The sequence below is a fragment of the Onychomys torridus genome, chromosome 7, assembly GCF_903995425.1.
Source record: "Onychomys torridus chromosome 7, mOncTor1.1, whole genome shotgun sequence".
NCBI lineage: Eukaryota > Metazoa > Chordata > Mammalia > Rodentia > Cricetidae > Onychomys > Onychomys torridus.
The window spans coordinates 34,946,339-35,086,484 of NC_050449.1; the positions used below are offsets into that span (position 1 = coordinate 34,946,339).

General features: G+C 41.1%; 1 pseudogene; it reads left to right on the forward strand.

The window, feature by feature from the left end:
- Positions 1-30,667: 30,667 nt before the first annotated feature.
- LOC118586770 lies at positions 30,668-100,557 on the forward strand (annotated as a pseudogene).
- The last annotated feature ends 39,589 nt before the right edge of the window (positions 100,558-140,146 follow it).

Consider the following 140,146-nt stretch of genomic DNA (forward strand, 5'->3'; position numbering starts at 1 on the left):
ATCAGCATGACTTCACATGGCATTGACCAACTAGACAGGATTCTTACATACCACTGGGAAAGAGAGATCAGTAGAAGACCAGGGCCAAGAGTAGACTGGAGTATTAGATTTTCTATATCATAAGTTGAAAACAAATATATGTAAGAGAAACAGAGAGTGTGATGTGTGGTAATTAAGGAGTTTCCTGTCACTGAGGGAGTTGATGTTGTGGCCATGTTCACTGGGATTGAAATGAGAAACAGATAGATAGCATTAAAGTTGATGAAACAAGAGAACCTCCAATGTCCTTGGTATAGCCAGTCTGAGAACTAGAATAGGAGTTACAATTTTTATTCTTTAATGGTAAAAATGATTGACCCTACAGCCTCATGCATGCTTGGGCAGATGTTTTACACTAAGCTGTGCCTCCAGCCCTAAGCTGCAAAATCAAAATGCTCCCAAACTGCAAGACCTGCAATTTTTCTTGATATGCCTTGATCTCAGTGACTAACCCCCACTCTCTACCATGTTATGATAGCTGAAGAATTCTTGGCTCTGAACTAAATTTTCAAGAATTTAGTTTATCATTTCAAGTGAAATATTATTATTATTTCCTTTTTCATTAAGGGCAAAGGCCTATAAATTACAATCACTAAATGTATTTAAAAAACAATTCGTTCTTTCCCATAGATTCCACATTGGTCAATGTGCTCACTTGTTAAAATTTATTTGTAATCGACAAATTACAAAAACTTTGTGGACATTTCATGAAGAACAGGAAAAGAAAAAACAATGTGTCACCTGATGTTGCATTTCTTGTCTGATTTTGCATTGTATGTAAGCTTTTTATGGGTGGTGTTGCTACTTAATGTGGCTTCCAAGTGCCATACTAAAATGCCCTCTGGTGTGTCTATACTCAGGAGGGCTGTGATGTGTCTAGTGGGAATAAAATATGAATGTTAGATAAACTGTCTTCAAGAATGAGTTATGGAACTATTGACTGTTGAGTTGCATGCTAATGAATAAAATAGCATGTCTTCAAAAGAAACCTTTGTAAAACAGATGTGTGTTGGTTCGTTGAAAACTATTTGATTGGAGGCTTTAAGAAAATTAAGGCTCTGTGTCCTTGAAGAGCAATTCTCCAGTCTCTGCAGCCAGCATGCAGAATATAACCACTAGAGATCATAAGAATTGAGCTCATGGGGTTGGGGATTTAGCTCAGTGGTAGAGCGCTTGCCTAGTAAGAGCAAGGCCCTGGGTTCAATCCTCAGCTCAAATAAATAAATAAATAAATAAATAAATAAATAAATAAATAAAAATAATAATTGAGCTCACTTGTTTGTGTTAGTGAAAGATAACTATCATGATTACCTAGTACAATTGAAAAACAAAATGGTACTTTTCCAACTGTTATCTTCATGTCATTTTAGAATTCCAGACAAGGTGCAAAAATACTATACTATTCCTTGTGATGTTTACTTAGCTTTCTTTAACTTTGACATTGTCATAACCTCAATACAGTACCAAAGAAAAAACCCTCAATGTTGTTATAATAATGCCACTAACTAATCCATATTTGTTGTTAGAATTTCTTACCATTTTTAACTCAAGATTCCATTTATCACATGTAGAGACATGTTTCCTCAGTTTGAGAAGGTTTCTAATTCTTTCTTTGTCCTATTGCAAGTCATTGTAGAAATTCTCTCAATTTGGGTTTGTGTGATGATTCCTCACATTTAAGTGAAGGTTATTAATTTGCATCCAGAATATCATGGAAACGAAGCTGGACTCTTTATAGAGTATTGCTCCAGAATCAGCCAATCAACATATTTTCAAACACATGGTATGTATTTCTCTCTCTTGGTTAAGTTGACATGTTTTTTCACTAAAAGGTTACTGGTGTTCTCTCTCTCTTTGTGTGTGTGTGTGTGTGTGTGTGTGTGTGTGTGTGTGTGTGTGTGCATTCTGAGTCATACATACATGTGTACATATGTATGGAGACAAGAGGTTAATGTCATGTGTCTTCCTCAAGTGCCCTTCATCTTATCTTGAGATAAGATCTCTCACTTAATCCAGGACTGACTGACTAGACTGGCTGGTCAGTGAACTTTGTAGATCTACCCATTGTCCCCTGATTCCTTTGCTAGGGTTACAAACACACACATGTAGTCATGCCACATTTTTACATGGGTGCTAGGAATCTTCAATCATGTCCTCACACTTATACAGTAGGCACTTTACAGACTGAGCTCCCCAGCCCAAAGGTTATTTTTTTATGTTAAAATGTATTTCTTTTTCCAACCAGCAAACACATGAACATTTTCCTATTCTCTGCTGAATTTGATGATGCCATTGACATAATTTTTCAAAGGCAATCTATTCTTTTGTTTATTCAGAACTTACAGGGACACATATTAAGCATCATTGTACAAGAGAATAATCATGCCATGTCAAATCATGTGGCGCAGAACACAAGCTATTCAAAAGTCAAGGAAGGGTTTGAGAAACTTGTTCTGGACTTTCAAGAACAGATAGCATCTTTCTAGATAAAACCTCATAACTTTCTTAGTGCTCTGAAATATATTTTGTACCTCAATTCCTAAAGGAAGTGTGCTAGAAGCCTGTATATATAAATACAGCACCAAGTCTCTCTCCTCTTAGAGAATGTACAGTCTAAAAAGACACTTGCCAATGGAGCAAACATGACCAGCATCTACAGGGATAGTGGTGGCACAGGGTTACAAGGGCTGGGAAGCAATGCTCCAGGGGAAGCGAGAGGAAGGTAACTTCATGTTATCTACTCTAAGAATGGCACTGACATAAAAATCTCCCGTGATAATGTCACTCAATTTATACTGTGACATCTCTAGTCACAGGAAGTTCATTTCTCTAGTCACAATTCCATTTTTTTCATCTTGTATCAAAACTGAGTAATTGTTTTTTACTGATTTACCTCTCCCATAAACTTTTATCAATAGGTTTTGTTCTCCTTCTCAGTACAGAGAATAAATCTACTCCTTCTCCATGGTTGTCCTTAAGATATATACTGCATCCAGACATGGTAATGCATATCCATAATCCCAGCACTCAGGAGGCTGAGGTGGGAAGATATTGAGTTCACTGTCAACTTGGGCTATATAGCAAGGTCCAGGCCAGCCTGTGCTAAATACTGAGAGCTTACAAAAATCAAACAAACAGTGAATTCAAACCAGACACTGTGTTTTCTTAATGTCTACCTTTTCAAGTTCAACATAAGTAAGCCTATGAACTGCATGTAATTTTTAGACCCATCATAGTTCTTCATGGTTGGTTTTTCACTTGATATGAAAACAAGAACTGAAAGTATCCTTGGGCTCTCAGACCAGTGAGCACCATGTAACCAGCTCATCATTTGTTCTAGACAGTCTGAGTACATTAATATAATTTAAATATGCTTTTGATGGTTTGGAAGAAAACTTCTGGCAGTTAGTATTTTCCTTATAAATAATTTATGACCTCCCCCCTCATCCTGACATCCTACCCTGAAATGTGTTTAGTTATAATAATTATGTGGGGTCTCCCTCATCCTATTCCCTTAGAATTTGGAACCTCACATTCAAAACTTAATTTCTGTCACATTGTATGCTCTTTATTTTGACCTCTTTTGGTGTTCTTCATGAACTTTAATCTTGTCACTTGTATTTCCCCCTTACTTTTAATGTCTGCAGACAAGAATGTGATTTATTTTCGCTCTATATTCTAATAAAATGAAGACGACAAGGGGTCAAGAACAGAGCTCTTGGGCAAGCCATGTAGGTCTACTCATTTCATAGTATGAAAAGCACTTGCTTGCTTTTCAGGGAGTCTTGATGCCTTTTTCTGGAGAGAACAAGGAGCAGGAAGAACATGGCACACTCATGAGCAATGACGAACTTGACCTCCTTACTGAGGCATGTTAGTTGGGAGCTTCAGATCAGATTAGACTTCAGGGAAGGTAGTTCACGTTGTGTCGTATTCAGAGTCATTGGTGTGAATGACAGGTCTACAGTGTTTGACAGCTGATGGGGATTCCTCAAACACATGGTCTCATAGATACAAAATAGTACCAGATAAATTGTCAAGAAACATTTGGGACTTGGGCACAACAAAACAAAAGCAGAATTTAAAGATGACTGTGTTGTTGAAATTCTCAGTAAATGAAGTGACTATGGAGATGGTAGTAGCCTTCTGGAGTTAGTCCCAAAAAGAAGCCAAAGAGCTTGAGGGGAGATGACAGAAGACGAGAGGAAGGGGTGGATAAAAGATGAAATCTGAGCCCGGCAGTGGCGGTGCACGCCTTTAATCCCAGCACTGGGCAGGCAGAGGCAGGCATATCTTTGTGAGTTCAAGGCCAGCCTGGTCTACAGAGCTAGCTCCAGGAAAGGTGCAAAGCTACATAGAGAAACCCGGTCTCAAAAAACCAAAAAAGAAAGAAAGAAGGAAAGAAAGAAAGAAAGAAAGAAAGAAAGGAAGGAAGGAAGGAAGGAAGGAAGGAAGAAATAAAGGAAGGAAGGGAGAGAGAGAGAGAGAGAGAGAGAAAGAAAGAAAGAAAGAAAGAAAGAAAGAAAGAAAGAAAGAAAGAAAGAAAGAAAAAAGATGAAATTTGCAGAGAAGCAATGAAAGGGACTTTGTAACACAAAGTGGATTTGGGAGGGAGGGAAAGGGAAACTGATCCCCCACTTTTCCTTTTCTCTTTTTTTTTTAAATTTATTTTTATTTTATGTACATTGGTGTTTGCCTGCATGTATGTCTGTGTGAGGGTGTCAGGTAACTAGGAACTGGAGTTATAGACAGTTGTGATCTGCCACGTGGGTGCTGGGAATTGAACTCAGTTCCTCTAAAAGAGCCGTCAGTGCTCTTAGCCACTGAGCTGTCTGTCCAGTCCAACCCCACCCCACCCCCACCTTTTCAATATGGAAGTCTGGAGGTACAGTGAGTGGAAATAAGACTGGTTTTGCTGTTTTCCTTCTTGCTTGATGGCAATGAGAGATGAGAGAAGGGGGAAGATGTGAGCCTGAGATTGAGGAGTCTCCACTCTGCATGCACAGAAAGATTTTTTTTTGTGGAGTAAAAGTCAAGTAGAAACTTCAGTACCCTCCAGTTTGGCATGGCAGAGTTGTAGGGTCCTGGCAGCTGCCAGCACCCCTGGATTTTCCAGTACAAAGGTGGGTGATTGCAAGAGTGCATTTTTCCTGGTGAACCAGGGACCGTTTCTTTGCAAATCCATTTCAGATGTTGCAAACAGTAAATGTGGTTAGGAAAATCTTGGAAAGGGAGATTGGCTAAGAGAAAATATGTCCAAATCACAGGATGAGTCATTGGAGTAAAATTTTGGATATCCCATCAGCAATTTTCCTGCCAAAGCTTCCTACTGCTGAGTAGAATGGTGTTGCTATGTTTTCTTTCAATGGATACTCAATTTGTAGACCTTCCACTCCTCATAGACACAAATGAGTACAACAAGGAGGGAATATAAGGATACCAACTTAAAGCCTCATTGATCAGCCTGTGGAGACAATCATTGCTAAGGGCTTGGCCAATCCTCCTCTTATCAATACATTAAACCTTTGCTTGTGCTCATGCAAGTTATATGCACTCACGAGGCAAATGTCACATGCAGTGCCATCTTTGGGCATACAAACCCTACCTGAAAGACAAAAGCACAAGGATAGTGGTTAAATAAATGCTTAAATGATGCTTCTTCAGTTCTGTAAGCAAAGCATCGGCTATTATACCGAGGTACACAATTACCCTTCGTGTGTGAGCAAACTTCTTGTTTGATAAGAACAAAAGCCTGAATGTCCAGGCATCACACCAGCCTCTATTCTTTCACTCTGTTTTTTTTTTAAATAACAACATTTTTATTTGTTTCGTGTGTAGGTATGAGTGCAGCACATGCATGGAAATCATAGGACAGATTTTCAGGAGTCAGTTCTTGCCTTATACGTTATTGAGATAGTCTCTTGTTTCAGCTGCTGCATACTCCAGGCTAGCTGGCTTGCAAGTTTCCAGGAAAGTTTCCTGTATGTGCCTCCTATCAAGCCATGGGAATGCTGTGTTTACAGATGTGTGCCACCTCGTCCTGCTTTTTAATGTGTCCTAATGATCAAAGTTAAATTGTTAGGCTTATAGGGCTAGCACTTTAACCCATGGGACTATTTCTCTGCCCCCTTCCCCTCTCTCCTTAAACTCTTTGTTTTTGAGACAGGGTCTCACTATGTAGCCCTGTCTAGCATGGAACTTACTATGTAGACCAGGCTGGTCTTGAACTCACAGAAATTCACCTGTCTCTGCTTCTCCGGTGCTGAGATTAAAGGTATATGCCACAGGGCCAAGATTCTACCTCTTTAAATAATTTCCAGTATCTCATCTCCTTGATGACTATGGAACAACCTTGTGAACAGTGCTGCAGGCCACCTTTCTGAACTGAGACAAGGGTCATCCTTATGAATGGTGTTAAGGGTTATCCTTGTGAATGATACTACAGGTTACCCTTGTGAATGGTGCTGCAGTCATTCTTATGAATGGAGATAGGGTCATCCTTGTGAATGGTGTTAAGGGTCACCTTTGTGAAATGGTGCTACAAGTTACCCCTGGATTATTCTTGTGAATGTTGCTGATGAATCTTGGGCTCAGGATGTCTTTCTCTGCTCTTTGCTGTTTGGTCACTCCAGTCTTTAGCAACAATGGTTGCCCTTTTGAGTCTTTTTATGCACACACTTCATCTGACTCCCTTGTAATTGATTGTTCCAAGACATAATCAGACACAAGGAAAAGTAACCAGAATTGTGATAAATGATGAGATGGGGTCAGTGGACAGTTCTGAGTGACCTATGAAGAGAAAGCATCATTACGTTGTCTGGATACCAAGCTCTACTTGGTTCAAGAGTGTTTAATTTGCTTGTTTCTACATTCCAGGCTGGGCTTCGGGAAGTTGAGGCTGATCAAATATTGACTTCTGGCTATGAAAAGGTTTTTTTTTTTTTATTTACTTATTCTTACTACAGATTATTAGGTTCTTCTATACTAGTCCCTAGTTTAGGGATAGAAAGCAAAGTTTAATGTCTGTTACAGAGAGAAATGATATACATTTGCTTAATCAGCCTGAATTTTTTTTTAATAGAACACCAATTATTTATTCCCTTGAATGTTTATCAGGTACTGCCATTGGCTGGGAATTGCTTACAGTGAATGTAAGATGAAGTCCCCAGTGTTCAGTGTAATACAACATACCCCTCCCCACAGAGAGAGCTCATCTGCTCTTGAAGTTACATGCATTTGATCATCCTGAATTTTTAACGTAACATATAAAGAGACCCACTGTCATTTTGAATGCTGTTATGGTTTGGATAGGAAATATCTACCACAAGACTCGTGAAGTAGGCAACTGGGAGGACACATTTGAAGCATGTATCTGGTCCCTGGGTCTTTTTCACTGACTCTCTCTGCTTCCTTGCTCCATGAGGTGAACTACTTTGTTCTGCCATGGTGTGCTGCCTCAGAAGAGTTTCCACGGACTGTGGACTGAAACTCCTGAAGCCACGATCCAATTAAGTCCTTCCTCTCTTTTAAATTGGTTTTCTTGGTTATTTTTGTCGTTGTGATTCAGGAACTGACCCTCACAAACACCTTCTCTGAAATGCATGCGTGTACAGGCAGTGTTCACGTGACTGAAAGCCATTTTCTTATAATATAGCAAATCAGTGTTCATTCCACGGAACCGGCAACTCTCACTTTCAAGGCTTTAGAAAATATTTGCTCCCAGGGAATTAAAGAAAAGGGCTCAAGAAAGCTGAGCACTGAATGGGAGCTACACAGGCATGTGCGGGAGGCACAGAAAAGGGGCTTGCCATGATTGGCTCTGAGCTTCAGTCCTTTTGTCAAGCCTGATGGATACCTGTGAGTCCCTATCAGTATGCTGGTGGGCTATATCACGTGTTTGGTGACGTATAGCTTTCTGTTCTGCATTTGCTATTACTAGCTTCTTCTAGGTGTGCTCATATGGCAATATTTTGCTTCTGCAAGGCATGCCCTATTTTACAGGAAATGCATTTCTGGATTTTAAATCTATAATAACCTCTATATTGACAGTTTAAAATGATATAGAACTTATTCTCTTAAAATTGTCATTTAGGCTAAGATCAAGCCAGTATCTATTTTATTGTTTTTCATAGCTGGTATGTCCTCTGTCTGAGGATGATATATTGAGTAGAATTTTTAAGCCAGTAGATGAAATAAGAACTTGTTCCATCCACTCCACACATGAGCTGGAATTACATTACCTAACAAACCACTTAGGCTTCCTATATTAATAACAGCAATGAGACCATGTTCTGCTTAAACACTTGAGTAATGTCTGTATTCCCTCTTAATTGTCTTTAGTGTGTCTGTACAGAGTCCCAGAGAGCCCAGCATTCCCATTTCAAATGTGGTTAAACTAGAACCTGGACAGAACCATGGGCTCAGTGCCAGCTTGGGATATAGATAGCAACAGGCTGGAGGGGTCTGGATGGAATGAGAGCAGAAGTTCAATTAAGGAGCGGTTTTGTGGCAGCAGTCTAAGACCGAAGTGCAGAGCATCCACTTTTAAGAGAAGAATGAGCCCATACAAGTAGATAAAGTCCTGGGTCTACAGGCAGGTGAGGATGGGCGTCCTGGGCCAGGCAGCAAAGGATAACAGTGATAGAACTTTCCTCTGCTCAGCTTCCTGCTGTTTGCGGGCACAAATGGCTGTGGGCCTTGGGATTGTCCAAATGCACAGAAATCTAAAGATAGGTCACAGCACTCAATGAGGCAAGAACAGAGATATGAGAATGATTTCATCACTGTGCCTATTGAAATGGCGTGTAGAAAATGAAGTAATATTTCTAAATGCATTGCACAATTTTTCCCATAAGGTTATGAAATGAGTTGCAGAATTTGAGGGGCCCTTTCCTATGTACTGAAAAAAAGGTTTCAAGAAAGATGGGAGAATTCAGGTCTCTCTCTACCAGAATTCTGAAAACATCATGGGAAGTGAACACTTGCATGAAAACTTTTCCTCAGGGCAAATGGTTTCTATGTTAACTTTGGAAAGAGTTGTATAAGAAATGTAGAGCTTTTAGAGAAATGCTGTAGGCATTTGATAGTATGGAGATGCACCATGCACTTTGCTTGGAAAAGAGAGGTTCTAACTATCAAAGAAATTAAAGCCAAAACTAGAAATCAATTATTTTCTTCCTCCAAATAAACAACTCAAAATATGTATTAGAGAGCAGTGGCCATCAACACCCCCTGGTGATGCTGAAATGAAATCCATCTCAACTAATATCACTACCACAGTGATGGTGGGGAAAGGAAATTGTGTTTGTTGAGTCCTTACTCTGTGTTTGTGTGCATTTCATGTTTAGCTCCTCCAACCACTACAGAATTGAAAAAAAAAAGTGTTATCTGTGTTCACTTAACAGATGAGGAAGCCATGGATTTGAGAGGTTAAGCATCTTCACATCACATGACATCTCACTCCTATGGTTACAGTACCCTGTCCTCTTCCTCTCCTCCTAAAGCCAGAGGACCACGTCTTTTCTAGAAAGGACCTTGTTACAATTAAGAAAGACCTGGAACTGAGCATACTTTAATAATTAAGAATTTATTCCATTGAAATAGGTATTCTTTCCTTGTAAATAAAGGAGAGTTGATTCTATTTATGTTATGCCCAGGAATGGAATTTGGAAAGACATTCTTAACTTAGATCATGAAGTATTTTTTTGCTCTCTCTCTCTCTTTTTAAATTTGTGTATGTATGATTTGCCTGTGTGAATGTTACATGCAAATGCAGGAGCCCATGAAGGCCAGAAGAGGGCACTGGATCCCTTGGAACTGGAGTAATAGATGTTTGTGAGCCACCTGATGCCGGTGCTAGCATCTGAATTCAGGTCCTCTGGACAGAACAGAAAGTGCTCTTAGCTAATGAGCCATCGTTCCAGCCCCTCTTCCTGCTTCTTTATTGTCTAAAATCCTTTGATTTGAGAATGCCACTCATTACTTGACTGTTTGCTAGAAATCATCAGCAACACTTTATAGAAAGTTGTAAATTTTCCCAATGAGGAGGATTATATAATTTTCCCAATGTGAAGCTGTAGATAACCCATTGCTCTTATAAACATGGACTTGCTTATATTTTCTCTTGCAGTTGTGTCATATTTAGTCAATTAAATTTTTCAGGAAATTTGTTCATTTTCTCTGTCATTGATCTATTACCTTTTTTATACCTAGCCAAGGTAGCTTCTCTTCTATATAACCTTCCCCAACACTTCCAACAGAAGTGATTTCCTAATCTTTGTGTTTCTCCTTTGTCAGTGTTACTCATATCTCTCTCTTGTGATGAAGTTCACCCATGGATCTTCCTCTGAAAACTAAAGTTCAATTGATTACACCCTATACATTTTTAAATACCTACTAGCTCGTTTGTGCCTGACTTGGAATGGATAATACTCTCTTCAAATGTTTAAATAACTAAATCATTCCACTTACTATTGTGTGGTTTATTATAATATCAAGAATTTTTCTAACTTCTGCAGTAGATTTAAAGCATATTCACAACAAAAAATGACTGGAATAATTCAAGGTTCATATTCCAGTTATTACGTTTCCATTAGAATAACTTTTAGACCAATGTATTTAATAGATCTGCCAAACAGTACAAAAAATGTGTATCTTATTAACTCATGGAAAAGAGGTAAAATGGAAATCAAGACAGCATGCACTATGATTATTTACATTCCTATCTTACTTAATAAAGCCCAAAATAATAAGCATAGAAGGGCCAGCAAGATGGCTCAGTGGATAAGGGTGCTTACCACCAAGCCTGATGACTTGAATGTGATCCCCAAGGTCCACATAGTAGAATGAGAGAATCAGCTCCCATATGTTATCCTCACAGCCACACTTGCATACAACATAAATAAACATGAGACAGTAATTAGCATAAATGATATTATATCTGTTTCACAGATCAAAGATCAGAGATTCATTCAGTCATGGTGAGTAGTTTACCCAGGTTTACAGAGTTATTAAGTGTGGCAGACTCAGATGACGAACCCATGCCCACGTGTTTTCATCATCTACTTCCATTTTTACAAGTCTCCACATTCATTTTTGTGTTTGTGTATATGTCTGTGTGTGTGCGGGCACTCAACATGACACATCACATGTGCTGTGGTCAGAGGATGACTTGTGGGATTCGTTTCTCTCCATGAGGCTCTTGGGGATTGAACTCAGATTGCCAGGCTTGGCAGCAAGTTCTTTTCCCAGCTGAGCCATCTCTTCAGCCCAATCATCACCCACTTCTGTTTTCCAATTCTACTTTGTCCATTTAGTTTTCTAGAACCCACTTAGTGGCGTTTTCCAAGTTATCTCGAAACTTGCTAGACTGAAACCTTCTGGCTTCCCTCTAATTGAGTCTTGGAATTTCTGTGGGTTCAGGAATGTTCCAATGCATTCCCTGGGCAGTTCTGCCCTGAGCATAAAAGTAGCATAGAAACAGATGCTGGCTTCCAGTTACACTGTATGACTCTATTCCACATTTCACATCAGCCTTGTGTCTACAATCCTAGGGGTCTTCTTTGGTTGTCAGCTGCTACCATCATAGTCATGGGCAGTTTGAGACATCACTGAGATCCTACTGAAATGACAAAGGAGAAACTCCAGGACATGGCTCTACTGACTCAAGCATCTCCATACCTTGGTGTGAAAGGAGACATTTTAACATTGTATATGTTACATATCAGTCCTGTTTGGAAGAACGGGTGTGTGGGCTGATTTATATGAGATATATTCCTTCTTTTTCTGGCTTGACATGTGCCCTGTGAGATGCTAGAGTCTATCATAGCCTCTGTGGCTGCTAAGAAACCTCTACCCTTGGTCTCTTTTCTCTATTGGCACTACAGTATTTTACATCCAGGTGTCTGCTGCTTATGCTTCGTGGGATTTTCCCAATTGGCAATGTAACTGATGCACCCTCTTCCCAATGCATTGTAGACCAAGCACCAGGAAGGAAATGCCAGGCTAGAGTCTTTCAGTGAAGCCAGACTCAGTGAAACAACATGTTCCTGAAGTCTTCCTAACATGAAGGAAAAGTCATCGTATTTTGTTTATTTATTTGCTTATAATGTGTCTGGGAACCTGGTGCTTCTCCTGGGCATTGTTTACCACACACCATTGAAAGGAGGGCTTAGAATTCACAGTGGTCATTCTCTTGACCTGTGGCAGGGAGGGTGATACTTAATAGTCTGGACATAACAAGCAAGAGAGGGCTGGATCAAGACTTTAGTCTTTCCTTGGATAGCGTGTTTTCTTAGGATCCAAAGCTCTAGGTTCTTTCTAAGAAACAAAGCAAGTACTCTTATGATCATCCACATTAGAGGCAAAAGAAAAATCTAAAAACCATCCTTGTTTTTTCAGCTTTGGGAGTTAACACTGGAATCTTTTCCTAGTATATATGGTAGATTTAACTTCATTAGGTGTCTACATCAGTCTTGTAAGGGAAAAACATTGTTGAGACTTACTGCTAGTTAATAATGTTGATTAGGCAAGCTTAAATTGGATGATATAGAGATGTCAGAGGATAGAATGGAGTAAATATATAATCCCCGGGGAGCTGTATTGTTGAAGATTACTGAGTAGTTATTTTATTTTGTAATTTTTAATTTTTAAAAATACTAATTTTTACTGTTAATTTAAGCATGTGTGTCTCTGTGGTGCTATTTGCATGTGAATGTAGTTATACTCAGAGGCCAGAAAAGGGTGTCAGATCCCCTGGATCTGGAGTTATAAGCAGCTGTGAATCACTAGGGACAAAACTCAGGTCCTCTGTAAGCACAAGTATGTGCTTGTAACCACTGAGCTCTCTCTCCAGACCCATGAGTAGTCACTTGGAGATCAAAGGCTGGCTGGAGCAGCTCATTGTGTGATGGTAGGTAGGTCTTCCCAGGGTGACAAATCAGAAAGCAGAGAGAGGGAGGGAAGGAGGGAGGGAGGGAGGGAAGGAGAGAGAGAGAGAGAGAGAGAGAGAGAGAGAGAGAGAGAGAGAGAGAGAGAGAGAGCAGAACCAAGGGAGGGAGAACAGAACCTTCAGAGTCCTGCCTCTTGGACCCACTTTTGCCAGCCACGTCATACCTCCTATAGGCTCCATAGCTTTCAAAATAATACCTCAAACTGTGAACTAAGCATTCCCAACATTAGCATGTGGGGAGACATTTCAAATTCAAACCATAACACCACCTAGCAGCGAGCCTCGGCTTCCACAGTGAGTGTGAGAGTTACCTTACAAAAATGGTGCGTTCATGGGATGAATGTTACCGTTAATGTTAAATTCTGGACTTTTTTACACAGCAGCTTGAAAGGATGGTGGATTTGTTGTGTTCTTTCCCTGTGCCGTAGACGTCCCAGAAAGACCTTTCTTAGAAAGCTGAGCAAGTGCTATTGTCTTCCTGGGAAGATGAATGCCTGGCAGTTCCATGACCCCAACGGCAAATGGATGTTACCACTAGAATACACCTGGGGGGTCTAATCAAAGACTTCTGTTGCCCAGAAAAATGGCAGTCTTGACTCCTCTTGAAAATGTGCTCCAGAGCCCCTACAGTTCAATCATGATACAAAGAGGGCCGAAGCAGATGCAGCAGGATGTTAGAACAGATCCCCCACGTTCTGCCTGCCGCACATCACCACAACTTGACTTTCACAAGATGGCTTTACTCTTAGCATGTTTTCCCACCCATTTTTGCCCATAGGACTTCTAAATGGCTGTCTTTCCATTCAAATTGTGCAAAGGAAAAAAAAAAGATATATCAGGTAGCTAAAATTCATATGGCATTTAATTCAAACTAAGCTTATAAATCCAGGAAGAAAGGAAGCCTCTACCTCAGGCAGGAGGGGAGCTGCTGTCCTTGCTCTGAGTGTGTCTACTTGCATATTAAAAGAGGTAGGTGTCATATTGTTAGTACTAAACTGTGCATCCAACATTGGGCGATATAATAATCTTGCTTAGTTGCAAGGTCTGTATTTCCTTGCTGTGACTGTCTTAAGCTTGTTTCTGAGTAGTGAGTGGTTCATGTAAGCTCTTGCTTTGATTTGCTTTGCTTCGGTTTTTGCAGCACTGAGGCTCAAACCCAGGGTCTTGCACGTGCTAGGCAAGTGTACTACCACTCTGAAGCCCATTCTTCTGCGTTTACTTTTGAGACAGTGCCTCACTAAGGTGATGAGGCCGATCTTGAACTTGTCATCCTCCTGCTTCAGCCTCTCAAGCTCAGCTTTCAATTTTAAATGACAGAATCTGTTTGACTTGGCATCTTTATTTGCACATTGTGACTTATTGTAAATAATGGAAACAGAAAACCTAAAACAAACAAACAAAAACTGTGGCTGCTAAAAGCGTTGGGCTTGGTAGATACAGAAACTCCACTGTCACTAGAGCGGGTGGAAGTAAAGGAACAGGCAGGAAGGGTGCTTTAGAGATTTTGCTTTGCCCTCTCCAGTGTCCCTCTTCCTCTGCCTCTCTCCATTTTCTTGACCCTTCCCCTGCCCGCTCTCAGAACAGATCCCACAGGATTGCTCAGAAGCTGGAAGGAGAGGAAGAGTGAGGTGCAGGGCCATTCTTTCCCTGTTTCCTAATGAACTGGAGCCAGAAGGATACTACTGGCAACCTCCTTTTTGTATTTCTAAAATTGAATCAGAGAGCTGGGTGGTAGGTGGTGAGTGGTGGATGGTGGGTGGTAGTGTGTTTGTCTAGGCCTGGAGTTTGATCCCCAGGGCTGAAAAAAATGGCAATACAAATCAGAAACCTGAATAAAATTGTATCAGAGAAACTCCTAAACTGCACCAGGGATCCTGGAGCCTTTGTACTTAAAGAAATTTTCTGTGTTTGAAGACGATAAAATCCAATATTTAAAAATTAAAAAAGGAGTTCTTAATCTCCCCCAAGGACAGTAAAAAGAAAAACTTGACCAGTGGAAACACATTCTGGTTCCCCATATTCTGGTGTGCCGGGTGTGTGCCTTAAAGTGTGGGAGAAAATGGTCTTTGCAAAAGTCATGGTGTTTTTCAAAGATGGCGGTGCAGTCACAGAGGATGAGGCGTGGAACTTTGTTAAGCAGTGGGAGCAAAGCACAGGATTTTGTGTTAAGGAAATCAGGAAATTCAGCACTGTCTCCTTTTTACACAGATATCCCACAGGGATGCCTGTTTTGTTTTGTTTTGTTTTTCCTCATTTTCGTGTTCTTTCTTTCAAAGAGCATATAAAAAAATCAACCTCACCCCAGAGAGCCAAAGGTTTTCATTTTTCTCTTGTTTCCTTGTGGTCTAGTGTTTAAAGAGTGAAGGTAACATTTCAGCGGAGAAATGCAGAGAAGTGGAAGGAGAAATCAATAAAGTTATTCTGTGGCTTTTCCCGGGAGAGAGCCGTGTTAATCGAGGATGGCTTGCTAGGCTGTATATCAAGTCCAAGGAGAGTGTGGTGGCTGATCTCCAAACAGATTTCCTAGGTGGACGGGAAGAGGGGGAGGGGGAGACAAGCATCTCTGGCATATGCATAAATAATGATGTAGTCCCATACATAGATACATACAAACATGGTCATAAATACATATGCACATTGTTATATAGTATATACAGTGTGTATCTATCTATATCTATATCAATATGCACATAGTTAGATAATTTCACAATGATAGTGGACTCCTTAGCATGCACTTTAAAATTTCAATGGAGGTGATGTCGTGGGCAAGGGAGATGAGTAAGAACAAAGTATAATGCCATATCTATGAAAACACTGTAACAAAACCTATCACTTCATACACTTACTTTAAAAATGAATTAAGAAGCAAAGTATCAATACATTTTAAGTATATAAGCACATATGTGCACACTTAAAAATTAGATTAAGAGCAAGCAATTTTCTTAGGTGATTAGGAATGTTAGATTAAAAACTCCTGTGATAAAATTTCATACAGTGACCGGGGATTATTTTGCATTTCTGAGTTTTATAAAACTTTTAGCTCCTAAAGAAGGAAATTGAAGCCGGGCGGTGGTGGCACACGCCTGTAATTCCAGCACTCGGGAGGCAGTGGCAGGTGGATCTCTGTGAGTTCGAAGCCAGCCTGGTCTACCAAGCGAGAGCCAGGAAAGGTACAATGCTACAAAGAAACCCTGTCTCGAAAAACCAAGGGAAAAAATAAAAGACAGACAGAACAGGGTAGAAAAGCTGGAATGAAGGGCAAGGTCCCTGATCCATGGCCACTAACAGTGTCTGGCCACTGGGAATTTTCTAGGAAGGTTGTGTGAGTCACAGCTGTGGTTGCTTTCTATTGAAGTTGACATAAGCAACATTGTTAGTAGGTGTGATTTCAGCTGAGATCATGATGATGAACATGGGTCAGGACTGCCCATTCACAGTGGGCAGTGGTGGTGGACTGCTCTTTCCTTCATTGATAAATGCAGACAGTGTACTTAGATGGGAGTCAGGCTGACAACATGAGGCCAGACTTCACTCTCACAGCACATTTTTGATTAGTCAGCTGTTCTTTCTAGACTTCAACTTTGTAAATGACAAATAATGCTTGTACTTTCTTAGCAAGCTATTTTTTTTTGTACTGCCTATGAATCTTGTCAAGATGGGTTTTTTGGGTTCCACTCAATTATCAGGAGATTTTATAGACAGCCAAGCTGTGGTCCCTTCTCACCACCCCATCTGCTATGATGAATCCCACCATACTGAGAATCTGAACATCTTTCTCCTCTTGGTTAGTATATTAAAACCCTAAATTGTTTTTAATATCAGATAATATGCTTTATTTATTTATTCATTCATTCATTCATTCATTTAGTGTGTGTTGAGTGTGTACACATGTGTGTTCAGGTGCATGTGCGCCTCTGTGCACACATGGAACTAGGTGAAGGACATTGAGTGTGTTCCTCTGTTCTCTGCATTATTCCCTTGAGATGGGGTCTCTCACTGAACTTAAGCCCACCATTTCGGGTAGGTTGGGAAGCCACAATGCTCCTGAGATCCACCTGTCTCCATCTCCAACACCTTCCCGCCCCATCTCTGGTGTTAAAAGCACACAGGCAGCCATGTCCAGCATTTCCAGAGGTGCTGGGGATCCAAACTTAGGTCCCCATGCCTGTGCAGCAGACACTCTTACCCACTGAGACATCTCCCTGTTCCTCTGGTTTTAAAATACAAATCCCATCTGCGTCATAGCTGTTCAGAAAATGTCCTTGTAAGAAGAGAACACAGACAGAGGAATAATGCAATCCTGAAGTTGTCCTGGAGGATGGAGTTTGTCCAGTTCAGTTCTCTCATTTGACTGTTGAGGGTTGCCCATGATCTTAGAGGTCTGATGTCTTCTCCAAGGTCACATGACACACTAAGCAGAAAACTCACATCTCTTAAATTTCAGTTCTTTATTTCTTCTACTGGGTTTTGTGCCCTGGGACTACTAGGGACCAAAATAGAACCAGAAGTTGAAGCAAGCAGATCAGACAAGGATATGTTAGCCTTCAGTTTTCCCCAGGGCCAGACTCCAAGTGCACAAAGCTCAGCAGACCATATTTTGGCATCTTCATAGAAGAATTCCGGAAGATTCATGCTTGCTGAAGCTCTTTGCCCTTTTGGAGACCGAGCCCCCATCTAGATCTACCTGAACCCCCACTGTTCCTCATTTGTCTGGGAAAGGGTCCCACTTCGTTTTGCAGCTGACTGTATCTGTAAATTCACTTACTTGTAACACTCCCTGAGAATTGACTGTGATATGTCCTGGTGTCACATACCTGCTTAAGATGGACTTAGAGTGTGGAGAACACTTGGAGGAAGGAGAGACTGAGGTCACAGAGGAGCAGAGGAAAGACTCTGAAGCTCTCATCATAATTCTCTGGTTCTCTCTCTGCCCCGTTCTAAGCAGGAGAGGGAAGCTTATATTATAGGTGAGTCTCTTCCAGGTAATCTCTACCTGTTTCCAAAAGAAGAGACATCCTAGGTAGGATTATGGCAGCTCTCCTTGAGGAGCCCCTTCCCACACTTGGATGTGTCTTACTTCCGACGAATCAGTGAGCCCCACACCCATGTTTTCAGGTGTCTCCTTACTTTCTTCAGAGGACCTCTCTTTCTCTTAACCTTGGTGCTTAATCCCATGTCAAATATGTTCTTTAGTGGGGAGGATCTCGGAGGAGATGGCAGTGGGGAGAATGTGATAAAACTATATGGTATGAAGAATTATTTTAAAAAATGAATAAATAAATTTAAAAGTTCATAAGAACTCAACTCTGTTTCATGAAAACAATCTGCAGGATTCTTCTCCTACCTCCAGACCCTCTACCCAGTCTGTATGTACCACAGCAGTTCTTCATGAGTCTGTTGAACAAAATGGACTTTACTGGCATTTTTATGAGTTCTTACCACACAGTGGAAAGCAAGTCATCTGAGCACAGACATATATGTGCACATAAATGGGGTCAGGGAGCAGATTATCAGTCACTGATTATCCTTTTTTCTTGTTTATCTTTCCAAGTCCAATTTTCCATTCCTTTTCTTCTCTTTGTTTTCATTCTCAAGTCTTAAAAGACTGGCTGTGGTAGTGTGATTACCTACCCCAAGTCTGGACAGCTTAGTTAGGTCAGCTTTACTTTGTCTTTAAAGCTATTGGAGAGCAGAACTCTGGAAGCATCCAACCTACTGCCAACGTTCTAAAGAGAATCTAAGCACTGGCAGACCTACCTATTTTGTGTTCAAAGTACTTGAATCCTTCATTACCGTCCCCCTACCCTCTCTTTTTTTTCATAAATTTTGAGATATAAATTTGACATAATTGAGATCGTGACTGAAAAGGAACATGATCAATTATAGACTACTTGTCTGGGTGGGAAATAGTGGCACGTGCCTCTAATCCCAGCCCTCGGGAGGCTTAGGCGGGAGGAGAGCAAGTCCAATGCTAACTTGCTTGCCTGAGCTGTACATCAAATTCTGGCTAGCTTGGGCTGCATTGAAAGATCTGATCTTTCTAACAAACATACAAACAACCAAAAAACAAACAAACAACCACCCCCAGAAAATTAAAATCAAAATAACAATTTAAGAGAGCTAATCTGTATTTAATCAACTGACTGGTCAGTATTCATTCCAAACTTTATAACTCTGGATTTTGCCAACATCCCAGAAGAGTGCAGAATCTAAAAAAAAAAAAAAAAAAATCACCTATAAAATGCTTATTGGAAGGCCAGCACAGTGCTATACCTCAGTAGGACCAAAAACTACTGTATCATATCCTTATTCCATACACATAAAAATCCTCTGGGTGCCAGGGAGCTGTCTCAGTTGCTGTAGTGCTTGTTGCACACGCAGGAAGACCTAAGTTCAGACCCCAGAACTCACATTAAAATGCTGGGTATGGCTGTGAACAGCTGTGGTCCCAGCATCCTGGGAGTCGGAGGAGGGATATGATGGAGATGAAACAATTGTTCAGGATTCCCTGTCGAGGAAGCTTAGCTGAAAGCCGCTGAGCTTCCAGCTCAGTAAGGGACCCTGTCTCAAGGGAATGAGTGTAAAAGTGATAGAGCAGGACACTGATGCTCTTCTCTAGCCTACACACACACACACACACACACACACACACACACACACACATACACACACATACATACATACATACACACACACATACATACACACACATACACACACATACATACACACATACATACATACATACACACACACATACATACACACACACACACACACACACACACACACACACACACACACCAGCTAAGCTTATAGACTCACAGCCCTAACTAAGCTGCCCAGACTTGGGGTAGGTAATCACACTATCACAGCCAGTCTTTTAAGACTTGAGAATGAAAACAAAGAGAAGAAAAGGAATGAATTCACCTTTCACAGATTTGGGAGGATGTGGCGTCACAGGCTACAGCTAGTTTACCATGTACTGGAGTGGAGTCCAACCTCCAAGGAGGTCAAAGCATTGAACCCCAGAAAGCAACCCTGGCTCCTGTGACGCAGTTCTCTTTGGTATTCATGTCCTTGCTATGTGAAGCAGAGAGAGACTCCTTGAGAAGTGTCGAATGTGCCAAATTTAAAATCTCCGAGGTAGCACTTTCTGCCTTTAAAATATTCCTCAGCTTCTCCCCCGAGTGCTTCCTATTCATCTCTTGCCATTTGAATCTCGGTAGGAATTCTGAGTCTGCCACAGCACCTTGGAACCAAGAATGTATCTCAAATTATGCTTCTGTATTCTTTTAATTTTTTAAAAATTCTACATGCTCAGCACTTTGGAGACTCATCTATTTTACAAATGCTTGAGTAAACTTAATTGTGTCTTGTTGAAAGCTCTTCCTCACCACACCATCATTCATTAATAACGGGGGGGGGGGGAACGAAGATGCTTGTGTGTGATTATTATTAAAGACACCTTGGATTCATGCAAACCCACTCTTTGAATAAATTTGGGGCAACTTGTACATACCAGCTCACAAGAGCTGGGGTGAGACCTGGATTTGACAGTCAGTGTTCTTACAACCCTATTGAGAAAAGCACTTAGTCATTAATTGTCTTGGTTCCTGCCAGTGAGACAGGAGTGACATGGAGATATTCACTTCCACCCCTGCCTATCCTACACTGTTAGAATGTAAATGGCTGAATAGGAAGAACAGGACACCTGCAAAGGCTGGGCAATATGAAAAGTATGTACATGAGAAAATTAGCATGTATGTTGGGTGTATGTATGGGGGAAATGCATTTGCTCCTGCATGCATGTGTGGAGACCAGAGGTAAGCCCCAGGTATTGTCCTCTGTCAGTCTGCAACTTATTTTTTTGAGGAAAGATCTCTTACTAACCCTGAACTCTTCTGCTGCACTATCTGGAAAGCCAGTGACTCAGATCCACCTGTTTCCTCCCCTACTCTGCAGTTATACAGTCACACATCACAAAGCCTGGGTTTTATGCAAATGCTGGATCCAAACTCAGGTCCTCATTCTCCCCTCCCCACCCCAATCCATCTCCTCGGCCCCTACCTTGACTCTTTGGAATATGAATGACTGCTGTGAAAAACTATGTTGAGAATTTGACTGGAAACTGTGAAGAACAGTCGTAGTCCAACCTCTCCCTCTTGATGGGTCATAGACCTTCCTCTTTCCCTGACTCTGTTGAAAAGTGCTTAGAAAGCCAAGGATGATGGCTACCATAAAGGGGCCAGTTTTCTAAGGACCATTAATTTAGTCAGTCAGAGTCCCACTAGGAACCACATCCACCCTAGCCTTCCACTTTCTCTTATCTTTTTTTTCTCCCGACCCCCAGACTGTGTGTGGCAATTTCAAAAGTATAAGAATGACTCCAGACCAAATCTTTGGCCTGTGTCTTTATTTGGTTATCCTCTCTGGGATCTTGGCCCAGCAATCTCTACCTTCCAAAGCCTCGGGGATGGATCTCTTGGCTTGGCAGCTTGAACCTAATGACTGAATGAATGGCTGAGAACCTAGGCAGAAATAGAACTTGGCTCCCACACCCTTTGGCCAAGGATAGTGGGTTTTATATCACACATCATCCTCTTGGTGTACAGGTAATAGGCATCCAACTTTGGGAGGACACTCTCTTTTCTCTCCTCATTATCCTGGAGATGGCGACCTTTCCCTCTCACCTTCCTTGTTTAAGTGGGTCTCACTGGAGCCCATGCAATCCATGAACCCGTTGTACATTATTTCCCAGAAGCTGCAGGCTCCATGTGGTGCCATCCCAGAAGCAGCAGGCCTTCTGTGGGTTAGCAAGAGTCTTCCAACAACCCCAACCACTGAAGTGGAAGGGGGCGGGGCAACAGAATCATTTTCTAAATACATAGCAACAAATACTAAGACATATATATATATGAGGATTATTGATTTTTCCCAATACTCAGTGTGTTGTTTTTTCAGTCTTTGTGCCAAAATACCAGAGGGCGGGGGAAAGCATTTTAAAGGAGGAAATATCAGCTTAAGAGTTCAGAGGTTTTGGTTTCTGGCCCTTTTGTGCTGAGGTAGAACAAAGAAAATGTGTCAGAGCAAAGCTGCTCAGCTCCCAAATTGGGACAGATAGGAAGGGACAAGGGACATGGTCTATTCTTCAAATACCTCCCCCACACACATACATGCATACACACACACCATGACTTTCTTCCTCTATCCAGCCCCACCTCCTAATAAGCCATTTGGTCTATGGATTTCTCGATAAGTTAATCCCTTGATGTGGGAAGCATGACCAATCATCATTCGGCAGCACCATTGGCTGGGGAGCACGTCTTCAATAAACACACCTTTTAGGAGGACACCTTTTATTAAACCATAACATACCCTCCAAACAAAAGAAATTCAAATTTTCCTTATGAAGAAAAATATCCAATTTTTTATCCTTGACACACCTAACCTGACATTGATGTACAGTTTTGAGTATAAAATGACAGGCGTTAAGTATGCTTGAGCCACATGCAACCTGTGCAACATGTGCCACGTGCTGCTCCCTCTTGGCTCAGTCTCATTGCTTAAGGAAAGGGGCTCTGCTGACCATGCAGTATGTAAATGCACTCCCTTTCTTCGTCTTTCTGTGAAGAGCAGTCGGTTCCTGGGGAACTCCTGCTGGAAGAATTTGCGCAGTCTATAGCATGAGCGCATTTGGGATAGAATGACTATGGCATCCCCCTCAGCTCTCACTGGAGGAAGCTCACCAACAGCCTGAAGGATACAACTTTACCAACTGTGCTGTGGATTGATAGCAGGAAAATTTTCCCAGTCAGTTGAAGATAGCAGCGTGCTTGTAACCAAATTCAATGGCGTCAGAATGCTCAGTATGATAGAGAAGGACAGATGAGCACCACCCTTGTCACACACACACACCCACACACCTCTGTTCAGAGGCAGACAATGTGGGATGACAAATAGACCAGATCCACCCCACTGCTCAGCAACACCTGTTGACTATGTTTTCCGGTCCATTTTCACCTCTTCTCTTGCCTGCCGTGGGGGTCTGTGCACTTGACTCCAGACCTCATCATGTCTTTTCAGATGACTGTCAGAGACAAGATATTCCTTTCCAAGAAACAAAAATCAAAGAGCCCCCTGGATTCAGAGGGAAAGTGGTAATAGAGGGAGATAGAACTCCAAGAGGAGACATTGGCAAAGAACCAAGAAGGGGTTGTGAGGCTGTATCCAAGGGACCTCAAACATATATTCTCTATCAAGGTCTGAGTTAGCAAGCCATACTAGCCTGATAATGTCTCCACTGCCTGGGTTTGTTTTTTTCTGGGAATTTTCTCTATCACTGTGCTCTGTACTAGTAGACGAGTTCAAATGAAAAAATACGTGAAAGCCTTTGTTTTGTTTTGTTTTAAGACCAGAATAGAATTTACCCTGCAAAGATAGTAATTATAGTACTTAAAATATTCTTTCCTTAGGCAAAATAAGGAATTGTCTAATCTCTCCTCAGAGTACACATTATGAAACCCTGGAGACGTTCAGGCCAGATGGCCATGAAACACTTGGAGTGTCTACTGTAGACCTGGACTCCTGCATACACTCTTGTAGAAGCCCTTTGCCTCCTCACGTGCATCCCAGAATATTCCTTCACTGCCACATCACCCTGCACAATTTGTCACTTGAAAACACCTCCTAAGTCACAGTGCAATGGCTTCACACAAGAAGCCACCTGGCCTGAGGACTTGTAGAAGGAATTATGAATGTGACTCCACATGGGGCATCAGCCAGAGTATAGTCTTTAAAAATTCAGGCTGAGACTCACCATTTCTTACATGATAGTTTTGAAGGTAGCTTGCTAAGTTTTTTTTTCCTAAAGGTTATTTTAAACAATAATCCCATTCTTTAAAAAAACAAAACATGATATGGGCTGACAAGGTAGCTCATTGGTTAGAGGTGTTTACTGGCAAGCCTGATGAGCTTCATTCAATTCCTAGAACCTACAGGTTAGAAGGATGCAGTTGACCCTCTGACATCAACTTAGGTGCTCTGGAATATGCCCCACTCCACAGTAAATAATAAATGTTAAAAAAAAGTGAAGCTTCAACACAAGCTATACTAACACAAAAGTATATTCAAAACCTTTTGGTGCACTCCTGTTACAGCTAGGTGTTATGCCCTTCCCTGGGGGCACATCAGGAACTTGTCACAGCCTTTTTCTTCATGGCCCTAGAGTTCGAATGTGGATACAGCAGGGTGGAGAGGTCATTGTCTGTCTCCCAGCTCCAAGGATGGCACTGCCCAGCACGATGCCTGGCACATTCTTAAGTACAAGACAAGAATGAATTGGATAAAATCATCAAAAATAGAAACACTGCTAGAATGGAGTAAAGTGGAAATACACAGGAGAAACCAAGGGAGTCTGAAGAGATCAATCAGGAAGATTGATTACACCAACACAGGACAAAAGGCTGTAACAATTGCAAAGGCAACATTGTACTTAAGCAAATGTACATGGTTCAAATCCTAGCACTGGCCCCCACTATCTGGGCAGAGCTGCCTATTCTGAACCCCGTTCTCTACATCTAGAAGCCATTCATGATGTCTTTAAAGGCAAGGACCGAGATATAAGCTTTATGCATCTGGAATGTAGAAGACCCTCAGTGATCGCTATTAGAGCAAACACAAAAAGAAGATTACAATAGAGAAGTGTAAGTACATAAGTAGTAAGAATAGGCAGGGACCCCACAATTGCTAGGCTCATAACATCTTGGAGATACATAGGGGTGCCATTTGAGTCTTAGCCCCCAAGCCCGGACAGAAGTAGAGAGAGGTGGTGAATTAAAGAGGTTTGCCTTCCTTTTCTATTCCATCCCATCCCAGAGGCTGCTGTGGCTCACTGTTTGCCCTCCCTACCTGTCCACAGAAAGGCAAATTCTTGATCAGAGTCATCTGATGGAAGGGGACTGTGATAAAACTGTTGTTCACTGTAGGTGTTTGATTCTCTCTCTTTCTCTCTCCTTCCCCCGCACCCCTCTGTGATCTCTATGCTCTTATCACAGTTAACTCTCTCCATTCATTTGCCTGTGGGACTTTCCTAATACATTCTTATAGTTAAGCCACTTTTCTCTAATTGTATCTCTGTCTGTATCTCTGTATGTGTCCCCACCCCTCCCCCAACACACACACACACACACACACACACACACACACACACACACACCTGTTCTCTGCTAGCTCCAGCATTTTTTAGGTAAGCTTTTAGGAAATTCCCTGGGTTGCTTTGGGTTGTCTGAGATGCTTTAGTACAAGGAGGAGCAAAGGGGAAATACTAGCTCTGGCTTCAGGCTCCTCCCTTATGTGAGGCAGGAAAAAAAAAGAAAGTTAAACAAGAGTGAGAGAGGCCAAAGAAAGGAGGTAGTGGTGCTCAGACATGCAGGAAGCTGCAGAAGAGATCACATTTTTGTGTTTGAAAGGATCACATTTGGGGGAAGTAGGAACAGGAGGCCTTGAAGATTAAGATTATGGGAGACAAAACAATTGATTGGGTCTTTGAAATCTTGCCAAGAACCAAGAACCAGGACTAGTGACAGAGGGACTAGCCAGGTAGGACAATTAAAATGGAAATCTGGCTCCCTGCAGCATAGAGTGGAGCAGGGCTACAGAATCTGTTGCAGGGGGGAGGTGGGGCCAAGTCTGGCACAGTCTGTGGGTTTGAAAGGAGCTGGGCGGGTTGGAGAATGCCAGTTAGCCTTTGTAGTCCTGAGCTCAGAGAGGGAGTGACAAGTACTGGGCTTCAGGTCACAAGACTGGCTTGGATGGCTTTTGGAGAAATTTCCTCTCAGCTCTTCAAATGTATTTATCCCAAAGTTAGCCTCCAGTCAGAGCCTCAACATGTTTTGGAACATTGATCAGCAAAGATTTCGGTAGTGGTACCTGTTGGCTGGAGGATGAAGTCGACTCTCTTCCCAGTTCCCTAGACGCATCCACTGCGTAGAATACAACATCTTTGCGTATTTTTCACCCTTCCCACATAATTGCATCTCCCAGATGTCTAGGGTTAATCCCCAGGTTGATCTTTTTGAAAGAGAAAGTGTGGGGATCCTACTTGAAGATGTGGACTCCAGAGATCTCTGTCTGCCCTGCCCCTGCCAGACCCAGACAACAGACTCAATGTGATGGCCATTCACAGAGAAAGTAGTAAGTTTTTGGTTTTGCTATTCTTGTTTATTATTTTCAAGGCTTAGTTGATCTCCAGGATCAGGGTTCCCAAAGCATGCTTGCACTCTCTGTCTCTGTCTGTCTGTCTCTGTCTCTCTGTCTTTTTGTCTCTCTCTCCTCCTGTCCCCTCCCCCCTCCTTTTTTCTTCTCAGGAAAAATAAATAATACCCTTCTCATCCTAGGAATGACATATATAAGCAATAAACTGCTTCCTCACTGTTCTTATTCTGGGTTAAAGATATCTGAGGTTGGTCCATATGTGCCTATCCTCAAGACAGTAATATTTTAAAATGCATTTGCATCAGCTTATGTGATGCATACAGAAGTTCTTCTCCACAATAAACACTATATAACCAATGTCATTATGCTAACCTTATCCCAGAACTCGCACAGATGTCATCTTTGAGGGATTTCTGGATGTATTTGTGCTCCCTCAAAGGAGGGTGATAGGAAGACTTTAGAAGGAGGGTGTGGTCCAGCTGATTCAGCTCCCTTTGGGCTTGTTGCTCCTCCCTCTCCCCAGCTCCTCAGCCCAGCTCCTCAGACCTAACCAGAGTCAGCCATCGATGCAATACTATCTACCTCCCGTCCAGCTGGGTTAGACTGTCAGGCAGTCAACCACTTCTCATGATCACAATCATTATCTTTGTGATCCCTGTGTTACCGTCAGACCAAGGCATAGGCTGGACAACAGCATCTACTCCCCCAGCTTCTCTCAGCCTAAGATAACATAGCCAAAGCCCCAATAACAGTATTAATATTGTATTTAGAAGCTCTCTGGTTCATCTCACCTTCTGAGAGTTGCACAGACGTTCACTAATTAATCATCACTACACTCTGTACATTAGAGGTAAATATTCTGAACCATGATGGAAGACATGTATGTATATGCTGAGGACAGTAAAACAGTTACTTATTTATCATGGTTCACTTGATAGAGTAACTGGTATTTTTAAAACACCCATCATAGATACAATAATTAGAGATATGCTTTTGTTAACAAAGTCACTACCCACTTCTAGCGTACCCTTGGGTACTAAATAATTACCCACTTTGTGTGGTTATCTAGCTCACTAATTACCCACAGAAATTGGGGTCAGGTGTTAACTGCTTCAAATAAGTATCCTCCAAAGACCTCACTGAGTTGTATGGAGAAAATGATGTGTTCCTTAGCCTAACTTTCATAAGTCACATATTTGTGTATCTTTGTAAGCAGAGTGGGCACAGACAAGGACAGATTAGCTTAGTGTGTGGAAGTCACACTAAACTGTTATTGCAGATCAGAGGGGTTAGGAGAATTCCACTCTCCACCTGTCTCTCCTTTTGGATTGGCTATAGTGGCCTGTTCTCGGGCCTTCATATATACAAGTACTCTGAGACCATCAAGGACTCTCCTTAGGAATGACTCATCTTGGCGTTGCAGGGAGGCACCCAATGAGTCAAAGTTTTTTTTTGACAGCTCCACCCTTTTTGATTATTTTAGCATGTCTCTCTCTCTCTCTCTCTCTCTCTCTCTCTCTCTCTCTCTCTCTCTCTCTCTGTTCTTCATCAGTCTAGTGCAAACACTCTATTAGCCAAATCTGAAAAAAGATTCTGACCCAGTCACCAACTCCTGGCACATGTCTTCCTCCTTCCCAGTTATGACAATAAGAAAAAAAATGTATTAAAGATACTCCAACATTCTGTTACTTCTTCTCTTTTGCCTGTGTGTCCTCCTCCTCTTCCTTTTCCTTCTCTCCTTCCTCTCTTCCCTTTTCTCTTTCCCTACCTCTGCTTCTTCATCTCATATGCTTCTCCCCTCTTCCTTCTCCTTCCTTTGGCATCCAGTGTGCTTCTGAAGTCTCACCGTCAGAGACAAAGCACAATGACTGTCTGTGAGGAGCACAAAGAAACTACCTTTTAAAGCACCCACTCGCAGGGAACCTGCATCCTTGGCTCTCTTCCCCTCCTTTCTTGCTATTTGCAGAACTCTGTATTCTATTTTAACACAGGGCTGTCTGTTGTCTTCAGGATTCTAGCCTCATTGGGAAAATTGGGTTAAGACAGCAATATAGAAAGGTAGAGACCCTAATTTGGGGGTTGGACCTTCTTTGAGAGGAAACTGTGTGGAAGGCAAGCATTTAAAATGGGCGACAACAGAAGTGCTGCATGCTGCTCCCTTCATCTTTTAGGGATGACTTTCTTTTTTCTTGTGTTTCTCTCTCTCTCCTTTCTCTTGCCATCTGAAGTATTGCTTATCATTATCGAGGGACATTAGGCTGATCAATAAAGTATGCATGTGTCTTATGGACATGGGAGGCTACAAAGGTTTCAGGAATCAGCAAAATGCCTGCAGTGGAAGCCAAGGGTTAGGCTGAGCTGAGGAGACTGATCGAATGGCTTTCCAAATCTCAGGAATGGAACGTAAGTGGCAAATTAGTGCACGTTGCAACTGGAGGCAACCAGCAAAACCCAGCCATTGAAAGGCATGATGTTTAGCATTGTGATCATTACGCGCCTGAAGAGTGTCTATGTATCTTAAATATAAACTTGAGTTGTTGCTCTTTTATGCTTTCACATAACAATTTCAAAGAATTGTTTGGGTGTTGTTGACTATCTGTCCATTTAAGAAAAAAAAAAGAAAATAGAAAAAAGAAAGAAGGAAAATTTCACAAGAAGCCTCACCTGCGCTCATTCACGAATGTGTGTGGATGCCAGACAATTGGCCAAAGAACCACACTGCACCCGAGATCTTACTTCTTCACAGTGCCCACCTTGATCTGCCCTCTCTGCTACCCAACACTTTAGAAAATGAGCTACCTGAACTGTAGGTCTCGCAAAAGAACACACACACACACACACACACACACACACACACACACACACACACGTTTGAATCTGTAGAGAACAATGTCTAGTTTCCCCTGACCTGATGGTGTATTTTTGATCTCATTAGTAGTCAGGGAGATGTCTCTGTGCATCCGGTGTTGCTAGTCCGGGAGGAGACATGCTACACAACACAGAGAGAGCAAGCGCGAGAATATTAGAAGAGGCTTGTCTTCAAGATATGGAAGGAAGTGAGAGATGACATTGCTTCAAGCTTTGTATGCGAGAGCCTGGCGGGCGGGGGGAGAGGCAAGGGAAGCCAAGCGGATTCTCAGAAAAGGGGGGACGCCATTAAAGAGCTAAAGGTGATTAGAGGGGGATATCGATTCCTTTCTCTGCCAGAGGTTTAAGCAGGCATGTGAGGAATCTGCACCACGGCTGGCAGAAAGAGACCCATTGCCTCCTGTAACCAGACACTGGGGCTTTCCAGGAGCCCAGGGAGAGAGCCGAGAAGAAAGGGGGCAGTGTGGTCTAGGAAAATTCAAGTTGTCGCTGATTTGTGCCTGATGCTTGCTGTCCGTCAGCAGCCTCCCTTACATGCTTTTTTCCCTCTCTCTCCTTTTTTCTCCCTTGCCTTCTTCTTCAGCGAAGCCTAGGGGAGCCAGTAAAGATTAAATGTGCTTTCTCAAAGGCAGCCACTTCATGCTGCTATGTCGAAAGGGCTATTATTATTAATAATATGAGAGAGGGGAGAGAGAGAGAGAGAGAGAGAGAGAGAGAGAGAGAGAGAGAGAGAGAGAGGAGACTAGGTATGATGATGACGGACTGGCTCTTTGGAGAGGAAAAGGGTAAGGAGACGGCGAGCTGAATGGAGAACTGTACATGAGCAGGACCTACAGAGGTGAGAAAAAAAGTTGTGTGTGTGGGTGTTCTAAACAGACCCTGTATAGAGGGAAAGAGACTGTTTAGAAGGCTGGCTGGCATGATTTTAGTTCTTCTGGTGGGGAGGAGGCGAGCCTGGAGCTCTTCGCTATTCCTAGTTGTTTTTTTTTTTCTTTTTCCTTTTTCTTTTTTCTTTCTTTCTTTCTTTTTTTTTCCTCTGAGTAGAAGGGCCCCCTCCAGTGTCTTCCTTAGGCCGGTGCTTTGTTATTCTGTGTGCCCAGCCAGCCATCTACTTTGCTCAGGCCTGGGATAAAAGAAAGAAAGGAGGGGTGAGGGGAAAGAAAATTTTTTTTTAAAGAAGCATCTTCCAGTCGGTGCCCTCCCTTTCGGTTCTTTTTTGGAGTCTGCACAGGAAAGCTCCGCTTCCAGGCAGAGGAGGTTGGGGAGAGCAACTCTGTCAGGTACAGCACTAGTGGCTGTCTGTGAAGATGGAGGGGGATTATGCTTCGGATTCCTCTGAAATATTGGCCAAAGGCTTCAAAGGATCCGCAGCGGGAGGCGAGGGTGGGGGAGCATCTCCCCAGCTCGCACCCACCCCTTCCCACTTTGCGTCTACCAAATGACAGGCTGGTGCTCGCTCTGGGTGATTTTGGCCTTGGCCTCAGCCAAGCAGCTGATGCAGAGGAGGGCCCGGTTTACAAGACTGACAGAACTCTGCATGCTAGAGAAAGAAGAAGGAAAAGAAAAAAAAAATATTTTTTTCCAAGCTGTCCTTGGGAAAATTTTCTTGTTCTCTCTCGATTTATTTATTTTTAATTTTTTTAACCGACTGTTTTCCAAATTTGATCAGCCCCAGCCCCTCCCAACACTCCCACCCTACTGCCTCTCCCCCCCCCCCCCACGCCCGGCCAAAGCATAAACCACAGAGTTACGGTCTTCTCTCGATTTTGGAGTATCGCTTCCTGCCCCCGCCTTCCCTCCCCGCCCCATTCTCTGTGCTATTGAACACCTCGCCTAGCCTAGCGCACTGCGAGCTCACATTCTCCCCCCGGCTCTGGATGGCGCTCCTGGAAGCTCTGTAGCCGGGCTCCACTTCAAATGGGTGAGTTCAAAAACCTTTCTAACCTCCGAATCCTGCTTCTCCCAAACCCCATCTCTTAGGATTGTTGCATGTGGCACGCTTGCCCTGGGGGGAAGGCAGAGGGTTATTTTCTTCTCCTTAGTCTATTCGTGCTAGTTACAAATGAAAGCTTTGAAGAGCTATTTAATCCTGATTGCAGATCACTTTTTTTTGTTTGTTTGTTTTTTGTTTTTTGTTTTTTAATTAACCAAATAGAAATGGTCATTTCTGAGTCTATTCCTATTTTCCCATTTGGTAAATTATTTTGCCCAAAGCTTAAAAGTTTTCTTTGAGATAGCTGCCATTTGCATGTTCAGGCATATATATATATATATTGCGTATGCAGGGTTGTACAGAGTCAGCAATGGATCTAAATTTTGTGAAGGGAAGAGGCTTAGAAAGCCAGGATGTCGCCACACTGGACCACCTGTTTGCTGCATTTTAGTCCCGAGTCTGCAACTGAAATTGCCTGTCATTCTCGTTTTGCTTTGTTTTGTCTCAAGAAAGAAAAAAAAAATACTGGGTTGCGCTCCCCTCAGTCCCTGAGACCCTAACTTGTGATGTTTACCGTTTAAATCCACGGGTTAGGCTCTTGGGAGCTGCGAGTCGTGCCTTTGCGTCGCTGAAGGAACTTTGTGTCTTTTAAGAAAAAGAAAAAAGAAAAGAAAAGAAAGTTTGTCAGAAGTGATGAGAGTATACCTCTGAGGCTTCCATTGTTAGATGGGATCAGGTGACCAGAGTGTGGCAGCTCCTGGCTTCTGTTGAAGTAGACTGTTAGCATCCTGTGTTGGCTGTTATGGACGCCTGTGTATATGGCTGACACCGAGGCTAGTGGAAACTCATCGGCGGGGTCTATTCCTTGAGAGCAACACGCAGTACTACCAGAGCGTAACACCAACAGCTCAGTACCTGGTGGTTGACCTCAGAACATCTCAGCTGAAGTCCCAGCATGCCCCATGCCTCCAACTTGTAAACTCAACAGTTAATCTGAAAATTGTGCTCAATTAAAATGGGCATGAGAATATATTATATCTTCATTGTCCACACATGTGTTGTATATGGCTAGACAGTGGTTTCACTGACATAGGTATTCTGGAACCACTGGTTTGGAATAAATGAATAGGTTAAATATTCAACTCTTGTATTCAATACAAAGGAAAAGAAATGAAGAGACTGGGAAAGATTAAAATATGTGTTACTTTGCAAGATTTCTTAAAAACAAAATGGAAGGAAGAATACTTCCTCCTTGCTTTGGTACCTCTTTAAAAATGTTATGCTTGGTGAATTTAAAGGTGATACGAATAGATTTTCTAAATATCACGGGATGAAAGAAATAATTGGGTGCATTTGATACTGTGTTCTTTGGGGGAAATCAATGCCTATGACTCTTCTTTAGAAGCTGGGAAGATTTTTTTTATCAGGATTTTAATTCAATTCAATAAAGCTATTGGTAGTACCAAACCACATTTAAAAAGGATCATCTCTTGAGGTAATTGTTAGCATTTTCTGGTTTGTAGTTTTCTGGGATTATAACTTTTCGTGGCAGGGTAATTTCAGTGATTGAGGTCTGCCTCACAGTAGGGAAGAAGGATGCAGCTCACCTTCCCTTTGTTGCAGAAAATTCAGGCGCACAGTTTCCTTTAAATAGTTTTACTCTTCTCAGCCCAACCTTTCTCTCCATTTTTGGAAAATGTGTAAATCAACCCAGACTCCAAATGCTTTCATCTTTGAAAGATTTTGTAATGGTTGTAACCTCAATGTACACAGAGAGAGGAAGGTGAAGGAAGTAGCTCTTGTCCCATTTTTAAATGCTTACCTCAATTTTACTCATTCACCCCAAATTACAGTCAAGAAAGCATTTTGCATCAGAATGCTGAATTGAGAAGTGTGCAACAATTGTGCTACGTCTTTTGTTGAAGCCTCTTGTACGGCTGTAATTTAACTATTACTTGGCAGCCTTTGGTAGAATGTGCTTCAAAGCTTACAGTTATTTAAGAGATTTTTCCATTAGTTTATATAAAATGATTAATGATTCCCCATCCCGTTTCAACTAATGTGCATGCATAGCTATGTGGAAATTATGGTGGTGTATCAGTTTACCTTATGGGTAATATATTATCACATTATACATTTGAAAGATTGGCAAACATTTGGTGCTTTTTGAAGGCAAAATATGTATGCAGCTGACGTGACAGAAATGTGTGCATGGATCAATAAAGATATGATAGATGTGATTTCTCTGTGATATCAAGTGATAGAGAGACATAATTCAATACAAACGTTTCAGTTTGTACTAGCAGGCACTCCTGCTTTTCCCATGTTTTCAAGTGGATTGCTCCTGTTCTCAGGCTGCTACTGTAATTCTGGTTGCTCAGGCATTCAGCAGTGCGTGCGACACAGAGATTTTTATATTTCAGCAGGCAACTGCTGCAGTGCAAAGGCAGGTTTCTCAACACCCCCTCTTCCTCATGGAGCCCATCAGTGAAGTTCAGCGAAATGAATAACATAATTGGTGGTTGGTTCAATCACTACCAGTCTAGACTAGCCCAGACGCATCAATTAGAGGGGACTGTCTTTTACAGGGAGAGTGTAGCCGAAACAAGCAGACTATTATTGATACTGATCTTTAAAAGCGCAAATCCAGCCTGGCAGATAAAAAAATAAAATAAAAAAATAAAAAGGTGGTGAGCTGCAGTGGGGGTGCACTGGGGGAAGGAAAGAGACCTAGGGAACTGGAGCTGGGGTGCAGAAGGACAGGAAGCTGAAGAGAAAGGGGGGATAATGAGTGGAATGCAGTCCTGTACCTCCTTGGAGCACAGTTACAATTCAGTTCAATGCAGTGGCTCACCGTATTTTTAACTAGCACACACACACACACACACACACACACACACACACACACCTTCACTAACATGACCACCTCCTTAAAAAAAAAAAAAGTCGTCTTTTTTGCCAGTTTCAAACCAACGCAGTTGAAATCTAATAGCTTTAAGAAGCTGCACTGATAACAAGAAGAACCAGCTGAAACCCCTTTTGCAATATTTACCCAAAAGAAAAATATGTTGAATGCTTAATTTTCAAATCTCTATTCTTTTTGTTTTGTTTTGTTTTAAGGAAGCAAACTAGAGAAGAGTACTCATTTTTAAAATCTGGTACTGGAACCAATTTTATGGGCAAAACACCTTTATACAAAAAAGTTTACAGTTTTCCATTGAATACAGTAAAGTAAAAAGAATGTAACAAAAGGCTTTGGTGATTTGGCAGTGTTTTCTTTTCTTTTTTCCCTTCTCTTCTCTTCTTTTCTGAGGGAGAAAAACAGATGATTTAGAAAGTGTTAGGAACATATCAAGCCCCAGGGAAAGAAAACGTTTGATTGGTATTAATTAAAACACTGCTAATATATTCTAATAAAATCAGATTTAACATTCTAAACTAATCCGCCTAGCATGTCAAAGGCAAAGAAAAGTATTATCTTTCTTATTTGCATCTAGACAACTCGAATGCATTTGCTCATTCGGCAGAATTAATTTCTTCCACCAGTCTATTAAATCTCCTTACAGATTTGGTCAAACTTATTCTTTCAGACTAGAAGGGAGTCGGGTTGGGAAACCATGGAAGGTATTTGGGAGACCAGTGACTGTATTTAGGGCCGGGTTTCTGGCTGCCTGTAGTCTTTTCTCTTCATTCGCTGTAATGGGGTGTGGAGAACAGCAGCGATTGCACAGAGATAAATGGCTCAGGGTTTTTTTGTTTTTGTTTTTGTTTTTGTTTTTTCCCTTTCTTGCCTTCTACCTGCTGACTATTGAAAAATTTCAGTTGCCAAATTATACTAATGGCATTTATTCTGTGCGGTCAGCCTGCTCATCAGCATCTAATTTTTGTTTTCTAATTTCAGAATCCGTGTTATCGCAGATTCCTAATGGAAAATAAATAAATAAATAAATAAATAAATAAATAAATACATAAATAAATATCCTTATAACCAGAAACCCATCATCTTTTCTCAGCTTTTTTTTTTTTTTTAAACTTCAATCCTAAGGGCAAGTGAAAGGAATGTAAAATTTTATTCACCAAGAGCTGAGTTCTTTGTTCTATTTTTAAGTCAAATATTTCTCTGGAAGAATTCCATATTTTTCTGGAGCATGGCGTTTTATCTCTTTATTGCTAAGCTCACCCAACTGATAATATTGTCCTCAGCTGGTATTATAGCCCAAATGTTTCGCCTGTCACCAGTCTCCCGAAACTATGATAGCCCATGCAAATATGAGGCTAACACAAAAAGATGAATGGGCCGGAAATGCTGAAGACCATATGGGTGTGTTTCCACAAGGAGGGAGTCCGCAGGCTGTGGAGAGGTGGAGTGACTACAGTCTGCACCAGGGAGGTGGCTGCAGACTTCTTCCTCCATTGCCTTTTCAAGTCTCCAAGGTAAAAGAGCAATCGCAGTTTGGTTTCACTTGTATTGTTCTATAATCCAGGCAATAAATGCTAATTAGTAATGCTCAAGGATCCGACCATTCAGAGTAATTATCATAATTTACTTCTTCCTCGTTAAAGACATTCCTTGCTGATTTAAAAAAAAAAAAAAAAGTCATCCCTTCCCCTTGGCATTGCAGTGAGGATTCACTAGAGAGATGTTCAAGGTACACTCAGAGCCTCGAGGCTGCATTTGAAGTCACCGGCATGTGCTGTGCCTTATTCAGAATGGAACTGCAGCTTGATTTCTACGATGAAATTCATATAAATGCATCAGATTCTACACATGCACAGGAATGTATGATTTTATTTTACAAACCCCAAGGCTCCTCCTTCAGGTTCCACCCCTTTTTCTAAAACCACTTATGAGCTGAACAAAGGAAAGTACTAACTATAGAGGCATCATTAAATGTGAACAGTCACTGCACTGTAAAGTGTGTGCTATGACAACATATTTCACTGCACAAAAGTGCAGATAATTAAATAATTCAACAGCAACCCCGACTAATTAGCAGAAAGATCTTTAAAGAGGAATAAAAAAAATGGATCCAATCACCTTGAAGAATATGCTTCATTCTCCCAGAGATCTCAAATATATTTTAGTTCTTTGGAGATTGATTCATGTAGGGCATGAGGACAAAGCCAGTTGTTCAAAGCAGAGCTTGGATCTTCTTTAGACACACAAACTGGCTGTCTGTCTTCGATGAGCTTAATTTAGTGTAAGACTTCCCATTTGCAGTCAAAGGTATACATGCCACTCAGACACACAGGTCTCTTTTATCTATAGATCTATGACAGCCAACCCTTAGCTTTTCAGTTGGCTTCCTCAATGTGTGTAGGTAGCCTCTCCCACATTTTCTAATGATGCATGTTGAAGTTCCTTATTGTTTGAAGAAAGTATCATGTTCACAGTACAGATAGAATAAGTAACTATATTCAGTGTTGTCCAGGGTTATACCCTTCCCCATTTCCTTTGTCAAGGTGTTATTCTTAGTGTTCATTGTTCATTGGTCCTTTAAGCAGGAGCTCCAGATTTAACTTGAGGACTATAAGCACATTAGAAGAATAATTCCCCTTGGATACTGTACAGAAGGAGCCACCTGCAAAATGTTGATGCTGTTATTGAAGTCTCAAGTGGAATCAGCTTTCAAAAAATTAGATATTAGATACATCCGATATAATTTGCAATCTGTAATTATACTAATGTGCATGGAGCTGCACGTTGCTTTACATGTAGCCTACTTGAGGTTGTCGCCCACCCCCACCCTTGGGCATGTCTCATCACTTGCAATTGCTCCTGAGTAGAATGCTTTTAAGCCAGCTTATTTTTTTTAATTCCTTGTTAATTAATATAAGAATAAAAGGACTTTGCAGCCAGTGTGCTTGTGTGAGAATGAAATCGAAAAACCTAAATGTTGAAAGCTAATGATCCCTCGAAGGGTTGTCACTGAAGACACTTGCATTCTTTGCAAAGCATTTGCAATTCTTTGTGGGTTTGTTCTTTATTCTGACTTCGGATGACTGGGAACCATGGAGGACACCAGGGTAGTAAATATTACTCATAAGGAATACATTTCATTGTTGGAATTAGAGAAACGACATTAGGCAGAGATAATAGTTTTTAACTTAATCAAAATAATCAAACCATTAACAGTAATAAACAATTCCTTTTCTGTTTTCCCCCTCCATTTTGCATGTCACGTGATGAGTAACTGGAACGCTTGTGTACTAACTTCAGTTCCCTTTTGGGGCCTCAACGTGATTCCTGAGATCTACTGATGGCTCCCCTGGGGAGCCTTCTCCAGCAAGCTGCCCCGTGAAGATCTACCTACTAAGGAAAAAACAAACAAACAAACAAACAAACAAACAAAAAATACAGTTAGAAGCACAGTGAGTTGGCTGGTCAGTCTGGCACTTGGCTGTATGCAGTAGGTGATGAGATTGTCAAGACAAACTTGGAGAATTATTACTGAGCAAGGCAATGTAAGGGTCTCACTTTTTTTTCTTCTGCATTCTAATTACAAAAAGGATCCCAAGGGACTCTTATGTTGACTAGAAGACCCCACTCCACTACTCGATGCAATTTGGTAGGTATAGAACCAAAAAAACAAAGCTGATCTGCAAAATCTTTAACTCATGACAAACATGTGAAATCTTTCCATTCTCCTACTGTCTGCTGTATATTCATTCCTCAATTTTTTAAAATAGTATTTATAGTATATAAAAGCCATTTTTGCATGGGTTGGGTCTGTGTAACTCCAAAGCAATGTGTAGCTTGTTTTTTATCTTCTCACATATTCTTGGACTTTCCATTATTCACTATCTATATGAATCATAAAAGTACTATGTACAGTGTCCTTTTGTAATACAATATCATGCTAATTTATTCACAAATAAATATTGCATGTCTGCCAAAAGCTTAGCACCCCATCTTCAATATCATTGTTTATAAAATACATTGCCCATTCACAATATTTAAAAGTAAGTCATTCTACCAGTTAGATCTCGCCTCTGGAGAACCAGCATCCTCAGTGTACTCTTATTTAGTGCAGTAATGTTTCCTGGTACATTCCATTCAGTGTGCCTAGCTCATTGATGCAATTTCATTGTGTGAGTATAATGGAGAAGCTGATGTCAAAGGTTTTAGTTAAATTAAAACCACCTGCAAAGTATATCTCATTCACAACAGCTCCTGCAGAGTTAGAGAGTAACATTAATACCTCTCTTCTCAAATATCCTTATCTGTGAAGTGAGTGGGTCAGACCAGGAAGGTTCTCACTTTTTACAGCTCTCAGAATTGTTGAAGCTATTTTACAATGTGGGGCCAATAGGAACAAGGCCAGAACCCATGAACCTAGAGTCTGTTGGTATCAGTTGACCTTCAATGTTACATCTGATTCCACCTCCTGGGTTTAGTATTTACTAATCTGTTTTACCCTGTTGAGAAAGCACAAAAGATTGGAGTTCATTTTCAGGAAGGGATGGTGACTGAAAAAGCACCAGCCTAGGGGCAAAAATCAAAGAAAAAGGAAATCAAAATAAGGTTATCTAGTGGGAGAAGTGAATTCTTCATCCCAGTTGTAAACCCACATTCCTCGACATTGACTTGGAAGATTCCCAGACATACACCTGCCTTCCTGTTTTAGGCCACACCCTGTCCCCCAGCCCTCTGCTTGCCTGTCATCCCTTGGAGTGTAGTTCATTTTCTCCATTGGATCAATGCCTTTCAGTTTTGTGTTTCTTGTTCCTCTTGGTTCATTGGGATTGTGGTAATGCTCCTTTCAGGAGCCTACAATAGTTGCTCGACCACAACACACTTCCTAAATGAAACACTGACATGTTCAAAGCCACCTGGAAAGGGCCCCACCTCATTTTTCTCAAACCATCCAGCTTGTAGAAGCCCTTCTTGAAGCAGACTTGACTCCCCAGTCTTGACACCTTTGCATCTGACTAATTTCCTTCCTGTGTGCCCCAGTGTTCCGGTAACCCTCACCTTCCTTTATTACTTTCCCCTTCCTTTCCTTTCTCCCATTTTCTCTCCTCTTCCCCCACTTCCCCTCCCTCCTTCCGTCCATGCACTGCTCTTTCTTCTTTCTTTCTCTTTCCTTTTCTTTCCCTTTCTCTTCCTTACTACTCCTGCTCTCTCTCCTTCCCTTTCTCCGTCTCTTCTTCTTCAAGTACCATGTACCACGTTCTATGTGAGGTACTAGAAAGACCAAAATAATTTCAAGGGGTAAGCAATTAGCACCCAGTAATCCCAGTGCTTTCCTCCCGCATGCTGAGCAGTTAGGCACTGACAACCGCCTTAGTTCATCTTCTTGCCCAGGACTTATTTGAATGTGCCCTGGACCCTGCAGTCTTTTGATCTCTGCCTGTATGTCCTGTTTCAGTGAGGGTAGACCTGAAGCACTCCTTTCAGTAGGGCCTCTTGCCCACACTGGGACAAGAGCACTGCTTGACTGATCCTTGAGCAAGGGGAACAATGAAAGAAAGCCACTTTTTGTTGTCCAAGTGATGTAGCATTTCTGCTGTAGTTAGAAATAGCATTGTCTCTAAGGTGTCACAAATTCATTTCCTTTAAACAGTCAATGTGATAACTGTCTTTGACGTGTTCTATTATCTTTTAGTTGTGACGATGTTGCTTTCAGCTGGTCCTATAGCCCCCTTTCTCAGGAATGTCTCCCCAGGGAAAGGACAAAGACGGCAGAGACTGCTAGACTGCTGGACGCTCATGCCAACTGTGAAGTTGAAACAAAGCAACTGACCACCTGAAGAGACCCCTCCTGCACAGCAGCCACCCACATGGTGCAGTTGCAGCCAATAGTAATCTTTGCAAGAAACAGAAAAACCCAGACCATTTACGAGTCCAAAGCTTTCCCTTCCTTGTGTGTATTCGTCTGTCGGTGTTCAGATTCACATGCCATGTGTTTTTGATCCTAGTATAGACATGTTTGTTAGTGCAATCGTGTAAAGGCAACTTTTCCCAAGTGTGTTAATGTATGAAAAGACTGAATTTTCTGGGGAGACAGATTTTTATCAACATACGGTATTTGTTCCTGAGAGAGATCTAGAAAATGAAAAACAATGTCATCACAGGTGACCCACAGAGACCTCATGCCATCACGCAGAAACACCACATCATGCCCCCAGACTCTGAGTGGCAAGCTTGGCTCCAAGGGTGGAAATCAGACCAGACAAGGGTACATAAGCTACCACAAATGTAGTGATAAACTGAGCCAATAGACAAGAACAGAAACAAAACCAGACAATGTGCTAAGAAGAGGCCAAATTCATTTGCCTAAGAGAGAATGTTGCCCTAAAGAGAAAATAGGAAATGAACCTTAAAAGACGTTAAGTACATAAATGGGAAGGGAGGAGAAAATAGAGTCCTGCAGGTGGACATAATAGTATGTAAGGGCATGGCAGAGGAAATCCATGTGGCCAGTTCTGGAGACTGCAAATCCTTCTGTCAACTTGACTCCACTCAAAACTCAGCATCCCTCTCTGTGTGTCTTGTAAAGATGGTGCACACATGTATTTTCCCTCTCCCACCCCAGAAGTCACCTAAACCAAACAAGAACTAAAGAGCCAGTTCCCTGACACTAGAAGGGTGAAGGCGATCGGTGGCACCTGTATAGAACTCAGGAGTCTTCTGTTTGTAATTGCTAGTTACCAAGTTTATTCCATATAGGAAATGCTTTGCATAATGAATCTCATGAGAGCTCTGAAAATTAAACATTGTTCCCACTTCCCAAGTGATGATACTGATTTTGATGAGCTTAAGTGACTGGCCCAGGTGCTTTGTGTGGCTCTGAACATTCAAGGTTGTGGTCACAAAGCTCAAGGGCTGGAGCCTGAAGTCAGACTTTGTGATCAATACCCACACTGATGTCACTTTCCCCAAAGCCCTTACTGACTGTCTATGGAAACAAATAGCCCTTCTGCTTACTTATGGCCTCAATGCTCTTTTGTATATGAATTACACCAGAATGATAAAATGTATTTTCACGACAGAAAATTGAGAATTTAGTGGAGGAGAGCCTGTCAGCAGTTTAGACATTTCCTTTTGATTTTGGTCAGACATTGTGAAACTTTTGACTTAGTTCTGAAAAAAAAAAAAAAAAAAAAACCTAGAAGTTTTAAGAGCAGTGGCCTTAAGTTCCCTGTCGCAATATCTTTTTGACAGAAAACATAGATCCACAGTCTGTAAGCAGAGTAACTTAGAAAAGTAAAAACCAACCAACCCAAACAAACAAATAAAACAAAACAAACCACATATTTGGAAGTGTCCCAGCAAGGAACAGATACAAGGCCCTCAGTTATGTTTTCATTGGCTTTTGAACTACTCCCTCCTGCCCTAAAGAAACATGAACTTCTATTTGATTAAAGAAGGTATTCTGTCTATATGATCAAGGAATCCTCATAGACTGGATCTAGTAGATCTCTCCAGTTCCTTCCCTCTTTAGCACCTCCTGTCATTGTGAAATACAGCTATGAACTAGTGTATTTGGGTCAAGAAGTTGTTAATGATCTGTCCCCAAAGAATACAGAATAGCGACAGTTGTGTGTATACTATACCTTTAATAACATTCCCAATCATGAAGTCACTGTTCAACTGTACAGATCCAATCTCCCATTGTACATCTTCTCAACCCACTTGACCAATGGTCAACTTTTGCAAATGTTGTGAATGCTTATCCATGATTATTTCAGTAACACTGCAATATTAACAATGACCACTAAGTCCTTTTGTGTTGTAATCCTCGTTTATGCATGTAACTAATTCAAGAATCCTTTGGCCATAAAAAGCTAGAACTAAAAATCCCATTCTTGCTTCCAGCCACTCAGCATTTGATTGACATTTATCAGTGATTAATACAGTGGACATCTAGATACCAGAGATGTTCAAATTGTGTTTTTTTTTTTTTTGTTTTTTTGTTTTTTTTTTGTCTGAAAGGAGATGGTTAAGCTGGCTCTGCTAAGGGACAGATGTCTTACTTTTTGAGATACTTGGCTATTTGACTGATGTGACTTTGTACTTAGCTGTTTGACATTGTCATAAGCAGCTCCCGTCGTGGCTCTGGCTGTCTTGTTTTTTCACAGTACTTGTTGCCTCTGTCTTACACTGTTCTCACTGACTTCATAAGTAAACAGATTCGTTGTTGCTGAGTAGCCCAAGCACAAAGTGTGACTTTGTTGACATTCTATGAGTCCTTGACTCCCAATAAAAGAAATGTTGCATTAACTTGGACTTGTGTTGGTTTATTGGAAAAGACAGCTCTCATAGCTTGCTTTCACTTGTGTAGGTATAAATTGAAACTTGTTTGTGATCCATAAGGACCAAATATCTAATGGGATAAAAAAAATTGTTAAGTTAGAGACACTTTCTAATGATCCCATATCACCTTTAAATGCTGTGGTCATCTACCCAAGTCAGAAATCTGGGTTCAGTCTCTCCTCTCCACAGGCCATGGGTGGGAGTTCAGTGTCCCCTTTGGCCTTCCCCCTTTTCTTCTATTCAGATAAGTGTGCTTCTTCCCATTTCCTGTGCTAATGGAGTAAGAAAATGTTATCTTTTCCTATCTGGAGTACTGCCTCCTCCTACCAGGATTTCCCTACAGAATGTCAAGTGGAATCCAGAGAATTCTCTAAATCATGAACATGATTCTCCAGGAATTAAAACTCTTTATCATTACCATTGCCCTTGAGATATCATGGCACCAAGTGAACTTGATGTTCTAGCTTCTTCCTCCAGCCGAACTCTCAGGAATCATCAAGTCCTCATCTACCTTTCCTCTCATGCCATCATCTCTGTCTTCTCTCACTCCCTCATCTCCTCACTTTTTCCACACCTGTAGCCTTTTGTCTATATCTCTCCACCATCCCTTCCACGTTCTATCATCTGTCCTTCTTATCCCAGTAGCCATCTCCTCTCAGAAGTCAGCATCCCAATGATATGCTGGCTTCCCCACCAAGGTGCTGTACTCTGAATTATCCCATGATTTAAAAAATAACAAATACAGGACTATATGACTATATACAAAGGACATTAACTCATTATATGTAAAGATACCCAGGGCACTAGCATGAAAGTATGGTTGAGAAAGTCTGCAACAGCCATGCACAATGTAATGTTAGTCCTCCCAGAATATCTGCTGAATGAACGGCTCATCTGGATCCTTAGCAAAAGGTAATCTGACTTCTTTTTACCTGAGCTGTGGTGCTATGTAGGAGATATGTCTTTGGCTTTGTAAGGACTCCTTGTCTTGGGGGTATACAGTCATAGCTGGATTCCCTTTCATTCATTCATCCCAAGGATAGCTGAATGGCATTACCCAATAGGATGACCAATGGCTTTTTTTTTTTTTAATGTATCCACAAGCAAACAAAAGAAGGAAATTGAGCTCTTTCTTAGTGAGGTCAAAATGAGAATGTCTCAAGTAGACAATAGATTTGATCAGTCCTATTTTAGTGAAGGGCTAGCTAGAGTTTATTACAATAGTAATTATTTATTGGGAACATGCTTATTGTATGTATGGCACATACTGGCCAGGCACTTATTGGATCTTAGGGATGCAGCAGGAAATAGGACAAATGCGGCCCTTACATCTATAGTGAATAATATGAATGTAATTATTTTAGTTATTTAGCAGCAGCCAATATATTAGTTCTCATACTTAGCTGCCCTTGGTAACTGCTTAGGGTGTTTAAATACTGATACCCAGGTCTCTTCTAAAAATATTCTGAGAACTGAGATTCTTATTCCTCGGAGCCCTTATAGAGCTTTGACTAGGCGAATAAAGCTGAAAAGTTTTGACCTATGGGAATATCGTATTAAAATGAGCTCTGACATCAGGCCTGGGGTGCTGATGTGGGAGAACTGCAAGGGCAAGCACTACCTGGAGTACAGTGACTTCAGGCTCAACTTAGAAAACAGGATGAGACCTTCTTCTCTGAAGAAAACCATGGAAGCTTAGGGATGAGGGAAGCCCAGGGGTAAAGCACTTGCCTGGTAGGTGCTAGGACCTAGCTTCAATCTTCTAGACAATGAGTAAAGAAAAAAATCATATTAAGAAAACTGGGAATTTGGTATTGGCAGTTGACATCAGGTTAGAGCCAAAAGGAGAAAAATTAAAATCATCTGCTTAACATATCTTCATTTCATTTTTTTTCATTCGTCGAATTTCCTCAGAAGACAAATCAGTACTTCGTCATTGAAATGCCAAGATCAGCAAGATAATGACTCAGATATGAGCCAAACTTAGTTTCTAATTTTATCAAATACTCTTTTTGCTATAGTAAACTTTCCCAGGAAATAAAATCATCTTCAAACCATGAAAGAACCAGTATCCACTGTGATCATAATTTTAAAAAGCCAATCATCAAGTATGATCACTGTAAATTCTCTTTGTTAAAACAAAACCCACACATGTACACATGCATAAAACACACACACAGACACACACACACACACACAGACACACACACACACACACACACACACACAAGAGGAAGAGGGGGATCGGGTTCCCAGGGGTTCTAAGGACATTCTTACAAAGATCAACGTGCCTATGTCTAACTCCGCTCTTAACTAGGAAGGACATGTGCTTGGAATAGCAGAAATGACAATGGGAAGAGAGAATTGAAAGAGTGTGATTTGCTATTGCAGATTTGGTTCCCAGCTACCTCATTTCATGATATTCCATTCAATTTAACATTTCACAGAACAGGTGAAGTCTGTCGGTCTGTCCCCAAGAGAGAAGTTGGCATTAAACAAATAACTATTTTACAAATAGCTTCTGTGACCTGCCTACCATGCCCAACTTTCAGATTCTTCTTCTTCTTCTTCTTCTTTTTTTTTTTTTTTGGTTTTTAGTTTTACGAGACAAGGTTTCCCTGTGTAGCTTTGCACCTTTCCTGGAACTCACTTGGTAGACCAGGCTGGCCTCCAACTCACAGAGATCCACCTGCCTCTGCCTCCCGAGTGCTGGGATTAAAGGCGTGCGCCACCACCGCCCGGCAAGATTCTTCTTATAGATGAAGAAAATCTTGGAGACCTGTCCTCTAGTCTCCATTTTCACAGCATGTAAGACCACAAAGGGAAAAATGTGCCTTTCCATTGGTTAACCCATTGGTTCTCAACCTTCCTAATGCTCCAACCCTCTAATACAGTTCCTCATGTTGTGGTGACCCCAACTATAACATTATTTTCATTTCTATTTCATAACTGTAATTTTGTTACTGTTATGAATCATAATGTAAATATCTATATTTTCCGATGGTCTCAGGCAACTCTAATTAAAGAGGTTCCTATGGCCCCTAAGGGGTTGTGACCCACATGTTGAGAACCACTGTTCTAAAGCCGTCAAAAATCCACATCGGCGTCCACACACTTCCTTCTTCGATGCACATTTTGGTGATTGAACATTTACAGAGTTGGGAAACTCGCATTTCTGTTCCAAATCCCTCACGCTGTTGTCTAATCCCATTTTCTCTTGTTCCCCATAGAGAGAAAGAACAGCTGGCTCCCATTCTTTCTAAATTCAATCTCTTCATAAAGACACCTACCTCTCTGCCCTCTCTTTCCTGGAATGAATAATAATTTCCCATTAGGAAATCATCTCTTGGATTGTGTATGCTCACCACCATGTCTCGTATATGCATGCTCATGGCATAATGCTCTTATTTCTAACAAGCCAAGGCCCAGCACAAAAACAAGTACATGAATCATTATTTTCATGAATGAAGTTACAGGTCCAATAATAGACACTGAATAAATAGTTGAGAACAATTGTCTTCTAATAGTCACAGGCCAAAATTTGCCATATTTTCTTGTACAAAGTATTGACAAGCTGCTGCTTTGGGAGAGGCAAATTAAAAATTAAATGATTTGGTTTCAATTTCCTTAAAGAGAGTCCCCCACCCCCACCCCATGCCCTACAGTGGAATATCCCATTTGGCATTCCATAGCAGGAGCCACCATTGCTTGGACAAAAATAGATACAGTATAGAGAATTCAGTCAATGGAGTAATCCAATTGTCTGAACATTCTTCTCTGCTTTGTCATTTACATTTAAATAAATCCCAGAATACATCTAGCTACCCTGAGTTGCACAGGTGGTGGCTAACCACGTGTAGTTTACCATATGCAGCTAGGGAATCCAAACATGCAACTCCTATAAAACATCAACATTGGCTTTGCATTTATACTTCCAGGTCCTTCCATGTTACAGAGAAGCACTCCCAAATTAAAAATTAATATTTTTCAATATATTTTCTGTCATCCACAAGCATCTCATTAGAATATTCAGATTTTTGTAAGTAAAGGGGAGATGGTGGGTGTGCCATTACGCGATCTTAGAATCCCAGCGCTTATGAACTCAAAGGACGATTCAACAGATGCAAGAAAGAAAGAAAAGAAAGAAGAAAGCAAGAAAGGAGGAAAGAAAAGAAGAAAGAGAGAAAGGAAAAAAACACACATACTTATTTTTCTGCCAGTTTCCTTTCTGTTCACCAAGGAAGCTCATATAACCACATTTTAAAGCCATCTTATCTTCCACACTGCCAAAATGCCAGGCATCTCAGCCTTAACAGATGTGTATATGTGTGTGCATGTGTTTGCATGTGTGTGTGTAATTATTTTTATTAATCTATATGCATAACTTAGTTCATGCATATATTGGCCACCAGCTGCTTCAATGCTTTGAGACATTTGTTTTCCTGGTTTAACAGAGCCCGGTGAATTTTTACGATGCAGCAGAGCTAGTCATGGGGTGAGCCTCAGCATGTTGAAGATTTTCAAGTGGCATATCTGTACTTAAAGAGGAGGGGTATCTAAAGAAAGAACTCTAGAATAATCTCTAATATATATACTAGTAATATATAATATATACAATATAATATACTAATAATATATTATCATATGTTAATCACACATATTATGCATATTATATATTTATATATTATATAATATATTGTATAACATATTATCATATATTATATATAACTATATATTACTATCTATTAGAGTTACACATATATAATATATGATATACTGGTAATATATATATATATATATATATATATATATATATACTAGCAATATACATTATATATGATGGTTATATATGTTATATGCATACTAGTATATATATATATATATATCACATCTCGGGCATGAGATTTAAGCCCAATTTTGAGTATATGCTTTGCCCTTAATCAGCTATGTTGTTTAATCTTGCCCACCAGAGAACTCTCACTATAGGCTTTTCCTCTCAACTTTCTGATTATTGGTTGGAGTAATAATTGCCAGAAGACCAGTGTTATTTCCAACATCAGTGAATCTGCTCAGTTTTGAACTTGAAATAAATTCAAGCATTAAAAGGACCCTTGAAAGAGTCCATTTTCTTACTGGTGCTTGGATTGGTTAAAATGCTTCCCATGGGGATTGTGAACAGTTCACTACTGCTACATGAACTCAGACACTGTGTTGGGGGGGGGGGGGATGGATACCATAGTGTACGAGCACCATAAAGAAGAAAACAAAAGGCCAGTGACACTATGATACATAGACAAGCTCATGAGTATTGCTTGGATCCTGCAGATGCTCTTCCTCTTACCAGAGTGTGGTTAACTATTGGGAAAGAAAGCATGGCCTAGCCAACAACAGGATAACCACAGAATCATGTAGACTTTGAGAGCAGGATCCTCTTTGGCTTCTTGAAGGGTCATCAGTACATGAACTCAAAAAACAAAAAAACAAAACAAAACAAAAAAACCTACCTGTGTTTATGGGACAGTGGCTTATAAGTGTAGATGATACTTAACAAACTTGAATAAATGGACTATCTTACCCCTCACTGAGGAGAATTTTGAGTCATATGCTAGACCATGAAGGTGAAAAGATATGTGTTGAAAACGTCGTCTTTCTTCATCAGTGAAAGGCCCAGGTTCCAGATCCAATTCTATTACTGTGGTTTGAGTACAGCTTGTTTGCCCCAGGGCGCATATGTTCTCAAAGGTGACGTGGTGGGAGGTGGTTTGGAACTTTTAAGATTTGTGGGCCTATTTGAATATCCTTAAGCTATTTGGGGGCGTGCCCTTAGAAGCAAGAAGGTATTTCTTGTGGAAGCCCAATTAGTTCTCAAAAGATTCTAACAAAAGCCCAAGCCTGAGCCTGCCTAATCTATCCCATTCCAGGTATTCACCTCTTCCTGCTGCGCATACTTCTGCCAGAAAATGATGTAGCCAAGAGAAGGTCCCCTTAAGAGCCTACAGTGTGCAGTTGGAAGAAACCTTTAGCCTCCAAAGCTGTGAGGCAAATAAACCACTTTTCTTCCTAAAGTTAACATACCTGAAATGTTGTGCTGTTATAATTTCTGAAAACAGACCAACCCATCTATCTGTAACTAATCTTTTTTTCAAAGCATTCTGGACTTGACTTTTGCATACAATGAGAAGCACAGTAGTTGATGTATTTATTTTGCAAAGGTTTTAGAAGTAAGTAGAGCTGCATTTTTTAGAAGACCCTTAGAATACACACAGCCCTGGCTTTTAGATACCCAGTTAATAGCTGCAGGCCCTACAGAAGGGGACATAATGTGCAGAACGGACTGCAGATGTTTTGGTCAAGTTTTCTTTTTAATTCCAGGTTCACAGACATTCAGGGGTGAGGACACTACCTACACTCACTTTCCTGATCAGAAAGTCCAGCTCAGATTACTTAAATACATGTTCTCTGGATTAAACTACAGAGGCCTCCTCCATATACCATCAGGACACACAGTTTCTCATCTCTCTGTTCATCAATCCTTCAGACAGCTAAAGGGAAAAAGGATGTCTCTGGCAATGTCTTCCCTTCATCAGGCTACTGAGTACTAAAGCAAACTCCTTCATCATCCCTGAGGGCTTCACACCTGTGTGTCTACCTGCCCCTGAAATGTGCTTCTCTGAATTGAAGGTAGTTTTGTAGAGATGTGTTCACAAATAGAGAGAGGGAGAATAATGGCAGCAGAGTCTTATGTTTCTATGAACAAAGTTTAACATTCATCTTCCTAGAAAGCACTTAGCACCATCAACCCGTTTAGCCTTACTACATAAGTCTGTTTTGTATTTTACATATGGCCCTGACAAATATCCATTTCTTCATCCTTAGATTCAGGCCAGTCTTTTTAAAAAATAATTTCTTTTACTTTATTGTGTGTATGCAATGTGTTTGGATGTGTGAGGGTACCTGTGCACAGTCTGTGTGGGAATCTTGGGTATCATTTCTCACAGATCATCATCTTTTCTTCTTTCTTAGATATGGTCTCTCACTGGTCTGGAGCTTGCCAACTAGGCTAGACTGGCTGACCAGAAAGCTCTGGGGATTCACCTTCCTCCACCTCCCCACAGCTGGTATTGGAAACATTCATCACCATGCCTGACTTTTAAGCTGTATGCTATGCAGAATAAACTTGTGTCTTCTTTTTTCCCAAAAAATTATTATATTTAGATATGTTAAATATTTCTCTAAGTTTTCTAATTTACCACATTCACTCAAATCTACCCCCAAAGAAGCAAAAATATTAAGTGACTGGTGGAAGTTAAATTTTCAGATATTACTCTGCCACAAAACTGTATCAGAATAGCTCATGTCAGTATTGTGTGTGTGTGTGTGTGTGTGTGTGTGTGTGTGTGTGTGTGTGTACACGTGCACGCGGACATGTGCAATTACATATGCATCCTTCAAATAGTTAAAGGAAAAAATGATGTTCCTTGCACTGTGTTCCCTTTGGCAGGCTAGGAATCAGACATCTAGATTACTGACAGTGACGAGGGGAAGTTGGTTAGATCAGCACTTTGCTTCAGAACCAAAAATTCCATCTTTGAGGAATGGTGATGGACACTACATGAGCTGATGTTTTTAGTAACTGTGCCTGCCTCTTTCTTCTTCTCTTTCAGGTTGATAAATAGCCCTTTTGTGAAAGAAGAGTTTTAGGGCAGCTGGCACTGGGATTCTTGTGCTCTCAAAAGTAAATATGACTTTGGAGCACATCTTTCTGGCTTCTCTTTGAGTAATGATTCTCCATGTAGGAAGAGGGACCATTGGAAGGTGACTGTGTCCTGGTACTGCCCCAAGTTCTTTAGTTACAAAGTGCCTAAAGGAACTCACCAGAAGGCATTGCAACTCACTTCAGATTCTCTACATAATTTGAACCCCATGAAAAAGCTGTTACAGTCTGGGCCCAAAGTTTTTGCAAGGCTCCGGGGGGGTCTGTCTATGTCATCAGGTGGCAGTGGTGTCTAGAAGCCCATTTCTATGTGTTCTCTTGATCTCCCTGGCTTGAGATTTGGCAACTTTCTTCTCCTATTCCATTCGCTAGTGATCTTTCTCTTTTTCTCCCTCCTTCCCTCTCTCCTCCCTCCCTCCTTCCCTCCATTCTTCCCTCTGTCCCTCACTCTCCCTTTTCTCCTTCCCTCTCCCATTTCCCTTGTTTCCTGTCTTTCTCCCTTCCTTATTTTCTCTTTCTTTAAAAAAGATTTATTTATTTATTATATGTATATGTGAATGCCTGCATATATGTGTGCACCGCGTGCATGTCTGGTGCCCACAGAAGCCGGAAGAAGGCATTGGGTCCCCTGGAGCTGTAGTTACTGATGAGATCTCAAGAACTGCACATCAGTACACAGAAAGGCTACAACTGTTTGAGTGTGGTGTCTGTGTGGCTTCTTTCTCACTCTACCACTGCTCCCTTGAGTGGTTCACCTTCGCACCGTGCATACATGTCATATCAAGGTACAAGCATGTAAGAAGTATCATCTGACTGACTCTATCTGTACTTTATTTGAGAGGAAAACAAGAAAAGAGAGAAAAGGAGGGGAGGGAAAGGAGGGAGGGAGAAAAGAGAAGGAAAAGGGAGGCTTCCTGGGATGAACCCTAAGCTGTCTTTTCGTCTGAATCTCTTTTGCTCCTGGTACCTAAGAGCCGGAAGTGCAAGCACTGTCAGACCTAGGGGGTCGTCTTTTCCCTTCCAAAGGTCAGTACGCTCGTTCACTGTCTCACTACCACTGCTTTCCTCACAACTGCCCCTGGGATCAGGAAGTGAACCTGAAGGGCAGCTAGACACTGACTGCCTGGCCCCACCTGGACCTTTTCACTCAGTACACGTGGGAGCGAGACCAGGGCTGGCATCTCACAGGTTGCCAAGCGGCGGCTGCAGATCCTGGCAGGACATGCTGGGAACTGCTGCTCCAGTTCAAAGCCATCAATTCATCCTCTCTGGACTTCTCTTCAGTAGGATACAGGCTAAAGGCTGTTTCTCTAATCTTCTTCAATGACACAGATTTCGAGGACACTTTCGTTTGTTTGTTTCTGGGGTTTTGAGAGAGGTTGGATTCAACTCACTGCAATTCTCAATCCTGCCTCAACCTCTCCCACACTGGGGTCACACCTATATGTATCTGGATTCCTAGAGCCAAATCTGTGGCTAATTCTAAGACACACACACATACACACACACACACACACACACACACACACACACGTATTCTCTATGATTGCCTCCTAAAGGTCAGGGTGACCTATTGCCTTGTGTGCATAACACCTGTGAGACACTATCTCATCCTGGTAAAGGGGTGCTTGAGAAGGAACAGGCGACATGAAGATGTGTGAGACTACGTTAGGATTCTGCTGTTTGGACTCCTGGCTCAAGACTCAAGCTGAGATCTCAGAGAATTTGTTTTTAATTCTTTTTGGAATACTAAGTCAAGTGCAGGTCACAGAACTAAGATGAAGTTTCTTGATCTTTTAACACAGCCCCCTCCCTGCAAAAGGAAGGAAGGAAGGAAGGAAGGAAAGGAGGAAGGAAGGAAGGAAGGAAAGAAGGAAGGAAGGAAGGAAGGAAGGAAGGAAGGAAGAGAAAAACAAATCTGAGAGCTAGCTAGGGAGATATCTCAGTGAATAAAATCCTTGCTGAGCAGGCCAAGCCTGAGGGCTAGCATTCAGATTACCAGTGCAGCATATAAGCTGGGCAGCCCACCTGAACTCCACCACTTTTTACAGGCAGAGACTGGGGCTCCATAGGGCAGGGAGTTCAGCATGATGAGCAGAAACAGCTAGATCTGGGTTCAGGGAGAGAACCTGCCTCATGAAATAAAGTGAAGAGTGATCAAAGAAGACATCCAATGTCAACTTCTAGCCTCACATAGAGGAGCATAGACAGGCATGTGCACCTGTATACAGGTGTGCCGGGTCACATACAGATGCAAGTGCTCACTAAACACATGCCCACCATGTGCACACACACACACAACTGGTTTTCGTTTTTGTTTTTGTTTTTATTTTTATTTTGTTCTTGGAGACAGGGTTTCTCCATGTAGATTTGGTGCCTGTCCTGGATCTTGCTCTGTAGACCAGGCTGGCCTTGAACTCACAGAGATCCATAAGGCTCTGCCTCCCAAGTGCTGGGATTAAAAGTGAGTGCCACCACTGCCTGGCCACAAAACAGTTTTAAAGTCATAGAGTTGCTTAATTTTTAATTCAGCTTGCTATTGGTTGTGTGCATAAAACTAAGACGAATTTAGAATTCTGCTGAAACAAGACTAAAGCTGTAAAAGCTTTCCTTTGGTTTCTACCATATATTTGCAAAGAATTATTTTAATTAGGGCCCTGCCATTAGATTTTAGTTTACTAAACGTAAAAATCAGGGTACAATTTGTCCTCAGATTTTACCTTCTTTAGTAAAACAATTCCTACTTTATCTACAGTTGATAATGATTTTTTACAAAGTTACTATGCATAATGATGATTTGGAATTGGTGGAGCAGGAATTGAGATTTTAATGCACATTTCCAAAAACGAAAACCAGAATTCAAGGGAAAGAAATTTCTCATCATACAAATTTTACTATTTATATACTCTCAATGTGTTGTACCCTTTTGTCCCCACAGTCCTCTCCTTGCTTTGTCACATCCCATCTTGTCATGCCATCATGACAAAGCAAAGCAATAGTCTAACAGCTAATGAAATTGCAAAGCTGAATTGGATAACTTTTTTATGAGTCCTATTGTTTGGCCCCTAACTACTGCTGTAAAAGTCAAGGGTCTAAGTATTTGACTAACACACAAAGTATTTGAAGGAGTATCATTAACAATATAAATAGCAAAAGCTGGGCAGTGGTGGCACATGCCTTTAATCCCAGCACTCGGGAGGCAGAGCCAGGTGGATCTCTGTGAGTTCGAGGCCAGCATGGTCTTCAGAGTGAGATCCAGGACAGGCTCCAAAACTACACAGAGAAAACCTGTCTAGAAGGCTCCCCCCTGTCCCCCCCAAATAGCACCAATGATCTGAATGTTTTTCATCCAAATTAGTCTAACCTAATCAATTCACACCATTGTAATACAACGCACAGAATTATATATGTCTGCTTTGTAAATAGTTATTTACCTGCTTGCCCAAAGCAATAGAACAGTTTATGCTAAACTAACAGTTTAAAAAAAATTATAGAGCTAACTGGCACTATAATATTTCAATCGTTTGTTATGTACTTTGTATTTAACTCATTCAAAAAACATTGAGGACTTACTATATTCTGTAATTATGAATAATACATAACCTAGCTCCCAAAGTGCTCACCCAGTGAGGGGAGGCAGGCATGTAAAGTCATGCAGGTCCCAAGGAACATTCAGTGCCAGGACAATTAGTAGTATAGGTTTCCGATTGAGGGAAAAGAGAAGTGATACCTAGAGAATGGTATAAGAAGGATTTGAGAGAGTGTACTGAAGGATGGCTGCCCAGTGCTTTCTCCAGTAAGTGAACATAATGAAGGTGGTGAGCCAACATAGATGGTGAATTTTGTATTGCAAAGTCAAATGGCTCTGGGATGCTCTACGAGACTGAGTTACCTTTGACTCCATTCCATCTGTTCTTGTACATAATTATGTCAAGTGCATTAAAACACATTTGCAAAAGAGTCACTGGGTGGAGAAAACATGCACAGTCTTTGAGCTGTCTTCCTATTCCCAGTAAAATGTATTCACTTCAGTAGAATGTTCATTTCTTGATATAGCAGGATGCTTTGCTGTTAAATCCTCTCACTGAAGAGAAATGCAATGGGAGCCTATGCATGGGACCCCCATTTCTTTTAAACAATGGCATTTCTCAGAAGCTCCTGGTTAGTATCACATTATATAATAAGGACAGACAAGTGTCTGTGCAGTAGAAATGAATTGACTTATAAAGGGATCCAACTTGACCTCAGGAATACCAAGGTCATATCAGTCAATTGTAAAGTCCTATAATGACAGTAAAAGGTGAAGATTTTCTGTCTTTCAAAAAAGACACACACTTTCATGCTAGTTGTGTGATTCATACCTGTAATCTTAGCTTTTGTGAGGTTGAGGAAGGAGGAATGCTATGAATTTAAGGCCAGCTTAAGCAACATAGAGAAATCTGGTCTCAAGAAAACAAAACAAAACAAACTCACCCAATTATAAATGAAGAAAAGGTATACCACCAACCCAACATATTGAGTTAATTTTGAGATACCTCTCCCAAGGTGGATCACAGAAGCCTTCTGCAGGCCTTTGGGGAAGAGAGCCTGTTTTCATTAACTTCTCTTTTGCTGTGATAAAACACAGTGACCAAGAACATTCAGAGAAGAGTTTATTTAGGCATATGGTTCCAGAGGAATGAGAGTCCATCCCAGGAATGGAGAATCCTGACAGCAGGAGCTAAAAGGTCATTTTACCATAAACAAGAAGCAGAAAGCAATCTGGAAGTGGAGCAAGGCCTTAAACCCTCATGCCCACCCCTAATGATGGACCTCCTTCAGCAAAGCCTAATGTACGTAAACTGAAAAAAAAACTCTGGGTTTGGTGCCCCGGGTTTTGGCACCAAATGTAAGTAAACAAATTGCTTTCCAAGCAATGCCACCAATTGGAGGCCAAATGTTCAAGTGCCTGAGCCTGTTGGAAACATTCCCCATTTAAAACACCACAGAGTATGTAGCTCACAATTTGTTAAGTGTGTCCCCTGAACTCCAGAGGTCAGAGGATAGTCCCCATTGATCCAATGCCATGCAACATTTAAAAGTAGATTTTGAAAGTGTAAAAGTCATATGAAAGCAAGTCATTGTAGTTGGTCACCTGTATTTTTTGTATAAGAGCTGGTCTCCATTTTCAGCCCTCCCAGAATACTTTGCAGTGGTGATGGGCTTCTTGTTCACTGAGCAAGCAAGTCCTCATGTCAGCTGAATGTTTATTGCTGTTGTTTATAAAGTTACGCCATAAAGAACTTTCAAAGTTTTGTCAGCTTCTGAATCCTAGCATATATGTGTGTTTTGTGTGTATCTATGTGTGAAGAGAATGTGTGTGAGAGCAATAAAAGGAGGGAGGACACACACACACACACACACACACACACACACACACACACAGAGAGAGAGAGAGAGAGAGAGAGACAGAGACAGAGACAGAGACAGAGACAGAGACAGAGAGGAAAGCATGGAATCAAACCATTACTGATCTCAGATTTACCAATCTGCATTTGGTTCCAATGCCAGTCAGCAGAACCCATCCACAGTAGTAAACAGTAGGTGAGGCAGCTTTGTGTGTACTAAGTGGATCTCTCACACCCTCTTCATAAATATTCTGCCTAAATATCCAACCATGTAAAGTGCCATGACTAGGAAAGAAAAATGCCCTTAATATGGTACATTTTTATTGTGTAATTGATGCACACGATTCCTTTGTGATCAAACGTTTGTGCACACAGCACCTTTGTGTTGGGTTGGGAGCTGTTTTTCAGGAGCCAACAGATGCTCTCCCACAACGATGAACTTGGAGGGGATTTCCCACAGTGCCCTTCCACTCCTCACCTTTGTGCCTCTGCCCAGCCTGCAGCTCTCCCACATCTCCTCCCTTTAGGGCCTCAGGATTCCTCTCGGTACCTGTGAGAATAGCTGATGGATTAATCCTTCTCTGAGATATTATTTAATAAGGTGGGTTCCTCCCATGGGTGTTAATGCTTTAATAAAGGAGCCTTATAGACTGTAAAGACTTAACAGCGTAGAGAAGGAGTCTCTCAAGACAGATCTTTTGACACTTGGAAGACAGGTGAAGGTGAAAGGAGGCACCTGGATAAATCACTTTCGTTCATGTTTCCTAACACCACTTAGCTTTGAGAACCTGGTAAGCAGACAATGCTCCTCTTTTGTTCGTGAAGCTTCTACCTTCTCTCTCTATGTTCTCATTAGTCTAGACTCAGCACTCTCCCCTTGATTCTACCAATCTTCAAGTCCAAACCCACTGGAGTGTAAATGCACAGGCATACCCAAATGGGAATTCTTTCTGCCATAGGCATCACCATGTTATCATGCCAGCAAAGGTAGACAAGTTCATCAGATCACATGGGGAAATCCAGTGATTATCCAGGTCACCTAAGCATACCCGAGGTCACCTTTCTGTAAACAGTTCCCTATCCATATCCTTAGTGCATTGTCTCAGAAGTCTTGTGCCTTCTCTGGCTCCTTTTTCTATTCTTAAGCTATTAACCCCTGGCAAAGGACTCTAGAAACCATCACCACACCTCCACCTGCCTTTTTCTTGTCCAGGTGCACCCTACCATCCTAGTTATTTCCACAAGTACAATGACAACTGTGCTTATAAACGGAATCCAGCTTGAACCCAAGACATCAAGGTGCTGCTGGCCTCACCTCTCACCTTTGATCTCATCTAACCTTATTACTCACCGGGCTTCTGTCTCCATACACCCCACAGGCAATCACTCACACTGGCTCCAGATGTGGATACAGAGGCACCTCTTTGAATGTAAGGCACAGTAAGATTTCCTTTCAGCTTCAAGTTCAAATGTGGAAAGTTTAACTGCAAAAGCAAAGTAGTCACAGTTAAAGGCTTAAAGGATTGATCATGTCCACCTCAGAAACCAATGGCATCCTCAACGTCACCTCATTTTTACTTGTAATTTTTTTCTCTACATACTCAGTTTTATTATTAATTCATTGGGCTATTCCTCACCCCCACCCTCGAGTCTTATCTCTCCCCTCCTTTATCACCTTCTTCTCTCAACCATTCCTCTTATGGCCTGCCGCCCCTTTTCTGACACACACTCAAAATTATTAGCACGGATGGCAGGCCACTGCTCATCTGTACACAGTTTTAGAAACTGATTGCAGGGCAAGATGCCATTAATGGCCGCTCTGCTCAGTTCCCTGCCATCAGGCCTCAGCACGGTCAGTGAACCACTGCTACCATCATTTCAAATCTGAACTGAAACATCAGTTCCCTGAGGAAGCCTGCCGTGACCTGCCCCCAATTAGATATCGTCCCTTTGTTTGTGTTCTCGAAACTCACTGTAATGTCTTTCTCTCTATCATTCATGGTTTGCAATTATATATTTGGGCTGGAGTTTGATAAATGCATGTCCCGTGCACTGGCTACATGTGTGTGTGTGTGTGTGTGTGTGTGTGTGTGTGTGTGTGTGTGTGTGTACAGATATGAGTCTTTCACTCACCACTGCTTCACTCTGCTAGGTCTTAGTCTGTAGTTAGAGTTTTCCTGCTTGTCCTGCTTGGTCCACAGTCAGGACAAATCTCTCTTACCCGCCAGTCCCACAGTTGCTCAGACCCAACCAAGAAAGCACACCGAGACTAATATTGTTTACAAACTGTATGGCCGTAGCAGGCTTCTTGTTATCTACTTCTTCTATCTTAAATTAACCCATTTCTATAAATCTATACTTTGCCACGTGGCTCGTGGCTTACCAGTACCTTACATCTTGTCATGGCAGCAGTTGGCCGTATCTGTCCCTCCAGGCTTCCACTTCCCAGCCTTCTCCTCCTCCTTGTCCCACCTACCCTATCCTTCCTGCCTGGCTACTGGCCAATTAGCACTTCATTTATTTTAACCAATCAGAGCAACACATTTGACATACAGAACATGCCACAGCATTAGTCCATTCTTGGCTCATAGTATGATAAGTGTTAATTCATACTCACTATTACTAATGCTAACCTATGGTTAGCTTGGCCTTTATTATAAAACCAAGCCTGACTATAGGTAATCAACTTTTCTTATTTCTTCATGCATTTCACACATCTGTCAAACAACAACACCACACACACACACACACACACACAGACATATTCATTCATCTAAACAGGGCCCGTCAGTTTTGCTTTAAGGTAAATATGTATTTTGTGGAGGGGGTGTTTTAACTAATTTATTTATTTATTTATTTATTTTGACTCAGAGCTTCATGTAGCTTAGGCTGGCCTGGGACTTGCTATGTAGCCAAGGGTACTCTTCAACTTCTGGTCCTCCTGTCTCTACCTCCTGAGTGCTGGGATTACAGACATGTACTATCATACCTGGTTTTATGTGGTGCTGGGGGTCAAAGCCAGGTCTTCACACATCCACCAGCTGAGGTGCATCTCAGCCTGAATGTTTATTACTAAAATTGACACTTGCCATGCAAAAGCAAGCAGTAAAAATGTCATATCAGGTTTATACTAAGAAGCTGGGGAAAAATACTCAGTGACATAAAATTAAGTAGGAGCCTGGTAAAAAATGAGTTCCACTTGTTGATGATTAAGAATTTAAAAAATACTATAAGTATCCATGTTGGGACTGGGAGTATACTTCAGTTGGCAGAGTACTTAGCATGCATGATGCTCTGGTTCCACCCTTACCACTATACAAAACTAGGGGTGGTAGTGTACTCCTGTAACCCTAGCATTTTGGGAGGTGGTAGCATAAGGATTTTGGAGAAGGTCATTCTCAGATGCATAGCAAGTTCAAGGCCAACCTGGGCTATACAGATTCTGTCTCAGAAATCAAAATCTACTTTACCTTGAAAAAGACCTGCTGTCAACTTGTAAGGAAGGGAGCACCAAGGCGGGTGGTTATTTCATAACAACAGGGGCGTGCACAGAGATCTAGCACAGATTTGAGGTAGTGTGTGTGTGTGTGTGTGTGTGTGTGTGTGTGTGTGTGTGTGAGAGAGAGAGAGAGAGAGAGAGAGAGAGAGAGAGAGAGAGAGAGAGAGATTGATTTTATATTCCTGCATGGTTGTGTTCAGCTGGGTGAAGTTTCCTGTGTCTCCTAATACTTCTTGCAGATAAAATCATCCACGAGCAACACACACACACACACAATGATGATGATTGGAAAAAGAAAATAAGAATGAAATGAAACTATGGTCTCATTAAAGAAATGTGTCACTGTGTGGAGGACAAAAGGCATATAGTACACGATTCTAATGCAAAACAGAAACTGTCTGTTACCTAAGAGAAGCAGAGTTGGCTTCTAGCCTAGGGGAGGAGGGGAGTCATCACAGAGGGGGCAGCCTGTAGCTGGCATGCAGATTAGAATGAATTTGTCAGGTGGAGGTAGAAGGAGGTATCCTCCTTAGAGTGTCACACACACGTGACTGGACGGTACAAAGAGGGAAGGATGAAAACACAGATGAGGAGGAGGCGGGTGCTGGTTGCAGGATCTCAGGTGCTCTGTTCTTAGGCTAGTATGGTCACTGGTGGCCTGTGGGAATAATTAATCTGAAAGGTTAGTTTGGAAGATTCATTCAGCTCTCCTGAGTTTCAGTAGGAACTATCCACTGTGTGGATCATGTGACCTCCAGCACAGATATTTTCAATAATCTCTGTTTCTGGGGAAATCCAGTGTTTGGGGTGGTAATACCGTAGACTGGGTCCTTGTGTTTATACAACAACCACTTTATGGACTGAGCTATATATATCCATGTTGTTCCCCATTTCCTAGAAGAGGGATCCTAACCTCTGCTGCTCTGGCTTGGTAGTAGCTGCTGAGTCTCCTGGATTCTCATTGCCTATGGTTAGAGATTTTGCATTTGCTTGCTCACTATTCATACTTAGTCATGGTCTCTTGAAGTGAATAGGTGGCTCTCCACCAATTTCCACACTTCACTCTTTTCTGTTGAAGATGGACCTGGCATTTGCTTCATCATCTCTTTTACTTTTAAAAAGAATGAGTAAGTGCAAAATTTCACTACAGCAGTAAAAATCTAGTGACTCTTCACCATTTATTAACAGGTTGGTATTTCACAGCTATTTCACAACAGCGCGCCGGTTGGGTGGGGGCTGTCTCTACATAGGGCATTTCTATCGCTCCCCAAAGATCCTCTTGTTTCTGTCTTCATCAACAGCTCTTAATTCCAGGAATAACAGCTGCTCTGGTTTCTACTATTGCCCTTTCTGGGCCTTTCTGTGCTTCATGGAGTCATGCAGTCTCATGTGATTTGGACCTGGCTTCTTTTACTCCAATGTCTTTGAGATTCCTTCCTACGGCTGCCTTTAGTAATTCCTTTGACAGCTAAGGATCATTCTGCTATGTGAATACACAGTAATTTGTGTTCCTGTATTTCTCACTGGTGGTCATAATGGTAGTTTTCAGTTGGGATTATCCTGCTAAAATCTCCAGTGAATGCTTTTTGCACTTCTGTCTGTCTGTGTAATAATTTTTCATTTCCCTTTGGCAAATACATTTAAAGTAAAGGTGCTAAATCATAGCAGAAGTATATGGACAATTTTATGTATGTATATATATATATATATATATATATATATATATATGTATATATATGTATGTATGTATACTTATATACACACACACATATATATATATAAAATGGCCAGACAGGTTTCAGAAGAATATGCATCTCTTTATACTTCTATCAGTAGCTGCTCCACTACCCAGCAATACTTGCTACAACTGATTTTCCAGTCCCCCTACTAGGTACACTGTGGTGATACATTATGACTGCCATGTGCATTTCTTGGATAATAATGTTATTGAACACCTTTCCTGTGCCAAATGGCCATTCCTATGGTTTCCTTTGTAAGCTGGCTTGCATTCATTTTATTGGTTGTTTAACACTATTTCTTTATATATCATGCTTTCCTGGGTCCCTTTTAAAAATATGCATACCTCCCCAAACTATGAATGTATTTTTTATGTCTGTGAGTGTGTGCGCACGAGCGCACCAGGGAGCACATGCAGGGTCTGTCCTCTTCAACTTCCACGTGTTGGAGTCTCCTGTTGCTCACTACTGTGCATGCCATGCTAACTGGACCACGAGCTTCTGTGTATTCTCCTGCCTCTGCTCTCTGCTTCCGGTCTTGTTGTCAGACGCCACTCTGTCCAGCTTTGTGTGGTTTCTGGGGACTGGAACCTAAAACTTGCTTCACCCACTGAGACAGTCTCACATTTAACACTGCTATATAATTTGGTCTTTATGACTCTCGTTAATGTTCATATAGAATACAAGGCCCGAGTTTGGGTGCCTCCCCCTTCCTTGTCCTCATCCAGACAGCCAGTTATTGTGGTATTATTTGTGGAAAATAATGTCCTTTCCCATTCAGTTATTTTGACTCCTTATTTTAAATGAGATCACACAAAATGTATACATTTCTCACTTATCAATGTACTTGTTAATATTTATTTATTTGTTTGTTTGTTTGTTTGTTTGTTTATTTATGGTTTTTCCAGACAAGGTTTCTCTGTGTAGTTTTGGTGCCTGTCCTGGATCTTGCTCTGCAGACCAGGCTGGCCTCAAACTCGCAGAGATCTGCCTGCCTCTGCCTCCTAAATGCTGGGATTAAAGGTGTGGGCCATGGTCACCCAGTGTACTTGTTAACCTTTAAGACCATGCTGTCCTTCAAACTTTGACTGCTAGTATTATAAATTTAATTGATTTTGTGTACTTCATGATAACTAATTAACTCTCTATAACTTTTGAATTCCTTAAAATTCTCTGTGTGTACTGTGCACAATGCAAGACAATTTTGCTTTTGTCTTTTCAGTCAGTTCTTGTACCCTTTTTTCCTTTTCCTTTTCTTTCTTTTTCTTTGCTTTCTTGGGGGGTTGTTTTTTTTTTTTTTATTTTCTTTTGCTTTGCTTTGCTTTGCTTGAAACAGGGTTTCTCTGTAGCCCTAGCTGTCCTGGAACTCACTATGTAAACATGCTGGCCTCCAGCTCACAGAGGTTCACCTGCCTCTGCCTCAGAGTGTGAGGGCTAATGGTGTGCACCACCACCTTGGGTGACCTTCATTTCCTACTGTTGTCTTCGTGCACTAGCTAGGATCTCCAGCGCAAAGATGGTGGGAAGAGTGAGAAGATGAGCATCTGGAGCTGCTGAGGCCTATGGAGAGGGAACCTGTTCAGTTCAGTATTTGGATTAAATGTGACGTCACCTATAGTTTTGAAAATAAATGTCAGGTTAAAGTTTATATCCATGTCTAATTCTCTGGTAGTTACTGTTTTTATAATAACTGACAAGATAATGAAATGATTTGTATTTTATCTTTCGAGTCTGTAGATAAACATAGATTTTATTTTAAAAGCCAAAAAACCCCCACATTACTGGGAGAACCCCTTATTGCATTGATTTGTTTATGTATTGCTGAATTTAAGTTGATTATTTTTCCCTGTGTTTGTGCTAATGAGAGATATTAGTTGGTAGTGTTCATAATATTTTTGAATGGTTTAGTATCAAGATGGTACCTATATTTAGAAATGTTCCATCTTTGGTATGTCTGGAAAAAGTTCACAGTATATACAATTATTTCTTTCTTAATTATTTGATGGAATTTACCAGTGAAGCCATCCATCCTTGTTTGGAGTCTTTGTGGAAAGGCTGAAAAGTTTAAGTCAGCCTTTATTTCTTATTTTTGATAATTTCATACATTAGTGCTGTGGTTATATCATTTTTACTCCATCCTCTCCACCTCTGGCTCCTTCCATGTTCTTTCTACTCCCTCTCAAATTCATGATCTCTTCCTCTTGAATCATTGTAGTTGCACATACATACACACACAGACAGACTCAGACACACAGACATACACAAAGACACAGACACAGACACAGACACACACACACACACAGACACACACACACACACACACACACACACACACACACACACACACACACACACACACACACACACACACTACTGAATACACTTATTGTTGCTCATATGTATATGTTTTTAGGGCTGACCAGTTGGGATTTCATAACCTGTCAGAGGACTCATCCCTAAAGACTGATTCTCTCTCTCTCTCTCTCTCTCTCTCTCTCTCTCTCTCTCTCTCTCTCTCGGCAGCCATTCATTAATTGCCTATAGCTCTTCATTTAGGGGTGGAGCCCTGTGAGATTTCTTCCATAGAGGCTGGCTTTCCAACTGGAGCTGCCATTTCTGCAGAACTTGTTTAGGTGACTGTATTGTTAAGATTTCATGGTGCATCTTTCCTTTCATATATAGAAGATGCAGTCTTACAGCAGATGCCCTGGTTCTCTGCATCACTATGCCTTATCAGGTACTTTACCTTAGTACATGCTGCCTTGAGTTAAAATCAGCCCATCACAAGGAACACAAATATTTATCATACTTTTGTCTCCTAATCTTCACACACTTCCTCTCTACGTGTTACAAAAAAATCCAATTTATTGTTACTATTTTTTTCTTTAAACAATGCATGATTTTTATAAGAAATTAAAGAGCAAAGTGTGGCTTATATTTACTCATGTTGTTATTCTTTAGAAATTTTCATTCCTTTGTGTAAATCTGAATTTGAATCTGAAATCTGGTGTTTATTTTTTTGCAGCTTAAAAGCTTCCCTTATCATTTCTTCTACTGTAGAGCAGGTGTGCTGGTGACACAGTCTTAGCTTTTTGTTTGTAAGAAATATTTCACACTGCGTATAGAACTCTGTTGGCTGTTTCTCCTTCTGTCACTTAAAATCTGTCAATTTGAGGAAGTGGAGGAAGCCCTAGTGAATCAAGTCCTGAGTGAATGCTCTTGACATTGGCATGAGGATGTAAGGATGCCCATAGCCTCAGACACATGGAGAAAATGGGAAATCCTTCCCCTTGGGGTGATGTTCAGAGGTAAATAGCGAAGTCTTTCTCGGAGGAACAGTCGTGACTGTTGACAGTATGTGCAGGAAAAGCCCACCACAGCTTTCCCCCACTATATTCATGACCTAAAGACTGTTTCCCTATAGACTCTGCTGCTACTGAGATTACCTAAATCTATTTCCTTGATCCAGCAGTATACCATAAGCCTTGCATCCTTGTTTATCTATATGTAATAACCCCAGCCCCTTGTTCAATTGTGTCCAATAACCCGGCCTCTAATAAACACACTGAATTTCTAGGGGTTTCTTGTTGGAATCTATCCAATTGAAGCTTTTCTGTATGTTCATCTGTCTGTTTTTCCTTCCTTACTTTGGCTACCCCATCTCTGGACTGTTCAGGATCCCTCAGACAGTCCATTGTCTTCTGACTTCAACTGGAAACGAAGTTACTAGTTTTTCTTAAGATGTAGTCATTTTCTCTGGCCTTTTAGACATTTTACTATTACTGATCTTTGCTGTTGAATGATGATGGGTCTTAAAGTAGATTTCCCTGGAATTATCCTCTTTGTGATTAATTAAGCTTCTAAGATCTCAGAATTGATATTTTTCTCAAATTTAGAGAACTCTCGGTGATTTTGCTTTGAGAAAACATCTCTCTTCCTGGTACTGCAATTTAAGAGTAAAATTAAATCTTTTCAGAGACCAGTGAAGCCTAACATTTTAGCTCCCCCCACCCTGCCCCCACTCGTTAGTTTGGATAGTTTCTATTTTTTGTGTATTCAAATCAGTTTATCTTCTTCTGATGAGAACCTCATCCAATGACTTTTCCATTTCATGTATTCACTTTTCTAGTTTGGCAGAAGGTCTAGGCTTTGTCTCTGATCCCTTCATATTCTTTTTTATAGTATTTCCAGTCTGCATTGTGTTTCTCTACTTGTTGTTATACTTTGTGTTTTATATATATATAAAACTGAGCATATTGACAGTAGTTGTTTTAATGTACAGGTCTTTTAATTCCATTCCTTCCATCACTCCTGGGTCTGTTTCTATTGATTGATTTTTCCTTTTGGGTACAGTCTGTACACATGGAATCATTTCTGATTTGATGCTGAGAGCTTTAGATCTGAATGTTGTTCAGTGTCTGGATTTTGTTATTTTCTTTAATAGTGTTGAGTTGTATTCTGGAAGGCAGTGAAAGAGACTCATCTTGATTCTGAGTCTTGTTTTTGAAATTTTGTTAGAGATGCTCTAGAATCTTCTTTGAAAATAATTTTTCCCTAAGGAATGGCTTTTCTAATTTCTCTAATCAACACTGTGGAGGCTTAATAAGACCTCTACTCTGTGGATGGTTGAATGTGGTATGCCCCTCAGCCTCCTCCCACATCTAGTACTTGTTCTAGTCAGAGCTCCTCATTTTTTTCTGTTACATTTGAGTTGGGCTTTTGACTTCTGTCTCTACATAGGTGAAGCCGTGTGCTCAACTATAGACTCAAGGATCTCCTCTAGATTTCTCAACCTCTTCTTTGATTTAAGATGCTGACCATAAATTATCACTGATATAGCAGTTCCATACTGCCTTCTGTCTCTTTAGTCAAGAATGACCATGATGTGGTTTCCTGCTCTGAACTTCAGAAAGCATCCCTGGAAGATGATAAAATGGACCCCATTTTGTTTTTTTACATCCAATAAATCACTGCCTACATTGCCTATTGTTCAAACATCTTAAAATACTCATTTAATATATTTGGTTTAGTCTTGTTTGTGACAGGTAGCTTCATTTGGAGATAAGAACACAAACATGCGCATGTGTGTAGGTTACAAAAAAATGAGGTTTCACTCAGCCATCACTTAGTCTTGTGCTATTTTCTCTCAACATGGAATTCCTTTCTCTTCAGAAGGTTGTTATTCACCTGAGGTAGAGAATAATTCTGTTTATGGGGACACTAATTAGAGCCAATTAGATCCTAACAGCCCTGACAGGCTTTACATGAAATGTAATGTAAAGTGGGTTTTCTCTTTGAATTCATAAGGTTGATTTAGAAAGGACCCTATTCTCAGTATTTGAGACACACTAGCTGGAGTATACAGATCAATGGAACAAGTGAATCTCTTTCATTCACCTGTATTCATTCATGTTGCTGAATAATTAACTTGTAAGCAACTAGAACAATGACCGAGGCCATTATTTTGAACTACATACTCTGTGGTACTATTGTGAACCTGATTTCTATCACAAGTGAGCCTAGACAAATATACTAAATAAGTAGAACTGTTTAACAGTGTGTATTAAGGGTTCTTTTGGTATAAGTTGCATGTAAGCTTTGTGAATATTGAGTGTCTAGTAGTAGCCTAGATTTCTTAGAATTTATGCTCAAAACCATGTAACTTTCTTAATAAAATAAATATGAACATTCATTTAGAATAGTTCATTTTTCTGGGCATGCAGCTGATACATTTTTATTTTTGGTGGACCAGAAAAGCATTAAAGTCAGTGCCTTGCACATAGTAGGCAAGCACTGTAGCTGAAGTTTCCTGGTTCTGCCTGGTCCACGGTCAGGTCAAATATCTCCCACTTGTGTCCCCCAAGTAAACACACAGAGACCCTTATATTATTTATAAAGTGTATGGCTGTGGCAGGCTGCTTGCTATCTGTTCTTATATCTCAAAATTAACCCATTTCTATTAATCTATAAGTTGCTACGTGGCTCATGGCTTACCGGTATCTTATATCATGCTTCTCCTCGTGGTGACTGGCAGCGTCTCTCTGCCTCAGCTTTCCACTTCCCAGCATTCTCCTCTTTCTTGTTCTGCCTACACTATCCTTCCTGCCTGGCTACTGGCCAATCAGCATTTTATGTATCAATCAAGAATAACAACATATATTTACAGCATACAGGACATCCCACAGCAAAGCACTCTACTACCTGCATACCTGCCATACCTGCAGCCCAACCATGTTTTCAGGTCCAAGTAACATGTTAAGTGAACTATAAATAGGCACAGAATGGAGTATATTCTAGAGAAAGCCTATGCCTTGCTATGATGTAAATATAAACAACCATATTCATTAAACAGTGCATAAATGAAGAGTTTGAGAAACTGCTTTTCAATCTTCTACTCTTGAAACATGGAAGCCGTTACCCGCCCCATGAAAATGTATCACCTGACCAATTAGGAAACATTTTCCTCCAGAAGTGAAACTAGGCCTGGGGGTGTAGCTCAGTGGTAGAGTGCTTTCCTAGAAGCTTCCAAGCTTGGGGCTCAAGTCTCAGCATAGAGAGGGGGAAATGAAGATTAATAGTGTTGCTGTATATTATACCTGTTGGCCTTAAAGTCAACCTTGACTGTTAGGGAACACTGGGTTTGTTTCAACCCTTCTCCTCCTCTTCATTCTCCCCCTTCTCCTCTTCATCCTCCTTGTTCTCCTCCTCCTCCTTTTTATCCTTCTCTTTGTCTCCTCTTCCTCCTCCAACTCCTCCAGCCCTAACTTCTTTTACCTATGTAATGGATGAAGGAGTTTTACTCTAATGAATAGTTTCCTTTAATAACACATAGGTTGGCTCTCAGTCAGTGTGTATCTCCTAAGCCTCCTTGTTAAGCACCTGGTTAATTTTCCACTTCAGTGGGTAGTGTATCACATCACATACACCTAAAGATCTGAACAGCAGACTACAAGACACTGAAGATTTCTCATCAGAAGCATCTGTCATGTTCTTAATATCTTGAAGGAATTCTCAAAATTAAAAGACAATACTTATTCTCATCAGCACTGGAATCTCTGTCTTCCTGTTGACAGGAAGTAGGGTACACTGCCTCCTAGTCATGGGCCTCCCTGACGGGGCACCTGAAATGTAAGTGAGGAGCAAATGCTGGTCATTTTCTGTGATCCTTGTAAAACTAAGTAAAGTCTAAGTTGGGATCAAGTAGTGTTTTCAATGCAAGCATCCTCCTTCATCTAACATTATAGCAAGAAAACAGATTTCCTCAAGTTGCATGTATGACTGGTCTGGAGGAAACTTTCAACAGATGGCATACTATAGACAAAATGAACATGTGTCTTTAGTATTTAACCCTTACTTTATGGGTAATTAGGTCCAGATTTTTCAAATATAGTCATAGGTATATTAAATATAACAAGTATAGATGAAATATATATCCTTTCCTTTTATCATAAATAAAACAACAGATGTAATACACTATTTCCTTTTATATTAAATATAGCAACTTTAAGAACAAATATATATTCTTTCTGAAATAATTCCATGATATCTGAACATACACACACACACACACACACACACACACACACACACACACACACATATGGTTGAAGTGTGTGCATACATGCATGAAAATATAAATGGGTGCAATTTAAAATTCTGCTAAGTATTTGTTTGTCCTTGAAGCTCCATATATCCAAGATATGTTATCACAAAATGAAAGAAATATAGTTAAGTGAAATGTAGTAGTTTTAGTAGACAGTTTCATTTGTATGATTTCATTTAGCTAATTTTTTCATAAAATTGACCAATTGTTTTGACATCAGATAGACATTTTGAAGAAATGTGTTTGCTTATAATTGTTAAGTGATTAACTTTGTAAGTAACATATGTTAATTTTATATTTTAAACATTCTGGACTCCTCAAAGACAACTTGTGAAGTTATGCATGCTGCTGTCACATAAGGACTTACTGGAATCATCTGTAGCAAGATGTTAGCAACACAGGTCTTTAGGACAATGAGCAACAGAATTACTCCAGCTTGATGTACAGAAGAGAGCAACCTTGAGACCCCCCAAAATCCCTAGATCCTAAGTAGGTAAGAGCTATGTAAAAACATTGAAATCAAATAAGTGTAATGTTTTCCTTTGGGGATATTTTATTCAGAAAAATAAAGATATGTCTAATAAAACGAAAGGAGGAAGCTGAAAGGAAAGTCCAAACATTTTTTAAAATACCTGTACATAACTTCAAGAGTGGCACACACTAAACAGTGCACAGACACACAGAAGACACATTGTGTCCATTTAGATTCCTGTCACTCATTTCAAAAATTAACATTTTGATAATGTTCTTCAATTTTAAAAGTATTATCCCTTAGGGCTGGACAAATTGCTCAGTGGTTAGTAACACTTATCTCTCTTCCAGAAGATCTGAGTTTGCATCCCACTGCCCACGTTGGGTTTCACTCTAGGGGATCTGACATCCTTTTCTAGCCTTTGGGAGTACCCGCATACATGTAGCATACACATACAAAGACATGTACACAGGTATACATGTAACATGCACATACAGAGACATATACACAAACAAAAGAAAAATTTAAAAACACTACTTATCATAAATGATATGCTAATCTGCATAGCATCTTAAGTCACATAGAAGCTATGAAGACATATTAGAGTCTTTTACTTCATCCACAGTCCGTAGCAAACATAGGCCTGGCTCAATTAAAATATTTTACTTACTACTACCCTACAGACAGTGTCTACAAATAATAGTTTTCAATTATTTTCTACCTTCTCATTTTTAGGAGCTGCTCAATAGTGTTAAAATATAGTGATTATTATCAGTACTTGTGAATATTCATATACACATATACTAGCCATCCATATTTTCCTAGAATTGAGATATCTTCTGTATATGTGACTTGGAGTCTGAAATCCAGGAGGTTCTTAACAAATCAGGGTGGAAGGGGAGTGGATACTCCTGAGTGAAGGATGCTACCTGGTCTATGTGATACAGGTGTGTGGTGATATTATGTTCCCCAAAATACTGTGCACCCTAATAAACTTAACTGAGGTCAGAGAACAGAACAGCCACTAGATATAGATGCCAGAAATATGCATCTTTAATCCTAGCATTCCAGAGGCAGAGATCTACCTGGATCTCTGTGAGTTCAAGGCCACACTGGAAACAGCCAGGCATGGTAACAAAGAGCCTTTAATCCCAGGAAGTGATGGAAGGAAGCAGAAAGATATTTAAGGGTGAGGACGAGGAACCAGAGCCTGGTTATGCTTTTAGGCTTTTGAGCAACAGTTCAGCTGAGATTCATTCTGGATGAGGACTCAGAGGCTTCCAGTCTGAAGAAACAGGATCAGCTGAGGAACTGGAGAGGTGAGGTGGCTGTGGCTTGTTCTGTTTCTCTGCTTCTTCCAGCATTCACCTCAATACCAAGCCCTGGGTTTGTTTTTATTAATAAGACCTTTTAAGATTCATGCTACACAGATGCAGCCGTTTTTACTGAGGGCTTAAATGTTAGGCATGGTGTCCAACATTCAACTTTTGCCTTTTTCTTTTAATCCTCATGATAGTTCCTGGTGGTAGGTGCTAAATTATCTTCATTTTAGAGATCAATATATAAACTGAGGCACAATGTAACAAGTGTACATTGAATAAGCCACAATATATGTCCCTTTAGTAAATTTATGTTTGTCTTAGACTCTTGCTATAATACAACCTATGTAGCATCATTTTATAATAGGCTTGACATGTGAGTGAAAGAAAGGCAAGATTTAAGGATAACTGTTGCCAAAGAGAAGGACCAGCCTTTGTGATAACACTCTTTTACTCCAGTGGAATTGACTATTATTACAAAATGAAGACGAGTGGAGGTGAAGGCTGGAGAGAAAGCTCAGAGGTTAAGAGCCTTTACTACTTTTGCAGAGGGGCTGGGTTCAATGCCCAGTACTCAGGTTGGGTGGCTCACAACTATCTATCCCTCTAGCTCCAGGGAATTTGATGCCCTTGTCTGAGGGCATGAAAGAAAGATAGATCTGCACATAAAATACATCCTTCAACTGAAAAGTGAAATCAACCTTCTATTTCAAAGAAATTTGAGTCAATTCACAACATTGAAGGGTTAGTCCTTATGAAAACATTTCCTTGAAGGCAAGAGAATGACAAAATCCCAACCATGTGTTGTGTTCTTCTTTGGGCTGCATCTTTCTTGAGGGGAGAACCTGGCTGATGGGCGGGGAAGAGAACTCAGGTTCAGTGAGTCATGGAAGTAAGACTTGCAAGTGATGAAAAGGAGCCATGGAAGACTGGAGGAGACCAGCAGGCTGAGGATAGAAGTGTGTGTGCTCCTCTGTTGTACACAGGCCCAGTGCTTTTGGAGTTAGAACACTGTGGGCTGGCTCCTCTGCTGTTCAGCTTCCCCTCGAGACCTAGCAGGAGCTCATGCTTTAGCTTGACAACTGAGGGCTTAATGCTACATACGGGTTATGATTTAGTCTACATGAGTGGTTTTCAACCTTCCTAATGCTGCAACCCTTCAATATAGCTCCTCATGTTGTGGTGACTTCCAACCATAAAATTATTTTTATTGCTATTTCATAACTATTTTTTGCTACTGTTATGAATCATAATGTAAATTTTTTTGGAGATAAAGGTTTGCCAAAAAGGGTCACAACCTACAGGTTGAAAACCACTGTTTTAGATGACTACTTAATTGAGTAGCAGAGCTGGCAAGAAAAAAATTTTAAGAGCTATTTAGTGTATTTAATTTTACATATAGTATTTAATTATGTGTATATGTGTGTGTGCATGTCTGAGTACAGATGACCTTGAAGTCCAGAAAGAGGCTAGATGCTGGCACCATGCTCAGGTCCTCTGCAGGAGCAGCAACTTGCCCTTAACTGCTGAGTCATTTCTCCAGTCCCCACAAGAAAACATCCTTCATAGAAAATGGAGCTTTTCACTCTCAAGACTGATAGAGGCTTGACCCCAACCTTGTATATGGAGTTCTGCTCTCTGCCATGACTGTCAGACTATCAAGCATCAAGCATGAAAAGCTAAGAAATGGGTTTGAGGAAACACTAAGCTAGATTAGCTTTACCCATCTCCTCTATTCCTTCAATATACTCAACCACATGACTGATATTTTCTAGGTTAAACTACAAAAAAAGGAAGTAATAAATGAATAAATAGAATATGACAGATGTAGCGGAATATTCTTATTGGCATACACTCATTTCATACAATAGATTTTATAAAGGCATTTTCATTCAAGTACATCATGTTCTTTGACTTTATTCCATATTCACCCCCTTTACTCTCTCTTATCTTCCTCCACACTTCTGCTAGTCTTTTTCCTTTTCCCAAATAGTCCACTTTCTATCTTCATGTCATACACACACACACACACACACACACACACACACACACACACACACACACGTATATATGTAGTAATCTAAGATCCGTATATAAAAGAAAACATAATATTTGTCTTTCTAAGCCTGGCTCATTTTGCTGAAGATAACTATCTCTAGTTCTATCCGCTGTTCTGATGACTCAAGTCCATTCTTTATGGTTGAATAAACACATGGTGGATATATACCACATTTTCCTTGTCTGTTCATCCGTGTTTCCAAACTTGGCTAGACACAATGAAATAGGACTTAGCATTGAAGAAGGAAATTCTGACACACACATGAATGAAGCTGAGTGACATTATTCTAAGTAAAATATGAAGTCAGTTACAGAGGGACAGATACTATAGGACACCATTTGTATGAGTTGCTTGTCTTGGACACATTCATTGGGACAAGGTGAAACCAGCTGCTGAGGGATGAAGACATAGGAAGTTATTGATTCCTAGATACTGTGTTTCAGCTAGAGAGGTGGGAATTTTGGAGATTGTTTGGTGGTAGGACAACAGTTAGGATGCATTTAATGCCAATGAACTGTGCACTTGAGAATGGTTACATGTTATATGGATTTCACTACAATTTCAAAGAAATAAGAGGATCCCAAGTCTTTAAGTGCTTACCATTTCTAGCTTGATCTTATTCTGACAATGGCTGGCTAAACAGTTAAGCAACTCCCTAGGTGAATTGGGTTTTCATTATTGTTGTTGGTTTGCTTGTATTTTTGCATTTCTCATCTATAAAATGGGTCTGAGGGGAGGTCTTCTGTGGTGGTATTGTGTTCTCTGAAATATTGTGCACCCTAATAAACTTATCTGGGGTCAGAGACAGTACAGCCACAATATTAAACATAGAGGATAGGCAGTGGCAGCACACGCCTTTAATCCTAGCATTCCAGAGGCAGAAATCCATCTGTTCAAGGATATAGCCAAGCATGGTGAATCATGCCTTTAGTTCCAGAAAGCGAGCCTTTAATCCCAGGGAGTGACAGCAGAAAGAGAAAGATATATAAGGCATGAAGACCAGAAACTAAAAGCATTTGGCTGCTTAAGCATTTAGGCTTTGAGCAGAGCAGTTCAGCTGCGACCCATTTGGATGAGGACACAGAAGCATCCAGTCCAAGAAAACAGGATCAGCTGAGGAACTGGAGAGGTGAGGTAGTTGTGGTTTGTTCTGTTTCTCTGAACTTCCAGCATTCACCCCAATACCTGGCTTGGGTTTGTTCTTATTAATAAGAACTTTTAAGATTCCTGCTACAGTCTTCTTCTTATGAAAAAAAATTTTTTTTAAATATCTTTGTTTGTCTTCTCTTGAAACCCAAGTGATTAAGACTGTTTCTTCTCATCTTTATCTGCTTCTCCAATCTCAAAAGGTAAGAGTGTTTGGTCACAGACCCCAAACATGGCACAGGGTCAGACTTGACCTGCGGCATTTAGGCTCCACGGAAGGTGGCTTCAGGGCAGGGATATGTGATGTAGAAGCTCCACTAAAGCTCACACACGTGTCGCCTCATGACCAGGACAATATACTAAGAGCCTTCTCTTCCCTGCTGAAAGACTAAAGAGTTGAAAGAGTCGGTGTGTTAGTTATATTTTGTGTCTGTGATGATACACCATGACATAAAGTCACATATGGAAGAGTTTCTTTGGGCACATGGTTACAGAGGTCCATAATAGCTGTAGGTGGAGTCTTCAACCATGCACAGTGATTGGAGCAGTGGAAGTGAGATCACCTCTAAACTCTCAAAGCCCTCCCCCAGTGACTTGCTCCAAAGATAGCACCACCAATGAGGACACCAAGGACTCCAATATGTGAGCCTCTGGGGAGCATTTCTTACTCAAACCACCAAAGAAGGGATTCTTTTGGAACTACTGACTTCACTTATCTGATGTATTTTACTTCAAGAAAAAAAAATCAGTTCAAGTCTCTGCACCTCCATCCCAGAGTGATGCTTGGTTGAGCAACTAGTGAGGATACAAAAGATATTGGTTAGCAACTTTGGAGTTAGGAAGGTGTGGTAATAAATTCCTGCTATGCCATCAAGTAGATGTGGGTCCTTGTCTGTCATGCAACTAGACTTTCTTTCTTTCTTTTTTTTTTTTCCTTTTTAGAGGCAGGATCTCACTATAAAGCCTCTGTGGGCCTAGAACTCACTAAGCTAACCTCAAACTCTCAAAGATCTGCCTGCCTCTGCCTCCCAAGTTTTAGGATTAAAGTCTTGGCCACAATGCTCAGTGTAACTATAACTCTTAAGCCTTAATGTTCTTAACCATATACTTGCTTGAGAGGTGTGGTGCTAACTTCACCAAGCCACAGAGTATTCAGTTTTTGTTAACATATATTCATTAAGGTTGTGGAGGAAAATGTAGGCAGAGAAGGCTGCATAAAAATGTTGTTGATTATTATTTTTAAAAAAGAACATGTAGAGGCATGAAAAATTAAAAATAGTTCTACCATATGATTTAGCAATGCCACGATGTAACAAATATCTAAAGGGAATTGAAATCAGGACATCTAAGGGACACCTATCCTCCAAGGTTTTCTGTCCCACTCTTCAGGGCAGCCAAGACACAGAGTTGACCTGAGTATTTAATCAGCAGAAGGAAAATGTACTGAAAACACACAATGGAATGCCATTCAAACTTTACAAAAGAAGGAAAACACGGTGTCATTGGCTACATTGATGAGTCTGGAGAACATGACGCTACATGAAATAAGTTAACAGATAGAGCGACAAACAGTCAAAGTCTCGCTTTTCTGTGCACAACACAGAAAAGCAGAACGCATGCAAGCAAAGCAGAGTAGTGGCTACTAGGGACTTGGGGAGGGAATTAAAAAATTCTTTCTCTGTATTTGTTCCAGACTCCTTTTCATGACTAATGATCTTTAAACACATATGGGACCAACCACTGTATTTTTGGTCGGTGTCTTCAGCTCCCTAATGCTGCTTTTCCTTTTCTTCCCCTTTCTTTAAAATGAACCCTTGTGCTTCATGTTTGTCCCCCTCGAAAAGTGCTACCAAAGGTTGTGATGAGTCACAGCAGCCTGGCTAAAGAATTATCAACATAAAATATCCAAATATAATCCAGTCCCACATGATGTTCACTATGAATTATTCATACAATCTGATGAGGACACCAAGAGCATTTGGAGTCAAGTCTCCCAATGATGAGCCACACATCTGAAACAGATCACCATGCTCTCACTTGCAGATGGGGGACGAGGGCCTGGGAAAGCACAGTGACTGAGCAGTACTGAGTAAGCAATGAGGAATGTAACATTAAATGCTAACACCATAGCTCAAAACTGAGTAGTAAATTTCTACCCACCCCCTTTCCTGTCCCTAATTTCCTGTAGGATGTATGAGTTTATTTTTAAGAAATGTGCACAGGTGGGAGGAAAACACACACATATGAGGACTTTTATTAACCCAACTGTGCTCAATTTCAGCTGCTGCTACACCAACAGAAGTCAACGTGTAAGCCAAGGCAGTGTCTAAGCTCTGCTTCTTAATTTGGCATGCATGGCCCTTTGTGACTCAGTCCCACCCAACTTTGCCAGCATTAGCTGGCCCACCTACTCTCTAACTGAAAACTGAAACTTCAAGTAACATTTTTACTAAACTCTCCAACCATGTATCTCTGCCATTGACTCCAATACTCTTCTCTTCCCACCTTATTTCCTCATCCAAGCATTCATTCTTCCAGGAATACTTTCCATCTTTCCTTCATCCCTCTTTGGGTACCCAATATAAGATGGCTATTACAGTCATAGAGAGCATCTATGATGTTAAGTTTTAATTGGCAGTTTTATACAGTCTAGGATCACCTGAAAATGGAGTCTCCATGAGGAACTGTCTAGATCAGGTTGGCCTGTGAGCATGTCTATGGGGAACTGTCTTGATTGCATTAATTAAGATATGAAGACTCATCCATTGTGGGCAGTGCCAATCTTTTGGTTTGGGTCTTGGACTATATAAAAGTGGAGAATGTGAGTTTAACACTAGCATACATAGATAGATTCATTGCTCTGCTATTGACTATGCATGTAATATGACTAGCTACTTCAAGTTCCTGGGCCTTGACTTCCCTGTAGTGATTGACTGTAATCTGGAATTGTGAGACAAATAAGCCTTTCTCCCTTAGGTCACTTTTGCTAGAGTATTTGTTTTACAGCAGCAGAAAAGAAGTAAGATAGCACCTCACATCTTACATGACTCCCATTGCCTGCTCCCATGTCAACCTTCCTCAGTAGGCCCTCAGCTCCTTTGAAGGACTGGAGTTTAAACACATAGCTAAGTGAATGAATTGTGTTATTATCTATGTAAAATTCCCATACTAAACTTTTTTAGCTTAGTGTCTTCCTTTTTTTTTTTTTTTTTTTTTTAAGAACTTCTGATGGACATAAGTAAAACAAAATGCCAGGGCTAGAAAGATGGCTCAGAGGTTAATAGCCTTTGCTGCTCTTACAGGGGATCAGAGTTTGGTTCTCAGCACCCACCTGGTATCTTACAACTGCTCAAAACATCAGTTCTAGATGATCAACACTTTTTTCTGGCCTCTTTGGATTCTTGCATATATACGGTACACATATATTCACACACACACACACACACACACACATACACACAATTACACATATGAAATGTAGCACCTTAGCTACTCTTAAACATACAGGGCAGTGACATTACAGGGCTCTACATTCATAATGTAGAGCCATCACTGGCATTTCAGGAATCTGTATAGCTTTTCCTTGATGAAATGGCAATGCCTAGTAACCCTGTACCAGGGTGTGCCTGGGACTTTCTTCTGTCTTTGTATGCTATAGTTCAAGGTGAAGAATGAAGAAGCTGGTGTCAGATTACTAGTCTTGACCAAAAAAACCAAACAAACATAAAATCAACCAAATCCAGTACCCTAGAATAGTTACAAAGTGAGTATGACTTCCTTAAGTGACTTGTAGGGTTGATGGACTCAGGAGCAGAGCAAGCCAGATTCCTTAGTCTTTATCCACTCAAGCTGCTATAACAATACACTTGAGCCAGGGCAATGACTAAAGCACAAAACTCCCTATCTCCTACTCCCAGAGGTTGAGAAGTCCAAGAGAGTAGTTTATTAGCTCGTGGGTCTGGCCACTGCTTCTCCAAAGATGCTTTGATATTGCATCATGGTGTAAGAGAGGGGAAGGTAACAAAGAGGATCTAGCTAGTTCCCTCGAAACTTTTTATAAGGTCTCAAACCTCCCTCATGAAGGTAGAGATTCTGTGACCTGACATCTCCTGACTTGAATATTGAATCTTGGAGTTTCAGTTTCAGCCAACACATTTTTGGATGGGCACAAACCTTAAACCATAGCAGGAGAGAACACAATATAATCTTGTAATGACCCAAAGGAAGATAAAAATTGAGACACATGCAGATTTGATAATATGATCTCTGGGACTCTAAGACTCACCTAGCTCTCCAATCAGCACCTCATAGCATGTCAACATCTACTACAACACTTCAGGACACACGAGACTCTTTGCTTTTTCAAACAGCCATTGTACAACTAGCTCTGACTGTGGGAGATTTTCTTGTTACATTGAGTTGGTATTGTCTTTGCCATTCTTCTGTCTTCAGGTCACAGGGACTCACAGGAAGTTGAATTCTTTTAGCTCACAGCAATCTGAGTTTTAGGACCCAGCTGTTAAGAGTTCTATCACTCTTTTCCTGGTTGAAAACTTTTATGAAGACTTTTATGCTCTTCCTCACATGTTATAACTTCCAATTTCATCACTTTCATGTTTTTTCCCTCGGAAAATCCTTACTTTTATCATTCTGTCCTCTAAATGTGTTCATTAGAATGAATGTATAGACTTCTTCATGCTCAGAACTTGAAAAATCTAGGGTGGAGTCATATTTTTTTCTAAGTGGATAGTGGACACATTATTCTTTTATTTTGTAAGTTCCCATCTCTGTTTCAATATATAAGTCCCTTGATCCTTTCCTTCTTTCCTTTTTCCTTCCTTCCTCCCTTCCTTCCTTCTTTTTTCCTTTCTTCCTTACTTCCTTCTCTCCCTCCCTCCTTCCTTTTCCTATTTTCTTTTCTATGCTTATCATATCAAAATAGCATGTTTATAGGCATTTGTTACTCAAAAATTCCTTCCTCCATGTTGTCAAATTTTGTTCACTATTGAGTGAAAGTGTCCACCTCGGGCCTTATTTAAACCATAGCATCAAGCACAGGGTACCATACAATTAAAGAATAAATAAACCCCAAATGAAATCAAGGAAGAAAGGAACTCTACACCTCATCCCAAAGCAGAAGGGAGTAAGTATCCCTTTGTTCCGAGAGTTGAAGTGAAACTGGACAGGCAGTTTGGGGCAGGATCTGTGCAAGAAGAAAAAGGTCTTATTGAATTATTCTTTTTTCAGACAATACAGACAAAGCCAAAATGGGAAGAAATAAGGCATGCCTGAAACTTGGATTTATATATGCAAGAATTAAACAAGAAGAAATGGACAACTCCATCGCCTGTTATTGTTTTTATGGTTCTTTATTGAGTTTTAGTCATCTCTGTTACAGAGAAAAGTCCATAGGCTCCACAGGAAAGGTTGGCCTGACCCAAACTGTAGCAGAAACAGACGGTCATCTGATTTTAATAACAGTGTTTAAACAGAGCCGGGCTGCCATTAGTGACACCATCAACAGCTATTTATGTAGGAAGCATGGCATAGAGGCTTTCAGCCCCAAGGAATTTTTTTTTCTTTCTTTCAGTGTTTGTGATTGTCTGTCTACATAGCAATGAAAACATCTGGATATAAACAAATCTTTCAGTCCATCATCCACATGGCTGTCACACACAATATAGAAAGTCAAATGTTAGGAAGGAAAATGTAACTAGCTGAGTTCTTTAGAGTTATGAAAGTCACCAGGTCAGAGTACTCATTTAGAGGGTGGATACAATAGACAACTCAGTGGGACAAAGATGACTAATTGAAGTTCCTCAGGTTTGTTAAGGACCCACTTGGGGCCTTGCTGTTTTCAAATGCACAGCCTGTCACCCCTGCCTCAGCTGAGGCTACCCTTCACTCAGGGAACCATCCCATTGGAGATCACATACACCATCTGAGGATTCAAGAACACATAACAGCTTTTCACAATGTCAACCACACCTCTGCTTATGTACATTTGCTATGACTTTATTTTCCCGTAATTCTTGTGTCTGATATGCTTCTCCTTCTCCCATTCATCTTCCAAGACTGTGTTAAAACATAAACTTTTGAGGGTGCCCTGGAAATCCTCTCTGCACTGCATGGGGTGCTGGAGTCCACTCTCCTCTTTTAGGTACCATTTGAGATTTATTCCCACACCCATATTATTATTGTTTGTCTTATCTCTTCTGCTACAGAACAGAAGGTGAGCCTTTCCCAACTTTGACTTCCTTGCACAGAGAATAGTGAATGGCTTGTGATTGTTGTTCCAATTATATTTAAATTAGTTCCAATTTAAACTTCTTGGATGAAGTTTTTTTTTTTTTTTTAAATCTTAACAATTCAGAGTTCTTATCCAGTGTTCACATAGGTAATAGCTAAAGGAATTTATCTCAACCCAATGTTGCCTGGATTACATTTATTTAATCTGTCAACTCAAAGTCACTGGCCACAGAGTTCACATTTTGGGTTTTGATTCAGTTGCATGAAACACATTTTTTCCCTAGTACTTCTATTATGACTCAAAAACTACATTTCTATACATGTGTAGCTGTGACACCTGGCTTGTGAGGATGCCTGAATTCTCTGTAGAACATTTCCAATTCTCTCTAGAATGCATTGTACCAAAAAGATCGCAGTGACTGTTAAATCCTTAATAATATTCCCAGAAGCTATGCTTGTCAAAGGTATTGAATGTCTCATCCACCAACCCAATTCTAAACATTTGAGGTTTTTCATCTTTTTTGCTTTATACTCCATTACTTGATAAGAAAAGGAAATCCCGTAAGTTATTGTTTGTGTGTGTATAAGATAGTAACTCTAGTAGTGCATATATCTGAAGTACATATATTTTTTAGTTGTATGTATACTCATCAATGGGGAAGAGGGATGTATATTTCTGTATAAATACATATATACATTTTTATTTAGTAAAATAGCCACAAAAATCCCAAGGGAAAATTACTTCACCTCTCAACCTCACTCACAGCCCCTTAAAACATGCAAGTATTTTTCATTTTTTCATCAAAATCCAGCAAAACAAGGCAAGAACATCAGAATGAAGAGGAATATGGCAGTCCTTTCTCTGGGCTTAAGGGTATGAGATAATGAACCTAGTTCCTGGGATAAGCATATTTATTGGGCTTGTTATGTATCAAATGTAACAAAAGTCGAGGATCTGAAGAACGCCCTGTGTGGCTCTTTTCACACCCTTTGATCACACAATTCCTCTTTAATTCAAATGCAGCAGAGCTTAAGTGGCTTCATTGATGTGTTAAGTGTGGAATGATTTTTGTATAAAATAAAAAAGGCTCCATTATGTGTCCAGAAAAAGCCTGTGTGTGCTTGTTTATTGAGACAGGAAGTCGGTTTCCCACACAGAGCAAGGGTTCTGTGATGCTGAAGCTTTGTGTCTAAAAAGAAGAGTGAAGGAAACTTAATTTTCTACCTGGCAGAGATCAGCTCCTGGAGGAAGGGTCAGACAATGCCATTGGGCTTCAGCTGAATGAGAGGACTTGATTGATTTTCAGAAAATGTGCCATGGATAGGGCTAGCCCGGAACACTTTTGTTAGGAAGAACACACATTGTATAATTAAAAACTGGTTTCTGTGCCTTGTTTAAAGTGATGTCTCCCAGTGAGTACCAGCTATCACCTCCCAAGTCAGATGGGGAAAAAGAGTCTTTTGCACACACTCTATAGGTTAATTTGTTGTTGTTTAGTTTTCTCTGAAGTCAACTACCATTTGCTATTTGCATTTCTTCCTCCTTCCTTCCTTCCTTCCTTCCTTCCTTCCTTCCTTCCTTCCTTCCTTCCTTCCTTCCTCCTTTTTTTCTCTCATTCTCTTTTTCTTCTCTGTTTCTTTTTGCTATTGTCAATATTTTTTTTTTTGAGCTGAGGATCGAACCCAGGGCCTTGCACTTGCTAGGCAAGCACTCTACCACTGAGCTAAATCCCCAACCCCTGTCAATATTTCTGAGATTTTTTTTCCAAGGCAAAATTAAATAAATCCATCCATAGTGGATAATAATTCCTATATGCTAGAATAGTTCTTAATCTTGATATAATCCATGGCATAAGCCCTATTCTGTGTTGGGAACAAGCCAGAATTCAAGGCAGTTTCCTACTCCCAAGGCTAGTCTTTCCCTTTCTACCACATCTGACTTAAACTATAAGAAGTAGCTTTGTTCCAGCCGTCCTCTCCCAGGCTATTGTGAGTCTATCACCTTCCGTCCTGGCTGCCGTCATTACTGTCTTCCTCTCCATCCTCATGCTGGGCTGGACCCTCGAGAACCTTCTGCTTCCTAGCTGGGAACTGCTTACAAAGAACATTTTATACAGTTGTGCCAATAAATGATTTTTTTGTTTTGTTTTGTTTTGTTTTTCAAGACAGGGTTTCTCTGTGTAACTTTGCAGCCTGTCCTAGAACTTGCTTTGCAGACCAGGCTGGCCTCGAACTCACAGAGATCTACCTTCCTCTGCCTCTTGAGTGTTGGCATTAAAGGTATGTGCCACTGCTGCCTGGCTATTCAATAAATGATTTTATAAACATGCAATAACAAAATATACAACAGTGAGATGGCTGTAAGTGAGAGGAATGTGGGGCAAAAAGGATGTGCTTAGGCAGCGTTTCCAAGGTTAACACGTATCTCACTAGTATTTCAGAACAAGTGAATTTTCAGGGTGAAAAGCTTGCAAGAGCGTAGTCATGACAGGTTCAAATCCAGGACAAGATACTGGGTCAACAGACGCTGGAACTGCTCCGTGATGAAGGTGTGGGGAAGGGTAATATCGCAAACACAGCACTGGCTCCCCGAGGAACCTCTAGATCCTTCCCCGTGCAGTTATGTGCTTTACTGCCCATCTGAACTAACTTTTAAAAATCCCCACCCTCTCTGAGCATGTGTGTGTGTGTGTGTGTGTGTGTGTGTGTGTGTGTGTGTGTGTGTCTATCTGTCTGTCTCTGTGTGTGTGTGTCTCTCTCTCTCTCTCTCTCTCTCTCTGTGTGTGTGTGTGTGTGTCTGTCTGTCTGTCTGTCTGTCTCTCTCTCTGTCTCTGTGTGTGTGTGTCTGTCTCTCTCTCTCTCTCTCTCTCTGTGTGTGTGTGTGTGTGTGTGTGTGTGTGTGTGTGTGTGTGTGTGTGTTTGTGTAGACCCACAGAGATTCCTTGGAACTAAAATTATAAAAGTGATTGTAAGGATGGTTATGAAGTACTGGAAGTAGGCTCTGGAAGCAAACTTGTATCCTTTGGGAAAGCAACAAACAGTTACTGAGCTAAGAAAGAAAAATGAGAGGAAAAGAAGAAAAAGCCCTGTATAAAATAATTTCCTCACCAGGAATTTCTAACGCAGAATGTATTGGAGTAGGAAGAAGAATCTTCTTTAGAAGGTCTCGAGTGAATTAGACCAAGCACTAACTTCTCCTCTTCCTATGCAGATGTTCCCTGTTCCCTTTATTACCCTCTGTGTCCTCACTGTATCCTTGCTATTCAATGCTCCTTCTTCATGCCCCCTTTTACATGCTTCTCACGCATGCCTTGTGGGACCCCATCTCCCACCCACTCCTCCCCCTGTTTATTCCTGCCTTCTGATGCAGTGAAGGAAAGTCTACCCTCAAGTATGGCACCTTAACACACTTCCAAGATGGAGATAAGCTGAAGACACAGCTCCAGCAGCACCTTCTAGTCCTCTCTCTGAAGGACATGGGTGAATGCTGCCTTGTTCTGTGCCAGAAGATAAGAACGTGATACAGGAGACTAGGAAGACTTCCCGAGTCCCTTCTAGTTGCTAAGTCACACACCCTTCTTGTTCACTCATACTTCTATATTGAGTGCCCCTTTCTCATCAAAGTAAGCACAGGCTTACTCATGTGCTGTTTAGGGTCAATAACTATAAGAAGGAAAACAAGGTTCCTGGAAGCAGATTTACCAAACCAGTAGAAAATCTCTACCATGAGAAGTGAAAGACAAAAGAGAAAGACTGAAGAGGACACACATAGGGGACAAGACACCCCAGGTTTATGGCCTGGGAAACCAATATTGCTAAAATGACCATGGCAATGCCCAGAGAACCCTGTCAAAACATCAGTGATGTTATGTGGAATAACAACAAAATCTGTTACTAGCCAAAAGATGTTTTGGGAAAAGACTAAGACAAGGAAGCAGTAGACTGCCTGCCTTCGATAATGCTCTTGAACTATAATCATGAGAACAGCCTGGCAAATGGCCTTCAAAACAGACACAAAGAAAAATGAAGCAAAACAGCTATGTTAGAAGTAAAGCTATAAACACATGGATAACTAACGCTGACAAATGTGTGAAAAGCAAATGTGTTGCAGAATGATTAGGAGTGATGCTGGGAAATTGAGTATCTCCTTGTAAACAAATGAAAGAAGACCTCTATCCGTCACTAGTTACAGAAATCAACTTGAAATGGATTAAAATGTAAGTATTAGAGCTGAAGCTATGAAAGTCCTAGAGGAACAAAAAAATTGAAGAAATCCTGTGGGACACTGAAATGGGCAAGGATCTTTTTTAACTCCCCAAAGCACAGGAAACAAGCTAAACAGACACACAGGACTACAGCAAAGGGGACAGTCCTCAGGATGAGGAGACAGCCTGGAGTGGGGAGAGAAAGCTCACAAACTGTATGTCTGACAAGAGGTCAATATGTAGAATTACAAGCCACTCTAAAAATTCAAGAGCAAGAATGTCAAATAACCCCAGCTTTTAAATGGGCAATAAACCTGAGAAGACAGTGCTCAAAAGGAACCAGGGAAATGGCCAATTGATCGATGAAAACTGGCTTTAATGTCACTAATCAACCAGAAATTGCAGATCAAAACCACACTGAGGCACCCTCTTCCTCTTCCAGTCAGAGTGAATATTATCAGAGACAATAGCTCTAGTCGAGAAGGGGAGACAGGGGGAGGCTTGCATGCTGTCCTCAAGAATGCAAATTGGTACATTAATGCAAATTAGAAAGAGAACTAACTTCCAGGAACCACTTTTGTTTGTAGGTTAAAAATAAAAAGTCAGTGAAGTCCCTATGTTGAAGAAACATCTGCACCCATGTTTGGGGCAGCCTTGGTCACCCCAGCTGTAAAATGGAGCAACTTAAGTAACTGGTAACTAAACAACAGATAAAAGACAATGCTTATGCACAGTAGAATATGATTCAGCCAGAAAAGAATGAAATCCTCTCATTAGATACAGCATGTACTACGGAAAATGAAACAAGCCAGGTCCAGAAAGAAAAGTTTTGTGTGATCTTATTCGTATGTGGTGAACAGGAAGATTGGCATCAGGGCTGGAGAGATGGTAAGAGCACTTGCTGCTCTTATAGAGGACCCAGGATCAGTTCCCAGCACCCATATGGTGGCCCACAGCAAGGGATCCAATGCTCCTTTCTTGCCTCCACAGGCACCAAGCACACGTTTTGTGCACATACATGCATGCAGACAAAACACTTATATCCTTAAAAATAAATACATCTTCTTTTAAGTGTTGACTTCACAGAAGTTGGAAATGAAATGGCAAGCTATCTGAGACGCACATGAATAGAAGGAAGGGTGCTATTACAAATAATATATATGTCTGTGTATAAGCATTATATGGCATGTCTACAATCTAGGGGGTTTTGTTTCTTTCAATGAAAAAATTAATTGAAATAAAAATTATGCAGTTTCCCTAGGTCTTTAGTCAATGAAAATATAAATATTGCATTTAGCTCAATTTTACAGTGCACTTAACAGGACGTTCAGATGGACAGAGGTCCAAGGGACAAAGAATAGCAGGACTACATTGGGCTAAATGTAGTAAAATTTCTTAGCTGAAAAGGAAACGCTCTCTCTCTTTCCTGTTTTCTCTCTTCTTTTAAAGTTTGCATAAGTTGATCTAAAACAATCAAGCATCTTTGCAACGCAAGACATACTTTTGTTCCCTCTGGTCTTGGAGTTCTATCTGATTTTAATCAGCCTGGGTCTGATATGATTCAGAACAGCTGATGCTAAATTTCCCTTTTAAAATCCCTATCCTAAACTGGCAGCCTCACCTAGTCTAAAGCCCTTCCGCAAGGCAGTCTTATCAGGTACAAATATTGGGGTTATGAGTTTTACCACCCCCCCGCAAAATGTTTCAATGTCCTGTAGAATTCTCTGTGATTTAAAAGTCTTGTTAAGCGTAATATAGCTAGTTCTTGATTATCTGCAAAAGAGGAAATGAATAGTGGTACAGATAATCCAAAACAGAAAAACAATCAAAATGCTTCTTACATTTACTCTGGAATGCTTTGTATGGCTTTTGGGGATTCAGGCTTTCCTTCCCAGTGATGGTGTGCTCAGGACAAAGTCAAAATGAGTTTGCATTCCCTAAGCCCACAGCAAATAGCTAAAGGGGGGATGTGGAGCAGCCACATGCTGGGTGGCAGGGAGAAGACAGCCTGGAATCTGAGGGAGAGCATTCCATGGAGACTGGAGATGTGGAAAATGCCTATATGAATAATTAAGTGCTGACTGGAATGTAAACCAGCCTTGTAAATGAGTGAGGGGTGTTTTTCTAGCCCCCGTTGCTTAAAACATCAGGTTATCATCTTTAGAACTAGTAAACTGGTAGGAAAAAAATGATCTCAAAGTTCTTGACTTCTCACAGTCCACTGATGCTGGTGCTCTGTGGAGTTGAGACCCATCACTGAGGCCTTGGGGTCAGTCCACGGCCAGCACAGTCTAGTTCCACCCTTCAACCTTTTGCATTTAGAAATATGTAGCTTTATCATGTACCAGCTTGTACCATTGTCTATTCTATTGATAGCCATTCCCATTTTATGCAAAAGAAAACTAATTCACAAAAAAACTAAGTTCACAAAGCTGATTTCTAGTGAAGTTAACTTTGAAATTAAGATGATTTTTTTCTGGTTTGGGTAACTAGAGTCAAAATTTAAGAAGCTCCTTTGTTCTGATCAGAATGAAACTTTTATTAAAATTTTAATCATTGTTTTGATGTTTATCTGGTTCTTTCTTCAATGTTTTTAGGAAATTAAATCAATTAAATATTTTTATTAGTTCTAAATACATTGCTCAGATAAATAGGTTGATCAACTAGTGAGCTAGATGATGGATACTATTGATATTGTATTATGACCCAAATCTTAATAATGCTTACATGTAATACCTTTCATCCAGGAGATTTCAGTTGAGAACAAGACACAATAGGATAAGAGGGGGTGGGATAGAACAGAACAGAATAGAACAGAGGAGAAAAAGGGAGAGGAAGGAAGAGGAAAAGAGGGGACAAGAACAGAAGAGGGAAAAGGGATAAGAAGAGGAGGAAAGGGAAAAAGAAGACAGGAGAGGAGGAAGAGAGAAGAAGAAAAGAAAAGTAGGATAAGACAGTTAGATACAAGAAAGGGTAGGGAGAGTCAAGTCCCACTGAGATGGACTTCAAAGGGGATGAATAAATGAACAGATGCAGGTAAGTAGGCAGTTAGGATGTCACACGTACAATGTTCCTACAGTTACCAAGCACACAGTGCTGTTGAAATAGGCCATAACAATTGGAGGTCATCTTATCATGGTCTCTGATGTGGGTGGGATTGAATGGTATCTTAATTCCTAGTTGGTGTGATGAAATGCAATAATAGAAAATTGAGAAAGAGGAAGAAAAGCCTATAAGAAACAGAAAGGGGGAAAGACTAATAGGAATGCCACCTTCTGGCCAGGATACAGCCATTCCAATCATAAACTCAGTGCAGCTGTGTTTGCCGACACTGAGCCTGCAAAAGAATGAGCCTGTCAATAGCTAACCATGGTGGGGAACAAAAGGTAAGAGAATGTCCACTCTGTGTGCCCCACCTAAACTAGTGTACTAGTGAATTCTGGGAATTGGGGGATCACCGCCATTGGTTGAGTAACCACTGATGAACCCATCAGGCTTAAATGGTGAGTTCCAAACCTGTGGTCACACAGAAAATGAAACAAACAAACATACAAACAAACAAACTGAATATGGGAAAGGAACTTGTATAAAAGAGATGGGATTGATAGGGATGGGAGAAAAACAATGGAGGGTAGATGGCAACAATAATCAGAGTGCATTGTGCATATGTGTAAAGATGCCAAAGAACAGATTTAATTAAAAACTAAATTGTATGAGAGTGAGTACCCTGACAAAAGCAAGTTAAAGGAGAAGGGGTTTATCTGGTTCATAATTCCAGGTTACAGCCCATCAGTGCAGACAGTCAAGGTGGCAGAAAGCTGAAGCAGCTGACACCATGTCTATAACCAGGCACCAAAAAACAATAGATTAATGCATGCACCCAAGGGCCCAGCTTTCAGTCTCTGTTTTGCACAGTTCAGGAATAGTGCCACACACGGTGGGTGGCCCCTTCCTTCCACATCTATTATTATAATGAAGATAACTTTCACAGACATTCCCATAGGTCAACCTTGTCCAGAAAACCCCTGCTGAAATGATTCCCTTCCTGAGTGGTTCTAGATTGTGTCAAGTTAACAATTAAAACTGAACTTTCACAAACAGGATTCCAGGTGGAGGGAAGACCACAGGTGCAGGGAAGAGAACTTTAGATGTGTTCAGAGAACCACAAAATGATCTGAAAGTGATTTTGACCAAGGAAAGTAGATATAAACAAGAATTAAAATAATTATAGCAGCAAAGTTGGAGGAAAATACAGTGAGAGGTAAGACAGGAGAAAGGAAAGCCATTAAAACCCACCCATGCTTGCAGCTCAATGATAGAGCACTTGTCTAGCACGTGCAAGGTCCCAGGTTCCATTTCCAGCACTGATGTGGCGAAGGAAAGAACTCTTCAGGTTATTACACAGTTTATGAGACAAAAATGCTCACATTGTTATGCATCTCACAATGATCTGAGTACTGAAAGGAGATGAGAAGAATAGACACATAGAGCAGATTAGATTCAGATCACCCATTGGAAGTGGATCCTGAAAATCATGTCTACTGACTTGGTGACCTGCTACTAGTCACCCTGGCTCTGGGACATGTTATCTCCAAAGCTAAGATTTAGAGAAGATTCAGATTCATGTGTGGATTGAAACTAGGGATACTATTAATGCATGCATTAATCTATTGTTTTTTGGTGCCTGGTTATAGACGTGGTGTCGGCTGCTTCAGCTTTCTGCCACCTTGACTCTCTGCACTGATGGGCTGTAACCTGGACACTAGACACAGCTCAAAGCTTATAGACTTCAATTAGTTCTTGAAAATTCCATGGCCATGTGAGCAATATTGCATTTCTTTCACACACAGACCATTTCTGTCTTTCCTTGACCACTTCCTTCTCCTCTAACCCATGACCATTTGTCACCATCTCAAACCTGATTTTTACCCATACCAAATATACATATTACAAAAGACACAGAGTTATTCACCTATACGTATGTTTTCTATCTCCTGGGATGGTCTCATTTGACTGTCTTGAGACTTAGGTATCCCTGGGTTCTACTCTTCGTTCCTATGAATACCATCACATCACTATGGTCATCACCTTTGAATCTGGCCACAGTACTATGAGTTCTCAGCATAGAATGGTGTAGATCTGTGACACACCACCTGTTTCTGGACCAAAGGTCTCTAGTTCCCAGGAATATTTGATTCTAAACTCTCTGAAGGCCTTCCCTGAAAATGCTCTCTACTAAATTTCTACCCCCAAGGTGTAGTTCCTACAAAAGGCTGTCCAAACCCATGACCACATTGCCCCGGGGACCATTTAATTCCTCTCATGAATTCTCTCTTTGCCCTGTCCTGCTTCTCTTGTTATCTCCCATGTCACCCCTAAAAGCATTTTTAATGAACCCCTGCATACAAATCTCCATCTTACAGGAAACTTCCCAGAAAATGGATCTACTGTGCCTTCGATGTTGTTGATGTAGAAGACTATCCTTATCACAAAGGAAAAAATATGAGACATTTCAGACATCTAAGGTCCAGATTCTGGACCATTCTACACAGAAGAAGTCACTGACTCAAGCTGATAGCCCCCTTTGGCAACTGTCTTACTTCTTGACCTTGGATGACTGATTTATCTTCCCTCTGCACTTCTCTGCTTCTGTTTACATGGATAATGAGGTATGTAATGAAATGATGGGAAAGAAAGATGAACAGAAGTTGAGCTCTCCTAAATGACAACAGAACACTATGAGAACACAAATTCTGTGGTTCAAACCTCTCCATCTCGAGTTCCATAGACGTGAGTACTTCCTTGGAGGTAGCTCTGCACATTGCCTTCGCTTGTCATTTTGTGGACTGTGCAACCACAGAATTCCTCTGGGGACTTAGCCACACCCCAAATCTTAGCCTAAATCCCCAAGTTTGACACCAATTCACAGGAATTTGGCAAGGAGCTCACCCAATTTTTCCATCAAATTGGATCCAAATGTTGCTGAGTTGGCTGAGAGTTCAGTCAGCAGAGAAGAGCCCCCGCCAATCAACTGCTAAATGGTGATATTTGAAACTCAAAAGAGTTTGGCTTTGCTTCAGGGCTAGGAGGGAAGTTTCGAACCACAGCATAGGATACAAACCCTGGCCCAATTCAAAACAGTTCCTAATTTTGTGGGCGATTGTTTCAGCATTGCATCTGACTCAACTCCTGCACAGTATACTTATTCCAGATGTCAAGGTCAGTTGGAGGAAACTCTGGACTCCTAAAGGGTTGGAGTAGAGAGGGAAAGCCACTTCTCATTGTCTGTTACTTCAATTCCCCCTACATATCCATTAGACAAAGGGATAGCCACAGTATTTGACAAAGGCTGGGTGAGTCCACTAGTCTAGACCCTAAGAAGAACCCAAAAAGCAGGATCCCTAGGGGCTGATACTCTGGTCAAAATCTCCCTTTTTTCACTGCATGTCTAGAGGACAGGTTGACTTCTTCCAGGAGCAATGGCTTTGTCTCAAATGGAGCACTGAGTTGGGTGGAATTATAAAACAAAGCAAGTTAAGTCTTTCTACAACAAAGTTCTCTTACATGAGTTCTTTAATGATTATTCTTTCTTTCTACTCTGTACTTTTCCCCATCTCTTTGGCTTTGGATAATATGCTCCAATGCCCATAGACTAAGGGAATCTTAGGAGGTGATGGAAGCTTCAGGAGGTGGAGGTCTACAGAGGGAGGAAGTTAGGTCATTGAGCATGTCTTGGAGGGTTTGCTGAGACCTGCTCCCTCTTCTCCTTCACTCTTTCAATGCTCAACTACCAAGAAGTGAGCAACCCTGACACAGCCTCCAATCTCCACCACAATGTTCTTTGTGCCAAAGTTCTAAAACAATGGAGCCAACCAACCATGGACTGAAAGCTCTGGAACCATCATCCCAGATAATCTTACTCTGGAGGTTGATATCAGGTATTTTTGTGCCATCAATGGAAAGCCAAATATCACATCCATTCCTCTTCTGTCCTTTCCTTCCCCCTTCTCATTCTCTCTTTCTCCTCTCATTTCTCTCCATCTTTGTTACCCCCTGTTTTAGTCACTGTTTGGTTGCTGTGAAGGGACACCACGACCAAGGTAACTCTTACAAAAGAAAGCATTTAATTGTGGATTTGTTTCAAATTTCAGAGGTTTAGTCCATTGTCATCATGACAAAGAGCATAGTAGCAGGCATGGCAGGCATGGTGCTGGAGTAGTTGAAAGCTACAGATCAATCCACGGTGGGTAAGGGGGACTGGGCCTCCAAGTGGCACACTTTCTACAACAAGGCTGTGCCTTCATAATCCTTCTAATCCTTTCAAATAGTTCTACTTCCTAGTGACTAGGCATTCAAGTACATAAGCCTATAGGAGACATTCTTATTCAAACCACTATGCCTCCTAAAAAAGTTATGGTACCATTTGTATTGTTTTCAAGCCTCATTCAGTGTTTCTCCAAAATCTACCTCTATGCCAGCCTTCCACCTCTAGCTTTTCTAAAGCAGTTGTATGCTTTGTATTTCTACCCCTGCTTCAGAAAGTCTAGACAACTATGTTCATACTGAACCCTGTAATCACACCACTCTCACACTCTAAGATCTGTTTCCCATAGATCATGTTTTCTAAGATCCTACATGCTTAGAGGGACAACACAGCAAATGCATCTATGGGGAAATTTAAACATAAAGTGTGTTTGAGTCTTGGTTTTCTCATTTACAGGCCATCTGGCATCTGGTGTGACATTTAGACTCTGTCAGCTTCAGTTCCTTCACCTCTTAAATACAGATACAATGATTAATTTATAGAGTGTCAGCTTAAATTTAATTTCTGTAAGGAAACCAGTAAACTTATCAACCTTCCAAAGTAGGATCTAATGCCCTCACCCCCGACACTGTGTCAATCTGTCATTCCCTTATCATAAAGCTTACAACTTTGCATCCTAATTTCTTACTTACTTTCTGAGTCCCACTAAAATGTCCCGGATGACAAAGACTATAGTTGATCTGAAGCCTAGTGTTGATTGAAATGTCTAGAACTGATTGATACTGAATGAATCAGGACAACCTCTGGAAGCATTTGTAGTAGTAGTTTTTCCAATGTGACATATTTATATTGGAAGGGCATCCTTTTTAGACCATGTCTTTATTAGAGGAGAGATGATAATGGAAATGTTAGGAGGGGGAAGACATTTTGGCATTCATCAAATGCTCTATGTAGGTGACCTATTGTTCTCCCCAGACATCCAGCTGGTCCTGGGCCCACATACCTGAAGTTTCACATCTGAAGCACTATATTTCCTAATCCATCTTAGTGACACCACTTTGGCTCACGTTTCCAAGTTGGGAACACATTTTCTCCAATGGTGGGGGAAACAATAAAGGTGCTGATCCGTCTCTTCACATCATCCTGTCTAAGAGTTTTCATGGAGGCTTAGCTTACACGAGATTCCCAAGAGACAAACCTTGTCCCGTGGTCAGGCCAGCAGACTCCACAACTGTGAGCTGTGACATCTCTCTAAACAAATAAAATACGAGGATAGCAAGTTCCTCGCAAGGGCCAGACCACCAAATCAAGGGAAAAGATGAAATGGAGGAAGACTCAGAGGATGTGAGATGTGTACAATGCTATCTTTATGGGCTAGAGGCACATGAAGAAAGCCCTCTCTAGTGATCAGCTTGGGAAGAGGATAGGAATGAAATGGAGAGTTTCTGCTCTGTCTTTTTAAGGCCAACTTTCTATGTGGCTCACATTTGTATGTCTGGCAAGCAGAGGCATTGGATGCCTTTGTTCTGGGCTTCCATTTCAAGGACGTTCCATAGTGAATAGCCTTGGGGGAAAAGGCTCATCTAAAGGGTGGTATGCTTTCTGTTTTTCATACAAACCTTATGTTCCGTAAATCCAGGTCCCCTCAGCTAGTCATACACCTCATAGTGGTTATAAACACCACTGATTCTCTCCTCATTATGCTGCAGGAACTGGGGCAAGGGAAGCTACAAAAGTGTCGATATTTATCTTGCTTGCTGTGTGGAGTAATTCAGCATCATCTCAGACCCAAGAGTCTTGGGTTTGTCAGCATCTATGAAGCCATACAATTATATCACTTGCTTCAAGTTTCTAACAGTTCTTGAAAAATCTCTGTCCTCTTGGACTAAATGCATCTTGTGAAACAATTCAGCTTTCCAGAGATTGGATGTGCCCTACCTATGAGGAAAAATAAAAAAAGATGAGGGGGAAACAGCACATTTTTATTGCGTGTTCTTTGTCTGTGGAGATGTGCTGGACACACATTGTCTCATTTAACTCTCAGGACAGCTTTAGGATAATACATTGTTCTATCTTTTCAAAAGTAGATAAGGAGTCCTAGGCCCTACAGGTGAAGTGACATTCTAAAGTCACACACAGGGTTCAGAATTTAATGAAGGCCTCTGTGTTGAAAGGATTCCTGGAAACTCAGACCTTTCAGGTACTGAGAAGGTGGACTGTCTAAGACTGATGTCTTGACAAGCTATCAAGCATGAACTAAATTCCTCTGCTACTCAATTATCTGCTTCATGAGTTTTCACAGCTCTTTTCTTGAATGTATCCCTGGTTCCCAGATCAACAGGGAGTTTGCATTTTCTTAAAATCCTGTCTGCTCTTTCTGCCTTCCCCTTTTGATCTTCTTAGCCTTGGCCTTCCTGGTCCTGCCTATCATCCTGGGTTGTTTTTGTTTGTTTGTTTGTTTTCTATGTGAAAGAGAGAAGGTGGAAACCGTTCTGAGATGCTGCCCCAGAAGTAACAGTCTTTAAAGTTGTGAAGAATTATGTTGGATTTTCAGAAATGACTAGAGTGATTAGCTTAGACTCACCATCTGCTGCACAGAAATTCCCTCCCTGAATCCTCCTGCCACAGGCCAGCCTGCTCTACTTGCTGCTGCTATCCCCAGGGACTTCATACCTGTGCTATATTGCATAAGGCTGTGCTTCAAGAAATTATAGAAAAACATTTCCTTAGCCCAACTACTCAACCTAAATGCAGTATAAAACTGACCTTGCCTTGTGGGAAATGAGGCAAAGAATGACCTCTTTTCCATGTAGTACCTGTTTGTTTTCTAATTAAGAGGGTTTGTAGTACTCCAATTATTTTCTTTGCACTCCTGGAACAACCTTGCTTTTCAACTTCAATTTATATCAACAAAATGCTGCCCTCCTAATTAATTCAATTAAGCATCTAACCATCGGTAGTATTTTCAGTGGATGTGAAACTATCTAAAGATGTTAGCACTATAACTATTTCCTGTATGGCTATGCCGTTCCATCTAGCTCTCAGCAATTAGAACTCAATGTAATGACGCATCATCTCTAGCCTTCTAATTCTCTTCTCATTAGATTCCACCTGTATTAAATAGTCACCAGTATAGGAAAGAAGCCCATTCCATCAAGATAAAGAGCTTTCCACCTTTGATTTCTGAAGCAACAGCTGTATATTCACAGTAAGAATGGACCGATTACCAACAGTTAGTGTAGGCCAGTGGAATTTTTCTTCCACTTTCTAAAGAAGCAAATTTTGAAATACAAAGAATAATGGGACATAGGCCATGCTTGCTGGAGTTCATAACCAAACTGGAGAAACAGTAATCAACAAAAAAGAAATCACATACCACAACAGTAGATAAAAGACGTGACTGACATATATAGATAATATGATCTTGCAGCAGATGTAGTTCTCTGCCTCTTAAAATTTTCACATCCTCTCTTTTGAGATGTTCCCCGAACCTTAGATGTAGGGGAAATGTTGTAGATGTATCAACTTGGGCTGGGCACCCCACAATCACTGGTATTTTGACCAGTGTAGTTTTCTGTAATGGTCAGGACGTTTCACCCATGAACTTCCAACAGGATGATTGTCTAAAGAAGACCTGAATGATGACAACACCATGTTACATGCCAGCATAGATGGGGGATGTTTCATGGGGGGTCACACCTAGATGAAGAGCTATAGGCAATTAATGACTGCTCAAAGAGAGAGGCTCAGTCTTCCCCAGGAATATGTTCCACCACAGGCTACCCAATACCTTGTGGTTAGTCCTACAAACATATACGTACAAGCAATTAGACTCAGCTGGTTGCAGATATGTACATGTAATAATAATAATAATAATAAAATTTCAAAGATACATTTGAGTAGTACATCCTTAAAACAGTACCCTCAGTCTCCTGGTTATAGAGATGATGACTTGTGGCACTATCCTCAAATCCCATGCCTACTTTACTCCTACACATCCTCCTTCAAAACACTTCTCACATGCTCTTTTTCTACTTCTCATGACTAATGCCATCACCTTATTTTAAGTCTTTACCCACTTGTATTTAAATTCTTAAAATTCTCCACTTGTTCCTTGCCCAAGGCCACTTCCCACTGTGACTGGACTCCTGATAGCACACAATAAAACTCTGGAAGCTCTGCTTTGATCTCTTCCTTCTTGGTGCACAAACCTTCCAGGATGCCCCTTTCTGAAGAATCAACACCTGTTAAGTGACTTGGAAGTAGAATACAGTTTGAGGTTGCTGTGGTTACTGTGGACTGTCATCTCAACAGAATCTGGTATCACCTAGGAGAAAAGCCTCTAGGTACATTCATGAGGGATTATTTAGATTAGCTCAGCCTGTAGGTATGCTAGTGAGGAGTTATCTTGATCTGTTTAATTGAAGTGAAAAGATTCACTCCAAAGGAAGAGACACTCTTATACTGGCTCCTATACTGGGCTTCATTAAAAAAAAAAAGAAAGAAAGAGACAGAGAGAGAAAGAGAGAGAGAGAGAGAGAGAGAGAGAGAGAGAGAGAAAGAGAGAGAGAGGGAGGGAGGGAGGAAGAAGGAAGGAAGGAAGGAAGGAAGGAAGGAAGGAAGGAAGGAAGGAAGGAAGGAAGAAACTGCGTCCTGGCCTCCTGGCCCACTGCTTTTTGACTTCAGGTACAATATCATCAGCTGTTTCAAGCTCTTGCTACTTGGCTTCCCTGCCAGATGGATTGTGCCTTTGGACCAGTTCTTCCCCCATTAAGTTGCTTCTATAAGGGTATTTTATCACAACAACACAAATATAACTAAGACAGAGATGATGTGGGCTCCATCCCAGGATGGGAAAATTCAAGTTCAAGTAAGAGTTGGTGTTTGGAATGTAGGGAAGTAGAGAAGTTGGTATTACTGAGAACTATGGACTGGGCCTGGAAGACTGTGAAGATAGTGAAAAGCAAATGTGGAGGAAGAGCAGGAGAGCAGAACATGAGGGTGGAAGGATGAAGGGCTTTCTCAGTAGACATGCTGCCTGGCATGTATTTCATGGGACAGAGAAGTGCTCAGTGTGTATCTGTTGCACATACAAGTGAACAAATGAATGAGGAAGCCTATTATTTTCACCTACCAGTTCATGTTGTTTTATCACAGCCCTACAATATGTTTATAGGACAACACCTGAGTTCTAAATTCCAGCAACCTCAACAAGTTAGGTCCTTTGTTCCTAATATATCAATGATGGAGGAGGAGTCGGGGGATACAGTGAAGGGAAGAGATTTAGTCAATGTGACCACACTGAGAAGTGTAACAGGTAGAGGAGTCCAGGGACCACAAGTCCATTTCCAGAGCATTGACAGGCGCTTTGGTCTTAGATAGAAGAAGAATTGGGACAGGGACACAAGGTGTGCATTATTGACTAAGAAGTTCTGGTCTAGGTAAGGTTTTTATTGACCATCATCTCAATGCAGGTCCTGTAAGGTGATCTCCAGAAGTTCTTACTGCTTGAGGGGACAAAGTGATTCTCAAGAAATGGTCACTTCTGCCAGGATGCTGCCTTGCCTTCATGGATGATTGCCATAATTTGGTGTCAAGGGTATGTTCTATCCATCAAAGTTCTACTGCCTGGGAATCCAAGGAGGCTCAATGGGAAAGGTTAAGGACAATGACTTAAGACTGTACCTTCCCAAATAAAGAAGACTGTAAAGGCTTACTTCCTATTACTTTTAGTTATCTGTTGACCAAAAATAAGAAGTCAATGATTTAAAACAAAAGCACAAAACAAACACACAAAAAGCCTGCCTCCAAGTGTCTAGGTGGAAGCACTAAGGTGCTCCATTTTCCTGATTTGTAAGTAGAGTCAAGGCAATTGAATCATACTCCCAGCATCCCATGGGCAATGTGTGGCAGCTCCAGAACATGCAGCTGTATCAGCCTGATGTAGAAGTTCATCCATCATGCTGTCTTCTAAACATTCAGTAATGCAATACCTACTGGAATGCACCTGTGAGTATCAGAGCCAGGGGAAGCAAGAGATACAGTCCAAGGCTGCTGCGTGCTGCAGCCTCAGGAGTTATTTTAGAGACTTCTTCCTTGAGTGAAGCTGGAGTTCCTGGCTTCACCCAAGAAAAGAATTTTAAGACAAATCAGTATGAAGCAAAGTTGAAGTTTATTAAGGGAAGGTGTGTGTGGGGGAGTAACTAATGTGTGTGGGAGGGTGGAGGCTAGAGGTGAACCTTATGTGTTATTTCTCAAAATGATCTACGTTGTTGAGATGGAATCTTTACTGGAACTTGGACTTACCTGAGTTTGCTTGGCTGCATGGCCAGTGCTCATCAGGCATCTACCAGCATGTGTTACTATGCCTAGCTATCCCCTCCTCTTTCTCTCTCTCTCTCTGTGTATGTGTATTCTTGCCTGTTTGTATAACTATCTATTTGAATGCTTGCTAGGAATCATACTTGGTATTCATGGTTGTGAGTGTCAGGCATACTATCAATGTCCCACAACGGAACACCCAAACAAATGAAAGCATCTCAGCATGGCAGAACACTAGTCTGGACACGAGAAAGCACTAGGAAGAACAGGCCCACAGGGTAGTAAATACTAACTAGCACAGGTGGTGACTGTGTCTTTCCCTCATTGGCTAGGGTCTGTCCGACCTCACAATCTTTCAAGATTGGTTAGTTTTAAAAGAATTGGCATAAAGGAAATGAAGGAAAGCTGGAAGGAGTCATCCAGGCCACCTTAGTCACTTGAGTTTCAAGAATGCTGCAGGTGGTGGTGGGGTTTAAACTATTTGCATTAAAAAGTCTGAGAAGGTAGGGCCAATAAAAAGATCTGAATTCCTTGTAATAAATACAAGTCTTGGCTCCCTGATCCTCCCAATTCCAAAGAGAGTGGCATCTTCTCATACAATGCCAACCTTATCCCTGAGACACAGTAGTGAAGGTTGGAGTGAACAGATTTGGCCATATGGGGCACTCAGTTACCAGAACTTCTTTCATGTCTGGCAAAGTGAACATTGTTGCCACCAGTGACACCTTCCTTCGTTGACCTCAACTACATGGTCTACATGTTTCAGTATGACTCTACCCCTGGCAAGCTCAACAACACAGTCAAGGTTGAAAATGGGAAGTTTGTAGTCAACAGGAAGGCCATCACCATCTTCCATGAGCGAGATCCCACCAACATCAAATGAAGTGATGCTGGTGCTGAGTATGTTGTGGAGTCTAGTGGTATCTTCATCACCATGGAGAAGGTTGGGGTCCACTTGAAGGATGGGGCAAAAGGGTCATCATCTCTGCTCCTTCTGCTGATGTCCCCATGTTTGTGATGGCTGTGGACCATGAGAAGTATGACAACTCACTCAAGATTGTCAATAGTGCTTCCTGCACCACCAATTGCTTAGCCTCCCTGGGTAAGGTCATCCATGACAACTTTGGCACTGTAAAGAACTCATGACCACAGTCCTGAATTCACTGCTATCACTGCCACCAAGAAGATTGTGAATGGTCCCTCTGGGAAGCTGTGGTGTGATGGCTGTGGGGCTGCCCAGAACATCAATCCTGCATCCACTGGTTCTATAAAGGCTGTGGACAAGGTTATTTTAGAGTTGAACTGGAAGCTCACATGGCCTTCTGTGTTTCTATCCCCAGTGTGTCCACCATGGATCTGACATGCCACCTGGAGAAAGCTGACAAGTATGATGACATCAAGAAGGTAGTGAAGCAGGCATCTGAGGGCCCACTAAAGGGCATCCTGGGCCACACTGAGGACCAGGTTGTCTCCTGCGACTTTAACAGTGACCCCCACTCTTCCATCTTTGATGCTGGGGCAGGCATTATTCTCGATTACAATTCTGTAAAGCTCATTTCCTGGTATGACAATGAATACGGCTACAGCAACAGGGTGGTGGACCTCATACCCTACATGGCCTCGAAGGAATAAGAAGCCCTGGACTGTGTACCCCAAAAGGAACACTAGAGCGATGAGAGACCCTCAGCTGCTGAGGAGTTCCTGTCCCTACTCAAACCTTAACCCTGAACATTCTGCCTCATAGTTTCCATCCCAGACCCCCAGAAGAAGGGGAGGAACTTAGGGAGCCCCACTCTCTTGAATACCATCAATAAAGTGCACTGTACCCACAAAGAAAAATACAAGTTTTAGTGTTTGGTAGTAAAGACTAATATTTAATATTTTTACAGGTGGCAATCACATTTCTGACTGAGCGATTTCCTAAGCTATGTTGCCAACCCCAAGAGAGGGCATTAGCAGATCTAAGCACAGGCATTAGTGGAGAGGAGGTTGCTTAAGTAAAAGACAGTGCTCAACATAGAAGCAAGTCACCTTTGAATGACTTAATGTAGCTGTTTGGACAGTTTTGGTGCCATCTGAAGTTTCCATTGTTCAAAGGGCTTCTAAGGATCATCTTGTTCTTTAGTAAGTGAGATCATAGTGTAGTTTCTGCAGAGCCTTGGATCAGAGAATGGGCTGATAAGGTGAAAACACAAAGGTTCAAAGGGTCTGAGGAATCCTTCCAGTATGTAAGCTGCAATGAATTGAAGGCAAGCTTTGACGCTAGACATGGTTTGAAATTTGTGAGAGTCTCAGAAAATTACAGGCTTACAGCTGGGGAAGGGATAAGGATACTCACAAGTCATGTATGCTTTGGCTATAAGCATGGTTGCTATGTTTGGTTTTCTTATTTGAAATAGCCCTGTAACAATTACCTTTTTATTTCAATATAGGGTGTCTTCATAGTGAATTTTGTTAACTCTATCAAAACTCTCAACTTTCAGATGAAATTTGAACCAGGCTCCAGGGTAAGGGGTTTCTTTGTCTCCCTATATTCTCTGTCCTTAATTTTCCATCCTTCTGTCCTGTCTTGTGGATAATTTACAAGGATCAGAGAAACAGCTGAGGGACTTCACTGTGTGACGTGATTGCTCATAATCAGAGATATAGCTGTGAGTGAGAAAGTAGAGGAATGTGGAAGACAAAAAAAAAAAAATAAGTGTCCTTGACTTCCACCATGGAAAATGCCAACATTTTAGAAACAAGTGCAGGAAGAGAATGCTTGCAGGGAAAGGAGAGGAAACCAGACAGGTATTTTGTCAGTGAATGTGTGACTGACACTATCAGAAGTTGTAGGAAGTTCCTCGTTCCTCACAGGGGGCAGTGAGGCAGCACAGTGTGACAGGGAGGAAGGAGTTTGGAGCACAGCTGATGGTTGCCAGGCTAGAGCCAGCCTGCTGCTCACCTTGGGCACAAAGGAAGAGAAGAGAACATAGTACATCTCCTTCCCTCTTGTGAAGGCCAAGGTTGACCAAAGACAGATAAAGGGAAAAGACAGAAGGTCTATACAACAAAATTTTACATAACACATAAGGCTCAGAAATGAAGATCTGTAGACCAGGGAAAACTATGTCTTTATGTCATCTGATGGTAGAAAAGATGTTGTAGAGAAAAGGATGGCTCAGCTTGTATAGACTCTGGTCATCAAGCCTGAGTTCAATCTTAGGAACCTATATGGTGGAAGAAGACACTGACTCTCTCATGCTGTCCACACACATGCCGTGGCTTGCATGTGCTCAAATACACACACACACAAACACACACACACACACACACACACACACACACACACACACACACACTACACACTATACACACAAACACATACCCCCAAATAAATAAATATATAAGTAAATAAATGTCAATTGAAGAGGAAGGAAGGGATTGGACTATATATATGGAATGAGCTGGAAGTGGAAGGGGACTCAGGAAGGGTCCAGTTGCTCTTGGCCTCTCTGTAATTCTTTTTCTTCCTTGGATTCTCAGAGCACAAAGCCCATCCCTAGGCAGTCTCATGAAGGCTCCATCAGAGAGCTTCCTTTTAGGTCTAATTCTTATATGCATAGGGGAAGGGGGAAGCCAGGTTGACTTTTTTGCTTCTGAGTCCTTTCCAATCTATTTCACTTCATAGTATGTTGAAGTATTTTCCAATCCCTAACAAACAAGATGTCTAAAGAAGCTGTAATGACTTTATCAAATTTGGCATGACCCAATGTGATAATTGTGTGAAGGCCCCGACAACAGCTAACAGTATAGATCCCTAGACAATAACCATCCACTCACCTGTATTAACTCATTTAATCCATGCAACAACTATTAGGTAGCTCCAGTTGAAGTCAACTGATGCATAGATAAAAAGATGCAGACTCTAGTTCAAGATCACATAGCTTATGAGTAGCATGGAGCTTTTATACCCAGCCCTACTGCTCACAGAAGAAATGGACTAGATTCCCATGTTGTAGTAGATTTTGTTGAACAAATTGTCCATGAATGTCCTTCCTTCCTTCTTAAGAATGAAGGAGGTAATTTTTTTTAAAGCTATGTGGATGGCACCAGAGATCAGCCAATAAAAATTCCTTGGCATGGTCTGACCTGTTTTTGTATAGTCTGCAAGCTAAGAATGATGTTGTACTTTTAAGTGATGAAGAAAAAATTTAACCTAATATTTTGAGATGTGTAACAATTATATGAAGTTCATAGTCTTGTGCCTGTCAATAAAGTTTTATCAGAACACTAATGCCTTTGTTCCTTCATCTTCTGTTCCATTTTTGCCTTAAAAGAGCAAGAGTGCATACTTGTGAGAAGAACCACAAAACCTAATTGATTCTGCCCTTCCAGGAGAGCTTTTCTTACCACCTTATATAACAGCAAATCTTTGGTACATAGAAAATGAGATAGGGGTTAGGCCTGGATCAGAGACATCCATTACCCCACTATGTGCAAGTTCCTCTCAAATTTACTCTGGAATTGGCAGCCACTCCAAGAAGGATGGTGGCAGGAGAGGGCCAGCAGAACAGTCAACAGTCATTTCTTGGGTGGACCAAGAAAGCTGGATGAGGTGGCCAGGTGGTTAAGGGAGTCCCTTTACAGCCATGTGGATTGATCTTTTCTCTCATGTAGAACTAGAACTGTTAACAGGCAAACAGCAAGTGCAGATACTCAGCCATGAACCAAGGAGCCACCACCATGGTCAGGCACAGTACAGTTCTTTCTCTGGGGACAGCAATGTGTTCAAGGTCTTCCCTGAGTCTACCCTTTTCCCCCTCTCAGGCTTGCATGAGGAATTTGTCTTAAAGGGCAAAATATTCGCACAAGGCCAGGAGCCAGGACATAGGGCTTTGCACTGGGCTTTGACAGCAAGCCTCTAGCTTGTTGAGAGTAAGCTGAGTACTTGCTTTCTGCCCTGCTTAACACAGCCTAAGTAAGGAAATTTACTGGCTCCTTTAATTATTGTTGCATATTTACACATATCTATTTATCTAGATCTACATCTATCTATCTACCTACCTATCTATCTGTCTGTCTATACATTTTATTAAGTCCATTTAATGTGCCTGATTTTAAGCAGTTTCCTAGGATTGTAGTGCAATATTCATAGCAGAAAATGAGCCTAGCACTGTCGAATACAGAAGGCTGTGTACTATGTTCAGGGTCATGGGTCCGCATCACCACACAGCTCCAAAACTTTTCATCTTGCAAAACAGAAACTGTGCCCAGTGAATGCTGGCTGTCATCCCTCTCCCACAATCCCCTCTACTTTCTGTTTTATGAATTTGACTAGTCTAAGTGTTTCACGTAAGTGGACTCCTATGGCATTTACCATTTGGCAGTTGTTTATTCCACTTAACATTCATAAATGCCATAGCATGTTTTAAACTTTCCTTCTTTTATAAGGCTGAATAGTAGTCTAGCATGTGTACGTACCATATTTTGTTTACTTGCTCATTTCTTGATGGATTTAGTTTGTGTTTACCTCTTAGCTATTGTGAACAACACTTCTTTGAACATTGATCCATCTAATGTTGCCTTCAAATATTGTGAATATGTATGTATCCCAAAATGAAATTTGGGGGATCACATGACAATTCTATTTTCAATTATTACATAGAGAGACCAGTCTTTTTGGCATGGGGGTATGTAGGAGCAGGAGCCTAGATGGACATCTCAGTGTCTTTATGAATGCAAATATAAGGCTTTGCTTGTCCATCAATACCCTTGGCCAGTACCTAAAATTGTTTCCTGGATCAATTTTAGTCTGGTAAATCTATAGTCTGTGGTTTTTTGTTTGTTTGTTTGTTTGTTTTAAGTGTGTGTGTACATTGTGTGTGTGTGTGTGTGTGTGTGTGTGTGTGTGTATGTGTGTGTTCAATGAATGTGTGTGATCAAAGCTGGCATGTGGAGGTCAGAGGACAGCTATGCAAGTTTGGTTCTTTCCTCCCATCGTTACATAGATTCCAGGTATCGAACTCAGGTCTCCAGGCTTGCACAGCAAGCCCTTACTCTGCTGGGCCTTCTCCTTAGCCCCTTTTCTTGTTGAATTTTATTCTTCCCCTCTATTTTAATTATGATTTTTCTTTTCTCCTGGTCTTTTTTCTTCTCCTTACCTCCTGCAGTATAAATTTGGTAGCATTCCAATTTTTCTTTGAAGCTGTATCTCAGACACAGATCATAAACACTGGATGTGAAAAAAAATATAGCAAAAAAAGAAATTAAGTAAATTCCTTCAAGAAAATATTGAGGGCACCTACCCAGGTTTTGTGCCATTGGGCTTCAAATGTTTTGAGTTAGGTCATGTCAACCATAACTCAAGCTCAAAACATTCAAAGCAACTGTGGAACAAGGCATATTTGGTTTCCTCCAAAGGAGTTTTCAAAGTACAGTTAAGAGCAGAGCTCTGGAATGTAAAAACACAGGGCGGGGATGTGTGGCAAGCAGGCCATCTTCCTGGTCTATAGAATCAAGGCCTTGAAACTATCCAAAGCTTGTTTCTCTGAGCAATGTTGCTTGGAGTATTGATACTTACTCATCTTCCTGACTTACATGGGTAAGGCTACTTAGATGGACATGAGCTATGTAGACACAGCGTCTGCCCACAGAGCACAGGCTCAGATAGGATTTGTTCTTATTTCACACACAATGCATGGCATGGTGGTGGCCTAACTCCTAAGAGAACAAAATGGAGTATAATTTTTAAGCTGTTTTTCTGAGGAAAAGAGATACTGTTGGTTTTATATGGAGTACATAGAAAACATATGAAAGAAAATTCCACAGACCATGAAAAAAACTTGCCCAAATACAAAGTATGGCTGAATTATTTAATAAGGAAATAGGCTGACTCACTTCCACAGCCCTGAAGGCATTCCCAGAGTGAGGCACAGAGTCCACACTGAGGTTTCCAATGCCTCCGTCCTTCAGAGCAGTTTTACTTTTAACATCTGGGCCACAAACTAGTACAAATGAGCTGCTCTGGGAAGGTTTCTTCTGCAAAATCCTTTGGTCACCATACCAGTTAAATGGAGTACCAGACCACATCATGCTCTCTTAGCGTATTTCATATTTCATTACTGTAATAATAAAACTTTATAATTAAGAGCTTATATATTCATTACAATTCTAAGCAAGACAGTCTCCTTGTCAGTTAAGTGCTGCTGCTGCTGCTGCTGCTGCTGCTGCTGCTGCTGCTGGCAATGATAATGGTGGTGATGGTGGTGATAGTGATGATATAGAGAGTTTCATAGACCGGTTGTGAGGATGAAAACAAACCTAGGACTTTACAGGATCCTGTTTTCTAAGTATTAGATAGGACTGCTGGTATTCCAGTTACCGCCATCAACTCTGCTTATACCACTGCCATAGATGGTCTACAGTTCCTGGTAAGGCTGCATGTAGGGTCCAAAACTGCTTTATCATTTGTAATCTGTATAACTTTGGGAAAGTAATTTTCCTCAGTATTCCTACTTGGAAAGTAAAGATAATGCTATATTATCATCTATATATTTTCTACCTCTATTCTATCTTCCATCTACTTATCTTTCTACCTATGTATCTTCTATCTACCTATCCTATCTATCTTTTATGTCTATCATTTATCTATCTGAATACTATATTTTACCATTTACCTACTGTTGGTCTATCTATCTATCTATCTATCTATCTATCTATCTATCTATCTATCTATGTATCTATCTATCTATCCATCCATCCATCCATCTGTCCATCCCTCTATCTTCTATAAAACAGGGACAAGAGAGGAGTAAGCATTCAAACAACACTAACTCTAATTATTCTTATTATATATTTTTACACTTGTGTGTGTGTGTGTGTGTGTGTGTGTGTGTGTGTGTTTGCATGTGCACATGTCACAAAACATATGCAGAAGGCAGAGAGCAACCTGTGGAAATGAATCTTCTCCTTCTACCATGTGGGTTCTTGGACCAAGCCCAGGTCGTCAGGCCAAGCAGTAAGCACCCTTACTTGCTGAGGCATCTCAGCAGCCCCTTTAGTTTTCAATTAGCACGTGCTACTTACACATGTTCATGGAATATACTGTGATGTTCTAAGAAATGCATATATACGATGTGTCGTAATCAAATCAGGATATCTAGTTCATCCACCACAGCAAACATTTATCATAATGATATAATTGCTTGTTTGGGCCTCTGTTTTATGTCTAAAAACAGTTCTCCAAGTGTGCTGTGAGACCCTAGGTGGCCTCTTTCTCTGGTGGTTCATGGGGACCAGAACTATTTTTATCAACACCCTGAAGTGCTGTGTCACTTTTTCATTATGACAGATTCACTAATGTGGTGTCACTACAGAGAGAGAACAGCCTCACTCCAGCTTCTTCTGAAAGATTTATAAAAATGTGGACCAATGTTCCTCTAATGTTTTGAAAAATACAATTATTTTTTTTTATAAAATGAGCCTTGTAAGCTGGATGTGGTGGTGCATGCCAATAATTCCAACTAGGAGGTATAGAAGGTCAAGGCCATACTCAGCTACATAGAAAATTGAAAGCCAATCTGTGCTATGTGAGGGCCTTACTCAACTACCCTGCATGTTGTGTGCATTCCACAAGTTTGTGGAGTGTATTGGCACTACTTTTAAACAAATAATTCATTTTAATTTCTAATATGGAAAATATAAACAGAGGTAATCCACAGAAGTTTGCTGGAAATCCAGAGTAAGTGTGGGCACTGAGGCAGCAAAGTTCAGAAAAAAACCAACTGTCTTAGCCCACTAAGCATCAGAACTGTGGTCATATTCAAAGTTACCAGCTAGAGATTCAAATATGGACAGTTTCAAGTTTCCAACCAAAATTGTTTGTAACAAACCCAGTGGTCACTGTAATACACCCTACCCCAAGAGCCTTGGCACATTCATATGAGAGTGGGCCAGTGGTCAGAACTCCCTTTAAAAGTCTGGCACTGTTATAGGGCCCAATATCAAAAGGTCTTAGAAAAACTCCCCTTTTCACATAGTTTTCAATTCTAACAGACATTTTCCTAAGTTTTATACTAAGTGGCACATGATTGCAGTACCAAAGTCACACAATGTTGTTTGGTGACCAAGACAAAGGACCTGGGGTTAATACACATAAATCCCCGGTCCAGGTTTTCAGTCTCCAATGTCCAGCAAGACTTATCACCTATTTAATAGTCACTTTAAATATGTTTTTAGAAGTTCAAAACCTGTCCCTGATGCAACTAGGTCAAGTTCTTCCAAGTCTTGTCCCCTCATCACAGAGGGCTAAATTTTAGCCTCAAGGAAATACTTGGAGCTACAAGGACATACATAAAGGAAGGAAAACAAACAGGCAATTTTTTGCAAAAGCAAGCATTGGATATTTGAGCACATTACTGGAACAAATCAGTTTTAAGCAGGCAGCATTCGAACTGTGGGTTCCCACCACTACCTTGGTGCGACATTGACACCTGCCACGTTATTTAAGGCCTTTTGTCTTGGAGACTTAGGGTTTTTACACATGCATATATTTATAAATTATACATTCATTTATAATGCATTTGATTGGGTTGGGTTGGGTTGAACTCATTGTTGGTAATTTGGAGCTTGGCTACGGGGGCGATGGCACAGGTTTGCATGCATTATGCAGAATTTTCTGCTACATGCAATGGGATTCTTGTAAATGAATTAGTTTATTTCAATCCATGCTTGTGTGACATAAATGTCACATTCATGCTGAATAACGCTATCATTCTTCTGTTTTTGCTCCAGTAATGCTGATCTTTGAGATGTTACCCCAGACAGGCTCTAACAACAGAGTGCCAAGTGGACATCTTGGAAGAACAAAACTTTGCTCTAGCATCCTGCTTCTGAATCTGGTATTTAGGAAGATGGAGTTCAGTGACCTGAATACTGAACTATTTTCATCAATACTGAGATGTCATAGAATGGGAGAAAAATAATACAGAAATAACACAATCCTATTCCATTATTTTTACTGCATTTAATAATTCCAACCAAATGAGATCGGACTACTTTGTGGATAGAACACAAAGTACCAAGCAAAAGAAATTGATCATTTTTACTACTAAAATAATGTGGAAAGAAGACTCAACGTAGGGAAATACAAAGGAGATACATGGGACAAGGTCAAGAGGAAAGGGTTTTCTCTTACCTCTTCTTGGTGGGTCTGGCCAGGACTGACTGTCTTCAGCCACAGGTACAAAACCACTTTTCCTCATAACATAAAGCTGCTGTTGTAGGAGCTTTATCTAGGACAGCACTCTGGATCTGGCAGGGGGGGGGAGGTGGGTAGGCATTCAAAGTGTAAGATCCAACCATGAAGGACTTCTAGGCTAGACTCCCTCTTCTCTGTTCCCCAGGCTGGGGCTTGTTCAGAGTGGACTCTACCTTCAATGGGCATACTCATCCATTCTTTGCAGATTACAACCTTATTCCAAGACCTGGGAAGTCAGACTGTGTACCCCTACAACTCCCACAACCCACTGCCTCTGTGTTCTGGCTTTTTTGTTCTAGAAAAGTACCTAATTTAGGTATTTCTTGAGATAAGGCCCACATATACCATATTGGCCACCATGAGGACAATCATGTAAAGTCTAGCCAGATTTGGGATCTCCCCTCAAAGTTGTTGAGTCATTTAAGGATGCTAAGACATCTATTATTTGTCTCTCTGTCTTGTCTAGAGTTTGCCTTCGTATTTCCATTTCTCTAATCAGACTTCCAACATTCAACCAGAAGTTCAAGGTTAACCATATTCTGGCAAATTCAGGGAAAAAGTAAAGTCATATCTTAGTCCTAGGCTCTACTTTCTTAGTTGATTACATAGCCACATAAACTGGCTGTAGCATGGACTTGGGCTTAATGAACTGTCTGAAAAACTTAAAACTGCAAAGCCTTAGATTTTTGTTTGTAATACACGAAAAACAGAAATCTCAAAGAAGCTTTTAATATACACAGTGCTGGTAAATTTTCAATGGATGACTACGCTCAATTCATCTTTCTTAAAGACACCAAGAAATTGACACTTTACACATTGGAGCAGTTTGTGTCAGCAAATGCAGTATTCAACATGTATATATGGAGTGCCCATTTCAGAAAATGAGAGTTCAATGAAAGATATAGCATAAAGAACCCATAACCTAAGAGGAGTCAAAAATGCAAGCATAATTTCCTATTGATAAGCAGTGTACTTTACATGCAGAGTGCTTAATGGATACAGAGGGCAATGATATTTTCCTTAGGACTGTCATTGGCAAGCACTTAGTATACATGTATGTAATAATACACATGTTGTTTATATATACTCCATGCTGAGTACTCTGTAGAAATAGCCTATAAATCCTGGGAGCTGCCTTGTTATCTTTCAATTCCGTTTCCAAAGCTGCATGATTAATCTTTAGCAAAGCTACAGTTTAGCACCTGTTGAGCAATATTAGAGGAAATCATCTGTGTTGCGAGCAGAGAATATGTTAGGGAGGCTGGACTCAAACGGATCCAGGTTTAGCTCTCTTTCTCCTTCTGTTTCAGCAGACAAATAATCTGTTGCAACTTTGCCGCTTCTCTTCCATGGCTTGGCTCTGTTCCCATGCACCATTTTGTTCTAGGGGATGCCTAAACTGATTCTTCAGTGTTAGCCAAAACAAATGAGGAGCTTGGCTCTCGGTCTGGTCCCAGCAGCTGCTGGGATTGGAGCTCTCTGCACCTAAGACAGTGGGGCAGCTTTCCCCTTGACAGATGAACACATTTTCATAACTAGGGAAACAGGAAGCATGGCATACTGGGCGAGAGAGGGAAGAGGGGAGGGAGGCAGATTTGGGAAGTGGCTTTGTTCTTTCTTATATGAGCTATGGTTATTGTCCAGCCAAAATGTCCGAGGGGAGGTTGGTGAGTCCGAGTGAGATACCTATATTTCAAGGTCCCCGCTCCTTCAGACTAGTCACAAGCACAGTTGCCTCAGCCAGAACAATCCTTTGCAGACCTGTTCTAGGAGGCTGTTTCTCTTCATGCATGCACCAAAGGTCACAGAGAGGCCAGGAAGTCTAGGGAAACCATCATACAAAAGAAAGGATGAAAAGAAACATGTGACTTCCATTTCTTTGTTTGTTATTTGTTTATTTTATTTATTTATTTATTTATTTTACCATACACTGTAGCTAAACTGGAAAGGGGCTGTTCCAAGGTCCCCAGAAACATACATGCCGATTTGGGTGTTGCAACTAACTCAACTACAGCAAGTGTGGACATAGGTTCTCCACAGGATGTTATCTCCAGTGTGCTTCCTTGTGGCAATTTTTTCTTCCTGACTCTATATTTACAATAGTCTTTCACCAGAATGGCAGTGTGGAAGGTATCCTTTATCCCCAGGCTTTGAGAGTGCCTAGATAAATGTTGATGCTGGTCACCATTGTGTGTAAGTCAAGAGCAGAAGAAACTAGGGAAAGAGAGACAGAGGAAAGTCATAAGAAAACACATAAACCTAAAGTACAGAGTTGCAAAAGAAATGAAAAGTGAAATGTAAGTGTTGAGGGGTATCTTCAAGGATGAGGGAGTCTGAAGTCCTCACTGGTATGTGACTACCAGACACTCATTTCCAATCATGACTATGACAAAACCCACTTGTCTACCCTATAAGTGTCTAGAAAGGTGGGGGTGTCAGTCAAGATGGCTAACATAAACTATCAAATATTACTTTAGAGAAATGTGTCATTAGGCATTTTTATTGTACAGTCAAAGGATGCTTAAAACTAAGATGGTTATTATATCACTAGACCATGCCATATTATGGGACCACCTTCATACATGAGGTCAATTCAAATAGAAGCATTATTTTGCCATGTACAACTATTTTGAGTAACTACCATTTGCCAGACACTAAGACAAGTATTTGATATGAGGACATTCCTACAACAGCAAACTCAGTGTGCTTGGAGTGTTTGTTATTTACACAAAGAAGACGGAGACTTGGGTTTTCCATGGTCCAGAAACAAAGGAAGATTTTTAATACAGTTCTTAGAAACTTTGAAGGGTTTTGGAATCTTAAGGACTGCTTTACCTATGCTCCTACCCCTCATATCCTACATCCATTTGAGATCGCAATAATTCACAGATCTCTTTCCTTCTTAGCCTGCACAATATCTCAGACACTTCCAAACAAGATCCAACCCAGGCTGCTAACAACTAATGAGAAGTGGTACCCAGAATGGGCACTATGCCTTTACCAATGGGCCAAGCGGGGAGGAGAGAAGTGAGCCCTACTCTGTTAGGCATTTCCTGAAAGTGTATAATGTGCCATGCATTGGTTATCCTTGCTTATGTCTCCATTATGCGAACTCATGGCTCCTGGAGGACTTACTGGGACCATGTGTCTTTTGCATCCTGTCATGTCATATGCACAAGACTTACTCTCTGGACCCCAGCTTGCTTATTCACAACACCTTTACATTCTTTCCCATCTAGTATTTCATATTTACATGGGCTTTGGGTGAGGTCTTTTTGTGGTTGTGCTGGTGATAATAGAAAAATAATGGCATTTGGTCAAGGTTCTTCACTAAACATGACCAGTGAGGAGAGAACCAGGCCAAAGCTGAGTTTCTCTAGTCCTAATGAGCTATAGACCAAGATTTTAATCCCATCTTGCTTATTAAAAATGCTACATCTGGTATATCTTTATTCTCATTATTTTAATAACTTTTCCTGTTTTCTTATCTTTATATCCCCCTTTTCCTTATTCTACACCAGTGATTTTCTTCCCACATACAATCAAGAATATTTTGTAAGGAAAGCATCATGTGCCAAGTTATTTCCAATGAAAAGAAGAATAGTGTAGATACTTAATTCCTGATTTCTGATTTTCTCAGTAGTGGTATGAAATGTTAGTATTTATCTTAAATACCAGTACTTTAGGTTAGAAAATTAATAGTACCCACCAGGATGTCTAACACATAGTAGTGCCTTTAGCAAACATTAGCTCTTATCATTGCTCATACTGGGCATGCCATGTCTATGGAATCATACAGAGAAGAAAAAGCAGCATTGGCAACACCTCCTTAGCTAAGGCTGAAGCTTCATGAGCTCCTCCCGAGTCTGTGCTTGAATGTTGAGCTGTTGATCTGGTGCAGGTTTTGCTGTGAGCGGTTGATCTGGTGTGCGTTTTGCTGTGAATTCATGAGTGCAGCAGCTGTACCATGTCCAGAAAACAGCATTTCATCAAATTTTTCATCCTTCTCATCCTTGGCTTTTTGCGTTCTTTCCTCCCCCTCTTCCTTGATGGCCGCTGAGCCTGGGAGGTGGTAAGACAAATGGCCCACTTGGGGCTGAAGCTCACTGCTTCTTTCCTTGGCCGTATCCAGTCCACAGATGAGCCCCATCAAAGACAGTCTTCATTTTGGTAACAATATCTGCAATTTCTAACATTTCCCCCTGCTCCTTTTCTCAGAGTCTCCAGCGCTGCTTACATCCCCCATCTGTTCTTTCTGCACTGTGTTTGGAATCTTCTAGGCCTTGGCACTTCTGCATTTCAAGTCAGGAAGTGAAAAAGTTATTTTCTATTTCAAGTAGTTGATTCTTGGAATAAAAGGCATGATGTTTAAAAATTATTTTCCTAGCTTCAGATTGCCTAAAATCTACATGAGAGTTTCAAAGTGAGGAATTTTAACTCTTTATTTGCTATGAGCCTATGGGAAGGGGGAACATTTCAGTAAATTCTCCCTTCCCACCACTTCCTGTGTGTGTGTGTGTGTGTGTGTGTGTGTGTGTGTGTGTGTGTGTGTGTGTTTTGAGGATTGGACCCCTTAGGTTATAGTAACATCGTGATGTTGAAGAAATCACTGAAGAATGGGAACGATATCTTGCTTCTTTAAGACATTTATGAAAACTTACAGCAAAAAACCCAAATTGCACTGATGTAGCAAAAAGACACAATAACCCTCTTCCCAAGACTGCCCATACAATACGAACAATAACTCCGTTCTAACTCCAGGCTTCCAATACAGGCTCACTTAACTTTTAATTTCACCACTGTTTCGTACCTTGTTAGCCATGATATAGGTAGAAGGAAACCCTGGTATATCCTACTTTTCTTCAAAAGGCAGAAATTTGTTATTATATTTGGGACTGAAGAAGGCAAAACTCACCAAAAACTCTGAAGGGAAGGCCAGGGGTAGACTCCCGAGGTAGCACATAAGTTTGAAGTCCTGAGTTGAAGCTTTATCACCAAGCCAAATAAAAGCAAAGAAAAACTTAGGAGGGAAAAATGTCAATATATATTACAGCCCTCTAGTCTGTACATCTGTTGTTCTTCTTTGTCTGCGTTGATTGCACTGTATCTACATGATCTATTTTAGATGAACTGTTATCAGCCATAATGCTTCTTTTGATATTTCAAAAAGATTCATATCTGTATTTTGGCAATAGCTTCTGTCAACCCATGTGACGCCTATGCTATAATATTCCTGGATAAATGGACAGAGAGGGTGAAGTATTCTGACTTTATGTTATTTGGCTGCTATGTATGTGCCTTGCTTAGTGTTAAATTACCTTTCGTTTATATATACTGTCAGGGACTGGGCTTTCTGCCCTCGATGATTGACCTTGTTCACTGAGGGATCCATTCTTCTCTTTTGTATGTGATTTTTGTGTTCTATGGAAGACCTTTGTGTAGTTCCATGGATTTTCTTCTTTAAACATGCTACTCCTCCAGCTTCTGTGACTTTGGGTTATCATAGCTAGCTAGCTTTACTTGTCAACTCAACCCACATGGGGAGATAGAATCTTCATTGAGGAATACCTTCCATCAGATTGGCCTGTGGGCAAGTTGGTGGGCAATTTTCTTGATTCCTAATTGATGTGAGAGTACCCAGCTTTCTTTAGGCAGGTGGGGCTGGGCTGTAGATGAGACAGAGCTGAGCATGAGTCTGCACCAGTCAGAAGCACTTTTCCATGGTCTCTGCTTCAGTTCCTGCCCCTAGGTTCCTTGGATCTCCTCAATGATGGACTGCAATCTGTCAGCCAAATAGCCCTTCTGTTTCTCGTGTTGTTTTTGGTAAACATGTTATCACAGTAACAGAGAAGCAAAGTAAGACAGTACAGGACTTGAACTTTGCTCTGCTCCTCATTCTCATCCTCTTTCCGTGCAGCAGTCATTACCCCTCAGTATTGGGGTGGGTGTATGACCTTACTGACATTTGACTTCTGGAACTTCTCCCATGCCATCAATGCATTGTCTTCCATAGTATCCAAGGCACTTGTGCTCCTCTGGGTGAATATCTCCAGTTTGTACTGCCATCCATCTCCAGACATCATTGGGATTCTCTTACCACCTCACCATCAACTCTGTTTGGATTACACAAAGGGCAGCAGATTCCAAGAGCTGTCATTTATGAAATGTCCCCACTTGGACAGCGTGTGGAGTATAGTCCTCCAAGCAAGCCATGAATGGCTGTTGCCCTCTGGGACTGTCTGCAGCTGTGGTTCCCTACAGGCAAACTGCCCATGCTGGGCCCATAAAGGTTTCATTAGGGAGTTGGGGAGAGGTTCAGGAGGCTCCGCCCCTTCCTGAGGATGTATTGGTAGTTAATAGTTGCTAGGGTGGAGCCACAGACCCCTCCCCCTCCCTGAAGATACATAGGCAGTTAAGAGTTGCTGGAAGAGATGTTTGTTTTGTGACATAGTCCCTTGTAAGGTGCCGGTGTCCTGTAAGTACCCTTTCACCTACATTCCCATAAGGATTAAATAAACTCCTTGGTCCACTGAATGGTGGAATCATTTCCTAGTCTGAATCGTTGATGTCCTGTTCTGAGTCAGTAGATGGTTTGTTCACATTGCTCCAGGATAGTTCACTCAACAGACATCTAAATTCACACTGGAATAATGAAGACTATGTGAGGATCTTTAACAGATTTTTCAGTTCAAATAGAGCTTCAGAAAAATAAAAGTTAGGTTAAGCAGGACTTAGGCCAAAATGGAATAAATATACAATTTTTCATTAAATTAGTAATGAACTGAGTTATACTCAGTACCAAGTTCAGTGTCTCTTCTGGAGTTGGTACTCAAATACTTAATAAACTAGCAGAGATTTCTTGCAGAACTAGAAAAATTTTCCAAAAGGAAACATAAAAGACCTCAAATAACTTAAAGTCTAAGGTTCTTAAGGAAAGGACTAAAGAGAAGCCCAATGCTAAAGATAGGACTACAGAGCCATAGGAACAGAAACTGTATGGTCCTGGCATAAACAATTACGTGTAAGCAATGGCATAGAACCGAGAACCAGTAATAATCTCACACAGCTATATCCCCTCAGGGACACTATGCTGGGAAGTGTCTTCTACCAATCGCCTTTCATTCTCCCAGTCGTGTTACTGATTTGTGTTGTCTCTCTATTTCTTCCTCACATTCCTCTGTTTTATCTATATTGTGTTATATCTATATTTCCAGAAGGAAAGACTGTGCTCATTTGTGGCCAAAGATCATTATTTCCAGAATTATTAAAAAAAAAATGTGTTCCAATCAAAGACATTAATCAAAATGCTGCCAAACAGTCTACCTGGCTGCAGTTGCTCAGAATCTTCTTCTCTGGTCATTTCAGATTAGACAAGAGTACACGGGTAACGTTTAAAGCGTGGAATCCAGACCAGACCCCATACTCCTGGTGAGAGTGGATCCAGCTTCCTCTTAGCATGGAATACACGTAAATCCCAGGGTATGTGTTGGGGGAGGGTGCCTTAGACTTTAAAGTTCATGGCAGATCTCTTGATTAAGTGTCACCTGAAAAGAACACTACATTCAGGCTTGAAGGATTAACAAACTTCCAGCTCATCCAACAGAGGACAAAAACTTGTTACCTTAAAACATCAATGTATTGTAGAATCAAGAATCAAGTCACACACACACACACACACACACACACACACACACACACACACACACTTTTCCCCTGCCACCTGTGGTGGGTGAGGGAGCTGCCCCTCTCCATTGCAGCACTTGGGAAAGATGACCCTGCACCTGGCTTGGGCAGCACAGTAGACCTGAACAGGTTGACTGAGATGTGGGTGAGCAGCCCAAGGCTGTGAGCATGGGAAAGCTGTTCCCATTACTCATCTGTCATGTGGTTGCATGGGTGGAGAGAGATGCCCCCCTCCCAGTCAATGCCTGAGGCAGGTGAAAGAGCTAGTCCTGAGGTCACAAGAGTGAGAGAGCTGTCCCTGCCCCTCATCAGCCGCAACACTTGACAGCATGGCGGGTACACCTCACCTGGGCAGCACAATATAGAGCTGGCCCTGAAGGTGTGGGTGTAGTAGAACCGACCCGGAGGATGTGAAAGCCAGAGAACTGGCCCCACCTCTTGCTCATCACTGCAAGGGATGAACTAGCCAAGACAATGCTGGAGAGCTCACCCTGGTGGTGAGGACAGGGGAGGGATGGCGTGCTGACCAACCTTGCATCTACCCAGGCCCAGAACCAGGGCTATGTATCCATCCCATCTGTGATCTACTGGAGCACAGTGGGGGAGGGGGTGTCAGTTTTGTGGACCCAGGGCTGCAGGATCACCATGGCACAGGGCAATAAAAGGGGATATCCAGGAAGAGTTTCAGTGAGGACCCAGCAGAGGTGTAGCAGAGACCAGGGGCCTCAAACCAGACCAATGATTCGTTGTGATGACTGCCTGTATGTAATAACGTATGGATAAAGGGGTTTACTGCGTGACTCACTGTGTCTGTCACACTGCAGCTTCCATGACGAGATTTTCCCCTTCTTCCTCCCCGCTTTTTCTCTTAATTTTTATTTATTTATTTTTTTGTGGGAGGAGGATAGGTGTGACTGGGAGTCATGATGTGAAAGACACAAAGAATAAATGAAAAGAAAGTTAAAAGAATCAAGTCACCACTGGCTACAGATCATGACTCCATCACTGGTAAAAATCCCTGCTACTGCTATGGCTGTGAGACATAAGAAATGTAGGTCATAATAACAATATTTGTCCTGTAATATACCTTCAGCCCATTTCTTACCGCAGTGCTGGGGTTGAGTTCAGAGCCTTGTGAATGCAAGGTGTAGCAGGACTCCTAACTGGTCTTAATAAAAACCCAGAGCCAGATATTGGGGTAAATGCTGAAAGATCCAAGCCACAGCCACTTCTTACCTCACCAACTCCTCAACTGAAAGGGGGCTAAGATCCTGTCTCCTCCCACCTTATATTCCTTTTCTTTGCCCAGCCATATCACCATATCACTTCCTTTTCAACCTCCCTAGTGCTGGGATTAAAGTTGTATGTGTGCCTCCCAAGTACTGGGAGCAGAGGTATGAGATTCCAAGTGCTGGGATGTGTGTGTGTGTGTGTGTGTGTGTGTGTGTGTGTGTGTGTGTGTGTGTGTGTGGTGTGTGCCACCACTGTCTGGCCCCTGTGACTAACCAGTGACTGGCTTTGCCCTCTGATCTTGAGGCAAGCTTTATTTGTTAGAGCATACCCAAAATGTCACCCCAGCAAGACAAATGTTACTGCCTCCAATCCAGCACCAAAGCCCTATATAGCTACTTTCCAGGAGCAGGTTGGGGAGGGGACCCACTGTGTGCCCTCACTACCTCACTGAATTTTCCAATTGTTCCTCTAGATCAACACTGTTAGCATTTCTTCATGAATGAGGGAACCAGGTTCAGATAAAGATAAGGTAGCACATGGTTTTACTGACTGGCAGAGCCCACTGAGCCCAAAGCCCACAGCTTGTCAATCACAACATGCTGCCCAGAAAGTTGCCTGTGGGAAGTGAAAACCCTGTTCTAGAGCTAGCATTTACGAACACATTTGTGTATGCAAAGAAAAACAGAGGACAAAGGGAATATGCTGCAATGGAAAGAGTTCCTGAGTCCTCATTCACGCAAAGATTCAAAATGCAATGTTTTGTAACTTGCTGTATTATTGCTAAGCAGGTATCAATGCCTTATTTCACGTGCCCGTTGTCTTGTGGTCCTTGCCTGCTTTCTCTATTTCGTGTATCGTACAGACTCTAAGTATCTGAACTGATAGCTTTGCCTCATGAGTACCTGTAAACCCATTAGCCATTCTTTTCATTCTCCTTTTTGCCATGGAAATTCTTCCTTCTTGTAACAGAGTAATATATTCTCTTCCTCCTTTTCAGTGTCAAAGGATGGCTGGTGGCACAATAGCAGTCCTTGTAATGCAGACTGAGGTTTGATTGAAAGCATCCTGCAAGTGTGTAAGAAATCACAGATAGTAGAAGCGTGAGGAATTGTTAGGTCTATTTACCTGAGCATCTGGTTTTCTCCTCCTTGCCCTACAGACTCTTGCTATGCAGCCTAGGTTGGCCTGGAACTCACAGTGATTCTCTTGTCTCAGCTTCCCAAGGGCTAGAATTATAAGCATGAAACAACACACTGGAAGAAGCAGCCCAATTTTATCAATGAGGAAACAAAGATTCAGGTAACTCTATAAAGAAAATGCTACAATCATGCCTTCTCCGTGTGGCATAACTTTGTCAATGATTTTCCCAAATTAATACATTTACTTCTGAAAGTTAAAAGGAAATACCAACAGGGTGTGGCAGTGGGGAGTGACATCAGGGCTGTCCTGGGAAACCAGAGCATGCAATTGTTCTAGTCTCTTTGACCTTTAATTGCTGGATCATTTTTTTTTAAATAGTTACTTTTCTATTGCTGTGAAGAAAACACCATGACCAAGGCAACTTAAAAGAAAGTCCCGAATTAAACGTACAGTTCCAGAGGGTTCGAGTCCATGATGGTGGAGCAAATACATGGTGGGAGGAACAGCTCAGAGCTCACATCTCAAACAGCAAGCAGATAGAACAGACCCGAATGATATGCATCTTTTGAAGCCTCAAAGTCCACTCCCAGTAACACACTTTCTCCAACAAGGCCATGACTCCTATTTTTTTTCAAACAGTTTTATTAATTGGGGACCCAGTATTCAAGCTCATGAGTCTACAGGACCATTCTTATTCAAACCACCACAGTAGCCATGGAATGAAACAGGGTTAGGAGAAGTACTGGCAATATAGACACAAGAACACGCCTAATAATTTTTAGTTAACTCTATCTCAAAGTGCAGCTGTCCAGAGCATTCATGAGAGGGATGCGGTCAGGTTCAGAGTTTTCTAGCTTTGAAGGTTAGTACCATTAGCGCCAAGTGTCACAGAGGCAAGCACAGAATAACAAGCCATGAGCTTTCACTTTTTAAATTTTTTTGTTGTGCTATCATAGCAAAGTCTATCATTATCCGATTTTATAACTTAACGAAACTATCCAGTTTCTGTAGCTTGACCAAATTATCTTATTAAGACAAAAATGTATCAGTAAAAAACTGTGCAGACTGGTCATTTCTGCGAGAGGGAAGAAGTATCAAGAGGAGGTGAGGGAGGGAAAGGATGAAGGAGAGGGATACTAAGAGCAATTGTGTTCTAAAATATAATACTATGGAGCACCCATCGTGTATCCAGAGGAGATGCCACACAGTCTATATGACACTGCTAGACACTAGCAAGGAAATGAGATCAAGTGTAGATCTATAACACAGACATGATGGACTTCAACTTACCATGTCTTCCTGTCATTCTATTGTGTAAAATTGGTGCCCACACCTCTGCTTGGTTAATTCCTTACATAATGCTTTCAAGCCTGCTTTCACAGCTGTTGAGTTGAGCATTTCTCCATTTTCCCATGTAAAAAAAAAATGCTACAGGGCATTCCTTAACTTAGGACACAACACAAGGGGAGACTGGGAGTCCTTGACTGCAGTGTTAAGAGCACCCAGGAGAAGTTTAAAAGGAAAGACCTATAGATGACATTGCAGAGTAGTGTCACTGAGTACAAAGTTCTACAAATTTTTATTCTATTTCCACACGAAGAGACAGAGGCATTCCCTTCTGAACTTCCAAATTCAAGGTGTTGGCTCTCCGCAGGGTACTTCTGGCAGAGCTCCATTCTTGGAAAGAGAACACCTGGACCAATCCTGCCTTGCCATTTGCCTAACAGCAATGAAATTTCCAGTGTTACTCGTGCGGGCTGTGAAATCTGGGCTCACGTCTGCTTCTGTTTTGACCTTTCACTACTTCCTGCTCTGGCTGACTGGCCACCGGCCAGCCCCTCCTGCAGGTCGGTTGTGTGCTAGGAGCTGGAAGAAAGGACTCACTAGTTAACCAGCATGCCGATATCAAAAAGGTCAGCACAAGCCAGTTTTCACTACAGCTGTGCGCCAAGCCGACCTCAGTGGGTGTGTGTGTGTGTGAAAGTTAGCAAGGAGCACCTCAGTCGAAATGCCCTGCTCCGAATTTACTGCGATAATGCAACAAGACAATTCAACAACACAACCACTCTGTGCAGACTAAGGTCAGGCAAGCTCCCTTCTGCTATGAAGGTCAGTTGTCTAGTTCATGGAGGGCTAGAACTCTGAGTATGACACTGTGCTCTGGACTTCCTTTTGTTGTTTGGTTTTGTTTGTTTAATTTTATACACATATATAATGTGTTTTGATCAAATCCACCCCTATTCCCTCTGTTCCCCCCCCCACCTTCCTACTTTCCCCTGGGAGTGCATGAGCCCATCCCCCATCCCTGCTGGGACTTGGCCTGCCTTGATCTTGCACAGGTCTTGTGCCTGAGGTCACTGAAGTAAAATTGTCGTTTGTATTTTTCTAGGTGAAATTTTTTCACATCCAATTTTTCTCCAGATGATTGATTTTTGCCTGTGTTAAGCTTGAGGGTTTTATTTCTAACTTGAGCTTGATTTTTCTTCTGTCTTTGAAATATGATTTTATCTGTGCTGATAGATGTAATTAGAGAAGACCAGCATGGGTCCAGGGAGATGTCTCACTTACTAACACATGTGCTGTGCAAGACAGTTAAGGAAGATATCTACCCAGCAAAAAATCCTGGCTTCCATATGAGTACCCTTTCCCCACCCCACACAAAATAAGTAAATAAATAAAAAACTAAGACTACTAAAAAAACCAAAATGTTAAATTGAAAATACCTCAGGCTTTAATGAAGCTATTGAATTTATGGAACATATATTTTAGTAAGGAAAGTTTGTTTATGATAACAAATTAATTCTCTTCATGTTCAACACAACTTTCTGTGTGGATCTTGAGGACCTGAGCTCCAGTTATCAGGCTAGCACGGCACATGCTTTAGCCACCAAAACATCTCCTTGGATGGTGGTGGTCTCCTTAATTGCATGTATCAACACCAAGATGAAGTTGTATTTCAAAGACAGAAGAAAAATAGAACCCGAGCTAGACATAAAATCTTCAGGTTTAAAACAGGCAAAAGTCAGTCATTTGAAAAAAAAAATCTGATGTGGTGTCCTTTCATATGGTATTTTTAGCATGGGTTAGCCTGGTCTGCCATCCAAGTTAGCTCACAAATCATGGTCTATGGACACTCCTTCATTTTTTTCTTTATTATTTGTTTCTGTTTTTGATTTTCAAGAAAGGGTTTCTCTGTGTAACAGCCCTAGTAGACCAGGCTGGCCTTGAACTCGCAGAAATCTGTCTGCCTCTGCTTCCCAAGTACTGGGATTAAAGGCATGTACCACCATGCCTGGCTGAGACTCCATCTTCAACACGTACTGCACCCACCTTAAAAAGACATTTCCTCTCTGCCGATGTTAGGTTGCACTTTGCTTCTGCTCCCTGTGTTCTGGTCTGAATTTGTCACATGGTCCCACCCAGGCTAGAAAACTGAGTGATCACTTGGATGTTCCTCTAGCAACAGATGTCTCTGCCCACTTTATGCATAATAGCCTTGGCATATTTATAATCTTACTAATAACTGTATAGCAGCCATTTGTCACTTCCAGCTCTGTACCAGGAATGGACTCTTGAGACCTGTGTTGTTCATCTGAAAACTGAAGCTTCTGAAGGGTAGTATGTCACTTATAGTCATTCTTGAAGCATCTGCCATGCTGCAGCGAGAGCTAGAAGAGATTAATTGGGGACTGTCCCCCTGAGAGGTTCAGGGGAGTGAGTGAAGGTAAACACAGACTGATTCTACACCACAGCACCACACTGAAAGGATAGGGGAAAGGAAGAGCCAGCCTGTGACTGTTGAGCAGCTCTGTAAAGATGCCAGCCCAACAGAGCACAAAGGAAAGATACATACCAGAGGAGTCCCACATTTAGAAATGGCCATGCACTGGTACCAATACAGTGGTACTGATGCACTGGTACCAATGCAGTGGTACTGATATACCAATACCCAGGCACTGGTCCTCATACACTGTTTCCCATGTACTGGTGCCCTTTAATGGTTCCATTACTGGCTCTGATGATGTGTGCTTGGCTCTCACATTGACACAGATCCCTGAGATGCTGCCTGAGGATGTTGGCTGATTGCATTTATCTCATCAGGCTTTGTCTTGCAACAATGTCACAGAGAGGAAGTGGGGGTGAGAATATGGAAGCTCCCCAACATATAATGGTTTGACTGTTGAGTTTTGAACTTTGTGATGGTTAGTGTGAAAGTGATAAAACATTGAGTGGAAAACCATACTTGAAATTTTAAACTCAGACTCTTTCCAGAGTTAAGCAGTGTCTCTTGGGATGCTGGCCAGGCACAGCTCCTCATCAGCTATGCAATAGTGAGGATAAGCAATAGTGCTCTGTGCTGTATTGTATAGGTAGAGTTTTCATTGGGACCACTGGCTCCCCAATAAACAACATGGAGACTTATTATTAGTTATAAATGCTCGGCCAATAGCTTAGGCTTGTTACTAACTAGCTCTTACAACTTGAATTAGCTCATATTTATTAATTTACATGTTGCCACTTAGCTCATGGCTTGTTACCTTATCTTCTACGAGTACTGTTTTCTCTGCTTCTGGCTGGTGACTCTGCCCTTCTTCCCAGAATTCTCTCAGTCTGGCTCTCCAACTTAATCTCTTCCTGCCTAGCTTTTGGCTAGCTAGCTCTTTATTAAACCAATGAGAGCAACACATCTTCACAGTGTACAAAAGGATATTCTAGAGCAGTACTGTGCTAAGATATGGTGGTAAGTAAGTTAAGGAACCAAATGCACTTTTGACTTATTACATTTTCAATGTACAGTGAACTTGTTAGACTGCATCCACACTCTCACTTGATGAACACCTGTGCAGAATTCCATATCATGCTGCTAAGACTATCTGTTCCTCCAGGATGCATTCTGACTGCAGCAAAATGTTTAATGTAACCAAACTGAGTAAAGAAGGACCTTTTAAAGGAGTTTTAAAACACCACAGGAAAAAAGAAAAAGCTCATACAGTCAAAAACTCAGAGTTACAAACTTGTGTCTGTTTTTGACAAGCTATAGGACCTTCTCAGAGTCACTTTAACCTCTGTGCCCTGGCTCTCTCTTCAGTATATTAGATGGTTGTTGGATTTGCTCAGCCATTCTAAACATTATCACACTGCTTAGAAAGCTTGGAAAGGCAGGGATTTTTGTCTTTACAAAGCCCAGTTTCTGGCTCAGTAAATCTTGAGTGTGCTGATTCTACATTAATTTCCTTCAAACTGGGACATTCCATCCTGTACGATCAGGAAGCAAACAAAACTTACAGGATCCAGAAGGTCAACAACTGAGAAGTCTCAGGAGGATTACACCCATACCCTCACCTCCAACTCCCCAGCCCCCAACCTCTGCCCGCCAAGATTTTATTTAAAAAAAAAAATCAGCAATAGCTGTGGAGAGCAGCTTCTCTGACAGGTCCAGCTGCCTGCAAGTCATGCAGGAGCTCATATGGTTGGGCAATGAAGCCTTTGTGAACTGTCAGTTATACAGGGAGTGTGTGTGTGGGGGGGGGACATTTTAGTGTTGCAAGTTTCTGTTTCATCCATGCTCCTTAACTAACACTAATAAACTCACTGTATCTCAAAGCTAGGTCAGGGTGGAACTGTTTCATTGTTGTGTAGTCCGTACCCTCTCTGGGGTCTGTAGATATTTTAACCTTCCTCTAGAGTAAGTCACACAGCATCTCCAACTTTTGAGTGCTGCTACTGGTAGGTGACATATACTTTGAAAACTACTAGAGCAGATGTTCAAGTTTGTGATTCAACTACACTGCTTTATATGGCTTCCTGCAGTTATTTGTATCTCCTTCACCATCATCTGTTAAAGGCTTTATATCTATATAAGACCTCTTCAGACAAACCACAGGTTCATCCGAACATTTGTTGATTGATTATCATAAGACACAGATTGTGCTAAGTACAAAGATAGAGAGACAACTGTCATCATAGGTACCGTTCTCACCATTGTCGTCAACAGTGGGCACTGAAGACACAGTATCTCCGGCGCTGCCTGCCCTTTCGACTCATTATTTCCCCAATTTAAGGGTTTAAGGATAGACCCAATGTTAATGATGAACAATGGAAGGAAGGAATGCAGTCTTTATAGCAGGAATGAAGCAAACTAGGCTCGAGAGCCAATAGACGCAGCCAGAAGGAAAATTCAGGGAAAGGAATGCCATGAACAGTAAGCATGTGCAAATGCCTTCATGCTTGGGGACAGAGTCTGGCAAAATCTCAGCGTAGTGTCCCAGTGTGATGGGAAGAAGGAGTGCTGTGTGTAGGGTTGAGGGAAGGAGGAAAAATGGATTCTGACATGCGGTTTCATTCCATGGATCCAACACCTTGGCTAGCCGTGGATTTTATGTTGCACCACTTATTGGGTAAGTAAACAGGAGCTGATGATTTTACTAGAAGGAAATGAAAATAAAACCGAGGAGATGCTTAGCTTTGTGCAGTCAGTTGTGGTGTATCGAATAAGCCCCTAAGATTTCTCAGCATCCTGTTCTCTATGACGAACACAGCATTCACCATGCTTATGAAAAATGAGCGAGTATATTGGTGACATCCTGCTTAGTCACAAAGCTCTGTCTGTACAACACCATGAAGAAAACTCGCACATGTATTACATGTTCATGATCATACTTACTTTAAAACTTTCCAAGCTATCTTATTTAGCAGCAGATTGTGGTGCTTCCTCCAAAGGCCAGCACCCTCCATAGAGAATTCTCTAGCATTTACTCAGGTGCCCGAGGGATGTCCTGTCCTCGAGGCAGCACTATGAATATGGAACAGGAACCTTTTCCTCATCATGTGACAGCACAGGAATTTCCCCATGCATTGGGATAGGTGGCCTTCTCCTCGCTGCTTGCAGCTAGGGAAGTCCCAGAGATGGGCTCAGGAGCTGTCCTGTGGTAGAGAACAGTACAGAGATGACATGAACACAGTGGAAAATCAAGACATGGTCAGTCAAAATATGTGTAATTAATATATCGCAAGAGCTAATGGCTTCCATCTCTGATTGGAGCCTAAAGGAAGGAAAGAGGGAAGGGAAAAATCCAATCCAATTAAAGAAAATGTAGCCCAGGCGGAGGTCAAAGCTGCACTCCATGGGTTAAGAAAAGTTTGACCCCTGGCACTGAGAGTATACTGTCAAGGAAAAATTGGACACTTAGCCCAGAGAAAATGTGAGCAAGTTTGTCTACAGTTTGATTAATAAATGCACACAGGATCAGTATTGGGAAACGGAGTCTATCTCTGAGAAGTGTGCTGTGGAAGCTGGCTAAGAAGGGTCACGCTGGTGTATGGGTGATATCGCCCTCTGAGCACACAGCTAAATTGAACTGGAAGGCATTCCAACAGTGGGCTCGCTGCAGAAAGTAATTCGAAATCCAGAGGGTAATATTTTCAAAGGCTAGACAGTAACAAATAATTTATATCTAGCTTCAGGATATATCCTAACCCATTTCCGCAGAGCGTTTGCTTGTGCTTTAGTGTTTTGTCCAGATTAATATTAAAATGGACCAATGGTCTCCAGAACCTCAACAAATAAACTAGGATGGGGTAGGTGGGGTTCGTTTTGCAAACGCAAGGTGTGAGGTGACTAATAGTTCTCCAAGTGTCGGTATAGAGCAAGTCAATGAGGCTCCCAAAGCCCTACAGCAGTGGTTCACAAGCATCCTAATGCTGCGAGCCTTTAATACAATTCCTCATGTTGTGGTGACACCCCCCTCCCCACCCATAAAATTATTTTCTTGCTGGGCGGTGGTGGCACACGCCTTTAATCCCAGCACTCGGGAGGCAGAGCCAGGTGGATCTCTGTGAATTCAAGGCCAGCCTGGTCTCCAAAGCAAGTTCCAGGAAAGGCACAAAGCTACAAAAAGAAACCCTGTCTCAAAAAACAAAAACAGAAAATTATTTTCTTTGCTACTTCATAATTTTAATTTTGCTACTGTTATGAATCATAATGTAAATCTCTGTGTTTTCTGACAGTCATGGGCAACCCCTGTGAAAGGGTCTTTAGACCCCTAGAGGGGTCATGACCCACAGGTTGAGAACCACTGCCCTACAGTCTTACCCATGAAATGTTTGGATACTTCCAAATCTCCTGAAAAACCTGCCATTGCAACAAACACAGCCATATATTGGAAACACAGTGAGTCTTTAGGACAACTAGCGCATCTCATAAATATGCTAGGATTCTCTCCTTCCTTGTCTGTCCAGGTTCTGCCAATCATAACCCTGGTTATTCTGTAACCTCCTCTCTTTTCATGTAATCTGTTATTACGTTGGCCTAGTCCAACATCCTCACAGTTCTTTAATGTTGAGAAACTAGTCATCTTGATTACAGAGTCTCCCAGCATTAGATTTTATTCTTTGTATTCCTTTCACATTAGTCTTTCAAAAACCAGTCTTGTGTACATAGTTCCTTCTAATTCTGAATTCAGTTTGACTAATCATTAATGGTAGGGACTATTAGATGATTCCCAGAGTTCATTAATCCACTGATTCTTGATTAGAAAAACAAGCACTGGCAATCTGTTTAGCTAAGAAAACCTCCTTTTCCAGCTACATTGAGTGTTTGTGATCAAGATCGGACCAATAGTACGTAAACAATAGTTGTCTTGTGAATGGTCTGTTCAAAAATAATGAGGAATTGCTTCATCTTCTCTTTTCTTCCCAGCCCTGGAATGTGTGGGAGCTCCCATAAGAGCCTTGAATCAGAGATAAACTTGGGGGGAGGATGCTAAACCTGGAAGATAGGAGAATACATCCCTGTGATTCCCTGGAGCTGTCACACTAACCCTGGCTGTCCAATTAGGCACTGCTTATAGAGAAATAAACATTTGTATGGTCAAACCATTATCCTAAGGGGATATTAGTTCAGACAATGGCAAGTCTGGTCTGTTGCCAACTGTGCACATTTCCACAGGAGGCTGACTGAAGTTCTGAACTTGATGTTTGCAATAGAAATTCCATCTGCTTCTAAGGCTATTGTTACAGCTTTTCCTTGTCCAGAAACATTTCTTTAATCAAGCTAATGCTCTCCAAATGTGCTAAGTATTCTCGTGGTTCCCAAATTTACCACAGTTTCCCAGGTGCTGTGATTTCAATTATCCCAGAGCATTTTGCAAATGCCTTGCACTGGGACTTAGCTGAAAACTAGAGCAATGGACTTTTCAAAATGGAAGGGAATTAAAATTTTCTGTTAACCCAAATTTCTGTACAATGAAATAAAACGCTTTCTGTCCTTGATACTTGCATTAGGTACTTATCCTATTGCTGTGGTGGTGGTGGTGGTGGGGTGCCCTGACTAAAGCAAATTAAGGGAGAAAAGGTTTACTCTAGCTCACAGTTCAAGATTACAGTCTTCAGAGCAGGGATGTCATAGCAGCAGGAGGTTGAAACAGATGGTCACATTGCAGTCAACCAAGAAGCAGAAAGTGGTAGATGCTAGAGCAGAGCCTACTTTCTGCATTTATATAGTTCACAGTCCCAGCCTAGGGAATGGTGCTGCCCACATGTATGGTGGATCTTCCCATCTCAATTCATCTAATGGAGAAAATCCTTCACAGTCATGCACAGCAACCAATTTAGATAGTCCCTCACAGATATGCCTGTAGGGTTGTCTCCATGATGATTCTAGATCTTATCAAGTTGATAATCAGTGTTAACCATCATAATACTCAAGCACGATTGGCAACCAACTGTTGTAGAATATTATTTTAAGATGTGTTGTATTTGTTTATGCTGTGGAACATTTGTTTAATGATGCGAAGATGTATTGCATTCTTTTATGTTGCATTTGTTTAACTCTGTGAAGCTGTGTTACTGTGCTTGTCTTAAACACCTGATTTGTCTAATAAAGAGCTGAACAACCATTATCAAGGCATGAGAAAGGATAGGTGGGACTGGCAGGCAAAGCGAATAAATAGAAGGAGAAATTTGGGAAGAGAGAGATCAGGATGATAAAGGAGAAGGAGAGGATTCCAGGAGTCAGCTACACAGCTACACAGCCAGACACAGAATAAGAAGAAAAGAAAAGATATACAGAAATAGAGAACAGTAAAAGCCCATAAGCAAAAGATAGAGGGGATAATTTAAGTTAAGAAAAGCTGGCAAGAAACAAGCCAAGTGAAGGCTGGGTATTCATAAGAAAGAATAAGACTCTGTGTGATTTATTTGGGAGCTGGGTGGCAGGCTCCCAAAAAGCAAAAGAGTATGAAAAAAGCCAATAACAACCAACAGCATTTCACAAGATCCCAGGTAATTCAAATCATCTTAAAGGGGTACTCTATAATCAAATGCTCGTCAACAGTTGTGTGGGTTGTTCACAAAACACCCTAAACAGTTCTCCTACAGATAGAATAATCATCAAGCTATTCCATTAATAAGATAAAAATTGCTTTCCTTTTATCAAGGACTGCTCTGCCTCTAGTCTGTAGAATAATTACAAATAGTACTGATTGATGGAATTTTGATTGAGAATGTCCTCCTGGAACTTGGTCCCCAGTGCAGCAATAGTTACAGTTTCCACTCTATACATGATTAATCTATTGGTGGGTCCATGGCTCAATGGATTAGTGAAAGGTGGAGCAAACTGTAAGATGTGAGACTGAGTTAGAGAAAGTAGATCCTGGGAGTGTGCCTCGAAGGGCCCATTTTGTCCCCTGCTCTACTCTTCTTCCTCCGTGCTATAAGGTGAGCAGCTCTCTTCTTGCTCTGAGTGTCATTGGCTACAAGATATTGCCTCAGTGTAGACCCAGAAGCAAGGGAGCCTAATGATTGAATACTCTCTGCCAGGAGTCCAAATAACTCTTCTGTCTTTCAAGTTGTTTTGCACAAGGTTTTTGTCATAGTGATGAAAAGCTGACTAACACAGTGATTCACCCTAATTATTTGAAGGTGCCTATCATGGTCCTCAGCCTTCTCTTTTCAAAGGAGAATGACTCACTTAATTGGCATTCTTCACATACTCTGATTTTCAGAGATTTCATCTTCTTTTAACGCATACAAAATTGTTAGTATCCTGATTAGAATACAAATTTGCAATTTAATATATTTACTGAGTGAACAACAGTAGATTCCCCAACACAGCAGATTCTAACTTCTTTTATATACAGCGTATTACATTTAAACATTGAGTCATCACTGTAGTTCTGATGTTATTCTCATCATTAACGTCATTTTATTTAAATATTTAAAATCCATTTTAAAATCATTTAAGTTACATTAAAGCCACTTAATAACAAAAATCACAGCCTGTTTGTTGATATATTTGCTCTAGTTTTATTTGAGGAATCGAGGCCTCACTTTGTTAACCAGGCTGACCTCAACATCCCGATCTCAAGGGATCCTTCAATTTCAGCTTGCTAAGGGGACTGGTTATAGTACACTCCAACACCTAGTTTCCTTTGCTTCAAAGAAACCTTTTCGTGATTTTTATACATGAGTATTGTATTTACATAATTTCCTCCTCTTCTTCTTCTCCCAACTCTTCTGTCCCCCACACCTTTTCAAATTCATGACTTCTTTAATTATTATTCTTTTGCATGAGCACATGCGCACACACACACACACACACACACAAGCACCCACAACCTACTTAGTCCATTTCCTGTTACCCATACATGTGTTTAGGAATGACTACTTGGGATGACATAACTATCAGAGGGCTTGTTTCTGTAGAAGACTGATTCTCCTTCCTCCCTCTTTTGGCAGCCATTAGATGCTGCTAGCTCTTCTTCTAGTGGGTCCTCATGAGATATCATGTTCAACTGTCATTGTTGTCACTGTGCATGTCAAGTTTAGGTGCCGATATTGTTGAGACTTTGTGAGTGTAACTTCCCTGTCACACAGAGAAGCCACTACCTTGCAGCAGACATCCTGGTCCTCTAGTTCTTGCAGTCTTTCTGCCCCTTGCTTCCACAGTGTTCCCTGCACCTGGCATGACAGTTGTGTTGTGGATGCACCCACTGGGGTTGAGCACGCCACAGTCAGTTGTTATCTGCATTTGGACCAGTTGTGGATTTCTGTGACTCCACCTGTTGCAAAAAGAAGCTCCTTTGTTGATGGTGAGAGCCGCACTTACTGGTGAGTATAAGAATAAGTACTTTCGGGGTGGTGGTGGTGCACGCCTTTAATCCCAGCACTCAGGAGGCAGAGCCAGGCGGATCTCTGTGAGTTCAAGGCCAGCCTGGTCTACAGAACAAGATCCAGGACAGGCACCAAAACTGCACAGAGAAACCCTGTCTCAATGCCCCCCTCACTCCTGCAAAAAAAAAAAAAAGTACTTATAATGCAGTTGGAAATTATACTCATTTAGGTTCTCCTCCAGGGTCTAATACCTTAACAGCCAGGGTCTTGCAAAAGCCATAGGAAACATTTTATGTTTACTTAATAATACATATATTATACATTAGTATATGCATATACATATACATAGAGTTTAAACTACATTGTGCTACTTGGGGTGATGATACTCCCTCCAAGAGCCATGGAGTATCTAACAAAACCCCAGTGCCAAGCATGGGAAACATCCCTTGGAGATTCTAACCAGAGAAATCCAAAGGACTTCTAAAATAATACAGGCTATTTCCAGTGCCCTTGTCTCCAGAACTTGAAAGTAAGGTCCTATTACTGAAGATACCATACCCTTCAGACAGGACTTGTTGGTGTTGTTTTGGAATTGACCTGGAAGCCTCCTCCCTGAAGACCAGCTGATACAGTCAAAGGTGCTATACAAGCTTCCAAGATAAAAAAAAAAAAGCTATCAATCAATAGCTCTTCCTGCCTGTAAAACTAAGAACAACAAAGACTGGCATAGCAAGATACGTACAATGGTACAGTAGTGGTACCTCCATCTTGGGATTAACCACCGGCTATCTATTAAACTTAAGGCTGCCTCAACAGGAGGGACTTCATACCTAGTACCATAAAACTAGCCAACTACCTGTTTAGTTTAAGTTGTGTTGCATTCGTTTATACTGTGAAATATTTCTTAATGATGCAAAGATGTGTTACATTCTTTTATGTTGCACTTGTTTTTCTCTGTAAAGCTGCATTACTGTGCCTGTCTAAAACATCTGATTGGTCTCAATAAAGAGCTGAAGGGCCAATGGGTAGAAAGGAGAGAGGAATAGGCAGGGCTGCCAGGCAGACTAGGAGGAGAAATCTAAGCTTATGAGAAGAGGGAGGAGTAAAAAAAGGAGGAGAAGAGAATGCCAGGGGCCAGCCACACAGCCATACAGCCACACAGCTGATCATGGAGTAAGGAGGAAAGAAAGATATATAGAATGAAGAAAGGTTAAAAAGCCCAGAGGCAAAATGTAGTTAAAGAGAAATGGGATCATTTAAGTTAGAAGCCAAGCTAAGCTGGGCATTCATAAGTAAGACTAAGTCTCCATTTGGGACCTGGTGGTGGGTCCCCAAAAAGTAAAAAGCAGAACAAAACACAAAACAACTACACTACCTATGAGCTGTGCATTTGTTTTAATCATGGAAAACTATGTCTGAGCCATGCCTTAACTTTCCTGGAAAGAATACTGCTACCACTGAAAAATAAAAGTGCTCCAGCAGGTGCCCTGAGTTCACTCTATTGTGAGTCTTAGATTCCACTTGCCTGTAGGAAGCTTTCTTCCGGCTCAAGTGACACCATCTGAAAGCCCTACACCCATGGTCATTGTGTTTGCTCACGGCATACATGTGAGTGCTTCTCTTCCTCTGTCTCCTCCTGGCAGCAGGGACTCATGTGTCCCCAACACCCAGCACAATGAAGAACTTACACTTAGGCACTAAACAAACATTTTTACATGAATAAGGCAGAGGTTACTCCTTTGGACAGAGGACAGAACTCAATTGGATTTTAGTGGAATGAGTTGAGTGAAGAAAAGCCAGTAAAGTACCCATGTTCTTCTTGCTATCTTTAGGTGAAATGTAGAGCTCCCATTGGGATTGTCCCAACAGAAGGAGTTGACCTAGTTTAACAGAGAATAAATATAGTGTGTCCCCAAAGGTCTCCAAACACAGGATTCACCAAAATGTATCTTCAGAGCTTCAAGTGGTGTGACTATCACAGACCGACCCACTTAATGTGAGCCTTCTCACACAAAGTGGATTGGAAACCAGTACCGTTCTTCAGAGTTCTTGCCGGCCTACTGTTCAGTAAGAGTCTTCTTTTGCTATGAATGGCCTTTGAAGAGTTTGTGTTCAACAAAAACCCAAGCGCAAAAGACCCTCAACAACAGCAAATGCACTAAAATTGATCGTGTACTTTCAAAGGAAGCTGTGGTAAATACAGAAATGGAGACCATCTAGTGTTAGCCTATCCCATCGCTGTGTATTTTCAGTGTTTATAACCCTCATTCAAAACATGGTATCTTTGAACTGTTTCATCTGAGGGTAGCCAGCTGCCAGTGGAAGAGCATTATCACTGTTTATGATCTCGCAGGGTGCCCGTAAACATTGGTACCTCAGCAAAATTATCGTCCTGATTATAGAGCTTTAGCAGAAGGGATAGTTTGCTAAAATAGACAAGGGCAAATCAGCAATATCTTGCCCCAATTAAAACATGAGTGAGATGAAAACAAAAGCTATTCAGGATGCCTCCTTATCTAGGGAAAGTTCACAGTACCCTCATCCTTTCTATAGGCAGTACCCAGCTGAGATACATTCTGCTTTACAATGCTTCCTTTTCTGTGTACCCTACTGGTTGTGCTGATGTCCCCAAACTACCTAAAGCCATCTCCCAGTGGAAAGGGTTCCAGCCTTGGCAGGTCCAAATGAAGGTTTGGCAGAAGAAGGACTAGAGTATATGTATGGTGTGAGTGCCCTGTGCGGGGCCTGAGAAACAGGGCTCATGTTTTGTTTTCCACTGTGAGGCTATAAAAGTAAGCAAAAAGAAAATGCAGCTTCCTGTCTATGGAAGAGCTGGATTGATCCAGTCCTTTGCTGTTACTAACAATGCAGTGATAGAGACTCATATACATCATTTTGCATGTGTCTTAATATCACTCCAGGATGCATTTATAGAAATAGAAGAGCTGGGGCGAAGGCTGTATACCTTTGTAATTTTAATACATATTACCAGATTGCCTTCCTTGGGGACTGCAACAATTAATACACCAGCAATGTATAAAAGTGACTGTTCAGGAAAAAGAGTCACCATCAGATTATAATGTACTCTGAGATTCTGGAGGTATCAGTATACTGTTTTAATGCTTTTATTGGCATGTATTAATTGTATATAATAATGGGTTTCATTATGGCATTTTCATGCATGTAATTCGATCATATTCACTCCCTGTCCCGCTCCTGATCCCACTATTGTTGGTCGGTTGATCATTCCTCTTCCCAGCTGCCCTCCCTTCTACGTTCAGTGTGCCCCAAGTCCCCTTGGGTTGTTTGCTGTGATGTTAGTGACAGTTTGTTTATAGGAGCATGTACACCTTGTCAGGGACACCACTGAAAATAGGTCCTTCCCTCCTTCATCAACTGTGTCAGCATAGTTTAAAGCTTTCCTTCCACATTTTCAATTTTTTTTTTTGAATTTTTAAAAATATTCTTTGTTTTCTTTAGGGAAATAAGCTCTTTTTCTGGATACTCATTGCAAGGATTTAAGTTTAATTTAACATTTATAACATTTTTCTTTGTTGAATAGTATGTCCTCATGCTCAAGTCCTCCTGTGAGTTTTGTGTACTGAAGTGTAACAATTTAAAAATTTTTTAAATTCAGAGTTATATTTAGAAATGTTTCTTCCCATCCAAGCTTGTAATGGAATCTTTCCATATTTTCTTTCTGTGTTGTTGTGGGTTTATGTTTTATGTTTAAGCTTTGATCCATTTGGAATTTATCCCAGTTTGAGGCCTGGGGAGAGGATCTTCTTGATCTAATGAATTTTATTTAAAAACTCATCTTTCCCCTCTGGTTTGAGGTAGTGCTGTTGATCTAGCTATTTCATTCTCTTCCTGAATTTTTTCCTAGGAATTTGATGACCTCTTCATGCACACGGTCTCACTCTTTTCATTGTTAAGACTTGGAAATCAAATGTTCCACTTACTTCCCTTGTTCTTTGCTTCAGAATTTTGCTAAATATTGCTAATTCATATATCATTCTCAAAAATCATCTTTTGGGGGTTGGAGAGTTGGCTCAGTGGTTGAGAGCACTGGCTGCTCTTCCACATCACAGTTCATCATCAAAAGAAGTCAGGAGAGGAATTCAAACAGGGTAGAACCTGGAGGCAGGTGCTGGTGCAGAGTTCTGCTTACTGGCTTGTTCACTAACGGCTTGCTCAGTCTGCTTTCTTATAGAACCCAAGACCACCAGCCCAGGGGTGGCACTACCCACAATGGGCTGGGCCCTCCCCCACTAATCACTAATTAATTAAGAAATTGCCCTACAGGCTTGTCTGATCTTATGAAGGCATTTTCTTAATTGAGGTTCCCTCCTCTCAGATGACTTTATTTTGTGACAAATTGACATAAAACTAGGCAGCACAGACCTTACTTCCCTACCATGATCCTTGCTCCTAGGGAAGCAAAGATTAGGCTTTATGTTTTTCTGTATGACAGGAATTGGATTCCTCTAGCTATAGGCTTCTATTACCTTCTGGGATGTGTGGGTGGGCCTTCTTCACCCAATTCTATCCTTATATTTCAGTCATTTATGGATGTGCTGTAGAAGAAATCACCTTCCAAACCCTTGTCCATTGGAAACATGGCGGACCACGGAGCTGTTTTTCAGTTTTGATTATTCTTGCTGTTGAAGTATCAACAAGCATGCCCATAAGATTCTCTTCTCTTCTCCTTGGAGCTAAGAATATAATTAAATATGTCAGAGAACCTCCTATTATGGAACTTGTTGCATTCATTTACTAAATGCACCTGGTCATATTTCATTATTTAGGCCAGCATCCACTTGCACATATTTTGCTTAGGAATTATGAGATTTCATCATCATTTTTCAACATAGTTATCTTAAGAGCAATTTGGGTAGTAAATATTGAGGTTCACAAGCACATTTAAAAGATTTATTGTTTTACTGTTCTTTGAAACAGTTAAGTAATATTGGAATTACATGTCTCTCAAAGTTTTGATACTATTCACCCATAAAACTTGTGGGACTTAGTCCTTTTTCCATTGGTGTCTTTTCAAAGAAAAGTGATTCCTTTAGATAATTTTAACTTCAGGATCAGTATTGATAAATCATAGATCCCCACAATAATTTCTTTTCACTGGATATATCAAGGCTGCATAAAAGTTAAACAGATTCTTTTCATCAGAGTATTTGGTATTACTGCATTGCAATTGGCACTCACTTTTTGTTTCTGTTTTTGCATTCTCCCATCTTCACTAATTGAACTGAATTATAGTGAATCTTGTTTTCAATGTGTTAATTTTTAAAATTTATTAGCTTGTTTTTCTGTGGTGGTGTTTCCTAAATCATTAACTCTGCTTAAAACACACTTTTCTCTTAAAATTGTACTCTTCTGCTTGCCTTAATTTGTGTTGTGGCATTTGAATGATCTGTTTGGATTCATGTTTTATTTTCATGTCTAATTACCTAATCTATAGTTTCTATTTATATTATAGGAGTAGTATTTTCCATTGTTTCCTGGATTTTAAATTTTGATTTCCGTGAAGACATTTCCCTGCTTACTCTGTTGTGAAGTCCATGTTTGTTCATTCTATTGCCTTTGTGTGTCTTTTCTTGGTTCTTGTATCTCTGGCTTGTGGTGAGGGAAAGGATGTCACAATAGTTCTTTTTAAAAAATAGCTTTTCTGGTAGGCAGTGGTGATGCATGCCTTTGATCCTAGCAATCGGGGGGGGGGGGGCGCAGAGTCAGGCAGATCTCTAAATTCATGGGCAGCCTAGTCTATGGAGTGAGTTCCAGGACAGCCAGGGCTACACAGAGAAACTGTCTCTCAATGCCCCCACAAAATAATAATTTTCCTATCTTTTGAGATTACAATTACATCAATTTCTCTTTCTTTATCATCCCTCTAAACCTCTCATTTACCTTCCCTACCCCACCCCAGTTCTCTTTCAAAGTCATGGGCTCTTTTTCTTAATTGTTGTTAAATATACAACATGTATGTATAACTATTCACATCTATAAATATGTATGTCTATCACAACCTGCTGTGTGTATACGTTTTCAGGGCTGACCAGTTGCTGTGATTTTCTTTGGGCAAGACTATTTCTCCTGCTCTCACATTCTTTAGTGGCCTGTAGTTCTTCATCTACAGTTGAGGCTTCATGAACTCGGCTGCTTCCATGTTCTCTTGTCTATTATTTTTGTCTTTTTACAGACTTTGTTTAGGCAGCCATGTTGGTGAGACTTCATGGGTGTAGCATCTCTGACATTTTTAGGAGACACACTCTCACAGCATCTTCTTGTCCCTCTGGATCTTACAATAATTCAGCCTCCTCTCCTGAAATGGTTCCTGAGCCTTCGGTGCTGGGCTTGTAGATGTATCAGTTGGGACTGGGCTCCCCATCTCTGCGTTTTGATCCACTGTTGTTTTCTGTAACAATCTCTGTCTGTTGCAAAAACAGGTTTCCTTGCTGAAGACTGAGAAGTAAGTACACTTACCTGTGGGAACGAGGATGAATATTTAGAATGAAGTTGGAGATTATACTGCTTTAGTAAAATGGCCACTGTAGTTTCTTCTTCAAGACCCATGATTTCACTAGCCCTGTGTAGTTGGCTAGGTTTCCAGTACCAAGCATAACTTCCCTTGTGTTGAATGAGCACAATAATTATTTTTAATTGGTTTACTGCTTTTAATTCATGGACACATTTTTCCCTTAAAAGTTAATATTGATGCATGTCTATCTGTGTATATGATGTGTGTGCATGAGTGAATGTGGGCATATGTGCCATGGTACACAAGTAAAAATCAGGGGGCAACTTTTATTAATCAAATCAGTTCTTTCCTTCCACCATGGGATTTGGGAACTATATTCAGGTTGTCAGGTTTGTGTGACAGGTGCCTTTACTTGCTAAGGCATCTTGCTGGTCCAAGGACCCTATTCTTCACTTTCTCTGTTTCAGTGTCTTCTATTATCCTTATCTCTGCATAAGTTGTGTTTCTGTTGTGGCTTACATGATGTCTCTCAAATTTAAGTTTTAAATAGCGTAAGAAAAAGGTCTTATTTCTTTATTGTTTTTTTCTTTGGCATAGTTTTTCCTCACAAAACAGCACATTTGTTAACAAGACTTCCTTTACCTCCACTGAGTTGTCTTAGAACTGCCATCAAAAGCTGTCATGCATCTACATCTGTAAGTCTCTTTCTGAACTCTGCAATTCCCCACTGTCTTCTGCACCTCCCACAGTATCTTGATGACTGGATCCTTAGTAAGTCTTAGACCAAATAGTACCATGCCCCAATATTTGTTCTTTTGAATATTTTTGAGATATATGTGGCTCTCTGTGGTTCCTTGCATCTATGAATTAATTTTAGAATCTGAATTCCACACACAAAATAATACTATTGGGGTTTTTAATCAGCCTATGCTCCATCTACAAAGCACCCTAGGGAGATCATTGGAGTCTTCCAATCCTTCAGTGTGGCATGCCTCTCCATTCATGTGAAGGATTTGTGATTTTTATTGGTAATATGTAATTTCTCCCTTCCATTTTTATCAAAGCATCACTCTTTCGATGCTTCTGCTGCCATTTACTTCTCTTTAAAAATGTTTTTAAAAATATTTCTTGCCTGGACACTTGTGTGTAGATGCCTATGGAGGTCAGAAGAGGCCATCAGATGCTCTGGAACTAGGGTTACAGATGGTTGTGAGCCATCATGTCGGTGCTAGGAACCATGTCGTGTGAGTGCTTGTAACAGCTGAGCCATTTCTCCAACACCCCACTTTTTTGAGAGAAGAAGAGTTTATTTAGACTTACAATTTGGGGGAGTCCATGTTGGCAGGGGGTGCATGGTAGCAGGAGCATAAGGTGTCTGGTCACATTGGGACTGTTGGAAGGTTGCAGTGACATCTTTGTTCTTACACACATTTGAGTGAGTCTACTTCTCCTGGGCCTGTTTCTGTTGTTGTTGTTTTGTTTGGTATTTTTCCCCATGACTTCTAGCTTTGTAATCTGTTACTAGTACCTACAGGCTTCTTCCCTATATCTCTGATGGATTGTCAGGTATATTTTTCCTTTGATTTTAGTATGAAAAATATTTGTGATAGATAAGGCTGGGAATTTTGTTAGTAATGAAACCAGAACTATAGCCCAGGTCTCTTCAGGGCAAAGTGTCTCAGTTATTGAAAGGAGCACATATTAGAATAATTAGTGGGAATCTCTGACTCCTTCATATATATAATATAATGTAATATATCCCATTTTCTGCTAGCACTCTTTCAGAGTAACCTCACTTATATTGGCTTTGAAGTCTTTTGAAACAAGAAGCTAGGGATAGAACACACTAAAATCACCCAACAAACTTCATCATTAACTCCAGAAGAAATCATGCTTTCTGCTGGGAAAGACCCTGCTCAGAGAGTAGTTTCTGCTTTGCTGTTTTCTCGTTTTTCTTTTCTCTTTCCCTGATCTCCTGCTGCCTTCCTAATGTATTCAGGTCACACCAAGGCTCTGAACAATGAATGCTTACAAAGAGCAGTTGCAAGCCTTGACTGAAGAGATATGACAAGCCAAGAGACACTGAGTAAGAGCAGGGCAGGAGGAAGGCAGACTCAGGGCTCTTAGAAGCTAGATGTTAAAAGAAACCCAGAGATCCAGAAACAAGACAAGGGCAGAGTCTATGTAAACCCTAGGCTAGGAAGGAAGTCAAGAATCTAGCCTAGTAGTTACAGTTCCAACTCCAATGCCCTGTGAGTAAGAGCTTGGAACAGAGGTGGTTCTGAATTTCAAAGAAAATCTGGGCTGGTATGTATGGATGCAGGGCCACCATTTGGCACAGCTCTTAGGAACATCTGTATATATTGATGGATTCATTCATTCGTTGATCCTATTGTTAGTTAGTAAGTTAGTAATATTAGTAAGCTCATCTGGGTCTTTAAAATGTTAAAGGTGAAAGACAGAGTGAAGATGTCTATTAGTGACTCTTGCTATGGAACATGCTAGGTGAACAGTGTTGAAACGTACACTAAGCTTTTGTCCCCCAGGAGCAATGTCATGTTAGTGGCCATCAAAGCAGTGAGCTGACAGGCTTAACTTTCCTGTAGAGATGTTATAAAAGGGGCGATTTGGAAAATGAGTGAGCTCCCTGGCCCCCATCAGTGTTCAATGTGCTACCCTAGAGCCAAAGCACCAGCCATGGTAATTGCAGCATTTGTTTGGGGTGTGGGGGGGGTGCATTCCCAGGCTGCAGAGCCTCATTTCAGTACACATGCCTCTAATTTGATGTTTTTAAATTCAGCTCCAAGACTGTCGTCAGCCATTTGTCCCCCTCTTTCCTTTAACACTGACCACGTTGTCCCCTTTTCTCCCATGAACAGAGGCAAGCAGTGTACATTGAAAGCCAACAGCTTTTGTGTTGCTTGGGAAATCTGAGGCTGACATCTCCGGGCCCTTTCTGCCTCTCCCGCCTCTCTCTGCCCGTGACCTGCCAAGTGGGTCTGACTCTCCCAGGCTTTCGTCATGTCGCATATCGATTGCTCTCCTTTTCTTTATTTGTAAGATGCTGAAGAACAGACCCTGCTGCACAGGGACAGTAGGTCAGCCAGTGTCCCTAGGCGCACAGGTCCAGTGATACTTCACCAGGTTGGCTGGTGTGACATCAGTAGCTCCTAAAGGGACCAATTGATTACCCCATTTACCCCCTGCACCCTACCCCACCCCCAAGATTGCTATTCTAAACTCTCAAGTTCTTTTTCTGGGATTTCACTCTGCCTTTTTGAATGCTCTTTTTCTTTCTGCTTCTTTTCTTTCTTAGACCTTGTGATCCTTAGGTACTGGGTTTACTAATTACCCCCAATGCTGGCACCTGACAGCAGGTGGCCACCATTCTGTTAATTATGTCCCGGGGCTTAGAGAGTCTCTTCTAATGACATCTAATCATCTACCTCTGACTCTTGGGCTGAAAGCAGGTTGCAGGCACGATCTCTTTCCCCGAGCACTTCAAATGTATTCTTCTGGCCTAGCACCATGCCTGCAAGGTAGATGATAGAATTGCCAAGCACTAGGTTCCTTCAATGGTGGCTGGGGAGTCACAGCTCAAATACAGGAAACTGATCAGCACAGTGTCAGTTTACTAGTCAAATAAGCCAACTTGAGGAAGGGGAAGCCTGAGAACTGCAGTAGATTAAGACTCTTCTCTGTCTCCCTCAATTCCCAGAGCCCCATTGTATGCTGTCCTTTAGCCCAAACTGAGATTGTAGCTTCCCACAGTCGACTGTAGAAAGCAGAAGGAGATGTGGTTAATTCTTTCATAGGGGAGTAAGAAAGACCGCACTATAACATGCAAGAGCCCTGGGCTGCCAGAGAAATCAGTGTAAATCCTTGTAGTATTCATTTGGTGAGCGAACAGACTTCTGCCTTTCATCCATAAAACAGGGGAAATATCCCTTTTGTGCTTTTTTGAAGTGCAGCCAAGAGAATTAATTGTGCATTATTTCCAGAAGGTTT